The sequence below is a fragment of the Natator depressus genome, chromosome 12, assembly GCF_965152275.1.
Source record: "Natator depressus isolate rNatDep1 chromosome 12, rNatDep2.hap1, whole genome shotgun sequence".
In the NCBI taxonomy this organism is placed as follows: Eukaryota; Metazoa; Chordata; order Testudines; family Cheloniidae; genus Natator; species Natator depressus.
In genome coordinates, this window is record NC_134245.1 from 11,493,383 (window position 1) to 11,609,448 (window position 116,066).

Below are 116,066 nucleotides of genomic sequence, written 5' to 3' on the forward strand. Positions count from 1 at the left end.
CAATATTATCTGACTACCATATTCATGTAGCATGGCCACATTAAGTTAAGCAGACACAATTTCTTACGATTGGTGTTAAATTTCTTCTTGAAATCCAAGCTGTGGTCTGGATTGCCATCTTATGCAAGAATGCAGTAGTGCACAGTAGCTGTACTGCTAAGACACATTAGTACAGGAATTGGCATTTGCACAAAAGACATCTGCCATCTTCAGTTTATACAAGGAATACGCAGAAGATAGATCCATTTTTTAGCCAAGAGAGAATGCAGAAAATATAAATGACAAATGTTATAGATGAGCCACAGTCTAGATTTTTTTAAATTTATTATTATTATTATTATTTTTTTTTTTACAAAAAAGATATGGTTCCAATCCAATACCTTGAATAGAACAGTCTCTAGAAAAAAAGCATTTTGTTCCCCAGAATAAGAACCTGTTTTAAGATCAAAAGCAAACCTCAGAACTGGTACATATGCAGGTGCCACTATCACAGATGTATCTAGCATGAATTCAGCGATGTGAATGGTGCAAAAAGTTACACAGCAGGGGAAAGTGGGTTAGGAGGAATGCAGCAGGAAGAGCAACTAAGGCTTATCTATGCTGCCCTGCAGTTTGGACTACAAGGACACGAACAGCAGTGCACACCAAAGTGCTGCACTCTCTAACTCTCCTGTGTGGCCATTTCAGGTGTGAACTTTCAGGTGTGAACTTCCCTGTTCACATTAACGTAGTCCTCTTCAAACAGATTAATGCAAAAAAAGAACCTTTTAGTTTGTGTCCACAGTGCCCACATAGGGGAGTTACTGCACAGCACTTTGGTGTACACTGTTGTTCACGCCCTCAAAGTCTGAACCATGGGGCAATGTAATCATAGCCTCAGTTAAAGGATTCTCCCTAAAACACACTTACAGAGTCCCATTAGTTGCTTTTCTTGACCCACATCAAGGACATCAAATGGGACTGTAAATCATACTTTGTATGCACCCATTTTCTGACCATTCATTTACATCACTGCCAAATTTAGTCTGAAATATTCATTCTAGCAAAGCAGCATCTCACTTTCTTGTTTGCAGATGCTACACCGTTTATCTTACCACAATTATATATTATTCAACTAACTGTAGTTACTTATACAAACTTTACACTAGATAAATAAAATAATGATTTGTTATCACGTAGTTATTTAAGCACTTACCTTGCAAGCGTTAGGTCTTCTAGACAATTTAACTTATTTCAACGACACTTCAGTTTGATTCAGTCAAATCATTATATATGTTTTGTCGTTGCACACTAAAACCATTGATCGTATTTTCTTTGGACATTGACATTAAATTGAGGCAGCACCTTCTCTGATCTTCTGTTACTTCCCTATGTTTAATTTTTGTATTCTCTCTTCCCCATAAGAGGCCATATACCAAATAGCCTCTTTCTCACCACCTCCCGAACTGGTGCACATAGATATTATAAAAACAGGGTTAGCCTGCATCTGCGTGCTGATTAGCTGTGGTTCCCTTCTGTTTCTGCCAGGAGCAGAGAAATTTACACTGTAGGAGAGGTGTAGCTTGTGGGGGTGTCACGTAAGGCCAATTGCCAGGACAAGAAAATGGTGTAAAAGCATTGCAACACAGGCCAGGGCTCTTAGGCTTCCATCCTGGAATGCCCCATGCTTTTGTTGCAGACCTTCTGCTGAGTGACTTCTCTGGGTGCTTCAAAGGGAGTCAGAACATTCCATTATGCTCTTCCTTTGGTACTCGTGTTTGAAGACACAGTTTGGCCCAAATAGTCCATAAACCTTTAGTGGTGAAGGCAGCACTGATACTAAGGCTCATGTGAGTATTATGCAGGCACTCAGGGCCATAAGTTCCCTGGCTTTCCAGGAAAAAAGTGTTTTTAAAACACTATTATTTTTGACATGCAAACAAGATCTTTACATTTTACTTATGGAGGAGGACAAGCCTGTTTATGCAAAACCTTTGAATAAACTAAGATTCACAGGGAGAGAGAAACTAGGAAGCTGAATCAAAGACTTTTCAAAGGCTGCTCCCTTTGATAGGATGCCCTCTGGCTTTTCAACCCCACAGCCTCCTGAAGGGAATGCCACAGCAAATGGGACGGAAAAGGCCACACTAAAGTGTGGCTGTTAAAAGTCACCTGGTCTCTACTGTCAGCCAGCATCCTCATCCAGGGATACATCACCACTCTCCAGGACACACAGCTTTATTTAAACTAAGAGAATCAAGAAATTAGAGTTTTGGTCAGACTTGGGGTTAATAAACTTCCTCCCAGAGGTGCAGGATTTGCAGTTTGCAACTTCCATTGAGGCAGTTTCCTCCGCGGTAGCATAGATGGTGATTCCGCAATATGCCTGGCCAGTTTCTGCCAAGAAACTCTGGATGGTGATCCAGAAGAGCTCCAGTGGATCTCCCAGGTTCCCTAGTTAGGCCTTCTCTCAGAACTGGGGATGCACTGCTCAATTCTGACCTGTCCAGCAGAGCTGGATTGCAGACAACTTGCGCTGCTTATCATCACTGGGCCTTGCAACCTGCATTCTGCCAGGAAAACTCAGGGAATGAATCAGATTCTGGTATAGTATTTGCATGACCATTCCTCATGATGGTATAAAAACAGCCTTGACAAAAGCTCCTGCCCAGACATGAATCTCAGTGGGGAAAGGATTATTCCTGAAGTTTATAGCTTGTTAACTAGACTACAATTTCTGTCACTGCTCTGAAGTAAGTGTTCTGTGACTAAAACCATTGTGTGAAACTGGAACATTTAGTTCTGAAAGCAGCTTTTAAAACTTTTTTTTTTTTATTGCAGTCTACAAAGTAGGAAACGAATTACAATTATTTTTCAGTTAAATGCAAACTATGCAGATTTATTAAAAATTCAGAAATTTGAGTAGCAGTCACTTCAATATGCATGTACATCTTTTAAAAACTCTACACATAATCCCAGTTAGATATTGCTGTTCCGTTTGAAAACAATGGTTTAGCGAAGACACTTCCATTTAAAATAAAGGTGTATATTATTTTTAAATAGGGAAGCCGCTTTGATATAGTTCATCAACAATGAATTATGTTCTGAATATTTTCTTCATACAAACTACTTTAGGGATCATGACACAACCTGCTATAACTTTGTTTCAGACAAGAGCTGACAACTTCTAACATACTTATCCTTGTTAATGGAAACTACACCAAAACTCCAACAGTTGGAAACAATCTGTTAAGAACCTCTCTCATGTGTGTTTAAAACTCTTCTTTCTACTTATAAAATATATTAAACAAAAAACTCAAAACCTCAAAAGCTAAACTGAAAATAGTTTGCTATTGAAACAGAATTTAATGTTGGGATCATCTTCTCATTCTTATTTAAAACCCAGGCTGCTAATGTATCCTGTTTGAAAGGCACCAAAGCAAAACACAAAAAACATTTACCCAGTCCAGTAGGTTTTCATAATCGGGCAGAGTTTACCTGTCTCCGACTGACAGACTTTAGATGAAATACAACAGCAGGATATAAAAAAGTGAGTGAATTGGTAGCTACACAGTTGTGGAATCAGATTTCAGTGTAGCAGCCGTGTTAGTCTCTAAGGTGCCACAAGTACTCCTTTTCTTTTTCCAAATACAGACTAACAAATTTATTTGAGCATAAGCTTTTCATGCTATCGTGGCACCTCAGAAGAGCTGGAGTCAGAAGCTCCCTCAGTAAAATGAGCTCTTTTATGCGAAGCCTCAACAAGTAGGTCATCTTCATGTTCTTTGTTGTTCAAGAACTCCTGGTTCTCTCTCTTGCGTTTGTTAATCAGGTGGTTTTCTCCCTCATTAAGCTTCCCCTCTGGGAGACCCAGCGTCCTAAGACAGACTATAGCTGCAGCCTGTTCTGCTAGCTTCTTTGACTTGTCCCTGAAGAGTAAGACAGAGCACAGGTAAAGGAGAAGCAAAGCCTGCATGTTGCCAAGTACAATATTACATGCCTGAAAGAATTCATTTCCGGTCTCTGCTGCAACACAGTGAAATAAACAGTATGCAATACTCATGACAGCCTAACAGGTGGAAAGAGCTCAGGCACACTCACATCTCTTTAGATGCCTGTGTTTCTCTAAGGTGTAACTTCAAGTAGGAAAACGCTGTCTAAGAATACTGAGCCAAATCCTGCAGTCCCAACTGTCTTTGCTCAGAAGGTAGGACGTCAGTGGGAGTTTGGCCAATTGCTGCAATCCTTACTCCCACTAACATCAAAAGCCCTGAATAAAGCACACAGAGTTTAAAAGAATTTATGGAAAGATCCTCAAGTCCAAATGTATCCCTAAATGTGAGTGCAACTCCACTGAAGTCAGCTAAAATGGGCACAGTTCCACCAGGACTGAAACCCAACAAACTAGCTTTGAGGACAGGGTTATATGTTCTTGAAACTTAACACATGAAAGGATTCTCTGTTTCTCTTCATTCAGCTAAGCTTGGAATGAGAATTATGGTCTAGCTGGAAGTTTGCTGAAGTCTGAGTGGTTCATAGGAATACTGATTGACAATTATAGCATTGGAAGCACAATGCTAAAATAAACTGCTGTCTGTTGCATATACGTATTAAAAAGGGATCTGTCTAACACTGATCTTCAATTTGCAATTTACTAGATGCAACCCTATGTATATCTTCCTGAGACAAACTCAAGGAATTTCATTATTAATAGATGTTTCTATAAAATATTATTGTGGAACCTTAGTGCATCAATTGAGGCAACTACTGATTCACTTTGTGACTTTCGGCAAGTTATCTAACCCCTCTCTGCCTCAATTTTTATATGTAAAATGGGAATACTACTTATCTTTGATGGGATATATGGATGAAGAATGCTTTTCAAGTGTGGAGTATTTTTTATCATGGGCATTTCAGATTCAGTGTTTCAATACATTAATTAGTTCAAACTATAGACAGATTTCTTCCCAGCTTTAGGTTGGTTGTTTTTTTAACATGATCTTGGGACAGGGAACATTTTAAAAAGTTGCTATCTGGATGCCTTTATGTACCACTTCACTTTATTTTATTTATTGAGTTACTGAAGATATTCACAGTACAATAAGTCAGAACATTTATAAAAATATGGATTTGTAAATATTCCTAAATTGGACTAGGAGTCCAATCTAGCTCCAACTCTAATCAATGGAAAAACTCCTCCTATCTTCAAAGTGAGAAGGAATGAGCAGGAAAGGGGATCTTCAGTAAGCAGATGGAAAAGTTTGTGTAGATGAGAGGACAAAATGCCGAGGGGCAGTGTGGTGAAATAAAGCTGACTTGTTACACAAAATACAAAGATATTTTACAGTCAATATATTTGATTACAATATGTCTGTTTCATTGTGTTTCCTATATTGCAATATACACCCATTTTTGTTAAATCTATTCCATACAAGTGGTTCCCAAACTTGTTCCACCGCTTGTGCAGGGAAAGCTCCTGGCGGGCCGGGCCGGTTTGTTTACCTGCCGCGTCCGCAGGTTCGGCCGATCGTGGCTCCCAGTGGCCGCGGTTCAGTGCTCCAGACCAATGGAAGCTGCGGGAAGTGGCATGGGCCGAGGGACGTACTGGCCGCCGCTTCCAGCGGCTCCCATTGGCCTGGAGCAGCGAACCACGGCCACTGGGAGCTGCGATCAGCTGAACCTGCAGACACGGCAGGTAAACAAATCGGCCCGGCCTGCCAGGGGCTTTCCCTGCACAAGCGGTGGAACAAGTTTGGGAACCACTGCCATAAAACAATTAAATTAATGTAATCTGATTTTCACTATAAGCTCAAGTATCCCAGGCCTGAACCATTATGAGACTTCGTTCAAAGAAATAGATACATAATATTCCTAAACACTGGGATGAGTATCATCAGAATGCTGCTGATATGCAACTATCTCTTTTGCTTTATGAATCCAGAAAGTTCTGTCACTGCTCTGGAGCAAAAGTTGATAATATTGCCATCTACCTTCAAAGATGTCAAATGTTAACTGACACAAAGGAAATATTTTTGTTTTTTCATTTCAGCAAGAAAAACAGCAAAAAAATACACAGTTTTGGTTAGAAACAAACCAAATTCTTCTGATCAATTGTTCACTCAGCTCTAGTTGCCAACTGGATTGTATCTTGTTCTCCATCCTGAAAAAAAGAGACGTCTTGCTGCTGGGTAAAGGTTATCGTCATGAAGATGGCCAAGTCTTCCCTCAAAAATCCCTTGCTTACTGAGGGAATGTTATGAAAATAGTGGGTAAGAGTAAGAAGTATAGCATCACTTTGACAAAGGTTTCCATGCAAAGCTTGTAGCTCAAATATTGGTGGGGAAGTGTTTTTTCCAGTAGCATAGTTTAAAACTCTTAACGTTAGAGGCCTTTGCCTTATTTGAGGCCACCTTGAGGACTGTCCTAGTGGAAACATGGGCGCACACACTATTTACCTTTTAAGGATCCTACTACTGGAGACAGTCTTTCGGCTATGAAGGGCCCTCAGCTATGGAACTCACTCCTCCTTGGCATGTCTCATTTAATCATGTCCCACTTTACAGAGACATTTTCAAGTTTTTTCCTTTCCAATTATATCTTTATAAAGTAAAGTTTACTTAGTATTTTTTCCTCTCCATGTTTACATGTTGCCTTTCCAACAGTACATCACAAACAAATATTTTACTAAGGCCCAGTTACAAAACACATCAGAGAAGACTTACCATAAGGTTGATCTATATTTTTGTTCAGCTACTGTGACAACTGAACAGAATAATTTATCTAATGGTCTTTGAACCTATAGAAAAGGAGAGAATTACAGGTGTAACTTACTGCATTTCATAAAACGAGCAACAACAGAGTCCTTCCTAGTCTTCTTTTTACTCTGGGAGCATGTAACACCATTAACATTCCAAGCCTTCACACTGCAAAATTCCCCTCACTTGTTCAAAATACTCAAGGAATCTATTGTCCAAACTAGAGTTGCTTCAAGAACTGCTTGATAGGCACATTGCACTTACCCATATCTCTAACAACAGCTATCACTAGATGCAACATAGGCAAGTACAAGAAACCCTGTAACAAATACATCATAACCTGTGCATACTGGAAATTTCTTCCCAACCCTAGTCAGTAAAAGATGGAGGGTTTGTCTCTTTTATATGTTTATGCCATCTAATAAAACTGTTGATATTATCCTTGTTCACATCTAACCCTTTTGAATCCTGCTAAGCTCTTGGATTTAAATCATATCCTGTGGCAATGAATTCCACAGTAAGTTGTGTTGTATTAAAAAACTATTTCCTTTTATCAGTTTTAAATCAGATGCCTTTCAATTTCATTACCTGTCTAGTTTTTCTTGTATTAAAGAGACTCTAAATCCAAACTTTGTAAAACTTATACCGATAAAAGTTACAGGACCAAATTGCACCACGACAGGGTTCCTTACCTTTGCTTAATCATTTAGAAACCTGATCATGCAAACGTGAACTACCTGGCATAGCACTTATGACATGGAGTAGACTGTTAGAATTTTGAAATTAAGATGTCCTTTTGTAACAATTGTTCACTCTCTCATTTTATAAACATGTTTTTCTTGTTTATCTACCACAGCAGTTGCAAAAATTGCTGCTGCCTAGATAGAAAAGAAAAAGCAGACTTGTGACATACCAGATGACATTAGCAAGAATGAACACAATTCTAGGAATTCAGTGGTGCTACATTCTAATATTCCATGTCTCATTTAGCTTTTTAATATTAGATATAGTATCATTTATCATGTGTTTCCAGAGACACAAGGAAAATTCAGACAGGCAGTGCACACATTTTTTTTCAGGAACACAGCAAAATGGCATTTTAAAAAATGCTATTAGTGAATTTAAAAATGTTTATAATCTGGACATAACGACTGGGTGGCCCAATGAAATAAGATACTACTACTTTCATCTACACAGGAATGAGTTCAAATGTAGGCTCAGTGAAATATAATAAATAAATTTGATGGTTTCATCCATATCTCCTACTCTGTGTATTACAAAATTACCTCACAATTGATCATTTCCATTTGAGGTGCCCATGGGCCGGGGGGGTTGCCAGTGGGAAGAACTGCAGGTCAGAATTGATACACATAGACAGAATTGTAAGGGGGAAGCTTGCCCAATACTTGAGTTCCTCACTATCAGTGCTAAAACAGATCACTAGTTTTATACAGAAAAAATAAGGACATTTTCATTGGATTTTAAGGGAGGTTAAATTTTACACCTAAAGAGAAATGTTTCTATGCTGTAGAAATGTGCTAATTTCGTGTTATAACACACCATAATTTACATGTGTGTCCATACCAAAGCATCTAGCAACTGTGTCAACAAAACTCCAGTTTAAAAATAAAAAAGCATTTTTAAACTTCGAGAGCGTCTTGTTTCAAACCAATCAATTCAGTTGTTTCCTGATAGTCCTCAGTAAACTATGGCATAAATGTATTAGCTAAGGATCTGCCTTGTACTTTTGTTGAGAAATGCAGAGACTCACAGTTTCATAAACAGGTTGAGGGTGCTTTGCCTTCCTACACCATTCCAAGAGATACATTTTGGGAGTAATCTGTGGTGGATATTCTCGCCTAGACAGAAAAATGAAATACAAAATAATCCCACAATTGTAGTGAAAAGGTTTGTACAGAAAATATTTCTATAGAACAGACCTATATTAAGTTAGACAGGTAATCTCTCTATCAATGTAGGATTGGTTACTATAGTATTTTTACTAGTTTTTGTTTCCAGTCTAATTTTAAAACTCCCAAGCGAAAGGTCTCCCACCCCTTTCCTCAGGGAACTGTCCAATAAATTCATCTTTAAATTGGTATCTAAAAACTATTATTAAATATTGTTTCTTTATTTACCACCTCCCACCTTCACTCGGTGCAGTCATACAAGCAGTGACAAGGTACTGATAGGAAAGCTGGGCCAAATTGCCTGCATTCTATTGCGTTTTGGACTGAATCTGACAAGCCGCACCACAGGGGTTTTTTGATAATTACCATAAATATTTTCCAAAAGCGGTTTAAAAACGGAATTAATTTATTAATGGGGAAAAAAAAGGGTAAGGAGAGAAGAGTGAGACTGGTTCTATAAGACATTGCTTCTACTATCGAAGTGGGAGTATGGTTCCTAGAGTGTGGCAGAGAACAGAAATACTGTAGAGACATCATGCTCAGTCTTTAGGGAGTCACTCCTGCTGAGTTTGAAAGTATAGTGACTGCCTTTGAAAGGCATCTTGGGCAATACTCAACCAGTACTCTAGGGACCGAATGGCTAGGCAGCAGTTCTGCAGAAAAGGACCCAGTGGACGAGAAGCTGGATATAAGTCAACAGTGTGCCCTTGTTGCCAAGAAGGCTAACGGCATTTTGGGCTGTATAAGTAGGGGCATTTCCAGCAGATCGAGGGACATGATCATTCCCCTCTATTCGACATTGGTGAGGCCTCATCTGGAGTACTGTGTCCAGTTTTGGGCCCCACACTACAAGAAGGATGTGGAAAAATTGGAAAGAGTCCAGTGGAGGGCAACAAAAATGATTAGGGGGCTGAAGCACATGACTTATGAGGAGAGGCTGAAGGAACTGGGATTGCTTAGTCTGCAGAAGAGAAGAATGAGGGGGGATTTGATAGCTGCTTTCAACTACCTGAAAGGGGGTTCCAAAGAGGATGGATCTAGACTGTTCTCAGTGGTACCAGATGACAGAACAAGGAGTAATGGTCTCAAGTTGCAGTGGGGGAGGTTTAGGTTGGATGTTAGGAAAAACTTTTTCACCAGGAGGGTGGTGAAGCACTGGAATGGGTTACCTAGGGAGGTGGTGGAATCTCCTTCCTTAAAGGTTTTCAAGGTCAGGCTTGACAAAGCCCTGGCTGGGATGATTTAGTTGGGGATTGGTCCTGCTTTGAGCAAGGGGTTGGACTAGATGACCTCCTGAGATTCCTTCCAACCCTGATTCTATGATTCATTGGGACAGGACTGACAGGTTTCTCAAGAGACTGGATAAATATCAAGTATAAAAAAATTATTCTGCAGGATCACTTCAAAATTAGGTGATCTTAGATCAATAACAGAATGTTTACAAACTGTGATTTCCACAGTTCCTCAATTTAATGTCTCAGGGAATGCCTAGAGATATCTTCTGAAGATTCCTGGTACATATTAAACAAAAATTATTAATGTGCTTTCAAGCTCCTGCACAGTACATAGGTTTAGGAGAGGTAGTTTCAGTAGAGTGATATACCTAACTAATCACTGACCATTATTTCTTAAAAAATATATTTTCTTAATAGAAAAAGCATTTTGAGGCTGCTTATTACTATGCACTTTGTAATTTCCTGCTAGAACTTCCTTGTTTCAGCAGAAAAAAAACACAGTATTTAGAAAAATATACTGTGGCTTAATTAAATTTCATTAAAAAGAATTAAACTCTATGAAGTTTTAACACACAAAACAGCTTTGTTTAGATCAACGTTCACATTCTTTTATGTGTGCCTGAAATTTATCATCATCAATTAACATACTGCACTCTTTAATTAAATGTCATATGGACTGTCTCCTCTTAAAAAGTTTATCCAAGAAGGTGCTGTAATATTTGAACTGCTGATTTTCACCTATAAAAGTTTTGTCAGGTACCAAAGATCAGACAAAAAAGTGTAACTGTAAGTTCAAAAAGATGGTGAAGAATTAACTTTGCATGCTTACTTGTCAAATCTAACAGCCATTTTTATCACATCTGTGTCTTCCATCTGCTCATCTTCATCTTGTGTCTTGGCCTTTAATGATGCCTTCTTAGCTTCCAGAATAGCTGTTGTTTCTTCATAGAAACCGCCCATTTCAAATACTTCACTATTAAAAAAATTACTTCTATTATTAGCATTAGAAGTCAATTTGTGTGTGTTCACACACCATTTTAATAACTAAAATAAATATTAAAAATTTATTTCAAAGAAGTTGCATGTGCTTAGAAAACTAAGTTGAGGTACAGTTATATGCTGCAAAGTAACGCTGTCTAGAGTCATGGGATTCTATATTCATCACCTGTCCTTGACTTCTTGCAAAGTTTGCTCAGTTTACAAGAAAGAAGTTCATTCATCTACCTGCTGACCTAAAGACTCAACCTGGGATCTGAAAGCCAAGCCAGAAGCCATCACAGACTCCGCAATTTCAATTAAATTACAACTTTACAGATGCATAAGCCAATAAAGATCCCAGCTCTCTCTCCCAGTCTTGTATCAGCTCTGAAAGGCTCGTAGGAACAAAAAGTAGTTAACATTGTCAAAAGAATCTGAATACACATAGAGGGCAGATCTGTTGAGCAACATGATATTTTTACAGTCCCTTTTCTGATTTTTACAGTCCCTTTTCTGATAATCTGATTATCTTATACATTAGAGATATCAGAGATGCAACTGCACTGGCAAAATTGGAATCCATAATTCCCCACAGGTGGTAGTAACTATGAAAGCTGCAGTGTACACAATATTCAGTATTTTTTTAACCACTGTATCATAACATGTCTCATAGTGGGGTAAGGCAACTCAATAGTAAAAATGCATGTGTGCTGTGTACACTATGGTCTCCATTGTTGGTGTTATCAGTAGGACAATAGAGGATGAATAATTATGTAAGTGAGGAGGTTCCTTAGAGTGGACAAGGCCGTCCATATATGCTGAGCCATGTAAACTCTTTTCTGACTTTAATACATTAGTGCACACTCTAGCACTCAATTAGAATGAAAACTCTGTAGTATGCTAAAACTTTTACTGGTGGCAATTTAGCGTTAACACCACTAGGCAGCAGTGTTAAATCACATTACTATCTACGGAGATGTTTTCTCATTTTAAAAAGAACTAAATGTTCTTCAGTTATGTAGTGATTAAATAGACGGTTCAAAACATTGTTTCAAAGGCTTATGGACCTGATAAGACAGGTCTGTGAAACTGCTTCCTGGTCAATCTCTTTCGAGGTATACAAAAATGCAAAAAAGCTATGGACCGTATTTTCAAAATGGCACAACATTGCTCTTATACAGTGAAGGTCTCGGTTTAATTATTTCATTTTATAAACTGTGCCTTTCATTTCTCTAGATGCATCCAAAATTTAACACAATCAGTTTTTGTAGGAGCCGCCCACCCACCTCCCCTCCCCCTTCGACTGGGTAAACTTTCCCCTTTCGCTACTAGTTACACAGGGAGCCCTTAAAGAGGCAACAGCCCCTTTTTCTTCTGGCCAGACAGACAAGGACACATTGCATACAGTTGCACTGAGCACTCTGGCTAACACTGCCACTCCTTGCTGTGGAAGTAGCATACCAGATAACCAAAGAAAGGGAGGTAAACGGTTATCCTAAAGATGTAAAACAGCATATTGCAAACACAGAATTATGCTATGACAGTGGCAGAAAAAATCCCCTATGAATTAGCTGAGTCAAGGGAAAGCTCATCCCTCTGGTACCAGCAGATGAAATGCTGGCACCTGCTGGAGACATGATACTGGACTAGATGAACCACAGGTCTGATCCACAAAAAGAAAAGGAGTACTTGTGGCACCTTAGAGACTAACAAATTTTATTTCTTTTCTTTCTGCGGATACAGACTAACACGGCTGCTACTCCGAGGTCTGATCCAGTATGGCAATTCCTATTACCTATATAAAATGCTTACCAGATTTCTTGAGTCGACTGTGCAGCATGCAGTTTCTTTCCCTCTGTGGTTTCTAACTGTTCTCTTAACATCTGACAAAGACAGTACTTTGTGTTGGTATAGTGATTATCATATCTCACTGCCTGAAGGAAAGAGATATGTAATATGTAAAAATACACTAAAGAAAGAACTATTCCTATTACCTAACCTTTCACATGTTTCTGGCTACATTTCAAAATAGTTTAAGGAATGTACAGCACAGTGTATACAGTTCTCAATAAAGTAAAGTCTACTCAGTACTCTCATTTATTAACATAGTCCAGAACTGGGTTGGTGTTTTTTTCTGGAAAAAAAATCTGAATTATTTTATTATTGGCTCTTTATACACTTGAGAAAAACAAGAAAGTAGTTGACAAGAATTTCACACATATACTACTTTACTACTCAAATTGATGGATGTACACCTTTGGGTGCAGTGAAAGTTTGACTAATTTGATTTTTGTCCTTTTCCATTCCTTGATTTTACCCTCATGATTTGAACAGATCAAAGCTGTATGTGGTTGCGGGAGGGGGAAAGGTTTTGTATAAAAATAAATACAGCTTGCACTTACTGCAAATGTGGCCTTGTTAGCCAAGTCTCCAATTCAGCAAGGTACCTAAGCAGTTCAACTGAAGTCAGTGGGACTATTCACATTCACAAATGTCTTGCTGATCTGGACATAAGTCACCTCTGATAGTTCAGAAGTATGAGCTGTATTGTAAATTCTGCTTTAGGAATAATCTTTGGTATTTAACTGCGTAACACAGGCAACTCAACGGACTGGGCCAAATTAATCTCTGATTTAACGCCAATGACAATGGAATTAATAGCACAAATGAATTGGCACACCTTTTGTAGGGCTGAAAATATATTTCTTTATTATGCATTTTCGCTGCTGTACAACATTGCAGGCAGTACGGTTGACTTGAAGAGGCTGGTGCATGTTACCTTGGTGATTTTTTTCTTGAAGGACATCCTTGATAGAATTGAATGTGCACCAACCTGCTTTCTTTCTTCACGAGAGTTCACCTTCCTGATCATGGCGCATATTAATTTCTTGGCCCAAACATACATATTGGTCAACTTCTTCTATTTGTTCTCCCTTGATTGTTATTTGGGCTTTTGGCAAGGTATCAGACAGCATACATTTTGTTTTGGAGCATTTAATTTTCAGTCCGACTTGGCTGCTTTTTGTGTTGAGTTCTCGCAGTATTTTCTGTAGTTTGACAGTATTTTCACACAATACCTTCAGCTCAGCTACTGCCAGCAACGTTGTACAGCAGCAAAACATGGGCACTGACGAAGACAGCAGAGCAGCAACTGTCTGTCACGGAGATGGTGATGGAAAGAAGAATTCTGGGAATTTCAATCCACAACCGAGTCCCCAGTGAAGTGATCAGACAGCAGAGTGGAAGGCAGGATGTCGTCACTGAGAGCAGGCATAGTAAAATGCGATAGGCCTGGAATACAGCGAGGCTCACTGATAATCAATGGACTGCAGCTCTTGCTGAGTGCTACCCACAGGAACCGAAACAACCACTCAGTCGACCTCCAAAGAGATGGGAAGATTTTATTGTGAAAAGACATGGCGGCACAAGGAGAAGGAAGGCCAGGATACGAGCAGAATGAAAGACGTGTTGTGATCAGCGCAATCTATACGAGGGCTGAAGGACTGATGGATCAAGGTGATGATGCATTTTAGGCCTTAAACTTATTTTAAATTCAACTTTTCTAGATTTTTAGCATGTAGTTTTTTTCATGATGGTTACAAAATTGAATAAGAAAAAAAGTAAGACACTGAAGTCCTATTCTTTTAATTTGTTTTCTTTAAAAATATGCATCTGTGATAGGGCCTTCGGTGGCCGGGCACCCTAGTGGCTAGATCATTGGTTAGGGGCTGGAAGAGGGGACCTGCCCTCCTTTCCCTCAGGTCCTGGCTCAGAGCCCTGGGCTACTCACACCCCTTGATAGGGGAGATGGATCTTGCGCCCAGCCATGAGGTGGGGGGGCTCAGGACCTGGTGTCTCCCTATGTAAGTCCTTTAGTTTGGGGAGTGGCCCTGCTAGTCCAGTTTCCCCACAGTTGGGGCTTTGCGGTAGATTCCTCTTGGCAGGGGAAGACTTACTTGCTTCCAGTGGCTCCATTGGCAGGCAGGTTGCGTCTCTGCCTTCAGGCAGACACACAGAGAGCTCCTGTCTCTTTGCCAGTCAGCCCCTGACTGAGCCAGGCTCCCCTCTTTTCTCCCCCTTCCAGGACTGGCATTGGCTGCAGGTATAAGGGGCGGGTCTAGCTGAACACACAGGTTTTCTTTAACCCCTGCTGTGCCTGGCAGCCGTATCTCTGCTCCTTCACAGCAACTCTGTCAATAAAATGGTAGATGGCCCACCAATTGCACTATAATGAAACAGCTGACTGAACAACCTTCTCTGTGCTTTTCTGCCATTTGAAAAAACCTTAACATTTTCTAGAAGAGGAAAATAATTCTCTATAGTAGTTTAAATGACTTTAGAAAAATGTGAAACTCTGCAGCTTTCCTAGACAGAACTCATCTTACTATTCCTACTCCATTCAATATCACATTCACTGTTGTAGCATTCACAACATTGGCACTAGTTCTGCATAAGTGCAGAGATATTTGAGGGCATCCCAAAAGCCTGAGAAATCTTTCTAAAACCTGGGCATCAAGAATGAGAATAGGCAAGCACAGTATGTAACAAAACAAAATATTTACTGTATACTAGACAAAAAAATTCAATGATGTAGTCACTGAAAAGTTGGTAAAAATTGTAATAGTTTTCATCTCATGCAATATGCAAAAATATTACAGGAGCTTTACTAATTGAAAAACAATGAGGAATTAAAGACACCCTACACAAACTTGGGTTAACATCTCTAAATTATGTTAATTACAGGTAAAATCTTCCCAAACGTACGTATTTGATGTATTCTTGCATGACTTCCTTCAAGGGACAAAGGCCTTCTCTTCTGAAGATGGATGGGTTCCACATGGCAGCACGAGCTATCATTACCGATGAAGCACCTGTTGCTTGTTGGAAGGCTTCAATGTCAGTATATTCTTTGATGAAGTCATGAGATCCTCCACTGAAAATGAACATCTTTGTTATGATTAACAATGATTAACATGACACCACCATGCAGAAAACAGTGTATTCTGCGCATTAATAGAGCTGGGCACGCATGACAATACAGAAGGCTTATGGACTGTCATGTTATTCATTGTTGGTATAATCTATTTAGGAAATCAGCACCACTCTGGGAGAATGGATGGCTTAGAGCAGTGGTGGGCAATCTGCGCCCCCATCACTGGCTTAAAGGATTATTAGTAATGGGATATGAAAGCCTTCCAAAGTCAGACTAGGCCAGTAGTGACCAAAAGTTATTAGCATCTGATGACTGATTGGTAGGCAGCCTCTGTAAAATGAGTTCGGTGGTACCAATCCAGTTTCTAGTGAACAGTTCTCCTTAACTCAAGACATCCCCCAATAAGCATAAATTGGCTTAGTTTCCCTAAAGGAGACAAGCGCTGATTTTGTATGTGCCACCTTCATTAGCTACACAATAGGTTTTAAAAGTCAGATGTTCTGGAAAGAGAATGCTGTTTGGTGGCCTGTGCAAAATGAATTTGAAGATCTTAGTTCAATTCCCAGTGGATCAGGTGCACCTCCAAACCTGGTACCCCTTGTTGGTAACTGTAGTAGAAAGGACTAACATTGAATGAGCATAGGCTCAAGTCTGAGGCAAATGGGCAGGGGAACAGTGAGTAAAAAGCGTGCTCTGCCTCTAGCTACGCTGTACCATGTTCTATGGCTAGAAAACATCATTTTCTAACATTATCAATCTAAAGCTAAAAATAATTTAAAATCCTGTTTTCCCCTCTCAACAATTTTCTAACGGTAACAGAACACTCTAACTCACTTTGAAGGTGGACTAAAACTAGTCATAAAAATTCTTCAGGGTCCCCTTAAATGAAGAGCTACTGTTAATTTTGACATATAGGAAAGTTACCCAACATTTTGATAAGAAACCAGAGCTCCCACAGCCAGGTGTACTTTGGGGAAATATATCTCGGCAACAGGGGGCTTTGGAAGGCTGTGGCACTGGTTTCAAGGCCTAGGCGATCAGAGAGCGGGGTCCTGTTGCCCAGGGAGAAGTCTGCACCAGGGAGAGTGCCTGAGAAACCCAGAGCTAGGAACAGTAATCAGTCACTACCCAGATGGCTTAGAAGCACATAGAATTCAGCCATTGGATTCAAAACAGAACACTGGTGTCTGCCCAGAGGAGGAGGAGGACTGGGCCATGTCATGACACAATACTAGTGGTGTTCACAGCATAATAATTAAGGAGCCCTTTTTGCACTAAAACAAAGACAGTGACATTTCAGATCGCAAACTTTGAATACCGAAGCCTCACTCTAACCTTGTGATTTGACAACAGATGTAATTATCTCATTTGCCCTATATAAGGAGACCCTTAGTTTCCTGCACTTAATCCCTTCTTGCTCAGTTAGATTTCCTTGGCATAATGTCTACTGCTAGACATGGATACCTTAAAATGACCATCTAACTTACTTTGCTATTACAGGAACAGAGACTGCCTCAGAGATGGCTTTGATCACTTCACAGTGGACAGGATGTTGAGGCCTCTCCTCCTTCTTCCTTTGCAACACAGAAAGAAAAAGACAAGATCAAAGATTTCTAGTGGAAATTGTGCATAAGTAAACTCTTAGCAGACAATTCCAGTCCTGCAGTGACAAACCTAGTCAGTCTCAGTTTACGTTCATATGCAAGGTGTAAAACTGCGTCACATGAAACACACCTTGAAAAACATTGCTATTTTGGTTCCCTGTGCAGGTGAAGCAGCTAATGTTTGGGGTGCACAGCTGTACACCTCACACACCTGAGAATTAAAATCTAGCATGCAACTATTTAATTCCTTTAATGTTAGATAATTTTTCCCTTCTATTTGGTTTTACCAAGGCTAAGATTTTAGAAAAACAGAAGCATAAAGGTAAGCTGCTAAATTTCTATTTATGCTCCTGAATAAGAAGCCTAATGTAGAAAGTACTAAGCACCCAGCTGCTGTCATTGAAATCAGAACCACTTCCTTGCAGCTGAACTAGACAAGGTGAAGTAAATTTGCTAGCCCTAGTTTATTTCTTTCTACCTGTCAACAAATAACAACAGTAATAATAATTCTTTCCACACAAACATATTTACCTTCCATGGACTGCAATGGCAGCAACACCAGTCTTTTCTATCCTCTTCACCAGGCTTATAGTGTCTTCAAGCTGAGGAGGGAAAAAACGGAACACATGTTATTTTAGTTTGATGGAGGAAGAGCTCTTCATCACATGATCATTATACAAACACATGCAGGAAATCTGTTCTCCCATCGAAGTGTACACAATTCCTATATTACAACAATCATACCCAAGATGAACATAACCCTTAATATAAGCTTTACTGAGAACTATTTATTATGGCTAAAACAGGATTCCAGTCATGCCATTTTTAATATGTCTCTTAGAAATTACAGCTTGAGAACCTGCTTGACCCAGGGAATACAACATTTGAGACTATTTCCCTTCACACGTCTCTGGGTTGTCTTTTAAAAGACATAAAAACACACTTGATTGGCAGGTACTATTTCACTGAATATGCTATAAGACATATATACTGCATCTTGGATGGAAGAGATATCACTCACATCTATTCATGCATGAAATATTCACAAACATTTCCTTAGGATAGATGTTGAAAAATGCCCCCCATGACTGAAGAATTTGATTAATATCCATACATTACCGGTTGTCTCATGAAATAAAGAAAAAAAACAACCCTTCTATTCCTTCAAAGAGAAAACATGAGCCTAATGAATGACAGATGGAATTCAGGACATCGCCAATTTATTTTGCTATGTGCAATTATGCAGCTTTTAGAAAAAGCAAAGGATTCACCTTCTTTTCAGATGTTGGGCTAGTAGACTGTGGTTCATCTGAAAGTACAGTAGAACCTCAGAGTTACAAACACCAGAGTTACGAATTGACCGGTCAATCACGCACCTCATTTGGAACCGGAAGTACACAATCAGGCAGCAGCAGACTTCCTCCCCCCCTCCAAAGTAAATACAGTACAGTATTGTGTTAAACATAAACTACTAAAAAAAAGGTGAGGGTGGGGGAAGAAGCAGCATTTTCAAAGCTATATTAAGTCAATGTTCAGTTGTAAACTTTTGAAAGAACAACCATAACGTTTTGTTCAGAGTTACAAACAACCTCCATTTCCAAGGTGTTCATGTCTCTGAGGTTCTACTGTAGCACATTCAGCCTTTGGGAGAAGCAGACGGCATGGACGTAGAGACAGATGCTCACTTCCTGTTCTGCTGGAAGATACATGCTAGGCAAACCAGCTTGAAACAAGAAGGAAGAGAATCTAGGACACTTCAAAGTGAAAAGGGAACATGCTAGTTCTTTGATCTCATGATTGTAGAGGGGGTTGTGGTGGACAATCAGCTGAACATGAGTTAGTTCCCAGTGCGATTCTGTGGCCAAAAAGGCAAATGTGATCCCTGAATGCATAAACAGGGGAGTCTCAAGTAGGTTCTCTCTGCATTTGGCACTGGTACGACCATGGCTGGAATACAATGTCCAGTTCCAGGGTTCACAATTCAAGAAGGATGTGGATAAATTGGAGATGGTTCAGAGAAGAATCACAAGAATGATTAAAGGATTAGAAAGCTTGGCTTACAATGATATACTAAAGGAGATCATTTTTTTACCTTAATAAAGAGAAGGTTAAGGGGTGACTTGATTACAGTCTGTAAATACCAACATGGGGAATAAATATTTAATCATAAACTCTTCAATCTAGCAGAAAAAGGTATAACACGATCCAAAGGCTGGAAGTTGAAGCTAGGCAAATTCATACTGGAAATAAGATGTACATTGTTACCAGTGAGAGTAATTAACCATTAAGCACATGTGATGTTGCGCCCCATAATGCTTTATGGGAATATGCTTATGAATGTGTATATGACATAACTGGAATATGTTTTTATGCTACATATGCCATGTAACATCTCTCTGTAAAGGTTATGATCTACTGAATATATTCATCCTATGTGTATGCATGTGTCATTTTTGTACTCGAAGTTATGAATATTGGCTGTATACTTGTTTAATTTTAAATAGCCTCAGTGAAGCAGTTGGTCAGCTTCCTGAGAAAAGACTATTTTCAGTAAGTGCCCGATCAAGAAGCCCTTAAGCCAACAATGAACTTGGAGATGCCAATCCACATCTAAGCTTTCCCAGGACTGTGGCTTGGCTGGTAAGGAACTCAGTCATGCATGGACATGTGACTTGCCCGTGTGACTCCAAAATTCCATTTTGTGGCTGGATTCTACACTGGGGGAGGGAGGAGTGTCCACCAACAAGAGGAAGTCTATTTAAACTCCTGGGAGACCCCTCCATTTTGTCTTCAGCTGGCTCAAGAGATAGCCTCTCCACCCCCAAAGGATACCAGAAGGAAACTGGGACAAAGGACAGTAACTACATGGGGTGCGAGTGATTGCTGGACCCAGACTAGAAGGAGGCTAGTCTGTAAAAGGAAGCTTACTGGAACATCTCTGAGGGTGAGGTTTTATCTGTTTTCAGTTTTCTTACTGTATTAGGCATAGAATTGCTGTGTTTTATTTTATTTTGTTTGGTAATTTACTTTGTTCTGTCTGTTCCTACTGGGAACCACTTAAATCCTACTTTCTGTATTTAATAGAATCACTTTTTACTTATTATTTAACTCAGAGTATGTATTAATACCGCGGGGGGGAGGGGCAAAAAGCTGTGCATCTCTATCAGTGTTATAGAAGGCAAACAATTTATGAGTTTACCCTGTATAAGCTTTATACAGGGTAAAATGGATTTATTTGGAGTTTGGACCCCATTGGGAGTTGGGCATCTGAGTGTTAGAGACAGGAACATTTCTTAAGCTGCTTTCCGTTAAGCCTGCAGTTTGAGAGATGTGGTTCAGACCTGGATCTGTGTCTGTAGCCGGCAAGCGTGTCTGGCACAACCAGGCAGGGTTTTGGAGTCCCAAACTGGCAGGGAAAGCAGGGGGAGAAGTGGTCTTGGCACATCAGTTGGCAGCCCCAAGGGGGTTTCTGTGATCTAACCCGTCACACAACATACCAAGGGTTCTGGTGGATTCTCCATCACTGATAATTTTAAAATCAAGATTGGGGGGTGTTCTCAACAATATGCTCTAGGAATTATTTTGGGGGAAGTTCTATGGCCTGTGCTACACAAGAGGTCAGATTAGATCATCAAAATGGTCCCTTCTGGCCTTGGAATCTATGAAGATTGTTGAAGATAAAAAGTATTAAAGTAAAATCAGTGTGTGCATGATTTTAAAGAATGTGTACAGGCCTAATCTGTGCATGCAATCACTGATTGCACATACATCAGATATTTTTACACAACTAGTTACACATTTTGTCCATATATACATACATTCAATTTGCATGTGCAGTCACAATAACTATGCACATAATTAGGCAGTAATTTGCAAAATAACCAGATGCAATTACCAAAGGGAAGACAAATTGACTATTGGAGCTTAAAAACTCTATTCTACACAAAAGAAATTAGTGACTAAAAAGTAAATTCTAACCAACTGCATCATCAAGGACAGTGTTCTGAGTGAGATTGTTAATGCTGTGGAGTTTGTGGAGAAAGTCAGTAGTATCTTGGAGGAAGCCGGCACTTTGTGTGGTGAGTGGTTTGAGGATGGTTTCTATGAGTCTCAATATTTCTTTAGTAAGAGTGTCAGGGCCAGATGAGATGGATCTCTCTGGGTTTCCTTGTTTGTGCATCTTGGGAAAAACAGAGGATCCCCTGAGTTGGGATCATGGGGATGAGGTTGTAGAGTTTCTCTCGGAATTGTTTGAGGAAGGATTTGATGACATCCTTAAATTCCTGGGTAAACTGTGGTGTGGGGTCTACTTTGAGTTCTTGATAGTAGGTGGAGAGTCAGACAGTTGCTGGTTGGCCTTGCTAAAGAACGCATCACAATGGAGGACTATGATGGTGAACCTTTTGTCTGCTGGTTTAATCACTATCTGGTGGTTGAGTTTCAGAGACTGTACAGCTGTCCTCTCAGCAGTGGAAAGATTGTGACGGATGTGATGTATGTTAAGGATATCCTTGTCAATTTTTTTCCGGAAGCAATCAATGTAATGAGTAAGAGTGTGGTGGTCCGCTGTGGGGTGTCCAGTCAGGTGATTTTTTTTTTCTTATGACTGTCGGTGGGGATGTGGTAATTGTGGCATCTTCATTATTGTGAAAAAATTCTTTAAGGCTGAGTCAGCAAAATTCTTCACCATGAATGGTCCCTTGAAATATGTGTTAACTACTTATGCTAAACAATCTGTTCCACCTTGTATTTACTGTGACATTGAGTACATTACCTAGACCTAAAGAGCAGCTCTGTGTAAGGTTGATAGCTTGTATCTCACCAACTGAAGTTGGTCCAATAAAAGATATTACTGCAACCATCTTGCCTCTCTAAGAAATTCACTGTCAGTTACGTTGGGCTTATCTACCAGTGGAATTGTCCTATTGTGTCAATGTGTGGACACTCTTATTTCAGAATAAAAGTACATGTTTCTGTATCTCTTAATCCCCTGGGGTAAAATCAGTTAAAATTTCATTGTAATGTCTATGGTATTCTAATCTGGCTCCAAGGGTTAACATTAACTGGAACAAAGCATTATAAAACAGATTCTTACCGAAGGCAAGATTCGGATTTTGCAGGTCACTGGTTTACAAATTCCTTTAACCAAGGTACTCAGAATCTAAACAAAGGAGGGGATAAATACTATTACAGAAGCAACATGAGTAAATCTTGCTCTGTTGAACATATAAAGACATTTGAACACTTCTCGAAAGAAAAATATATAAAGGTTCCCAAAATGGAATGTTGCTTTTTACAATACATTTATTTAGTTAAAGTTTATATGCCAGTTGTGCACCCATCTTATAGTAATTTCATCTAGACCACATTTCCCTAGTTTGCTTTTGAGAATGTCATGTGGGACTTTTTCAAAAGCCTTACTAAAAACAAAATATATCACATTTACTACTTGCACTTATTCACTAGACCAGTAACCCCGCCAAAGAAGGAAATTAGGTTGGTTTGGCATGATTTGCTCTTGAAAAATCCATGCTGGCTATTCCTAATAATTGTATTATCCTCTAGATGCTTACAAATTCATTGTTTAATAATTTGTCCTGGTATCGTTCCAGGTATCAAAGTTAGGCTGACTGGTCAGTAATTCCTCGGGTCCTCTTTGTCCCTCTTTTAAAAGATAGGTACTATGTTTGCCCTTCTTCAGTCTTCTGGAACTTCACTCATCCTCCATGAGTTCTCAAAAGTAAAAGCTAACAGTTCCGAGATTGCTTCAGCTAGTTCCTTAAGTACTCTAGGATGAATTTCATCAAGCCCTGCTAACTTGAATACATCTAACTTACCTAAATATTCTTTATCCTGTTCTTTCCTTATTTTGGCTTGAGTTCCTTGCCCCTTTTTAATATTAGTATCTGGTCACCATTAATCCTTCTAGTGAAGACTGAAGCAAAAGAGGCATTAAAAACTTCAGCCTTCGTGATATCATCAATTATTAGCTCTCCTTCCCAGTAAGTAGAAAACCTATTCTTTTGTTCGTCTCTCTTTTACTCCTAACGTATTTTTAAAAGTCTCATCTTATTGCCTTTTATGTCCCTTACGAGGTGTAACACACTTTGTGCCTTAGCCTTTGATTTTTTCCACAACATGCTTGTGCTATTCTTTTGTACTTTTTGTAGAATTCCTTTCTAATTTTCAGGTCATTAAAGCACTACTTATGGAGCCATATTGGCCTTTACTGTTCTTCCTATCTATTGCATTGGGATAGTTTGCAGCTGTGCCTCTAATATCGTCTCCTTGAGAAACTGCCAGCTCTCCTGAACTCCTTTTTCCCTTTAATTTTCTTCTCATGGGACTTTACCCACCAGCTCCCTGGGTTTGTTCAAGTCTGCTTTTTTTGAAGTCCATTGTCCTTAGGTCAAACCTCCATAACAACAGGGTGGGAGCTATCTAGGCCAGCCTTTGGATCAAGGTCAAATATTGAGGAACAGATTTAATTCAAATACCTGGTAAGAACTATCGATTGCATATACTGAGGATAACAGGTGCAAAGGTTATAATTTTAAATGGCAATGGCAAGCTGCTACTAAGTCATCCCTTCAGTCACCCGACATGAGAAAAATGTTTTTACACTACACATTAAAAGGTAACCTGTGTGTCTAAACTGAAGACACCCAATAGCAATAAAAGTAGAAGAACTTCTTGCAACACACTTTAGAAGCTATCAACCCATCTGCCCTTCAGTAAATAGACAACATTTTTATCAGCCTATGAAGCTTGCTTGCATAAATTTGCATCTTCTCTGTCAAGAAGAGTGCTCTGACTCAGACAGAGACAAAATTATTGGCCAGATAAGGACTGCAACACATTTTTGGTTGTGTGAGATTAAACACTTTGGACTGAGGTCTCACCTCCCTTACACACAAAAGTACTAATCACTAAATCCTGACAGTTTTCTCTCCACATTCTCTCTATTACTACTGTTAAAACCTTTGGTGGATTCTCTGTCACTTGATGTCTTTAAATCATAATTTGAGGACTTCAGTAATTCAGCCAGAGGTTATGGGTCTCTTACAGGAGTGCGTGGGGATGAGTTCTGTGGCCTGCAATGCGCAGGAGGTCAAACTAGATGATCATGATGGTCCCTTCTGGCCTTAAAGTCCATGAGTGTAAAACTTCATCTCATGCCTTACCTACTGCAACCTCTCCCACTCCGGTCTTTTCCACATTCCCCTAGTGGGTAGAGCACTGAACTGGAACTCAGATCTCTGTACTAGTCCCAGCTCTGCCATGACACGTCACCACTCTGTGCCTCAGTGTCCCAGTTTGCAAAATGGGGATAAGGATACTGATCTCCTTCTTAAGGTGCTTTCAGATCAGTCCCCTTGCTCTGCTTCCTCTGACTGCTGGAAGAGAAAGAGATAGCCCCGTGTACTTAATTCCCCTAACTCTTGCGTTGAATGGAGCCATACACTTGCTTGAGAAAGCTCCCTCCTACTCTACCGCCTGTTTCCTGTCTGTCACCCCACTCCTAACTAACTACTGGATGGAAGGGAACTACACTCTGACTTTCAGGAGGGATCCCAACAGCACCCTTTCTTCATACCAAACCATATGCTCAGTGTGAACTCCTGTGATTTACATTCTAAACGTTTTGCCTGAGGCAGAGGAAAAGAGGAGTCCACTGCCCAGACCCTTACCTGACAAAAGCCACATGGAGAGCCGAACAAGGCCATTCAATGTCACTGCTCAAAAGGTAATTTTGTAACTTTTTGTTGGCATGTGGAACTATAGTTTAAACACATCAGCTAAGGTCGATTGCTATCATATAGAAGCAATCTGACTGACATTTAAGGAATGTTATATTTTCACTTGAATATACTCAGTTTTCCCACTACTCCTCATTGAGCCAAATCTTAAGGCTATATAAAAGAGTTCTTGCAGAGCTCTCCCAACGTGTAAGCCATTGAAAACTAAACATTGTAAAGCTACTCAGGGGCAGGGACTGTGTCATGCTGTTGTTAAGTGTTTGCTGTGCTTTGTGCTAGAATTAAACTAAAAATAAAAGGTTGTCAATGACCAGAAAAACAGAAAATCCAACTACAGCACCAAAAGGTGCAAGTTTAAAAATTGAAAGTCAGCCAGCAGCAATATTGTTGTTCCTGTGGCTATAAAGGAAACTAAACCAGCAGTATAATCTAAGTAGATTTCATTTGAACCTGCAAAACTTTAGACATTATTCCATCCCTTACTCTCCCATATCTGCTTTTCACACAATTCTCTCTCACTCCAATAAATCCAGCAGCTCAAGAATTACTCAGTTATTGTACATAAGCACCATATTTTCCTAGGCACAATAAAACCAACAAACTGGATACTTACACATTCAATTTTGTCAGGATCAGACAGCAGCGCTGCTCCCATACCTCCCTGGGGAAACACATGGCAATAGAATAAATTACAGACTGGAAAACATTCAAAAAAATCAACACTTTCTTCATTTTGTAAGAAGCATCTTGCCCAACGGGAAACTACAGCAAAACTAAATCCTCCCATACAAGAAAAATGTTTTCATGTAAGCGCGAATTGCTTTGTTTCTTCCTATTAGGTGATAAATTTCATTCATATGTTCTCCCTAGCACCATTCAATTGATTGATGAGCCCTAAATGCCAATGGTCCCAATACAGTCTCCCATATGACGTACCTACACAAAAGGAAGTGGCAGCACAAAACAACTACTAATATTTTTAAAATATAACTTTCCACTCCTCTAATTTGGATGTTCTTCCTCGATCACCCTGTCTATATACACACAGACACCCAGTCAGCTAGCTGTAAGTGTTAACATTAGATCAGTTTGGAAATTTTTGGATGGAATACTTTTCTGTCGGAAAAAGCTGATTCATTGAAATCAAAACCAGGAACACACTGATTGTGGCAAAACTTCCTCCAGAAACCAGGCAGGTTTCCGGTTGTTTTCCTGCTGTCTTGCCTGTCCCCTGTGACAAGCTGTCGGGGAACATGCCAAAAAATTTCTTTTTGCATCTTCTGAAAATAATTTTTTTCAGTATTTCCCTCCTGCAAAATTTTTAATATTTTTGTCCTTTCATCCTGATTAGAAAGATATGCAAGTTTTTCAGGGAAACACTGTTTTCTACCCAGTTCTAGTTAAGATACAGAAGAAAATATTAAGTAAAAGAAAACAACATTGACAATATTATAATGCAGTTTTATAACTCAATGATGCACCATGGCCCAAAATACTGTGCTGAGAAAATACCACCTTATTTCAAAAACACAGCAGGAATGGGCGGAGGTGGGAGTGGGAGGATTGGGCAATAGTCAGAGACTGGTGATGAAAACAGAGACATAGAAAAGATTAGGACTGTTTAGTTTAGGGAGAAGATGAACAAAAGGAAGGCACACAAAATAATGTACGGTATAGAGAGGTTCTGATCTACCCTCTCACAATACAAGAGCAAGGGAACAGTCAATGAAATTAAAATGCAACAAGTTTAAAAATAATAAAAGCAAGTATTTGTTTGGAGAATACATAATTTATTGGTGGACCTCACTGTCACAATGTATTGTCGAAGCCAAGAGTTTAGCAGAATTCAAACAAAAGGATTAGACATTTATACAGATGAGACTATCCATAGTTATAGTAGATAAAACACACTTTTAGAAGGGCTATAAACTCTCATGCTTCAATGGATAAGCCAACAAGTGACCAAAAGGGGTTAAGAAGAAACTTTCCCTAGGAACTGGTTACTCTATAGTTTTAGAGTAGCTAGAGGCTCTAGCTAAATGAACACTGATCAGCAGGTTGAGTCCAGACTTAACACTCACTTATCCCAACATTATAATAATCATATGGTAAAATACTCCACATTCTAATATAAATTATACAGAATGACAATGTTTAATTATTACTTGTGAAGATGCCTTGTCTTTTCAGTCTCTGCAAGATGAAGCCTGAAAGCTACATCTCACAGGAGGTTTATTAACTATGCCAACAGCATTAAGGACAGCAGAATATAGTGTTTTAACACTGTAACCAGGCTCTCTCTCTCTGGAATGAAGTCATAAGTCATTTTGTGTGAGCTTCAGCTCTTTGCTATGACAATCGCTGCAACATTTCTGCATTTTCTTCTGCTTGTGCACCTGACATTAAAGTGGAGCAACATGGCCTGTTAAGAGCTCTATTTATACTTCAGCTGGTTTAGAAATGTCAAAAAGTTAAAAATTTAATTTAATGCAAATTAACCTTAGAAGATTTAGGCTTATTTTAATGTTGCATGTGTAGGGGTAGTGTTTTGATTTGTTCATTCCCAACATATTTATTAAAACTAACCAGTTACATAAACTCAGGCTTACAAAACTGTCATTAAAGTTCACCTGCCTCGATCTAAATCTGAGCCACTCATCTTTACTATGCCAAGGAGGAAAATATTATACTCATCCATCAAGGAATTTATTTGCCTCAGGAAAGTGGGAAACTATGTTTTGTAAGGTTGATTTAACTAAAATTCTATTTAAAATGTAGTAGTCAATATTGCAGGTCATAATTTACAGAATTCTTTTATATTCAGTGACATATATTCCTACATTTTAAAAAGTTAAGTTTCCTGGGCATGCCACCACTAAAAATCAAGGAAATCACCAGTTAAGCAACATTAAACATCCATGCTAGCCTCCCTTCAAGACCATGTCCTGTCAGTAAAATATAGGAGCAAACTTGCAAAATGCTTAAATTAAGAATATGCTTATGTATTTTGCTGGATCGGGGTCAAAATATCCAAAGCACACAAGATTTGTCTATGTTCATATAGTCTTTTGTGCTGGTTTCACTAAATTGGTTTAAAATCTCACCTTAAGTTGATGACACTGAAATTTTTTTATACCTACAAGAATTCAGACCCCACAACAACCTTCCCCTTCCAACATACCATCACCCGAAACCACATATCCATTACCTGAAAATAATGCAAAACCTAAATAAGTCCCCAGCAAAATTAAAATATCTTGCTGATACTCTTCAAACGACACCTGTATATTTAAAGAAGGATCTTACAATTACCATGGAATAGACCAATACAGATTATGTAATTAAAAGACTGCCACAACACACGAACAAGGGATCCAAATTAAGGTTGCACAAGCAACCTGAACTTTGCAATTTCCTAACTTTTGAGTGGGCTAAATGTTCTTGTACCACAGGAAATTACAAACTTTAAAAATTCAGTTTTTAAAAAAGGAAAATTGAAAAAAGCAAATTCCATCATGTGGAACCATATCAGTCATCTCACATAGATCATAAGCAGGGTTGGGACTTTTAGATTCACAGTACAGAGCTCTATTACTTGAGCTATTGGAGCAACTGGTACCTTAATAGTAGGTTGTTATATGTGGCTACCCACTAGAAGGGCAGGAGTTATGAACTTTTCCAGCGTGCTTCACAGCTATCTGCTAAACAAGAGAGTAATGTTGGCACTTTGGAATTCTGGGCTCAATTCTGAAAGAGAGTATTTTGGAACTTATAGTCTCTCCAGCCCTGTTCATCCCCATTTCCCCTTCTGCTCCAATTTCACCTGCATTTAAGTAAGGCTGATTCCTTCTCCATCCTGTTTGGGCAACAGCAGGAAAGCATTCAGAACACAGTAGAGAGCATCTATGCCTTCAGATCTTGGGGACTGGGATCACAGCAGCCAGGAAGAGCAATTGCAGGGAAAGTACTGCTCAGGCCCTGCAGACGCAATGTTCAGAAAATTTTGTTGCCAGCTACTAACAAATCCCTACTGAACATGTGCAAATGGTGATTTTTGGAGGTTTATAACTTTGCCAATTTTGGGTGAATGATCATGGGGATCCCAAGGTGACCGCTGCCAAATTTTAAGTCCCTGTTCCAAGCATGGAACTAATGCTTCTCAACAAATTGGGTTGGTTTGGGGTGGTTTTTTTTGGTAGGTTGTTTTTTTTTAATATTAGCAAAACACTTCCTCCTAACTTTGTTCTTGGAAATAGCTGAATCTTTTTCGATGGAACTTTCCAAAAATATTCTGGTTGAGGCAGATGACCAGCATAGAACATTTCAACCTGAAATTTCCAACGGAAAACAGTCTTACAATTAGAAAGCATTAGAAAACCATGACTATAGGCATTGTTACCAGCTGTCTGTGTAACCTATCAATCTTAAAACATTCTCTCTGATTACAACATATTCATTTAATTCAACAATTGAAGATGATGGTAAATTTCTTATTATAGTTTCAAAATGAAAACCACTATCGTGTACAAAAAATATTTTATCTATTCTTCTCTTTTAAAGAGACGTACCAATTTTGTTCTGAAATATGCTAACATGTATATCCTAAAAATTATGATTATCCACATTTACTTGCAATTTTATAGCAGAAAGAATACTGTTCACAATTCAGCTACAAACTGCTCAAAGGTATCAAAATCTGATTTCCAGAGCCAAAATATATAATCTATATTTAACTTTTTTGTTACTTCTGTCCTTGATATAATTCCACAGGAGAAATATTACCCTGTTATAAATAACCATAAATAGATTAGCATGTGAAAATGTCATATGGACAATAGGAACTGATCAAGAATTATATTTTAATGAAATGATCATTCTATTCAAATGTTGTGCTTTTACAGTCTTTAAAATATCATTGATTTCCAGTTAACTGGTTATTTAGCAATCATTTTATTGTTAAAGATTATTTGTGTGATTTAACTAATCAGCATCATTTGGTACTAATGAATATTTGGTATTTGTTTAATATTAATGAGCTGTAAATATAAACATGAAATTTTCCTCCTCAATAAAATAGATTTTTGGTTCTGAGAAAGAGAGCATTAATTCTATTTGCTATCTCTTTATTTAATAAAATAATTTTTATATGAAGCATTTTGAGGTGTTCCTTTTTCATGTTAAGAGTGGAATAAATATTAGTTTTTTCTTTTATAACTGACAGTGGTAACAGCAATTAAAATACCAGTCAATGTTAATGCTAATTCTGATATCTAGCTAAAGGATGCTGTAAGTCAGAGTCTTTTGCATCACCCTGCTACAATAGAAATGATCCAAAATCCCAATATATTTCACTTAAAGGAAGTTGAAATACCAAACTAAATTTCTTTAGCCAACAACGATAACCAGAAGGCTAAGATTTTGGGTTTTGTAACCCTCCAATAGAGAACTGATATGCACTGAAATCAGGGGTCACTTAACACCTCTGTCCCCTATCCCCAGAAGCATTATATCTACTTGGAGCAAAGCTTCCCTGCTTCTCTGTTCATGCAACAAGCTAATTATTCCTGTCAATAGGTTGGCCTGATGAACAGCCACCGTGTGCAGCTTTCTGAAGCCGTGGCATTCCTAAAGATGAAATATTGTTTAAGCTGAAAAGAACCTTCCAATTATGATGCCATGCTGGAGAGCATTCTGGCAGCCTTTCATTCAGCCTAAGCGAGGGAGCAACGAAATTCCCTTTTGTTTAGTGATAATAGGAACAGGGGGATTGATTGAATTGCAGTGGAGGAGGGTAGGGGCACAACAGCAGGTAAGCCAGCAGACAGCGAGAGAAGCACTTTTAACATGGCCCTAGGAGAAAGCCGAGAGAGAGATTCTTTTTGAGCAGAATACTGGTTGGAAAGAGACTTGAAATTCTGTTCAAGGAAACTGCCTCCTCTTTGTTCCTACTGTGTTCAGGGAAAGATGACTGCATGCACATTTTTTGTAAAAAAGCAGGATTGCACCTAAGAAATACCTGAACTTCATTCTCCTGCTAATTTAAAATAGCCTGCAAGGCCCCAAATTTTGACTAACAAATCAGGGAAAAGGGAGCAACAATAAAATGGCTGGCCTGATGCTTCTAATGGTCTGGACAAATACAGTTGCCCTTATTTTTGAATGTTAAGAGATCACAGTTGCAGCCAAGAATAGAATGACTCATTGCAACTATAAATAATTGAACATTCAAAACAGAGAAAATCAAATAACTTGCCAGAACCAGAAAAGCAGAACATGTGTTGCATCCTGTGCCTGTAAGCAGGAAAAGAGAATATTTAAAGGGATTAAAATCAACCTGCCTTAGTAGAATATTCTTTTGGACAGCCCATGTTGATATCAATCCCAGCTACATCATTCTCTCTGAAAAGAAAAGAACAAAAAATCCCCACAAATATTTCAGACTAGAAAAGGAAAAAAGCATCTTGCCAGAGAGCCTGCTTGAGTGAGTTTTCCATCCCCAAGAGGTTTAAATGAGAATTTGAAGTTTGGAGATTTTTTTCAAACCTCTGAATCTTTTCTTTTATCTCCTCACTAGTTTAAATTTTGTGTATATTTATACAGTGGTCTCCAAAACCATTTCAATACGTATATAAGAATTTCATTTGCCTTTATGGAAGAATTCAAAGACTCTTACTGAGTCTTAGGGAACAAACATAGTTAGGATGTTCTCCCTACAAACACATACCCTGCAAAATATTGTTTTATATCATTTTTCAAAAATAAATAAGAAAAATTTCTCGATTTCTCAGGTGATCTTATGTGGGTTTAAAAGTTATATTCCTCACCACTGAAGCAAAACTTCTATTGTTTTTCTTCTATTTAACATACATCTGGTTGAGAGCTTTAAAATCACAAATAACACAAGAAATTGGTCAATAGGGCTTTATCAGCAGGTGTGCAGCATCCACGAAAAAAAACACGCTGAGGACAGAGACCTGGCATGCCTATTACAAAGTTGCACAGCAGTCACTAGCATGAAAAGTAATTGCTTGAGCAGCTACTGCCTTGAAAAAAAATCATTACTGCTAATGGGTGCAGGAGTACAGCCTGTTCATGCTGTTCCCCCACTGATCTTTCTGGATGGTGAAATCTGCTGCAACTTGCTGAGCAGTTGCTTCAACGCTCTCTGGAACTTTTGTTTACCCTAGTAGCTCTGCTAATCACACAGGACTCTCATACCTTACTTCTGACCTCTAAAAATATTAATTTCCCCTTGAAAGACTTAACTAACTACCTACCACTACTAATAATAATAATACAAATAAAAAAAATACATCAAACTGCATCAATGCCTGGTTTCAAATGCTAGCTGCATTTGGATAAAACTGAAAACTAGTCTTTACAAATTAAATTACACCCCAGCAAGCCACGGGGAAAGAAATTATTTTCAGGTAAGATTCTATGAGAACTTACACAAGCTTGGCTACAGCCAAGGCTCTCTCAGCATCTGCTGATCCCTGTGGGGCAAAAAGGATATAATTAATATTTGTTCACTTGATTCTGTTTTATAATAAATGCTTTTGTGTAGATCGGGGTGGGCCAACTTGAGCCTGACATGGAGCCAGAATTTACCAATGTACATTGCCAAAGAGCCACTGTAATACGTCAGCAGCCCCCCATCAGCTCCCCAACCCCGCTCCCAGTGCCTCCCACCCACCCGCCGATCAGCACCTCTCCCTCCCTCCCCGCAACTCCTAATCAGCTGTTTCGTGGTGTGCATGAGGCTCTGGGGAGGAGGGGGAGGAGCGAGGGCACTCAAGGCTCAGGGGAGGGGGCAGGAAGGGGTGGAATGGGGGTAGGGCCTGTGGCAGAGCCAGGGGTTGAGCACTGAGCACCCCCTGGCACATTGGAAAGTTGGCATCTGTAGCTCCAGCCCCGGAGTCGGTGCCTATACAAGAAGCCACATATTAACTTCTGAAGAGTTGCATGTGGCTCTGGGGCCACAGCTGGCCACCCCTCGTGTAGATATACACATTTTATACACTTTTTAGAGTGGGTATATGTATAATATGACAGAGATCCACTACTCGGTAGCAAAATTAGTCAGTTAAAGACAAATCTGAAGCCAGCATAATGTGTGAAGTTAAGAATGTACTTAAATCTTTGCAGGATCAGGGCCCACTATATAACACACGTTGTCCTGCATTTTAAAAGTCAAAACTGAATTTGTTTTAATCTAATAAAAACATTATATTCACAATAAATATTGTCCCTTTTTCTTCTAAATGTGCAAATCTTAGCTGAACCACCATGACACAGATATGCCTAAACTGAGACCTGTGTGACTGTAGCTCTGTAATCCTTGCCCACCAAACCTTGCTTGCGTTGTCTAAAACTTGTATTATCTGGGGCGGGAACAATGTCCTTCTTTCTTCTGTGACTTGTATGGCATTGTGAAATGTTAAACATCACTGTTATTTACAGGATTGACACATGCAAATGAACCAGTTAACTGAATGAATGAACAAGAAAAACAAAAAATGCTGATAAAAAAGTGTTAAATGTTATTAAAACTACTAAACACAAATGAGGTCTAGCTATGAGTTCTATTTAATGAAATTACAAATGATGGTAAGATCACATTTCACTGTAATTTAGTTTTGGTACTAGTATGTTTGAACACATAGCTAAGATGACATGGTGTAGAAATAAGCTACTTCTGTGGCCCACAATATACACATTGGTCACCTATTCTGTGTATGCTTGTATACAATTAGTTTAGAAATCTTGCAATGCACTCAGTGTGAAATTAGAGTCCAGAAAGATTAACACCGGTTGAGAAATCTGGGAGCTGCTTAACATCTGACACAGAGCTACATTTAGACATATCTAAACAGTACAGTGCCAGTAAAATTAATCATGTTTGATATCAGAAATGTAACTGTTCTTGGTGTCTTACCATTTGAAAGACAACACAATCTCTCTCTCTCACACAGGTTCTGAAAACAACTCTTTCGTTCGGAGCTACAAAGTCCACTGTTTCAAGCACCTCTACGTGAAATAGGATAGAGAGACAAAAAATGGGAGAAAATAATATAGCTAAATATAATCACAAAATAAGCCAGGTGAAGCAATTAAAAATATACAATGTGCATATAAAATGAAATTCTACCAAATAAAGCTGTACACCTCACTGTCAGAATCAAAGTTTATCAAGAAACAATGCAGAGTTGAGTCATATATGCAAAATCAACTAGACTGAAAAGTTCATTAGGTTGTCATACAAACTAACAGAACGGACAATTAAGCGTTACAACCAATGCTTCATCCCTCACACAGATATTTGTGAAAAAACAGTGGTTTTAGAATCAGGGCGTGAAATGCAAGACTTACTGCTGAATGTCCTAGTTCACGAGTCTAAACTATTAACTTGATGTTACTGAAATTTTAACAAAACTTGTTTATGAAAGCAAACATAGAAATAAATGAGTTATTTCCCTGAATGGCTAGAGCAGTTCTTCTGCTCTGTCTGTTAGTGATGCACTTTGGCTAGCTTTTCTAAAGACGATGTTATGTTGAAATATGTATTTTTTAAAATTCCTTGGTCAATGCTACTAACATAACTATAAGCTTCTGCAATGCACCTTAAGCCAACCAGGGGGCTGATGCAGAACCAGAGGCAGCCTATTTGGTAGCTGTGCTTACCAACAGGAACTGACATGGACTCTTATCTTCTGCACTGGCTAGTTTCCTAGTCCAGCTTAAGGTACTGATTTGGTTTTTAAAAGCCCTAAATGTCTTACAATCTGACTACCTGAGGGACTGTCCATGTCTCTCTCTCATGCCATACTGATCCACCCACAATCAGCGCAAGAACGTGAACTGGATCTCTCTTGATTTAGAGGAGAAGCTGCTGGTAGAGCCTTCATTATGAGGCGGCCTCAGCTTTAAAATCTAGCCTATGTTCTGGAAAAAATAAAACAAAAAATAGGTCTGTTGATTTTCAGGCCATGCCAAGGAGAGGGAGAGGCTTAAGGATTAAAGCCTGTGTAACGATGTGTAGTTCCTGGGGTAAACAACAGTCACTAGTTTTATTATTTGCCTTTGTAAGCTATGTCAAAGACACTTGGAACATTAACATTTAGGTTAATAGGTTTAATTTCTTTCAATTTCTAATAAGAGCAAGAAGTATTTTAAAATGTGAACCTTTAATATTCATTAATTTCTCTCACCTTGCACAATGCACGTGAACTAGTCACTTTCACGCTCCAGTTCTCAATCACCAGGCATAACGCTGCAGTGTTGCTTATGGATACCCCAGGAGAATGCTGGACTCCAGACATCTCCTACCGTTACCCTATACTAGAATTAAAACGACTTGAATCCAATTGAAAAAAATTGAATTTTTTTCAATCTTGTTTTTAGAAAACATTCTGAGCCCAAGCTAACCTGATGGCATCTCCAATTTGTGTAATTTACTGAAAGCATACACAGCATTCTTCCTCTCCCCAAAACACTGCCAGGTCCTCTGGGAAGGACTGCAGCTGTGATTACTACTGCAAAATCCATGTGCTAAATCCAAAAGGATTACGGCAGTATTCTAAAACATTTGTGAAGAGAGGTATGGTACAGCAAAACAGTGACTTGTATTAGTCTACAGAAATTACCAGATTCTAAAATTTTCTTGATAAAAGGTCTTAACGAGAATTGCACATGTGTTATGAAGCCTTGAATTTAATACAGTGAATTCATTTGAGTATAAAACAATTGAATTTAACTCCATGATCAACACGAAAACAGACAAGCCACTGAGATGCTGTAAGTAACATTGACTTCAATGATTTATTTTTCTACTCGTTCAGACTGAATATTTTTATAGATTATTATATATCAAAATACAGTAACTAATTTTACCTTTTCAAAACTGCTGATATTCCTATATTAAAGTGGGGTGGATCAAATACCTCAAACGTCCCCTTCTCTACTCCCATCATGGGGCCAAATTAAACCATGGTTTAAGTAGGAGCAGTTCCATTTTGGTTTCAATGGGAATAGCACCCACTTATGCCAAGGCTCAATTTGGCCTATGTTCATTAATCTAGGTGAAAGGTTCTAAAAACGTGGCCACAAGCAAATGGCTCTCCTCATCCAGTTTTCCTTAACCACTTGAAAGCAGTCCTCAGGTGCCAAATGCACCCATAACACACTATACTGGTTCTCATGGAAAATGGCACAAAGGATTCTGAGGTGCAACTGAGGACTGGCTGCAAGTAGTAAATATGGGATCACAGAACAGAAAAAGTGATTCAGTGTGGGTTAGCAGAAGGATAAAAGGCTGAAAAACCATAACTCCAAGTGTTCAAAGTGAAAGCTGTGACTGCATAAATGGTGGAATCTCAAGTAGGAGTAGAGGTTATTTTACCTCAGTGTTAGGCACTAGTGTGACCGCTGCTGGAATACTGTGTCCAGTTCTGGTGTTCACAATTCAACAAGGATGTGAATAAATGGAAGAGGGTTTAGAGAGGAGCCACGAGAATGATTAAAGGATTACAAAACATGCTTTATAGTGAGACTAAAGGAGCTCAACCTAGAGTTTAACAGAGAGAATATTAAGGGGTCACTTGGTTGAAGTTTATACAAGAGGAACAAACATTTAATAATGTGCTCTTCAATCTAGCAGAGAAAGGTATAACACGACCCAATGGTCGTGTTATTTTGGGGAAGTTCTACGGCCTGTGTTATATAGGAGATTAAACTAGAGGATCACAACTGCCTTTTCTGGCTTTAATTCCATTAATCTGTAAGTTTGATGGGGGAAAAAAATACAATTTTCTAGCCAATAACTCTCTAATATAAAAATTAGCAAACTGACTCCAAGGTTGAGTTGGAACATTAAAGAATTTTATTATGCAGCAGCAGTTTTCATGTGATTAGCTGACAGATGCCACCTAGAACGTCCTAATGAAAAATCATTATAAATACAGATGAAATAGATTGACATCTGGTGTCAGCAACTAAGGAAAACAAATGTGGTCTTTTAGCAAAAATAAGAATAATATTAGACAAAGTATACTAATACACCACACCATATACAAATTCCTTAGAAGTCATAATTGCCAATTTCACCTGACACCTTTAGGATGAAGGTGCCAGTCCCCCTTTATCTCTTAAGATCCACTTTGAAGGGCAGAAGAGGTGTATAGAGCGTTGTGGGGATCCTTCACACTGGGATGAATCTCATTTCTTGAAAGCATATACTTGTAGACTCAAATTTTATCTGCTTTCAGAAGGGTCAGTTAAGCCCTTCTCATTCAAACTGTTAACATTAACTGGGTCATCTTGTAATGATTTACACAGCAAAATTCATTAGAGCCAACAGGACTATATTAACTATAAATCTATACAGAATGTGTTCCATCCGGTCCATTAATATGTATGCTCTGCCTTGTTTCTAGTCCAGTTCTTCACTCTTTTCATGCAGTCACTACTTATTATTTGAAATGTATGTAGCAGTAGCACCTTAAGGGCAACCAAGTCAGGACCCTATTGCATTAGGCACTGTACAAAAGCGGAAGCCACTATTTTAGTTGCCTATTCTGAAACGTAAAAATTGACATACACCTTTGTCACCCCACTTTCATCTTCAAACAATTCAGGTGCATCTTATCTTTTCTTTTCAACTAACTTACTAAAACAAACATTTATAAAACAAAACAAATCAAGACCCAGTTTGCTACATGTTTACATGATAGTCAAAAATTTCAGCATGTGCTTTTCTGGGTTGTACAGCACCATTACTGTGATATTCACCATTATGTACCTTAAAACAGTATAGAAACTGTAGGTTTTCAGCTTATGAATGGGGAGAGGGGCAAGCCAAATAGCCAAGGCAAGAGCTCAAAAAACTGACCTACACTGAGAATAGCTCTATGTTAAAGACTATTATCCTTGAGTGTCCCTCTGAGCTATCACATTAAAGAAGAGACTGCTTGGTATAGTTATTTGTGAATGTTAGGGGGCTTGATTCTTTCTTTTATACCTCTATAACTAGCTAAATAATAAACATATACCTAAATTCTTAAAGTATAGGCCTTTACAGGCAGGCCTGCATATCTAACAGCGAACATGAATGTTTGTGTGTTCCAAGGTCTGTTCTAATAATTGTCTCTAGGTTTCTCATAAAAAACAACAACCCAAAGCCCATTGTATTTCAGCTTTAATACTTATATCCTTAATCAGAAGACTAACTATATAAGTGATATAGCTCACTGGAGTTCTCCCAATATAAAATTATTAAGGAGGAAGTTTATTCAGCACCAATGAGTTTGAATAAAGATAAAACACAGCATACATTTAATGGAAATAAGTGCATTGAGTGCACTTAAAACCACCTCAGTTTAAATGGTAAAAGTGCACAAAATTGTAAATGCGTTAATTTGAATCTATAATTCAACATAAATGCTCCCAATGTTTCCTCAATAAAGCTGGTCAAAAGTAGAAGTACACTTAAAAGGACTTCAATATTTTCTACAAGAGTTTGTAAGTCATTTTAATTTTGCAGGTTTTGAAATGGAACAATATTTTCTTTGAAAATTTTCAGTTTCAAACATTGTTCTCTTAGTTTAATTTTTCCTTTAACCCCCATTTCACAACCCCACTGTAATTTTCTTCCTTTTTCCTCTCCCCCCACTCTTTTCCTTTTTTTTCCCCCCACCCTTTTTTCCATTTTGCCACTAAAAGGGGAAGGGGAAAAAGGAGAGAATAGGGGTAACTTTAAAAAATACATTAAAAAAGACTAATTATTTTTCCAGTTCAGTTGAAAATCAGAAAACTTGGGAAAAAAATCCCACATTTTTGGTGCTAATTTTCCATTACAAAAAGGAGATTTTTTTATTAAAACATTTTGCATTCAAAAAATCGACCAGCCCTCGTCTTCAAATTCTATCTGTAAACATTACTAAAAATGCTTTCAGTGCTGTTAGCTGCATACATCCATTGCAAAGCAAGTTGGATTCTATTCTATATAACGAGACACCAAACAAATTATCAACTAAATTTCAGTTATGGAAACTTTATTACTGTTATAACAGAAAGAACTAAAACCTGACCAAAAAAAAAAAAAAATCCTCTGTAAGCTGAGCAAACTGACCCAGTTGCTGGAGAACATATAAACTCATTTCATTCTTTAAGCAAGAAGTCATTTTAAAAGATTTCACCAACTATGTGCAAGTTGCTAAAAACAAATTATATCTTAACCTTTTAGTTTTAATAATGTAAGTAATTATGAATAACAGTAATGAAATTATTTTTTTTTCCATTTTATTTTTAACCCAAATGTGTCCCTCTAACACTTTATTCAATGGAATGGGAATATTAACACCTCTTGTAGCTACTGCTTAAGTGTCTCTGGCTACCAAATCAACAAAGTAAATGAGCATTTCTCATCATTTACTGAAGAAAAATGGTACTTGAAAGTTTTTATCAAAATATATTGTACTTGCCATTTACAACTCTTTTGCACTGCACCATCTTTATGTCAATCAGCTCCTAAGAATAAAGATCAGAAATATATGTAAGTGAATTAAAAAAACAAAATAAAAATACACTAGCAAGTTTATCAAAGTAAAATTGGTTAATTTGCCTCTTATGAGAGATATTCTAGTTCAGCTCTAGAGAAACAGCACAAGAGGACATGAATGAAAATTAAAGAAACACTGTAAAATACAACAGTTTATGACCACAATTAGATTTCATAACCATATGTACAGAAATGTTATAACAGTAGACTAGATCAGTGACCCATCTAATCAACTATCCTATGGTAATTCTAGAGCTTGGGGCAAAAAGTGACCAGACACCTATAGCCAGGAGACTAATCCTATCATGCAGAGGCTGATACAAAAGGGGGCAACCTCTCATCAGCAAAGTCCAGGAGCATTACCTTGATGAGAAGCCCAGGACCCACCTCTCTAGATCGGAGAAACTCTGCAGTTTCCTGGAGATATTCTCAAATGCTGAAAGAATCAGATTTTACTGACAACTTTTCTCCATTTCTTCACTATCCAACAGCCATTAAACGAGGCAACAATAAATTTGATTTTTTGTCTTTGCTCAAACTGCACCTGTACCCCAATATAACGCGGTCCGCGGGAGCCAAAAAAATCTTACCGCGTTATATGTGAAACCGCGTTATATCAAACTTGCTTTGGCCCCCCTGCTCCTTCTCCCCTGACCGCCTCCTCCAGAGACCCCCCCCGTCCCTAATCACCCCCAGGACCCCATCCCGTACCCTACCCCTCTGCTCCCTGTTCCGACTGCCCCGACCCCTATCCACACCCCCGCCCCCTGACAGGCACTCAGACGCCGTGGCTGGGAGCTGGCGGAGTGGAGCGGGCTGGGGCCAGGCTGCTCCTCCTCCATCGCTGCTGGTGAGTGTGTGTGTGGGGGGATCCCTTCCCCCAAGCTCCCTCCCCCAAGCAACACAGCTGGGGCCGGGGCGAGGGAAGCGGAGCGGGCTGCTCCCAGCCCCCTGCTAATCCCCCAGGCCACTCTGGGCCTGCGGGGCCCCCAAAAATGCCCCCACCACAACTCCTGCCTCCCAGACCCTGGAGGGGTGGGGTGGGGGGCCCTGCTTTACCGCGTTGTATGCAAACCCGTGTTATATCAGGTCGCGTTATATTGGGGTAGAGGTGTATCTAGTCAAGGTCAGACTCTATATCGTACAGAAAAGGAACCTATTTTAGAAGACAAAAGGAAGCCAAATGGTTAAGGAACACGGAAGACAAAATTGTATGAAGATTATAATGAACTGAGAGCATATGTTATCTACAGATTAAAGTTCCCACTCTATTGTAATCGGTCCTTTCTTTTCTAGAAAGACATTTTCATATCCTGTGATAATTTTGAAGGCTATTACAATGGCCATTCCACAATCAACACAAAGGGTCTGCCAATATTTCTACTACAAAATCAGTTTTTCAGGGCTTCTAATTTGGATGGTAAAGCTGCAGGCTGTAACTATAAAAAGTGTCTCAGCCTGGGAATTAAAATATATAGGTTCTTTTCTGCAGGCTTCTGTGCTGGAAACCAAAGCTTCAAGACCCCAGACCGCAGGAAGCCTAAAAGCGTGTTTTGGCAGCACAGACAATCCACAACACTGTTTTGCCAAGGAACCCAAAGCCAGCAGGTACAATCCAGAAAATGGGCATGGGCTGCCAGTAAAAGGGTATGCTTGGGCAGAGCATCTAGAGTATGAACTGATTCAGCAGCTTCCCCTGGACTGGGACACAAACCTGCATTCAGCTTTTAACTCTGCCAGACTTTCAGCATGGCCTTGGGCAAGTCATCTGTGTCTCAGTTCCCCATCTATGAACTGGGGATGATTTGTCTTCTCTGGTCTTCTCTACACAGGGACATTCAGGAGAATGAACTACATTCACTTCTAAAGTGAATTACAACCAGGGGGGCAGGGATAGCTCAGTGGTTTGAGCATTGGCCTGCTAAACCCAGGCTTGTGAGCTCAATCCTTGAGGGGGCCATTTAGGGATCTGGGGCAAAAATTGGGGATTGGTCCTGCTTTGAGCAGGGGGTTGGACTAGATAATCTCCTGAGGTCCCTTCCAACCCTGATATTCTATGATACACTAAATCAAATTAAGTCCACTTTAATTCTGCATAAGAGCATCTGCACATGGGTTTAATGTGGTTTAACTAGTCCAATTTAAATTCACACCTTTAATTAATTTGGATTAACTTTCCCAAGTGTCCCTGTGTAGACAAGACCTCTGAACGGTATCATAAGGGGTGAGTGACACAACCCTCAAGAGACTATTCTCTGTTGGTGCAACTGTATCGAGCCAAAGATACCTATTCCAAAATGCTACAATGGCGCATAACCTTCCAAGAATATGACATGAAAATTGTGCATATTAAGGGAAGAAAAAAATACTGTGGCAGACACTTGTCCAGGCAAGAGGGTTATGACCCAAAGCCTACAGAATAGCCGGTGGCTGACTACGCTACTTCATCGTAAGGGGGAGGGGGGTGTGTGATCGTCAGAACTTCTTAATGCCAATTGGCAAAGGGCTCACTGTTCTGTAAAAGCAACTTCTATCAGGCCAGACAGGCTCACTACACCTAACATACTGCTTTCGCAGTATTTATCCATCAATATACTCGGAGGGGGGGATTCTGTGGGACTGCGCAACCATGGATGCAGTTTTTTTGGGCGGTTGCCCCCCTCCAAACAGAGGCGAGGCACGGGCTAACATGCCACTGCGCCCCCTCATTCCACAAGCGCAGAGCTGCCCAGCTGAAGGAAGCTGTGTCTCAGCTCACACTGACTGCAGCTGAACACTGCCTCCTGGGTCCTAGTGCCAGTCATGCACCATTTCGGTGTGCTGGGAGCCTTCCTGTTTTCTATTCTGTGCAACAGTGAGTGCCCGCGGTGGGGCTGGGTTGGGGGTGTGGGGGAAATGAGGGAAGGGAGGGTAAAGAGATGGGGGCAGAGGCAGTGGGAAAGGAAGGGGGGTTGGAATGTGGGAGGGGGATGGAGAAGAAAAGGGGATAGGGGAATCGCTGGGGAAAGCTGGAGCCCGGCAGGTGGCATCCCCTCGGCAGAAGCTGGGGCTCCTCTGTTAAGCAGGCCCATCAAACCCTCACCCTGACAAGCCCTACCCTCCTACACCTGGACCCCTCCAAGGAGCCCCTCACAACCAGACCCCCACCACACTGATCCCCACTCCACCAAGCCCCACTCCCCCAGCACCCAGACCCCCGTAACTGAGCCCCCTCACACCCAGTCCCCCCCTGCCAAGCCCCATCTCCCCACACCCAGCCCCACGCTCCTGAGCCCCAACCACCTTCACCTGGATCCCCTGCAGAATCCCATTGACCCTGTACCTGGAACACCCCAACAAGCCTCTGTACATCCTGATCTCCCACTGAGCCACCCACACCCAGATTGCCCCACACAGAACCCTCTCACCCCACACCTGGATCCCCCCCACACTTGGATCCTGCTGGGCTGAGCCTGCCCAACCACACCTGGCACAGAGGGACAGGGCCCCAGGATATTTCTGGGGCAGGCCCAGCCCTTGCATTGTTTCAGGGTCAGGTGAAGCCTCACTGCTGAGTCTCTGTACTGATGGAGGTAGGAACTTCAGGGTGATCTCCCACCTCAGTGCAGCCAGTGGCCTGTGCTCCCCACTGCCATGCTGGAGCCACATTTATTTATTGACAAATAAAATTTGCAGCATTTTGCAGAATTTTAAAATATTCTGTGCATAATTTTTTTTGGCACAGAGTTCCCTGAGGAGTAATCAACAGCATCTTGCAAGGTATCAAATGTAAGCTATCAAATGATATACCCTTCTTTAATTAATCATTGTGAAATGAATGTATAGACACTATATAAGGAGTTACACTTACACACTGAAGATACGTTTTAAAATCTGTAACATGGCAGAGTTCATAAACAAGTTCTTTGCCTGAAAAAGCATGTTTAGTCACCTCTCTCTGTTTCAGATGTAAACTAAGCATTATTCAATACAATGAAAGCCCCATGTGTATATGCAACCCACAAGGGGATGTGAAATTATCAAGAAGAGTAGATTAAAACCAGAGAGCATTTCAAAAGGTTTACTGAACTATAACTGAGCAATAAGTGCAAAATTTTTGTTATCAATTCACAGAGGAAATTCCTTGAAGGGTGGGGGTGGGTGCTCATGAAAGTTCAGATCCTTGTTTTGACTGAAAACCAGAAACTCTGTCAAAGACTGAATCCTTGGGAGAAAATCGACTTCATTAGACAGGAACTGAAACTACTACTAAGTGTAGACCTAAGATTTCATTTTACGTTTTGTTTTATATATGTAGCCATTTCTATTTCTACTTATCAGCCTTATTCACTATCTTTTAAAGTTTTACTATAAATATATTTCAGTGTTGCAATGTTAAGGACCAGATCCTGAGTTGTACCAGTCAAGCTGTGTGTACACTCTCTCTTTGGGGCCAGCTTACCTGGTAATTTCTGAGAGCGTTCAGAGACAGGGGTTGGAAACTGCTACTCAAGACAAGATAGCGCAAGTCTCTCTACTCTGCCTGGAAGGCTCACTCCCAGAAGTACTATAGACAAACCCCATAATGCTAGCCCACTTCAATCCTTTGCCTCTCCTCCAAGAATGCTAACAAGTGTGAAAATTTGAGGTAGTTCTGGTGATGGCTTTTGTTCATAGACAATTTTCCATTTGCAACTAAAATTAAACCACCATGTTCCTTTCATTGAGGCTCCCAAACAGCGATCAAATAAACTTTCATGACCAACCTGTGCTGGATTCAAATGGCAACATAATGAAAGGCTCTATATCTACCAATATCTTGAGTCATCTATTTCCTCTTAATGTTATTTTTTTAATTAAGGGAGTGCATGTGTAGCCAATCGGTCCATTTTATCATTCATTTATTGAGTGTTGTGTGATTTTATAATTAACTCATATGCTATATCATAGGTAATCATTGCATGCTACATAGATTTCAATTGTAGGATTATAGAAGTATAAGAATGATCAGTAATTAGAAGTGATAGGTATTTATTAGATATCTGAGGTCTGGTCTACACTATGAGTTTAGGTCGAATTTAGCAGCATTATCTCAATTTAACCCTGCACCCATCCACACGACGAAGCCCATTTTTTCAACTTAAAGGGCTCTTAAAATCGATTTTTTTACTCCACCCCCGACGAGGGGATTAGCGCTTAAATCGGCCTTGCCGGGTCGAATTTGGGGTACTGTGGACAAAATTCGACGGTATTAGCCTCCGGGAGCTATCCCAGGGTACTCAGTTGTGACCGCTCTGGACAGCACTCTCAACTCAGATGCACTGGCCAGGTAGACAGGAAAAGGCCTGCGAACTTCTGAATCTCATTTCCTGTTTGGCCAGTGTGGCGAGCTCACCTGCACAGGTCACCATGCAGAGCTCATCATCACAGGAGACCATGCAGTCTCAGAATTGCCAAAGAGCTCCAGCATGGACCAAACGGGAGGTATGGGATCTGATCGATGTACGGGGAGACAAATCTGTGCTGGCAGAACTCCGCTCAAAAAGACGAAATGCAAAATATTTGAAAAAAATCTCCAATGGCATGAAGGACAGAGGCTATAACAGGGACCTGCAGCAGTGCCGCATGAAAATTAAGGAGCTCAGGCAAGCCCACCAAAAAACCAGAGAGGCAAACGGCCGTTCCGGTTCAGAGCCCCAGACATGCCGTGATTCTATGATGAGCTGCATGCCATTCACCACTACCCCAACCCTGTGCTTTGACTCCGTCCCAGGAGTGGGAGGCAACATGGAAGCAGGTTTCGGGGGCGAGAAAGATGATAATGAGGAGGAGGTTGTAGATAGCTCACAGCAAGGAAGCGGAGAAACTGGTTTCCCCAACAGCCAGGATCTGTTTATCACCCTGGACCTGGACCTAGTACCCCCCCCCCCCCCGAACCCACCCAAGGCGGGCTCCCGGACCCTGAAGGCAGAGAAGGGACCTCTGGTGAGTGTACCTTTGTAAATATGATACATGCTTTAAAAGCAAGTGTGTTTAATGATTAATTTGCCCTGGCATTCGCGGCCAGTACAGCTACTGGGGATGGAGGATGGAGCAGAAATCCTCCAGGGACATCTCCATAAAGCTCTCCTGGATGTACTCCCAAAGCCTTTGCAAAAGGTTTCTGGGGAGGGCAGCCTTATTCCATCCTCCATGGTAGGACACTTTATCATGCCAGGCCAGTAGCACCTAGTCGGGAATCATTGCAGAACAAAGCATTGCAGCGTATGGTCCCGGTGTTTGCTGGCATTCAAACAACATCCCTTCTTTATCTCTCTGTGTTACCCTCAGGAGAGTGATATCATTCATGGTCACCTGGTTGAAATAGGGTGGTTTTAGTAAGCAGACATTCAGAGGTGCCCGTTCCTGCTGGGCTGTTTGCCTGTGGCTGAACAGAAATCTTCCCTGCTGTTAGACACACGGTGGGGGGGAGGGGTGAAGCCATCATCCCAGAGAATTGGGTGTGTGGGGGGTGGGGGAGGGGGTTAGTTGGGTTTCTGCTGCACGTGAACCTGGAAACCGCAGCCCCTCCTTTTAAATTGCCAAAACATTTTTAGTGGGCAACCCAATGGCTACTTCATATGGGAAACGAAGGCGCTGCTGTTTGAAGCCATTCCCACATGTTATGAAAGTTAAAGAAGCCAAAAGACTGTGGCTTACCATGGCTGCCTGCAAGCCGAATTCTGCTGCCTGGCCCTGCGTGAGTGATCTCTCACAACAAACCTGGCATACCCTCAATACGAGGCAAAAATGCGACCTTGTAATGAAAGCACATGTGCTATGTAATGTTAACAGCAAGGTTTACCATGAAAGAGTGTACCCACTGTTCCATAAAATGTGTCTTTTTAACTACCACTCTCCCTTTTTTTTTTCCCCCTCCACCAGCTGCATATGTTTCTCCTTCCCAGAGGCTAGTGAAGATTAGAAGGCGAAAAAAACGCACTCACGATGAAATGTTCTCTGACCTCATGCTGTCCTCCCACAATGCCCAAATGCACATTCTACCACCGTTCTGCACTTGCTCAGCCTATAGCTGAACAGCTTCTGACTACTGTCCAGGGTGCATGTGTATGGCTTTATAAGCCATGGCATTAAGGGGTAGGCTGGATCCCCAAGGATAACTACAGGCATTTCAACATCCCCAACGGTTATTTTCTGGTCTGAAAAGTAAGTCCCTTGCTGCAGCTGTTGAAACAGACCAGAGTTCCTGAAGTTGCGAGCGCCATGTACCTTTCCCAGCCATCCCACGTTGATGTTGGTGAAACGTCCCTTGTGGTCCACCAGTGCTTGCAGCACCATTGAAAAGTACCCCTTGCGGTTTATGTACTCGCTGCCTTGGTGCTCCGGTGCCAAGATAGGGATACGGGTTCCATCTATCGCCCCAACAGTTAGGGAATCCCATTGCAGCAAAGCCATCTACTATGACCTGCACATTTCCCAGAGTCACTACCCTTGATATCAGCAGTTCTGTGATAGCGTTGGCTACTTGCATCACAGCAGCCCCCACAGTAGATTTGCTCACTCCAAATTGATGCCCGACTGACCCGTAGCTGTCTGGCGTTGCAAGCTTCCAGAGGGCTATCGCCACTCGCTTCTCAACTGCGAGGGCTGCTCTCATCTTGGTATTCTTGTGCTTCAGGGCGAGGGAAAGCAAGTCACAAAAGTTCCATGAAAGTGCCCTCACGCACGCGAAAGTTTCGCAGCCACTGGGAATCGTCCCAGACCCGCAACACTATGAGGTCTCACCAGTCTGTGCTTGTTTCCCAGGCCCAGAATCAGCGTTCCACATCATGAACCTGCCCAACTGACACCATGATGTACACATTGCAGGGGCCCGTACTGTGTGAGAAGTCTATCTCCATGTCCTCATCACTCTCCTCACTGCGCTGCAGTCGCTTCCTCCTCGCCTGGTTTCACTTTTCTTGCAGGTTATGGTTCTGCATATCCTGCCGGATAATGCGCGCGGTGATTATAGTGCTCATAATTGCCACAGTGATCTGAGCGCGCTCCATGTTCCCAGTGCTATGGTATCTGCGATGGAAAAAGGCCCGAAACGATTGTCTGCCGTTGCTTTCACCGAGGGAGGGAGGGAAGGGGGGCGGCCTGACGATATGTACCCAGAACCACCCATGACAATGTTTTTGCCCCATCAGGCACTGGGATTTCTACCCAGAATTCAAATGGGCGGAGGAGACTGCGGGAACTGTGGGACAGTTACCCACAGTGCAATGCTCCGGAAGTCGACGGTTGCATTGATACTGTGGACGCACTCCGCCGACTAAATGCACTTAGAGCATTTGTATGGGGACACACACAATCGACTGTATAAAAATGCTTTCTACAAAACCGACTTCTATAAATTCGACCTAATTTCCTAGTGTAGACATACCCTAAGTAAGTAGGGTTGAAATGCAAGGCCTACAGGCTGAGGCCTGTAAAATGTTAGCCCAGATTAGAAAAATTGAGCTTCCTATGGAAAACTCTAGCAGGAACCATCCCTCTACTAGTGATCAATTGGCAAGGCAGCCACCAGACCATAAGAATATTGTTTAGGATGTGAGTATAACTATACTTGTAACTTGTGCAAAGGTCTTTACAGAATTTTTATTTATATATATATATGCGTAATCATAACTTTAATTGTAACTTTAATAAAATATATAAAACAGACTTATACTTGTAAATGTATGAGTGGTCACTATCCTTGGTCCTTATGTGTTCCTAGAGAAGCTAAATCTGAAGCAAATAGCAGAGGTGACTTTCACTACGTTAAGCTTGAAACTGTAGCCACCAGAGCCAAACCCACGGTGGTGTAATACCACATTACAAAATTCACTTTAAATAAAATAAAAGGCTACACATGAAAGTTTGAAGACCATTCAGTAACAATGCTAATCCCTTTAACATTCATGAGGATATGACTACTGAGAAACCAATATTGTTCATAAAACTGTCATATCATAAGAAAACAGAGCCTCCCCCATCTCCTTAGCCTTCATACCTCACAGTATACAATATCAGCACCAAAATCCAAAGCCAAAAGACGCATGGGTAATGTTCCAACCCGCACCATGGGAGCCAGAATTTTCTTGCTTCTGAAACAGAGTGCTGGAGTGTTCACAGTCATTCCTTTTGTTGTATGCTCTGAAACAGAAAGCAAAACAAATGAGGGAAACATTCTCTCTGCCAGTGTACATGTAGAATCAAGATTTCCTTACCCCACTGCCATCAAAATTCACGTTCTTGTTTTTTTAAACCTACTATTTATTTATTAGTAAAAAAAGTTGTCCGCTTGCTTTTTCATTTTGATAGAAAATGGATCTAGCTAAAGGGATTAACCTCACATTTTCTCAAATGAGTTTCTTCAGGAATCCCTGCATTTGACTGCTAAGGAGCAAAGTAGACTGTTTTATAAGCCAACCATCTAACAGAAATACAGGTGGGCCTTCACTCCCAGCCTTATAAGTACTACTGTGTACTTATAACTAGAGTCCTGTGCAGATACAAAATTATATCTGCCGACCAGGATATCTGTGCATATAAAGTGGATGTCCGTGGAGATGCAGGGCTCTACCAGGAACTGCAGCAGCATGTCGGGATGCCGCTCACAGGAGCCAGCACCCAGCCCGGTCAGCTCCTCCAGCATGGCTTTACTGCTTCCAGTGGGCACCAGGCTCACCAGCAGCTGTCCTTGGTCACGCTAGTGTGTGCAAGCAGCTTGCACACTCATAGAGAGGAGTCCCTTCCATGCAGTGGTGTACATCTTTTGTCTAGGAGCACACAGTTATTGTTGATGAGGCATGGTGGCAGAGAGGAGTCAGCTGGACACCAGGAGGAGGATGGGAAAAACAGAATGGACAAGGAGCTGCAGGAGGGAGGAACTGAGACTGGCTGGGTAAGAAGACAGGAGACAAGGTGGAGGAAGAGTTTGGAATGTCTGGGCAAACAGACTGGCTAGAGAAGCTGGAGAAGTGGAGCATGGAAGTGGCTGTGTGAGGAGAACAGGACAGGGACAGGGTGGAGGGAACAAGGCAAAAGGGATAAAGCTTGGATGGCATGAGCAGAAGGGTCCGTGCCCATTGCAGCACGTTCCCTTCCACAGCCTGCAATGGAACCAAAGATTTCTGCTTGAGTCTAACCATTCCTCTGCTGTCACCAAATACTTGTGAAACCCTCTGACAAAGCGTCTCATTTTTCTCTACTGCTAGTACACATACAGAATTACAATCAACTATCAGAGGTGTGTACGGTAGAATTAAAGGGTCTAACTCTACTGATGATCCATGTAGGGGTTGATAAGATGTCACAGGATGGAATTTGTGCTTTTGCAGTTTAGTTTTTTATAGCCTACGAAATTATACAGAAATCAAAAACACTAGATGAAAACATTATCGTTGCAAAGTCAAGCTCTCAAGATTTAGGAATTGCCAGAATTAAGGTTGCCTGAGAAACCTTACTTTGACTCCTTTGAGCGTATGCATTATGATACAAACTTTAATTACATACTATTTTTTCCAAAGCATTCCTCCCTCATTCAGTGTACAGGATAGACTTGCTCTGTGGATGAATCAGGGGTGTGTAATGAAGGAGACCGTTGTCTGTAGGACCCCTGCTTCATTTGTTGCAGAATCTGGAAGGTGTATACTAACTGAACAGGGGCTTGCAGGAAAAGAAAGGATGGTCTCATAGTTAAGGCAGTTGAATGCTGCCCTGGTGAACTGGATTCTCTCTGCCAGAGTCCCTATGTGATGCTAGGCAACTCATTTAAATCAAACCTTTCAAAGATGGTCACTAATTATGTGTTGCTTATTTTCTGGATACTTGACTTGAGACTTCGGCATGTGATTTGCAAAAGTGATGATTACTTACAATTACAACTGAAGTCAATTGGAGCTGTGAACACAGAGTCCTACATAACGTTACTGACTCTGTAAAACTCAGTCCTAGGCAATTTATGGATGCTTTTGATCTTAATCTCCGTCCCCACATCCATAAAATGGGGATATAATAACCTCTCATTTCACACATCTCCTGTGAAAATAAATTCATTAGCGTCTGAGTGCTTCACAAACATTATAGTGATCAGGTACCATCGAAAAACCCATGAAGGAATTATTAATTCTGTCTTCATAGAAGGATTGGTGTAATGTGCAATAAATTAGGCACGGGCAATAGTGAACAATGAAAAAACAAAATACTGAATAGCTGCCAAGTGAGTACCATCCATTATGTGCATTAAATGAGGTAGGAATTTTATGGAAAAAATACCATGTGAACATGTAATTAAAGACTATCACAATTAATATGCACAAGAGAGGGGTGAATTAAAGTTACACAGACAACCTTAATTCCAGCATTTCCTTACTTCTGAGTGCTTCACTTTGCAACCTTAATAATGTTATTTCAATTTAGTTTGTCTATTTGATATACACAGTAGAACTCAGTTTATCTGACTAAAAGAAGTGGTGTGGAATTTATGTGAATAAACAGTCCACGCCTTTGAGACTTCTAGACTGGAGAACTGCAACACTCTTCTGCTAGGGCTATACTTCAAGGTCACTTTCAGCTGATGTAGAAAGCATCCATTAGACATCAGCTATGGAGATCACATCACACCAATTCTTCAGCAGCTGCACTATGCTTCCTACGTGATGCTGGGTGCAACAGAAGCTGTGGAGTTCAAGCTCTGCAGCCTCATCTTGCTTGTGTCCCCTTTCACAACAAGCTGTTACAGTAGCTGGAGTCAGCTACATACTACTCCTGAGGGAATTATGTGCCAAAAAACTAAAAATTCTGTGCACACTACTTTAAAATTCTGCAAAAATTTGCAAATTTTATTTGTCAATAAATAAATGTGGAGGCTCCAGCACAGCAGTGAGAAACAGGCCACTGACTTCACAGAGGTGGGAGATCACCCCTCACCCCTGGTGGTGAGGCACATCCCAGGGCTCTGTCCCTCTGTGCCAGGAGCACCAGGTGTGGGCAGGCAGCTCAGCCCAGCAGGATCCAAGTGTGGAGGGGCTTAGTGTGTGTGTGTGTGTGGGGGGGAGTGGTGTGGTTCCAGGTGTGGGATAAGAGGGTTGTGTATGGGGAAATCTGAGTGCAAGTGGCTCAGTGGAGGGTCCGGGTGCAGGAAGGATTTGGATGCACAAGGGCTTGATGGTAGGGTTCTGGGTGCAGGGGCAATGGGACTATGCAGGGCATCCAGACGAATGTGGTTAGGGCTCAGCAGGGGGTCTGGGTATTGGAGGGCAATGGGGATCAGCAGGGGAGGTCTGGAGCGCTCAGTGGGGGAGTCTGGGTGCGGAGGGCTTGGGCGGACAGGAGAGCAGCTCCCCCGTGGCTAAGCAGTGATGGGCGCAGGAAACGGGAGATGAGGTGCAGCATTTCCTGCAGCCAGGGAAGGTTTATGGGGGTGGGTCTGACCCAGTCCCAGCAACTCCCTGCAGGGGAACTGTGCTCCTTTCCCACCCCCAGCTCAGCCGGGACTAGCAGCTGAGCCCAGTGCAGGGTATGAGCCACCGGCCAAGGCATCCCTAATGCTGGGTGGTGCTCGGTGGGATGGGTGTTTGGAAGGCTCGGAGGGGAGTTTTGGGTGAAGGGGGCTGAGGCTCTCTGGTACAACAGACTGATCTATCCTAGCATTCCCCCTGACATTTTCCTGCCGTTGCGTTTCATCTTTGGATCTCATTGTTGTGAGAGTCCCTCTTCATCAGGGTTTCCTCTGCCTTGTGGGTGTAAAGTCAATTTTTCACACAACTGATCAGTTAATTTTAAGTCAGTCAGAGGCAAAAGCTGACACATTAGCAGAACCTGAGTAAATAGCCTAAAGAATCAGAGCACCCAGAATCTACATTCTCAAGCAGTTCCTCACCACAAAAGAAGCAACAAATGCAAGATGACAATTCATGGTAAGAGGTCTGGGGGATAGTTTTTCCTCTTTGCCTACTGGGTCAGCGTATACTTAAGACTGATCTAAAGTAGGCAACTAGAGTTTGGACTAAACAGGAAAACAGCATATTTGAATAAGGCACTCCTTTCATATATAGTTTAAACTATCTAGGTGAACTGGCTAATTAGAAACAACCTGTAATGTGTAATATAACATCTGCACATGATCTAACTTTTAAAGTTGCAAGTATGCCAGGAGCCAGTGTCCTCGAATAAAAACTGGGAGAGGTTGTTGCAGCTGTCTTCATCACCTTTAATAATGATTTGCCTTCAGATATTTTGTAGCATACTTTGCTACTCTCTCAGGACCTGATTGAAAGCCCGCTAAGTCAATGAGTCTTTCCATTGACTTCCATGGGCGGTGCATGAGGCCCCTATTGACCAGATCACTTTCTTATTTCCAACCAATTTTAATTACAAACAAGGGATCTGCTTCTGCTACCAGATAAGTCAATAAGAGTTCTGTCAATACATGCAACACCCATTAGCATTATTAACGCTTACCATCTGCGCATGTATCTGAAGAACACAACCCTATGGTTTAAAAATTGGGCAGATATCTACTAGTTAGAGGTGACTACTAAGCCTCCTAGTTAGAAGCGGATACAGCAAGATCTGGGGGTGGAGAAAGAAGCCATTAGTGCAGTGGAAGAGACAAAAAATTTTCTCACTGCACGAGGCAGGGAGTGACTGGAAAGTGCCTGGCACATGCTAGGCACCACTGTAATCTCTCTCTCTACAAACTATCACCATGGTGCCCTGGGGGCAGCTCAGTCTTCTCAGTACTGGCTCCCACCCAATAACAAGGATTCCTGCCAAGGGATTGGTCCCAGGATGGTGCTCAAGGGCCTGCATCTTTTGTACTGACAATCTGAGCACCCCTGGACTAAGGAGACCAGGGATTGGGGAGTGAGAGAAGCAGACACTGGAGCAGTTATAAAAATGGGGAGAAACGGGAGCCACTGAAGCAGCCATGGAGATGGGGGTAACAGCCCGGCAGGCCGGAGGAAGGAGAGGTTGTAGCAACTGTAAGGATTTGTGAGGATGTTAAAAGCCCAGGGGGATATGACAGGGAGGTGGCCATGGCAATAAAGGGGGGGAAGGGGCACTGGGGCAGCCGCAGGGAGGGGTTGGACCTGGGAGGGAGGAGCCGGACCTGGAGGAGGGAGGGGAGCGGGAGCACTGTGAGGGCACAGAGCCTGCCATGGGTGAGCCTGGGGACAGGGGTGTGTGTGTGTAGGCACAAGGGGCTATGAGAATGGGGGCCTATGGGGAAGGACCTGGAGCAGGAGAGGGAAGGGGACCCCCGGGCCGGCCGCGAAGGGGGAGGGGGGCCGGCCGGGGAAGGAAGGGGACCCCCGGGCCGGCCGCGAAGGGGGAGGGGGGCCGGCCGGGGAAGGAAGGGGACCCCCGGGCCGGCCGCGAAGGGGGAGGGGGGCCGGCCGGGGAAGGAAGGGGACCCCCGGGCCGGCCGCGAAGGGGGAGGGGGGCCGGCCGGGGAAGGAAGGGGACCCCCGGGCCGGCCGCGAAGGGGGAGGGGGGCCGGCCGGGGAAGGAAGGGGACCCCCGGGCCGGCCGCGAAGGGGGAGGGGGGCCGGCCGGGGAAGGAAGGGGACCCCCGGGCCGGCCGCGAAGGGGGAGGGGGGCCGGCCGGGGAAGGAAGGGGACCCCCGGGCCGGCCGCGAAGGGGGAGGGGGGCCGGCCGGGGAAGGAAGGGGACCCCCGGGCCGGCCGCGAAGGGGGAGGGGGGCCGGCCGGGGAAGGAAGGGGACCCCCGGGCCGGCCGCGAAGGGGGAGGGGGGCCGGCCGGGGAAGGAAGGGGACCCCCGGGCCGGCCGCGAAGGGGGAGGGGGGCCGGCCGGGGAAGGAAGGGGACCCCCGGGCCGGCCGCGAAGGGGGAGGGGGGCCGGCCGGGGAAGGAAGGGGACCCCCGGGCCGGCCGCGAAGGGGGAGGGGGGCCGGCCGGGGAAGGAAGGGGACCCCCGGGCCGGCCGCGAAGGGGGAGGGGGGCCGGCCGGGGAAGGAAGGGGACCCCCGGGCCGGCCGCGAAGGGGGAGAGGGGCCGGCCGGGGAAGGAAGGGGACCCCCGGGCCGGCCGCGAAGGGGGAGAGGGGCCGGCCGGGGAAGGAAGGGGACCCCCGGGCCGGCCGCGAAGGGGGGGGGGGCGGCCGGGGAAGGAAGGGGACCCCCGGGCCGGCCGCGAAGGGGGGGGGGGCGGCCGGGGAAGGAAGGGGACCCCCGGGCCGGCCGCGAAGGGGGGGGGGGCGGCCGGGGAAGGAAGGGGACCCCCGGGCCGGCCGCGAAGGGGGGGGGGGGCGGCCGGGGAAGGAAGGGGACCCCCGGGCCGGCCGCGAAGGGGGGGGGCGGCCGGGGAAGGAAGGGGACCCCCGGGCCGGCCGCGAAGGGGGGGGGGCGGCCGGGGAAGGAAGGGGACCCCCGGGCCGGCCGCGAAGGGGGGGGGGCGGCCGGGGAAGGAAGGGGACCCCCGGGCCGGCCGCGAAGGGGGGGGGGCGGCCGGGGAAGGAAGGGGACCCCCGGGCCGGCCGCGAAGGGGGGGGGGCGGCCGGGGAAGGAAGGGGACCCCCGGGCCGGCCGCGGGGGGGGGGGCTGGGGAGCCTGGGGACGGTGGAGCAGGGCATGGGGCAGCTATGGGGGGGGGGAGCCCCAGGGCCGGCCCTGAGGGCCGGGGGAGGGAGCGGGCGCGCATCCCCATCGCGGAGAACCAGCCCGCCAGGGCAGGGCGCCCCACACACACTGGAGCCGCCCGGCTAACGCCGCCCCTAGCCAGGCCTCGCCAGCTCCGCTCACCTGCCGAACCGAGCCTGGCCGGCGGCACCTCGCTCGCCCTCGCGCTGCACGGCCGCAACCCCCCGCCGAGCCTGCACCGGCTCCCGCTGCGCATGCGCCTCCCCTCCCGGCCCTCGTATCGCACGTCATCAGGGGGCGCCCCTTCGCCTCCCCACGTGGGTGCTTCTCGCGCAAGGCCGCGGTAGCCGCCCGGGATGGCGCTGAGCAAGGCCGGGCGGCTGATGGCGGCCCCCGGGGAGCTGGCGCTGGCGCTGGGCGCGGGCAGGATTTCCGCCGCGCGGCTCCTCCTGGTGCGCTGGGCGCAGGGCGGCGGCCCGCGGCCCCCGGAGAACGTGGTGCGGATCCCCCGGGCCTTGCAGCTGCGGCTGGCTCGGGAGCCGCGCAGGCGGGGCCGGGAGGGGCCGGTGGTTCCGACCCGGGCGGGGAAGCTGCTGCTGCGGAGCCGGCGGCCGCAGCTGAGCCAGCCCCGCTGCCTGACGCTGGGGCGCTGGGAGCGGCCGCTCCTGGTCTCGGCGGGCTGGAAGCACCGGCGTGCCTGCGGGGACTACTTCCAGCTGGAGCGCTCCCAGGAGCAGGCGCCGGCCCTGGCCCCGCAGCCTCCCCGAGCCGCGGGAGGGGGCGCCTCCTTCCAGGCGCTGGGGCTGGGGCCGGCGCTGGTGTCCGCCCTGCGGTCCCTCTCCGTCACCCAGCCCACGGCCGTGCAGCGCCGCGCCATCCCCGCCCTGCTGCGCGGGGGGAACGCGCTGTGCGCCGCCGAGACGGGCAGCGGCAAGACCCTGGCCTATCTCCTCCCGCTGTTCCAGAAACTCCTGTCTCGGCCCGCGCTGGGCCCGGCCTGGCCGCCCTCCCCTCGCAGCCTGGTGCTGCTGCCCTCCCGGGAGCTGGCGGAGCAGGTGCGCAGCGTGGCCTCCTCCCTGGGCCGTTCCCTGGGACTGCGGGTGCGGGAGATTGGCGGGGGCCGGGGCATGGCCAGCGTGAAAAACCAGCTCCGCTCGGACCCCGATGCCGACTTGCTGGTGTCCACGCCTGGGGCCCTGTGCAAGGCGCTGCGGAAGCGGATGGTGAGGCTGGAGCGGCTGTGCTGTCTGGTGCTGGATGAGGCTGACACGCTGCTGGACTCCTCTTTCCTGGATCTGGTGGAGGAGGTGCTCATGCAAGCCCCTATCGCCCACAGCCCCAAGGAGGTGGCCGACCAGTGGGACATCAAAACCCAGCTAGTGATCGTCGGAGCCACCTTCCCTGAAGGGCTAGGTCAGTTGCTGAGCAAGGTCACCGATCTGGGCCGCTTTACCACTCTCACCAGCCAGAACTTGCACCACCTCCTGCCCCATGTCAAGCAGAAATTCATCCGCCTCAAAGGCAGCGACAAGTCATCTGAGCTACTGCAGCTCATCAAAGACCAGGGCCCCTCTAGCGGAGCCCTTCTTGTCTTCTGTAACAATGCCAGCACCGTCAACTGGCTCGGCTACATCCTAGATGATCACAAAATCAAGCACCTGAGGCTCCAGGGACAGATGCCTGCAGCTATGAGAGCCGGCATTTTCACCATCTTCCAGAAGGGACAAAGGGATGTCCTCATTTGCACAGACTTAGCTTCCCGTGGACTGGATACCAGCCGTGTGGAGCTTGTAGTCAACTATGACTTCCCATCCACGTTGCAAGACTATCTCCATCGGGTAGGGCGGGTTGGGCGTGTAGGCAGCACGGTGCCTGGGACTGTGGTTAGTTTTGTGACCCATCGTTGGGATGTTGATCTGGTGCGGAAGATAGAGACTGCAGCCCGGAGAAGGACCAGTCTCCCTGGGATGGAGACTGCCATTAAGGAGCCTTTGCCTAAAACAGACCTGACTCAGGCTGACGAACAATGAAATGCTAATGTTCAGATTGGATTTAGGGTGCTGATAATGATGTCTATTGAAGGCTAAATCAGCTAAACTTAGTTTTGTGAGTCAAAATGAGGATATGGGTGAAGAAACAACATAACAAAAGTGTTAAAGTTACCACTTCTGCCTGGTTAGTTACTGGCAGGTGCACTGATGCATATCAGTATGAACTGCTACTTCATGCTTTTTTAAATCTAAACAGATGTAACAAACCCCACAACTAATAAATAAATGCTAAATGTTTCCTCTGTTTAGTAAGGGCTGCATTGCATTTGATCAGTTCCTGAAATCTTGTAATTTTCATTTCAATTTAAATTAGGCATGACTTGAAGATATTACCTATTAGTTGATTTATTATAGTCTTGAACATAGTACAGGATAAGGTATTGGTGCATAATCACAATATTCCCTCAAGTAGGCAGTGATTATTAGATGCAACTTACTTAAAAGCAGAAATAACAATTGATTTCTTCAGAGAGGCAGTGGCAACACCAGGTGGCTCAGGCCAGCCCTGCAGGGGCTGCTGGCCCAAGAGGGCTTGTGTCGCTACTGGCCAGAGGGGCCGTTAAAACTTTTTTTTTCCCCAAGCTGGACATTTGTCCCATTTGCACTTGCCCAAACAGTCCTCTGCGCCCCCGTGGGGTAAGAGCAAATGGGACAAATGCCCAGATTTACCAAAAATGGCATGATGTCCGGGACAGAGCTTAAAAATGGGACTGTCCTGGCAAAAACGGGATGTATGGTCACTTTGGCACGGTGGACCAGGCCCTAATGCCCCCTGCTCGAGGCCTCATGACCCTGCCACACCTCACCCCAGAGAAGGGCTATGGAGAGAGTCCTCCAAGCTACTTAGAGCGGTTGTGTGGGAAACAGCCAATCAGAAAGGGGCTGCAGGGGCCGCCAATCAGGGCCCAGCAGTCTAGTATAAGATGAGCTGCAGGGCCAGTGTGAGATTAGTTCCTTGCTGGAGTTGGAGGAGCATAGATGTTGTGTCTGGCTGGTTAAAGGAGCTCTGGACTGGTGGCTGGGATCTGAGGTAAGGGTGAAGAACATCCTGGGCTGTGAGGAAATGGCCCGGGGAATCATAGCAGCAATGCATCTTAGTTAAAGGGGCATGGCAGACAGGTGCTATCTTTAGGATCTCTGGGCTGAGCTGGGATCGAGTAGAGAATGGGCTTCCCCCCCTCCCCGAAGCCACTAGGAAAGTGGCTTTGACTTTGATGCATCCCATATGGGGAAATGAACTCTTTTAGAGGCCCAGCAGGAGAGCTGGAGCCTGAAAGGCCCAGAGAAGGCGAGGACATTGCGTCCAGAGAGAGAGCCTTAAAGCAGTGGTTCTCAACTGGGGTACACAGAGATCTTCCAGGGGGTACATCAACTCATCTAGATATTTGCCTAGTTTTACAACAGGCTACATAAAATGCACTAGCAAAGTCAGTACAAACTAAAATTTCATACAATTACTTGTTTATACTGTTTGATATACTGAAATGTAAGTACAATATTTATTTTCCAATTTATTTTATAATTCTATGGTAAAAATGACAGTAAGCAGTTTTTCAGTAATAGTATTGTGACACTTTTTTGTATTTTTATGTCTGATTTTGTAAGCAAGTAGTTTAAGTGAAGTGAAACTTGGCGGGTACAGAATACAAATCAGACTCCTGAAAGGTTGAGAGCCCCCAGTTGGACTGTTTCCCCGGAAGGAGTTTTTATTTCACATACAAAGTGTGAGACTCGGCCAACGGGCTAAGTCACCAAAGACCCACCACAAACTTAAGAAAGTGAATGCAGGCACACGGAACGTTCGTGAGAGATGAATGCGACCCCATTACAGTCACGCTATGTAAAGAGAGCCTGTAATTCTGTGTTTCGCATTGCAGTCTGTAGTAATAATAATAATTAATGTGGTTCTCTAAGACAAATAGGGCACCCCAATCAATTTTAATGTTTTTTCAGATCAGGGAAATGCAATTGGAAATGCAGTTAATATAGTTGGACTTCAATAAAGCATTTGTTGTGGTATCACGTGGGAAATTAGTTACATTAGAGAAGATGGGGATTAATAAACAAATGATAAGGTGGGTAAGAAACTGGCTAATGGGCAGAAGGGAGTGGATTGTGCTGAAAGGTGAACTGTTGAACTGGAGGGAAGTCACCAGTGGAATTCCTCAAGGATTAGTCTTAAGGCCAGTCTTATTTAATGTTTTCATTAGTGATCTTGGTACAAAAAGTAGGAGTGTGTTGAGGCATTGTCAATACAGAAGAGAATCAGAATATTATAGAGGAGGAACTGAATGACCTTGAAGACTGGAGTAATAGAAATGGGATGAAGAAAAGGAGGACTTGTGGCACCTTGGAGACTAACAAATTTATTTGAGCATAAGCTTTCGTGAGCTACAGATGGACCTTAATAGGTAAATGTGATCCTAGGATGTATCATGCAAGGCATTTCTAGGAAAGTATTAATGCTGTTATATAAGTTACTGGTCATTTGAATACTGTGTACGATTCTGGTCACCCATGTTCAAGAAATATGAATTCAAACTGGAACAAGTGCAGAGAAGGGCTACTTGTCATGATCAGGGGGATGGAAGGCCTGTCTTATAAGAGGAGACTGGAAAGAGCTTGGCTTGTTTGGTCTAGCAAAAAGAAGGCTGGGGGGATATAATTGGTCTCTATAATACATTGCGGGGGAGGGGGCGATAAACCTCAGAGGCAGTGAAGAACTTTTTAAGCTAAATGACAGCAAAGGACAGATAGGTATAAACTGGCCAGGAACAAATTCAGCCTGGAAATTAGAAGGTTTCTAACCATCAGAGTGAGATTCTGGAATAGCCTGCTCAGAGGAGTTGGGGCAAACAACTTAACTAGTTTTGAGAGAGCTGGACAAATTTGAGTGGGATCGTATGATAAGGTGGCTTGTGATGGTGGGAGGCAGCCCTGAGGGTTTCTTCTGGTTTATGTCTGATCCTAAAATCTCAGGTGATTGGCTGAAGCCCTGTAGCATATGTGCTGGAGTTATCTCCATTCTCTGAAGCATCAGATGGCCACAGCTGGCAGTGGGACACTAGATGGGGTGTGCTGGTGTGCTGAGGTGGTAGTGAGCATTCACTCTCTCAGATGCTTAGCTGGCTGCTAATTGATCACCATCTGTGGAGTTGGGAAGTAATTTTTCCTTCAGGTGAGATTGGCAGTGACCTGTGGGGTGTTTTCCACCTTCTTCTACAGGGTGGTGTGTGGGTTGCTTGTCAGGATCATCTGGGTCTCTCTCACTTAATCCCTTGTTACTGCAATGCCTCCAGCATTGGCGCTCCTCAGTCCCACCTGTTCTCTGCCTGTGGTACATAATAGTTTAGTCGTCTTAGGGGTGTAATTAACCGTGATCTAATTTTTGTTGCTGGCGTGGTGTGCGAATGCTAGAAGGTGTTGGTAGTCTCTGATACACAGGAGATCAGATTAGATGATCTGGAGGTCCCTTCTGGCCTTTGATTCTATTATTTGGTTTCAAACTTCTTCTCCTTTTCAGATTCCTGTTTCCAGTGTTTTGTGCTCCATTAAAAGATTACAAGACTGTCTGATGCTAAAGAGGGAGGCTGTATATTTTTGTTTGGGCAACTACATGTCTCTGAAGGCAAAATGCTGACGCTTAATTAGAGCCTGAATCTCTATTCCAGGCCATTGTCAGAGGTTCACTGAGAAAGGGAGCCTGAAATGCATGTGGTGTTTAAATGTCTTTGATCTAATACAAGACAAGGGACAAAGCTATATTGTAGCAGCTTACTTCATTAGCTTCTATATTCAGTTGGCACCAGTCTAATGGAATGTGTTGTCGTCCTTAGGTTTAATGGCTATGTCTACCAGCTGAGCAGATGGAGCAGACTTTTTACTTTTAGTAAAGGCTTTTGTTTTGGATTTTTGAGACCAGAGTTTGAATCTTCTTCCCATTATTTAGCTATTGTACACGATGGACTAAACGTCTCTTTGTGGAATTAAGTTCTCAGGACAAAATTCATCATTCTTCACTGTTGCAAATCTTGGTTGTGTATAGTACATCTTGTAGTTAACCAGTTTAAGCTCCCACCAGCCAATATGGAGGTAGATAGCATCCCCATGTTACAGGGGAAATTGACTCTTTCAGTTACATGAGTTTTGACTCTTGACTTCCAGTCCCATGCTGGAACTACTCAATAATGCTCTTTCTTCCTCATTACACACATTTCCTTGATATCAAGAGTTCTTCAAGGGAAATGAGCGAAGAAATTTAATAAGGTATCCACTATGTGGATCAGACAAGATAATTCTGCCCTCAGGTTATGATGAGGGACAGTGAAGAGAGCCTTAGTTTTTTGGTGTGGTCTTAAGATCCCAGTAAATTTATGAACTATGTTTTGCTCACATATTAAGGTATAAACTATAAAGTGGTAAAGGGTTAAGTGATTGACAGGTATTATAACCATGCTGCAGACATTGGTATATGTTACAGATGATTATAGCAGTAGAAGCTTTTATACGTGGTTATAAGCAACCTGTTTGGTACATTGGTTAATCAATAAACCATTTATTAACCCTTTGAAAACCATACATAAAACCTTAATAAAGGTGGTTGTAATGTTTTGTGAAAAGGATTTTATTTTAAGTCCCTTGAGCAGCTTGCAAGTCCCCCCCCTTCTGTTGGGTCACTTCAACACTGCTCAATCTGAATTGCAAAACACAATGTTTAATGCAATGTTTTCAAATTACGTAACAGTGGAAAAAATAAAATATTCAGCCATACAATGTAAAAAATGAACTAGCATGGCACTTTGTATATTTACAAACACCAGCTTTATACAGCAATAATGCTCAGTTCAAAGGCCTCAGAATGATGGTTGCTGTGGTACAGTTGATGCTTTGGCAAGGTAGGCTCACAGTATGTGTACAAACAAAACCTTGTGTAAACAATACCTTTGAACAGAAAGACACTGACACTTAACAATATACTCTTAAGAGTTTTAGTTTTAAATCTCGCTGTCTCCCCCTCGCTGGTCCTAAACAGACCAGCATTAGAGACAATGATTGATGATGTTTTCCTGAATGTAACTGGTACTAACATTCAAACCAGGAAATATACAAGGTGATACAGAGTAGACAAATATAAATATTCAGACCTCTGAGACATAAATTGTGACTCTAGTCAGTTACATGAATGCACTAAGCTTCTTTTACTCTGTCAAAGAGGGCTAGGAAAACCTGTCATGAAGAAGGGAGACCCAGTCTCAGCAAATTAATTAAAAATAAATGCAGCTCACATACACTAGAAACACTGACATCCAGATGTGATTTAAGATACAACAGTAGCATTAGAGACTTTGCAACAAGACATTTTCCTAACTATTTCAAGCCATCTCTCCCAATACTTTATCATTAATAAACCACATCCCAGTTTGTATTCAGCTTGACTGCTCTTTGCAGGACACAGAACTGAATTATTTTCTTATCAGATATAAAACTCCACCTCCCATCTAAACTTATGCCTCAGCCTCTTTGTGTGAATCTGGAAGTATTTAGGAGGTTGTGTGGTGTGTTTGAGCACTTCTGCTATATAGAATCTAGTGGTTAGCAGCAGCTGTTCCTGTGTGAAGTATGCTAACAGCTGCATTAAGGAATGGCTCATGATTCCATTGACATGATGAATGAATCACTCTTGAGGCACTCTGCTCCAGAATCATATCTGTAAAAGTGGGGTCCTCCCCCTCCCCATCTTCTCTGTTTTTCCAGTACATTCTACTGAAATGCATTTATTTTTTATGCCCAGGTCACACATTAGTCGTTGAGTGGGTGGTAGAAAAGTTCTCCAGGCGTATTCTCACAAGCTTCTCAGCAGGAGTTGGCCGCAGGAGGAACTTGCAGGTGAAGACTTGCCGGCAGGCCTTGCGGAAGTTCTCCGAGAGGAAAGCATAGATGATGGGGTTAATGCAAGAGTTCCCATAGGCTAAGCAGTGAGAGATGATGCGAAAAGTGAAGGAGATGTTGTTCAGGGGGAACTGACCAAACTCTGCCCACATGGTGATAATGTGGTGTGGCAGCCAGGAAATCAAGAATACAGCAACCACAAGTAGCACTGTCTGCGCTGTCTGGAAAAGACAAAGCCACGTGTTAGATACAGCCAGTGCTAGAGATGATCTGTTTTGTGTATGAATTATAAGGTTTCTTTTCCCCCTTGCCTGCAGCCCAGGCCACTGCTGGACCAGTGATCAAATCCAGTAGGACAAATCCTATGCTTTCAAAATGCTAAAAACAATACCACATTTAGTTCTGTTTCATGCTTTTCTTTGAACTCTGCAGAGCATTAATGTTACCACTATGCAGATCTATAGTGCCTGCCTTTCAAAGCTCTCTGAAGTGCTTACTAATAGGTACTGTATGCAGTGGACCACTTCACCCATCACTGAAATGCAGCAGCTGTGTAATGAAACACAGGAACACTATTTTGGATAGGTGGAATGGAATTGAGGTGGACCAACAGACCCAGGTTAAATAATGAGATTTAATTACTTTAGGTCAGGACCTTGGATTTTTTTTATTCTCTGAAAGAAATTCAAGCCACCATAACCCTTAATACACTGCTGGAACTCTGGTTCAATATATTCTCAGAAGGAAGAATGCAACCTGATAGACCACCACCCTCGCATCTTTCTTCATGCTTTCAGGTTGCCTCCTAAATAAGTTGTCAGGATCTTCATTCCTACTTGTAAAGGCTCACTGACAGGAAAAGAGCTTTTGTTTTTTTAGCACCAGCTGATAATTACTGTGTGTTAGCTAGCCCTCTGTGGAAACAGAAGACAAGGCACTTGTATTTTACTGCCATGTAAACTAGATGAGGTCAAGCCCAGAAGGAGGTACGGTGCTGACCTTGTTTAGCTACCTCAAGGTAAACCCTTCCAGTGCGTTGTCTCCACTTAGCTCACTGTAAAATTCTATCACTTGTGTGTTTTTTTTTTTTCCCTGTAAATAAAAAAAAAAAAACTTGAATTGAAGACAAAGCCTTAAACAGGGAGGATGGTCGTCTAGCCCAAACACACTTGGACTTGGGTAACAGAGGTTCTGTTTTCAGTTCTGCCACAAACTTCCCATGCAGTCTTAGGCCAGTCACTTAACTATAACACGAGGAACCAGTCTATAAAAGTTGAAATAATACTCCAGAGACACAGGATAAACTTACTGAAGTGTTTTAAGATCTGTGTCAGTGAAGGTGCTGTAAAAGTGTTAAGTAATTACTGTGAAATCTGGCAGGATCATCACCCATGCTGTTCGGAGGCAATGAACATCCAATGAAATTAACAAGAAATTAAGACTTGAGAAGACATAATTTGCACAATGCATACTACTGCCACGTGAGAGGCCAAAGGCCTAGCAGGATTGAGAGGATGAGACTTTTATGTAAGTTGTAGCAGTTACATTATGTAGCATCAAAATTGAAGTGATACAAACCTGTATCATAAAATAAGCCAACCACATAAACTTAGGAAGAAACCTACTGCCCTAATGGGCAGGTTATTACATACAAATGCAAGAAAACATACAAGGTGCCTTCCTAGAAACACATCTACTTTAAGCCACTGTCAGAGACAGAATACTAGATTTCAAGGAGAATTGGTCTGTTCCAGTATAGCAGTTCATATGGTATGTCAGCCTGCAATGATCTGTACAGTAAGCCATTTCTCCCCAAAACTTTGAAATATCCTTGAGCTCACTGAAAACAAGATATGGATAATAAGTTGGTTATTCTGAATTACAAATAAGACAGGGCAGAAGGAGATATTTCCTCACTAGCTCACGGTATCATACATTAAGTGATACTAACCAAGAGAAAAAGAAACATGGTTACAAACAAAACAAAAGTAAAAATATGCTTTCTAGGGTCTAAAACTTAGCAGTTTACAATCCTGGTCTCAGGCAGTTTCTCATCTACAACCAATTCTCAGCATCTTCACTGCACCCTGGCTAAAGGATTCCAGGAGAGCTGGCCTCTTGCCCCTTAAGTGATGGATAACTGAGGGGTTCTCTTCCCTTCTAATAGTCCAGTAAACCTTTCAAATGTATTCTTTTAAAGTGTGTCACCAGATAAAATTCTCCCATGCTGATGTGCAGAGGCCATGCTATCTTCTTGAAAACCAGCTTGTCCTACTGATGTGATTACTTTGTTTACCTTAGATGCAAATGTGTTTTCGTTGTCTCTGGCTTACAAAGCTTGACCCGGTAGACTGGTGAATCCACTTTTTTTTGTCTAGCACAAACCTGTTTATACGCTCTACTTAGAGTGCTTAGTCTGACTATATTTAAGGAACATATTTTCAGGACACTTATGTAACTCTTTATGCACTAACCATACATACATCACGCAATATTGTTAATAATTAAGGCTACAGTTTAGTCATGGAGGTTGCAGAAGTCACGGAATCCATGACTTCCAGCGAACTCCATGTCTTCAGCCTGCGGTGGTCAGGAGCTGTCTCCTGCCACAGGGAGCTGCGGGGTACCCCTACCGCCTGTGCCTGTCCCCGTCCCCGGAGCTCCAAGCCTCCACGGGCAGCTGACCCCCACTTAAGCACAAGCAAGCCTGCCTGCTGCTGGAGAAGGGCGGTAACAAGGTGATTCAGAGTCCTGGCTACCCTGAGAACCGTCAAATATTCTACTAAGCTTTTGAATTTTACAATGCTGTATGCTCTAAAAAATTTACTGTAGTTATCTGCTGTACTGTAATTTTATAGCATTTAAGACCAGAAGGGACCATTACGTCCTTACCTCTTGGACTGAGGTAGAGTTTTTCTAGAAAACCTGAGTTTGATAAGTAGGTGATTAATGACACAAAGAGAGGTGTTTAGTGATTTAAGGCTACCTGTTTTGCCATTTTGCAGCAAAAATACATGAATAAGGGGGAGGAGTTAAAATTGTACTGCTCTTTAATTTCAATCGAATGTTCAGAACCAGGAGCCTAATTTAGTTGGTTAACTTTTGAATTTAACGTCACTATGGAACTGTTCTGGAAAGCAGAGGGGGAACACATCAATAGATGCCTAAGCTTACATTTTAAAAAGTTACTAGCCCTTTTTCCCTGCACAGAGACCCCTCTCAAGTCTCTATCCGTTCACTTGGGAAGTTTGTCAATGGAAACAATTTTCCACCAGAAGGTTTTGAAACTACTGGGGATTCTCTGTACCCACAGACTTCAAGGGGTCCACTGGAAGGAGAATGACACCCTGATCTCTTCACATCCAGTTCTTAGCCTGGAGTTCCACAGGCAGGGAGCCCTGCTCCTCAGACTTATGCAAAGGGAGCAGAGCATGGGGATGGTGACAGACTGGGGGGGCACATTTCCCTCTTATTGGCATCCTGAGGTAAGCACAAACGGAGAACGCTAGCAAGGAACAGAAGGCTTTTTGCTCCCTAGCCACGTTATGGCCAACTCCTGTATAGGGGTACAGAGAATTGGGAGATCTCTTTGTGTTTTCCCTACCATTAGCCCTTACGCAGAGCCAGTCAATCTGGCCTCAGGAGTCTTCAAAAAAAAATAGGAGGGGCAGTGGTGTTTGAGAAATTGATCACAATGATGTCCATCTTCAGTTATCTGTTCCAGTCATTGCTGCACTACTGCATCAACCAGTGGTGAGAACATAGCCACAAGTATTTCACACTTGCAGAAATATAGGAGTGTGGTTTTTGCCCTTGCGACCCAGGGAGCTCTGCAGTGCGAACTGCAGAGGACACATTAGGCCTGACTCATTCATTGCCCCCCACACACTGTTGTTATAATCTGTATCTAAAAGGTGTCCTATACTGATAACACCCTGATCATTAATGTTATTGAGTGATGTATGTATGGGTAGTATATAAAGAATTATAGATGTGTGCTGGAAATATGTTCTTAATAGGTATTTTGCAAGCAGCGTATAATCCCAGCCTGTCCTAGGCAAAGGAGTGCATTTCTCCTGTTTCCCTGTGTTTTCAGTGTAAATTGAACCAGGTAATACCTCAGAGAATGGTGAAAAGTACATCTATATAGAAGGTAAACAAAGCCATCAAGTTAAAGAACGGGGAGGAAGACCACTTAATGATCACAAGAGGGGATAGGGCCTACACCCCCAGGAAGCCTTCCTGTCTCATGAAACAGACAGACTGTGAAATATAAGCAGAAAGAAAAGGCTATTTTGGCATCCATCACCTAGGGAACAAAGGGATAGCAGTGCCCTTTGAGCTCATGAAAAGTGGATCCTCTTGGCCAGAAAACCAGAGAGTAACTGGAACTGACTATAAGCGAGCAACTGTTTAGACAAAGATTGTAACTTGCTGAAGTTAAGTTTTAGTCTCTAGAAAGCATGTTTTGTTTTGTTGTAACTGGGGAGGAAGAGGAGTTGATCAGCGGGGCTGGCACACCCCCTGGAGTACCCTCGCAGACCCCAATTTGAGAGATGCTGCTCTGGGCAATTTGTTCCAATGCTTAACCACCCTGACAGTTAAGTTTTTCCTAATGGCTAACCTAAACCTCCCTTGCTGTAATTTACGCCTATTGTTTTTTGTCCTATCCTGAGAGGTTAACAAGAACAATTTTTCACTCGGTCTTGTAACAACCTTTTATGTACTTGAAAATTTATCCGGTCGTTCCCCTTCTCTTTTTCAGCATAACAAACGCAATTTTCTCAATCTTTCCTCATAGTTCATGTTTTCTAGACCTTTAATAATTTTTGTTGCTTTTCTCTGGACTTTCTCCAATTTGTCCACATCTTTCCTGAAATGTGGAGCCCAGAACTGGACAGAACCTTATCAGTGTGGAGTAGAGTGGAAGAGTTACATCTGGTGTCTTGCTTACAAAACTCCTGCTAATACATCCCAGAATTATGTTTGCGGCTTTTTTTTTTTTTTAAACAGTGTTACACTGTTGACTTATATTTAGCCTATAGTGAGTCACTATAACCCTTGGATCCCTTCCTGCAGTACTCCTTCCTAAGCAGTCATTTCCCATTTTGTATGTATGCAATTGATTGTTCCTTCCTAAGTGAAGTACGTTGCATTTGTCCTTTATTGAGTTTCATCCTATGTACTTCAGACCATTTCTCCAGTTTCTCCAGGTCATTTTGAGTTTTAATCCTATCCTCCAAAGCATTTACAACTTCTCCCAGCTTGGTATCATCCACAAACTTTTTTTGTATGCCATTATCTAAATCATTGATAAAGATATTGAACAGAGCTGGACCCAGGACTGATCCCTATGGGACCCCATTTTCTGTCCCCTTCCAGCTTGACTGTGAACTACTGCTAACTAGTCTCTGCAGACCATTTTCCAACCAGTTATGCACCCACCTTGCAGTAGCTCCATCTAGGCCAGGTGTTCTCACAACAAAATTTTTGGTGGCCTCAGAGTGCAGCCACCAACTCTCACTGGTGGACGCTTTGACAATTTTTTCCTAAAATAGTTAATTAACTTTAGGGAAAACAAATGTCCAATTACAGTAATTTATATAGGGGTGTTTTTGCAATCTCAGTAATAACAAAGTTGTCTCCATTCTTTACTGGCCCTAAACAGAATAGAAACACAAATAAGGTGCTTTGCGTGTTCTTGTCTTTTTGTTGTTGTTTCTTTTGCTTTTTTGGTTGTGGGGTTTGTTTGTTTTTTGTAGACTTGCTAGCTAGTAAGTTTGCTTCTGTGAAAAGTGATATTTGTATGTTTGTTAATATCACTTTTCACAGCAGAGGCTAGCTAGCTAGCTGGGAGGCAGTGAAAAGTGATATTAACAACTACACAAATATCACTTTTCATAGCAGACTTACTTAGCCCTGGCAAGCTGGGGGACAAATTAAGTGTTGGATGGGAGGTGGGAAGGAAGACAGTGGGGGAAAGGGGATGGATGGGTGAGGGGCCAAGGGTGGCAGCGGGGGCCAGGGGCAATAAGGGTGGGTGTGTGTGAGCCTGAAGGCCAGTGGCCGGGGGATGGAGCACACTGCTGTGTAGCCAAAGCCCCATGGTCGGAGCTCCTGGCCAGAGCCTGCCACCGTGTGGCCAGAGCCTGCTGCTTGCCACACCAGGGCTGAGGCAGGAAGCCTGAGCCCCACCGCCTCCTACATTAGTGGCTCAAGGGGGGGGCAGAGCCAAATCCACCTTGCAGCCCCAATTTCTCCCCCATCACCAACCAGGAGGCTGTGGCCGCAAGAAAAGCCCCGGTGGCTGCATGCAGCCATGGTGGCTGCATTTGAGAAACACTGATCTAGCCTATATCTCCCTAGTCTGTTTATGGGAAGGTCATGCAAGATGGTTTAAAAAGCCTTACTAGAGTCAAGATATACCACACTGACCACTTCTCTTCTATCTACAAGGCTTGTTACCCTGTAAAAAACCCAAAACTATTAGGTTGGTTTGACATAATTTCTTTTTGACAAATCTATGCTGACTGTTACTTATCACCGTACTATCTTCTAGGTGTTTGCAAATCGCTTAATTATTTTCTCTATTATCTTTCTGGGTACTCAAGTCCTATGTTAACAGGCTGATGTGTGCTGTCACTTTGGAGGAAGCAAACTTAACTTCTTGGGCATGGACACTGCAGGGGAGACCGTTTTGGGGTGGCTTGGGACAGGAAGGGTTGTTGGTGTCACCCTGCAAGGAATAGCCAAGGTGGTGGAAGTCAGTGTGAGGATGCTGTGAGCAGGCTGCTGGTGTCAGGGCTCTGAGCCAAAGCTGCACAGCACCCAGGGTTACAGGGCAGGCGGTGACAGAACCCCAAGCCAGTCTGGGTGAACCCCCAAAGCATCACAGTCCTTCTACCACATGCTGTCTAAATTAAGTTAAAGTAACCAATTTTTTTAACCCATAAAGGGAAATGGAGGGCATCTTCCCCTCCAAACGCATAATTTTAGTATTCTATAATTATTTACACTTTTTAAACCACCTTAATACTTTATGCGACATTGTTTATATACAGACAGACATTGAGTTTTCATAAGAGCACAAAAAATGATGTAGCAGCAAAACAATGCTGGTTAAAAAGCCAGGTCAGGTAAACCCAAGCCTTCATTTTGGCTTGATAATATTTAATGCACTGGCCTGATGCAACTTCAATATCCAGTTTCACTGTTCTTTGTTAACACAGATCCTTATTATGTGTTCAAGTGGATTACACGTAATTATCCCCTTTCTAGGAAAATAATTTTCTAGTGAACTGATTAAATGACGCCACTTGTACTAGTATATCTAGCGGTTCCTCAGCGCACTGGAGCAGCATCACTATAATCTCTAGTATTTCACGTGAAATTGGCAGAGGCTTATTATGTTCCTGCCATTATTTGAAATCTTTAAATAGAAATATTTGAGGAGGCAAAAAGGAGCCAGACCTTTAAACTCCACTGAAATACTCTGTATTAGAGCGACCCCACCTCCATGGGTGCTGCCTCAAGGCATCCCTGATCCTTATGGCCCCACGCTGCACCCCTCTAATAGCCCTGGTCTCTGGATGTTCAAATTCAGCCTCCAGGCGCTGAGCGTCTGCAGTCCAGCCTTGAGTGAAGCTTTCACCCTTCCCTTCACAAATATTATGGAGCATACAGCACACGGCTATAAGCATAGGAATATTGTCATCGGCCAGGTCCAGTCTCCCATATAGGCAGAACCAGCAGGCCTTTAAATGGCCAAAAGCACACTCCACAGTCATTCTGCACTTTCTCAGCCTGTTGTTGAACTGCTCCTTGCTGCTGTCAAGGTGCCCTGTGTATGGCTTCATAAGCCAAGGCATTAAGGGGTAGGCAGGGTCTCCCAGGCTCACAGTGGGCATATCAGCTTCCCCTATGGTGATCTTCTGGTCCAGGAAGAAAGTCCCTGCTTGCAGCTTCCTGAACAGGCCAGTGTTCCAAAGATGCATGTCATGCACCTTTCTGGACCAGCCTGCGTTAATGTCTGTGAAACGGCCATGGTGATCCACAAGTGCCTGGAGAACCATAGAGAAATACCCCTTCCGATTAATGCAGTCGGTGGTCTGGTGCCAGCATTGGAATATGCATGCCATCTATCGCCCCTCCGCAGTTATGGAAGCCCATTTGTGCAAAGCCATCCACAATGTCACCCATGTTGCCCAGAGTCACGGTCTTTCGGAGCAGGATGCAATTAATGGCCCTGCACACTTCCATCAATATGAGTCCAACAGTCGCCTTTCCCAGTCTGAACTGGTCAGCGACCAATCGGTAGCAGTCTGGAGTAGCCAGCTTTCACAGTGCAATTGCCATGTAATTCTTCAATGACAGGGCTCTCATTCTCGTGTCCTTGCGCCGCAGGGCTGGGGCAAGCTCTTCACACAGTCCCATGAATGTGGCTTTCCTCATCCAAAAGTTCTGCAGCCACTGCTCATCATCCCAGACATGCATGACGATGTGATCCCACCACTCAGTGCTTGTTTCCCGAGCCCAAAAGCAGCGTTCCACTGTGGTCAGCATCTCCATGAATGCACAAGCAATCTCGTGTCGTAGCTACTACATGTGGCGAGATCAATGTCGAACTCCTCCTGCCTTTGTAGTTTAAGGAATAACTTCACTGCCACTCGTGACATCTTAGTGAGAGCAAGCAGCATATTGGTCAACAATACGGGATCCATTCCTGTAGACCGAAGAGGCAGAGCACGCAATACACAAACCGTTGAAAGATGACGCCAAATGCAGATGGAAGCACAGGGATTGCTGGGATGCGAAGCAATGCATCACAGGGCACTGGGACAAGACCCCCTCAACCTTCCCACAACTCTTAGCGGCCAAAGAGGAAGAGGTGCTCTGTGGGATAGCTGGCCAGAGGGCACCGCTCCGAATACCCACCCAAGTGCTGCAAATGTGAACACACTGTTGCGCAGGCAGCTCACTGTGAACACACGACAGCAGTTTCCCTTCAGCGCTCCCTGAGCGGCGCTGTAACTGCTGCGATGTAACTCTGCCAGTGTAGACATAGCCTTAGTAGCATTTAACCCACCCTGGTCTGCCTTTCTGGGAAAGCAAGCAAGACTTCCAATTTCATTCTTGTGATGAGACCACGGAATTCCCTAATGAGCTCCCAGCACTACGCTCCGACTGTTAACGTTGTGCTTTGTGATTACAACACTTGATAAGAGCGGGACTACAGCACTGTGTTGTCCAAAAAAGTTGTTGAGGGCCTGTCGCATGAACACCTCCTGCTGCTAACCAACACAACTGTTATATTTACAAGTATGCCGGGAGCAGTGGGACGCAGCACAGGTGTCAGTCTGTCCAGAGAAGAGGAACACACAAGGTGGTAGCGGGGAAAGTGACTGCTAACTGCTCTCACACTTAACTCTGACAAGCGTGTTCCTAACAGCAAATTTATAGTGGTGTTTTTAAAAAAAAAAAAAAAAAAAAAAGTAATTGACTACTTAAACCGAATTGAAAGGACATAAGGGTGGAATAGTTCCTCTCCTGCCAGAAGTTCAAATCAGTGCCAAGCTCCAATAGGTGGACTTGGCACAGGGAGATTTTGTGAGGGATCAAAAGGATTCTTCCCCAAGGTCTTGGCTGCTACAGCTGTTCTTACCACCCACACTAGAACAAGGGGCAATGGCAGAAGATCTAGGTAGTGGCAGGTCTACACCCAGATTTGGGCTCCGTGGCACGCAGGAGTAGACCTCCCCACACCCACATGCACTAGCTCTCCTGAAGATTTAAGTGGAAGGAATCATGTCATGAGACCGTGTCCACATATAGATGAGATCTGAGAGACTGTGGCATTCCAATGTCAACCTTGAGCCTATCACCATCCTGCAATATTCAATGTAATTTGGTAACATAATATTTTGAGATCCCCTTTTGTTGAGAGCTGCGATAGAAGTGCAAAGTCACAAAGTCATTAAATAAGCCTCACTAAGTCTGAGGCACTGTGTGTACTACAGTCCATGTTGTTCAAGCGTTACTTGCCTCCCACAGGAGTGAGTCTTTCGCAGGAGCTCAAGGTAATCTCAACTCTCAAGGAGTCTTCCTACAGGGCAGTCACTCAGGTGATGTGCACTGGACACCCATTTTACAAATGGTGACTTGATCATGGTTTCAGTCAAGACTGGTGGAACTAGTAAAACCCATAGGTCATCCAGCAGGCCAATGGTCATGTTTTAATTTTCTGAAACCCTCCCTGCTCCTACCTAGACTGTCTGACATCAGGATAGCAGGACTAGGAAGGATGTGGCTGTTGTACACCAGCTCACTGGTAGCCATTAGTACTGTAAGAAGTATTTATTAATGTAATGAATTGTCAGATTTGACCACATTCACCATGGTTGAATGCCCACATCAATCACTGAAACTCAAGTCCTGGCCTAGCAAGGTCTTGGGAAAAACGTGGAATGGATTCTTTGGCTGGGCAGGTATCAGGCTCCAGGAAAAAGACAAAGAACCAGATTTTGCTATTTACTGATGAAAATCTGGATTAGCTCTGGATATACATTTCAAGGAAAATAATATCATAATTATAGATCTCAAAGCACTTAAAGGAGGCCAGTATCATTATCCCCATTTCACAGATTGGGAAGCTGAGGCACAGAAGGAACCTGGACTCATAGAAATGCAGGGCTGGAAAGAACCTCCAGATGTCATCAAGTCCAGCCTCCTGTGCTGATGTAAATCTAGACCATCCCTGACAGGTGTTGTTCCAATCTGTTCTTAAAAACCTTCAGTGATGGGAATAACACAACCTGCCTTGGATGTGTGTTCCAGTGCTTGACTATCTTTATAGTTAGAATTTTTTCTCTAATATCAAACCAAAATCTCCCTTGCTGCAAATTAAGCCCATTACTTCTTGTCCTACCTTCAGTGGATATGGAGAACAATTGGTCATAGTCCTCTTTATAACGGATATTCACATATTTGAAGACTGTTACCTGGTCCCCCATCGATCTCCTCCCACTGACATAGCTACCGTTTCTCATGGAGGCAGGAGTTATTAAGCTGACGGGAGAGCTCTCCCGTCGGCTTAGAGCGTCTCCACCACAAATGCTGCAGCTGCACTGTTGCAAGTGCTGAAGTGTACATGTAGTCCTCGAAGGCAAAGCAAAAAAGGCCTAGGAATTTCAATAGTGTTTAAAGCACTTGTTTTCTAGACAGACTGTTTTTTCCACTTTCAGAATTTCATGCAGAAGGTACTGAAATTATTTCAGAATTGGAAGTTTTAAAAAATAGTTTGATTTTTTTCAAATAATTCCTGCCATGTGATTAGGCTGACACTCAGAATTAGCAAAGCAAAGAGCAGACAGACCCTGGGGGGACACAATTAACTGACTGAGTGCAAAAAAAACCTAACACTGACAAAAGAGCAAAGAATGTAAACCAAACAGATGTATCCCATTAAATAAAACTTGTATTAAATATGCAGAACAGATCACTCAAGTCCCCAGAAACCTACTATGCTCTGGTATGTTCAGAATGGGAGTACATGCATCCTTTTGTTAAATCCCAGACTACTGCTCATCATTTCATGGAGGTAGCTGGGGAGTTAGGAAAGGCAGAACATGAAAGGCTTGATCTAAGTGACAATATTAGGAGCTAAGCACTGTAGGATACGCAGGTTTATCAAGGTTGTTGTGATTCTGGATCATAGAATATCAGGGTTGGAAGGGACCTCAGAAGGTCATCTAGTCCAACCCCCTGCTCAAAGCAGGATCAATCCCCAGTTTTTGCCCCAGATCCCTAAACGGCCCCTTCAAGGATTGAGCTCACAACCCTGGGTTTAGCAGGCCAATGCTCAAACCACTGAGCTATCCCTCCCCCCTTGTTCCTGTTCTTTACCCTTAGTTTCAGACTGCATCAGTCAAAAATATCTCAAGCTTGCTCCATTTGCTAGAATGTCATCTGGTAATTCACAATAGCAATGAACATTTTGGTGCAGATTCTAGACATTTCACTCGAAGTCAGTTTAACCCTGTAGCTATGTGACCCATGCACATAAACCAACTGCATGGCTGAGACAGTTGTATATCTTCCATGGAGATTGATTCTAAGCTCTTTGAAACAGGGATGACAGTTGCTGGATTTGTGTGCCTACCACAATGAGCTACTAAAACACACACCTACTTGCTACACACTGAACTGAGCAATGATATTGCATTTGGTCTGGAAGCTCTATACATCTGTACTTTGCTAAATGAAAAATAGAGGTAAAATTGAAAGATTTATTGGTAATCTGCACAGCTCTATTTGTAGACCGGCTAAGAAAAATCCTCATCAGAACCTGTTCCTTCTTACAAAAAAGTAGAGAAATTAATGCAATATTTTTGGCAAGCTGCAACCATTAATACTTTGATAGAACACTAACTGGAATATATTTTGTTGTTCCTGAACAAGGATGTGGAGTCAGATACCCATAATACTGTCTGTAAGAAAGTTTTATGCCAAGTACAGTTCTGCTGCTCTCAATTCACACAACAAGGAGACTGGGGATCCAACACCAGCCAAAAGTGATCATTTGGTCAAGCAATGCCAGCATGCTGAGCACCTAGGCAGGGTGGGTGTGCCCATGCAAACAGGATCAGCTCCTGAAGTCCTCCTCCACAGCTCATCACTAGATATCAGCAGAGAGCTCATTCAGACTCTGCTTACAGAGCTATAGAAGAGAGACAACGGAATCCTTGAGCACGAGGTGTCTGACGCCAAGGAAGGCCAGTCATACTGGGAGAAGAAGCCTAATGGTAGAAACACTAACGGTGCATCTGTAGGAGTCCTGCTAGTTTTCTATACACGGCATTGGTGTATTCGTCACATGTGGTGGAAAACAGATACAACACTTAGTCAACAAACCATAATGAATGAGGTGAGGCTTCCTTTTCTCTTGGGCAGCAATAGCATTTGGAAAGCAGATCTGCAGTTTCAAGCAGACTAATATAGCAGCAGCAATAAGTCCTAAAAAATCACATACTTCAACAGGAAGTGTTGGAAAACGTAGTTATCAAGAGCAGTCCAACTTTCATGAGGCCGAGCTTTCCTTATTGTGACAAAGTGAGAATTTTCTGTAATATTTATTATGCCTGTGTGTGCCTCAGTTTCTCTCTGTACTTAGCATTGCTACCTAGTCAGTGCAAACGGGATAAATCTGCTCTTGGGGCTGAACAGGAGACAGAGTTGTTGTCATGTAACTGTCACAGGCAGGCTGAATGGGTCATTAAACAACTGGCTCAAAACTGACCCATGTCAATGGAGAATCCAAAAAGACAGCAGAAGCCACAATGGCCAGAGCACTCATATCTAGCAACCAAGTGGAAAGAGATCTCCACCTTACACCCCCACACCTTTCCGCAAGGAAACTGAACTGAGGTCCCAGCTTGAGAAGAAAGGGGAAGGTGTCTGATGGTGCGGTTAAATGCTTCCCTCTAGAGAGACACAGAGTTCTCGCCTTGGACTGACAAAGACAGAGACAGAGCCTGAAATGGAGTCCATGGCAGCTTGGTTGGCTGCTTGCAGTGGCTTGCCCAGAATGGATTATGTCTTAACCTTTATTTCTCTGTGCTAACCTAAGGCCTTCCGATGCAGTGCTCCCGTTGACTAAATCCTATTCTGTTTTGAAAATACTTGCTGAGGTTCATTGATCCCTGAAGAATGTAAAAGCCTCTGACCAGGAGTCTGTGTCAGTTGAACCCACTGGGCAGAGCTCAAGGTGTGAAGCCAGAGTACTACAGCCCCTAGGCTCAGTCTTGGAGGCCACAGGCATGGTCCCAGTAGAGCTGCGTGAACGTTGGGGTTTGGCACAATAATGGGGGGGGGGAGGAGTCACTCCCAAGGGCCTGGTTACAGGCTGGGGCATAGACCAGACCCTGTGGATCTGTGAAACTACTCTGCTCAAGATACTTGCAAATTAACATACTGAACTGAGATCCTCGACTTTTATTTTTTTGCTGGGACCAGGTTGTGCCACCCGAAGAAACAGGGGAATGACTTCTCAAAGACTCCCTACTGCTGCTTGAGGGCTGCCTTTGGAATAGGAGACTGAAAACACTTGAAAATCAAGACTGTAAAGTGACTAATATCCATCATGTGAGACCCTTCAAAGTTTCCCCCGTGCCCTAAGTTTGAAATGAAGTATCTGAATAGAAAGACCTTGAGATGTATCTCTTACATTATAACCATGGATGGACTTATGCTGTCAAGTATGCTGAGCTCAAGTATTCAGTATGAAACACATCTCTGGGCTAGTTTCAAAGTAAAGCTGGAACTGGATACAAGACCCTTACTCTAAGCACTCGGTGGGAGCACAACACACATGTACATGGAGATTGTGCAGAATCAAGCACACAATTTGCTAATCAGCCCACTTGGTGGTGCACAGACAGTGACTTGTCATGGTCTGTATAATATATGTATATGTTGTTACAGAGTTGTAAGATTTACTTGCGTTATGCAGGAGGGCAGCTGGAAAGGGACTTTCTGACAATCAGCAAGATCCACAGCTAAAGTCTCCAGAAGTAAAGGAAAGAATACATTTTACAATAAGCTGCTGTTATCAGACCTGACTTATATTTGAGTTTTGACCTCATTCAGTCAGGACGGTTACAACAATACATTACTATCACTTTCTGGAGAATGTTCTGTCCTTCAGGAACATGATCAGGTTTTCACAAATACCTTTCACTGGGTGGGGAAAAAAAGGCGCATGCCAATTTTGCTGCTTCATGATGTGTAAAAACTTTCTTGCTTGTCTTTTATGTTTAAAAAGTTGGGTCTTGCTGGCCCTGAAGAACGAGTGCAATTATGACTTTGCAAATCAAGACCAAAAACTAAGCCTTTGAGGAGAAGGGGATTTTTATTCTCTGTTTAAAACACTTCAGTTGTGGGGAATTAAACAGACGTTAAATTAATGAACCGTTAAGAGGTTTAGAATGTTTCAGTTTCAATTATGTGAGTGTTGGTGGAAGCAACACAGATCAGAAAAGCACAGCGACTGTATTTATACTGTGTGCACCTTCAGAAACTCAGATATGAATGAAATTCCAACATCATCATAATCTGACAACTGTCTTGAATTCTAGACCAGTCCTTCAAGTATAGGGTCAGGCACATAAAGTGAATTCCCAAAGAACTTGTTTTGGTGGATGGATAATTGGAGATAAATATTTGAACAATGTCAATCCCGACGGTTATGAAAGGAATCTAATTAAAACTAATGAAGAAAAATGTAGATTTAATAGCAGTAAGATGTGTAGAGCATTTACAGCTCTGGTGACCAGTTTAACCAAAATACTAAATCCAGTTAGATAAATGGAAATAATGAAGTGGAACTGCTCTACTTAAACAAAGAATTGTGTAAATGGGGGAGTTCCTATACATACCATACACAACAACATGGTATTATCCAAACTTGGTATTATCCTTTCAAAACAATAGCTATGCCCTCTGGTACGACTGTACTTACGAACATAAAATGGCTTTTCTTCCAAGTCCCTCTTTATTGCTTTCCCTTCCCCAGAGAGATACTCAAGCTCTCTCAAAGCTAGAAGTTGGTAGAATAGTGCTGCAAATACCTTGCAAAGTTCTAAAGTCTGGCGGTGCTGGGACTTTGCACAGTTTGCTGAAGTGGAAAAAGTTGCTTGTCTTTTGGGGAAAGAAAGTTCCCCATCAGTAAAATAGGGGTAGTAGCACTGCCCTACCTCACAGGGATGTTGTGAGTTTAAATGTGTTAAAGATTGTGAGGCTCTTGACTACTATGGTAATGGAGGCCATAGAAATACCATAAATAGGATAGCTGAGTGGCCCAGTTTTATGTCTCATCCAGGGCCAATAGAACCTACTACGAATAAGTTCCAGGGCCCTCTCCATTCCTAAATGTCCAAAATCATCATGCAGGGCCCTCATGACCAGGGTTCTGTACTCTTTTGGTAGCACTAATTGCGTTCGTTGCTTTTGTAAAGAGTCAGTGGTAATTCAGTACATCACTCTCTGAATCAGTTTTAGTTTGTTCCATTCTCTCCATAGGCGGGACAGGGTTATAAGGCCAGTAAGATGGTTAACTTATGATGCACCTGGGGTGACTAGTGAAAAACCAATACACTTAGCTCACAGGCTTGTGAAAGCCATAGTGGGTTTCCTGAGGCCCTTCGGGGGAACTAATGAATTTGGTATAATATGGAGTGTGATTTGTCGGGATGACAAATTCTTGGCTGGAGGGCAGCAGAACTGGACTTGGCATATCCCTATGGAGGGACTCGCCCTCAACTAAATGGCACTTGCTAGGCAGGGGACATGGGTTCCAAAGCCTAGTGAGTTGAGAGAGGGTGGGAATAGGTACTTGAACCTGGTGGTGTGGGCCCTGCTTAAGGGTCATAGGAACCACTTGACCCTTCCTCTCTCCACTGTGTAATAAAAGAGCTAATTTAGACTCAATTGAGAGTCTTGTTACAGGCTGCAGAGCTGAAATCACTGATACCGAGGACTAAGCATTAGACCTTCTGTGGGACAGTGTCTCTGATGCAAGAGGCTGCCCAGTGTGCACCGGCAGTGAGGTTCCCCCACTGAAAGCTGAAATCACTGAGAGCTTTGTAAAGTGGTGGGCCCTGAAAACATCTCAGTGAGCAGTGGAGAGGGCCTGAACAGAGCCCTACAGAGAGGCATGGCAATTGGCTGGCGGAGAGGGGCAGCGAGTGAGTGCCCGAGTAGCGGAGCATGTAAGGTACCTCCTTACCCGCTCCCCCTATACCCAGGGTGGGAGGTGAACTGTGCGGATGAACCTCTGAACTCTCAGTCTGCACTGACCAAGGACAGCAACTGTGAGTGGGGTGCAGAGAAGGGACTTTTGGGTTACTGGACTTAAGGACCTGAGGGGAAAAGGACACTGCCCAACTTACTTGGGGATGGGTCTTTTGCTCATGGTTTGTGTTTGAGCCCTAGTTCGGTGTTTTCCCAAATTAATGCTGAGTTACTTCCCTCCTTTTAATAAAAGTTTTTTGCTATACTCAGACTTTGTGCTTACAAGAGGGGAAGTATTGCTTCTTAGAGGTGCCCAGGGGGTGGTGTGTAATTGTCCCAGGTCACTGGGTGGGGGTTCGAGCCGGTTTTGTGTTGTATTGTTGAAAAGGAACCCCTAGATAATGAACCCGGCCCTTGTTGCTGCCAACTTTGACTGGCAGAATGGATACAGCTCTGAATGGGAAGCCCAGTGCTCCCTCTGGCACGCCAATCCAGGCATTGCCCGCTCTGAGAACATGAGGTCACCTAAGTAGGTTTTTTTTTTTTTTAAACAACTAAACCTGGTAATACCTTCTGCACCTCACCCTTTGTTTTTAACCTTGCCTTTCCTCTCTCTACTAGTAGATAACTGATAGGGACTCAGCACAGCCTCCACTTCTCTTTTGCTGCTTTGCATGCTTTCCATAGGCCTTCCCACCCAGCTCAGTCTCAGTATATTCGATTCACGGTGTTTGAGTAAACAGTTTGCCTTCAGCAGTACACCCTGAACATCAAAGTGAATTGAAAGAGTGCTCATAAATATTACATTTGAAAACTTCTCTCAATTACTTCATGATTTGATGAGTGGGAGCATGCACTAATCATTTTGGAAGCTAAATGGAATAGAGGATGATGAACAAGCTTTGTACAATAAGGATCCATTTTTTGTTCAGAGTACTTCATATTATGTATAGCTCTCTAGTACATTGACATAAAGGATTCTAGCTCTTTGAATGTTAGGAGTTGGCAAAAATGCTGTATGAACAGTATACGTCAGAGACCCTTCAATGAGGCAAATAAAGCATAAATTTGGAGACAGAGAGGGTTTGCATCAAAGCTGCCCTCAAGTATGCAGCAATTTTAGTTTTAGTTTTTCAAATGATCTCAATGAGTCTAAAAATAAACCCTAACTATATAACTAATGCACATTTGCCACTGTGCACAGCTTTGCCCAAATATCGGGTACTATTCCTCCGCTATGATGCAGATTGCACATAATAGGCAAGATGTCAAAGAAGGGAATCAATTCAAAGAGCAGCAGTGAAGAAGCAGACTGAAGAAGACCATGGAACTTCATATTGTGTGGGGAGAACACATAACAAAGTAATGGAGGAAGAACGCAGGAAAGGTGCCAAAACAGCAGATGGAGAATCTCTAGAACAGAAAGAGGCAGCATATGTTGGATGAGCAACAAACATTTAGCGATATTGACTGTGCCAGAAAGTTTCTAAAGGGAAAAGCAGAATTTTTCTAAAGGACATTGATATATACTGCTACAACCATCTGCATTGTTTAAGTGATAGTGGAGGGAGAAGGCTGGTCTGCACTGATATAAGTGTCCAGCACTATTATTGTACTTCACAACTGATATCAACTTAAATCCATTATTACATAAGATGTTTATCAAGCTGGTGTAAAAAAAATAAAGAAAGTCAAGTATTTATTTGCCTATTTGAAGAATATGAGCAGCATTTTATGAATAACCATTTTATCAATTGTTTAATGTCTCTATTAACAATTACCCTAGATCAAACACCTTCTCCCATTCTGATTTGTGTACATTTGCTCCATCTGGATTTAGATATTGATCTGAATTTCACTGGCGAGGCCCAGCTGAGATCTGAGGCCAAATCTCAACTCCTTTCTGATCTTTCAGGTCGTTTGGCTAGAGAGCCAAGTTTAACAGCTCAGGACCCAGTTTTTAGGTAGCTTTGAAGTGTTCCCCTCCTGCACACATTCATGCACATGAACTTATTAAGTCAAATCAGGGGGCAGATCCTTTGTTAGAGATGGAGGCAGCTATCCCGCCTAAGCCTCTTCTCCTTGATCTCCTTGCCTTCTTTTCAGTGATGATGGACACAAATTCCACTAAGGTCACTGACAGCTGCAGATATTTTCAGGGTGCTAGATAATGCCCCTGAAAAGCATGGAGGGGAGTCTCTGACCCAGCACTGAACTCCTGGCAGCAACGACTGGAGTTCCACTGGTAAGTGCTCTGAGTGGTGTCCATTGGCACCTGCTTCCCTCCTTACATCCCTTATGCTTATCTTCCTTAGTGTGCTTTTATGGTGTATTGGCTGTATCCTGCCCTCAGAGTGTTCCTAATCTGAAACAATATTACATATGGAATCCACAGTCCAAAACATTGATAAGATTAACAGTGTTAAACATCTCATTAAGTAAACTATTGGAACTTGACACTTAGCAATGAGTTTTGTTTTAAACAGTAATGCAGGCTACTATGCCCTGATCACCTCAGGTGAAGATTTGCTCTGGTAAGCATGGCAAGGTTTTAGGCCTGATCCTGAAGCCCTTAATCATGTCTGGACTCACTGAAGCTAGTGAGACTTGCATGAGTAAAGGTTCACAAAGCCAACCCTTTGTTTTCCCATAAAATCAAAAGGGATGGTTGGATTTTAAAAATTATTTTATTTTATTTTATTTTTGCTGGTTCTGCACAGGGGAGGAAAAAACATTGAACAAAACCACTCTAGCTAATAATGGCTGAAATTATGGTAGTCAGGCAGCAAGGCAGAAGGGAGTGATGGTTGAACCACTAACCATGGAGTTAAGATGACTGCACTTTGTTTTCCATTTCAATGTGCTAGCGGAAGATACAAATCAAGTCTAGACATAAAACTGTCACCTCATTCAAAGAGACCATGTTTTTATGCTAATTTTACATTTGATAAATCAAGGCAATTATGCTTTGATCACTGTGAAATTATAAGCATATTTTATAGAACTAGAGGTTCTGCAGCTTCCAAATTATACTTAGACTTTCAGACATGAAGCAAGCAGCTTTGTGCAGACAGCTTGAAACAAAATAGTAAAGTGAAAGCTGTTCATCTTTTAGAGTTGTTTTTTTTTTAAGACCAGGTTTGTAATAAATCCGCTTGTCGCTCTACCAGACCAATTAGTTATATAAGAGGGAAGCTAGTTTAATAAAAACTACAAGAAGTCAATTTCTATCAAGGCCTGTTGTGAAGTGTTCTTTGCAATACCTACTGTGCGAGTGGCTGACATTCTACATGTTTTAAATACATTTTGAAAGAACATGCAAGAATTGAGAACGCCTGAGAGAACTGGCTAGTAGAGACTGCTTATGAGGGGAAATGAAATGGCTGAATCAAACTGGGAAAGAAAATGACAATCCAATCCTGCTTGTGAAAAGAAGGGAGATGTGAGAGCACTTGCTGAGTGAAGAGTACCAAAATGAGAAAGTAAAAGGTGTCATGCCACAAGACAGGACTCACACTGAAGAGTAAGTTTGATTTCATGTTAAGTACTAATAGCATAAAAATGGGTGATCACTTTGTGACACTTTTTCTCAAGGTGCCCAGGACTGTATGTCACTGTTTCCGCCCTCCCCCCCCCCCACACACACACATAGTGAGAGAGAGACTTACTGATGCTAAACTGGGTGTCAGCTCCCTGACACTTTCAGTCTGTTAGCCACCTAAACCATCTCCTCAGGGATCTGCCAGCCCTTCCTTTGCCTTGCAGGTTAACACTTGTTGTGCCCCAGTCCTCAGGCACCTCTGAAGTGTCCCCTGTAATATTCAGCCCCTGTCACTGGACACTCACAAGACCTATCAGGTTTGCTGTTTCCAAGGGAATGGAACACACACCGTTTGATTGGTACAGTTTGGGATCAGGTCCTTTATCACATCAGAGCATTGACATACAGTTAGTGAGTTTATTATCAAAGGGTAAGAGATATTGAGTAGGGCTAATAGTGGCAACAGAAATAGTTACATCTGAAACAAAAGCAAAACACACTTTTTAGAGTCTCAATTTAGCTTTGCCAGGTTAAAATCCTTGTCTAAAGTAGTTTCTTACCTAAAGCGATCTTCCAGCATCACAAACCCGCATGGCTGGGATCCACCATTCACGGGTAAAAAAGCACTGTCCTTTTTGCTCCCTCAGTGATGGATAACCAAGAAGATGTACACTGCAATCACACCACAACTTTCTATAGCAGGAGCTACTGCTGCCACTCTATGGTATGGCACACATTTTTAGAGTGAGACGTTACCACACTTGTGTGCCTCTCTGAGCATTTTACTGCTATCTTTGCTATTTGCTACACCCTATCTTTGCTATTTGTTCCACTCTTCACACTACATGTAGTTTAATCAGTCACTGTTTGAAACTTCAGAATAACCAGCCTCATTAGGTCCTATGAGCCTTTTCAAATTGCCATGATAGCATGGCAAATGGAAGCCCTGTTGACAAAAGGTAAGAAAGCAGAGGAGAGAGGAGTAGGATAAAAAAGAGTATTGGCAAGGTGATTTGTGTATTTCCTCGGCACCTACTGAATAGCATCTGTTTACTCATGTTTCTGATTCAGCTTTCAAAGCTATGACTGACGAGTGGAGCAGTAAATTTAGGGTAAGGAGAAGAGACTCATGGTCGGAGTAAAAGAAAAAGTCTTTTAGCTTTTAAATGGTGGAACTATACCTCAAGTCAGAAACTTGTCCAGTCACTGTTACACTCGCCACCATAGTTCACTTTTGTAAGTAAGAAAGTTCCTGAATACCTAGACAGGACTGGCTATAAAAGCACTATTAGAACAAATACCTAATTCTAAGATAGAATGGATAATACAGTGCAGTTAGCAGTATATTTCTAATAGTGGGAAAATAGCTTGCATCTGAAATGAGCAATTTAATGCAGCTATTAAAAGCTAATTATGAGGGGGAAAAGATCCCAAAGAGAATTATTCTAATATAGTTTCTGATCTTCCTTAGCTTCACTTTTGGAAAATTAAGCTAGTTTCTCATTACCGAGCAGTAGGTAAACAGAATTCCCAGAAAACTGGTTGTGTATATTACAGTACTTCTAGAGGATATGTTTACAAGTCATTTTATACTCAGCATTACGTTTTCAAACCTGGATGCAGTTGGTACCCCTTCAAGTCTGCACAATTTCACACATAACAGGGGTAAAAGTCTACACAAGTAACTTACTAAAACTTGGATTGTCAACTGTTCGGGGCAGGGATCATGTACGTACAGCACCTCGCTACACTGGGGCCCCTGGGCAATACTGCAATGCAAATAAACACCACACATACGTAACACTGACCTGATATAAGCTTTTTCCAATTCTCAGTCTCTTTGGGCTGTGAACAGTCAGCACCTTTCCTCCTGCAGGGTGGAGGTCTATACTTTCATACCCAGTATTCCTCCTTTGACAATGGGCAGGAGATAAGCTTTGGGTCATAAGTTTTTGCTCAGATAATTCATGCAGCTTCATATCAAGAAAGAGCAAACCACAAACCTAAATCAGTGTAACTGGAGAAATCTCTCACCGCAGATGGGAGAGTGGCAATTGCTCAATTTGCAATAGGACAAATGATACAATTCTAATGCCAATCCATTATGTGAAAGGAAATCGTGTAACTCAATGGTCCAACGTAAGGAGGAATTTGGCCTCTGATGTCCAGTCACGGCAGGCCAGAAAGTTCAGACTTTGAGCATTTATGCGAATCTAGCTGACCACAGGTAAGATAATGGGGATGCTCTACTAAGTAGAAAGAGTTGTTTGCCTAATCATGGACCAGCATTGTCCAGGGCACATACAGTACCCAAACAGATTGAAGTTTCCCTGAAGTGAGTTTGCTACTGAATACAATATATGGAAAACCGTAGCTATATATAATGGAAATAATAAGTGCTACATATAGTTAAATGAAAATGGTTATGATGATTATGCATTAAAGCCCCAACTCAACAATTTATTCACATAAGACTGGCAGAATCTCTGCAATAGCTTTAAATTATGTACTGGTGAGTCAGCAGCTGGTTTTGCTGTCTGAATCAGTAGAAATGCTGAGTTACAGGTCTAAAACTCAACTAGAATGTTGTTTTAAGCCTTCGTAAACTTGGAGTTTCCACTATAACTATACCAGTGTCATCAAATGATGTATTGCTGTGTTAACCCATCATTTAAAACTGAATCTGCTTTTGAACAAGTAGATCCACTGTAAGAGATCTGTGTTGGCAAGCACTGAATACCATGGACAATACTTGATAAATTGTATGCAATATTAAGGTGCAGGGACTGCTCATGAGTGATGGCATTTCATAGCCAGGACACTAGCTTTTCAATACCCTGAATCTGTATCGACTATGGACCTGATCTTACACTCTTTACTGAGGCTCATTTTCCATGGAAATCAATGGAAGATTTACTTGAATAAGGATGGTAAAATAGGTCTCTAAATTCTGTTACCTTACCATCTGCTGGCTGTGCAGTGGTCTCTGAAGTAAATGATCCAGTTCCTTAGCAACAACGATCAACATTAACACCACCTGGAATACTTGTTGGCAGGACCCCATCATCCCAGAAGGTGGCACCTCCAAGTCAGTGTTGGGGCACCTCTGTGGGGTAGTGACACCTGCTCTGCCAGCACTTGTGGTGCCTATTGACAAAACATCAGGTGACCTGAAAAAGCACATCTGATAAAGGGCTAGGGATTGACTATAGGAACATAAGAACAGCCATACTGGGTCAGACCAAAGGTCCATCTAGACCAGTATCCTGTCTTCCAACAGTGGCCAATTCCAGGTGTCCCAGAGGGAATGAACAGAATAGGTAATCATCAAGTTATCTGTCACTCATTCCCAGCTTCTGGCAAACAGAGGGTAGGGACACCATCCCTGCCCATCCTGGCTAATAGCCATTGATGGACCTATCTGCCATGAACTTATTTAGTTCTTTTTTGAACCCTGTTATAGTCTTGGCCTTCACAAAATCCTCTGGCAGGGAGTTCCACAGGTTGACCATGCATTGTGTAGAAAAAATACTTTCTTTTGTTTGTTTTAAACCTACTGCCTGTTAATTTCATTTGGTGACCCGTAGATGGTGTGTTATGAGAAGGAGGAAATAACACTTCCTTTTTTACTTTCTCCACGCCAGTCATGATTTTATAGTCCTCTATCATATCCCCTCTTAATTGTCTCTTTTCCAAACTGAAAAGTCCCAGTTTTATTAATCTCTCCTCATACAGAAGCCATTCCATATTCTTAATCATTTTTGTTATCCTTTTCCAATTCCAATATATCTTTTTTGAGATGGGGAGACCACATCTGCATGCAGCATTCAAGATGTGGGCATACCATGGATTTATATAGAGTCAATATGATATTTTCTGTCTTATTCTCTATTCCTTTCTTAATGATTCCTGACACTGTGTTAGCTTTTTTGACTGCCGCTGCACATTGAGTGGATGATTTCAGAGAACTATCCACAACTCCAAGATCTCTTTCTTGAGTGGTAACAGTTATTTTAGACCCCATCATTTTATACGTACAGTTGGGATGTTGTTTTCCAAAGTGCATTACTTTGCATTTATCAACATTGAATTTCATCTGCCATTTTGTTGCCCAGTCACCCAGTTTTGTGAGATCCTTTTGTAGCTCTTCACAGTCTGTTTGGGACTTAACTGTCTTGAGTAGTTTTGTATCATCTGCAACTCTTCCCCAATAAATTATGTTCATTTATGCATCTGACGGTTTTGTTCTTTACTATAGTTTCAACCTGTTTACCCGGTACTGAAGTCAGGCTTACTGGTCTGTAACTGCCGGATCACCTCTGCAGCCCTTTTTAAAAATTGGTGTCACATTAGCTATCCTCCAGTCATTTGGTACAGAAGCTGAATTAAATGAGAGGTTACAAATTACAGTTAGTAGTTCCGCAATTTCACATTTGCGTTCCTTCAGAACACTTGGGTGAATACCATCTGGTTCTCGTGACTTATTACCGTTTAGTTTATCAATTTGTTCCAAAACCTCCTTTAATGACACCTCAATCTGGGACAGTTCCTCAGATTTATCACCTAAAAAAAATGGCTCAGGTTTGGGAAACTCCCTTACATCCTCAGCTGTGAAGACTGATGGAAAGAATTAATTTAGTTTCTCCACAATGGCCTTATTATCCTTGAATGCTCCTTTAGCATCTCAATTGTCCAGTGGCCCCACTGGTTGTTTAGCAGGCTTCCTGCTTCTGATGTACTTAAACATTTTTTTTCTATTACTTTTTGAGTCTTTTGGCTAGCTGTTCTTCAAATTCTTTTTTTGGCCTTCCTAATTATATTTTTACACTTCACTTTCCAGAGTTTATGCTCCTATTTTCCTCACTAGGATTTAACTTTCACTTTTAAAGGATGCCTTTTTTGTCTCTCACTGCTTCTTTTACTTTGTTGTTTAGCCACGGTGGCACTTTTTTGGTTTTATTACTATGTTTTTTAATTTGGGGTATACATTTAAGTTGAGGCTCTATTATGGTGTCTTCAAAAAGTTTCCATGCAGCTTACAAGGATTTCATTTTTGGCACTGAACCTTTTAGTTTTCTGTTTAACTAACTTCCTCATTTTTGCGTAGTCCCCCTTTCTGAAATTAAATGCGACAGTGTTGGGCTGCTGTGGTGTTTTTCCCCACCACAGGGATGTTAAATTTAATGATATTAAACAAATGTTTGGAGAACTGCTTTTGCTGGATTCTAATACTGCCACAGTTCTTATTGCTATAGCCGCAGCACTTTAGCTTAGGTCATCGTCTCTGTATTCTGATAACAGTAACTTATAGTGAGCTAATAAATTGGACAATAATGCCTGCATTACTGGCTAGAGAAAGACAATATTGTGGTGGAAAGTATTAGAAGTCCAAAGAGATGGAGGAACGTCTTGGTAAAGTACCTTAATTTGATTTTCTTATCATCTTATATAAGTTACAGTGAACTGCCTTTAGTTATTCAAAATAGGTAACAAAATCATTGAGTTCCAGTGAGCGCCTCATAAAATTATGGATCTGGTCCTGTCTCCTGTAGGTGGGCAATTCCACAAAGTAGCTGAGATACTCATGGGTAAATATTAAAGCATGGGTGAACAATTCAGCAGAGATTAATTTGAGGCAGGGTTAGGTAAGATCAATAAAGGATTCACTACTGGGAGCACACACAGATCCAAAAATGGTGTAGATAGTGGACTTTAGATTAGCTCCAGAATCACTGTACAGAATAATTTCGTATATTCTGCTCCACACAATGGAATATAATGTAGTAAGTGCAGACTGAACAATGGTTCAATCTTGCCTCTGAATTGCCTGATTTTTGTTGCCTGAGACACTTAAACATGATTGCTGTATTCCTAACATCAACTTTCCACCTGATGAATCCCAGAGTTTAACTTAGTGCACATAATACAGAGAAATCAGGTCACCTACACCACTGCACTGCAACCACCTCCTGGGTTAGACAGTTTAGGGCAGGAAGCTATTCAATTGACATGGCAGGGATATTTTTGTGATAAACAGTATGTAGCTATCCAAATGAGCTTTTGGCCAAGACATACAGGTTAATGCAGGGGTGGGCAAACTACGGCCCGGGGGCTGCATCCGGCCCTTCAGAGGTTTTAATCCAACCCTCAAGCTCCAGCCAGGGAGCCGGGTTGGGGGCTTGCCCCGCTCCGTGCATGCCAGGGCTTCGCATGGCTCCCGGAAGCAGCGGCATGTTCCTTCTCTGCCTCCTCCGCATAGGGGCAGCCAGGAGGATCTGCACACTGCCCCCACAGCTCCAATTGGCTGGCAACTTGCTGGCAAATGGGAGCGGCAGGGGCGGCGCCTGCAGCGGGGGCAGCACACAGAGCCTCCTGGCTATGCCTCTGCATAGGAGCTGGAGCAGGGACATGCCACTGCTTCTGAGAGCTGTTTGAGGTAAGCGCTGCATGGAGCCTGCACCTATGACCCCTCCTGAACCCCAACCCCCTGCCCCAGCCCTGAACCCCCCCGCCCTCCGTACCCCTCTGATTGCACATTCTTTTTCAGAAAATATTTCAGTGACATCTGTTTGTTTTTAAGGGTTGCCCAGCCATAAAGAAATCCTTCCACTTATTATAGGGATATTTGCCCCAATATCTAAAATCTTCCTTTTTCAACATGGCTTTGAAAGCTCTATTATTTTTTATTTATTATTTATTTTATTTATTATATTTATTTTTGTTTGGTCAAGTACCTCACATATGCCCAACCAGTCAGTGCACTTTTAAGTAGTGGGCGATATTTCATTGGTGCCAGAATTTTGGGATAAGAGTCCAGCACACAATTATATGCGATTGGGTTTTGCCATTTTCTGTTCTATCTGTATTTGTGATGTATTTTCTCTGAGAAATCCATTCCTGTACCAGTCTCATGTGTGTCACCCTATAATATCTCTTGAAGTCTGGTAGCACCAGGACATTCCCGCCATTCTGTTTTGATTCTTGATTTCCAGTTTGACCACAGGAATCTTCGAATAGGTTTTTAAAAAAAAATTCCTGACTAATTTTTGGGAGGTGTAAAGGGAACCATGGAAAAAAGAGACAAGCCCCTGGGCAAGATATTCATTTAAAATACACAATTCTACCTGTCAAAGTCAATGGTAATGCCTACCTTTCAAGTCTTTTTAAATAATTTTCATTAATGACTCAATATTTAGTCCCCACCCCCACACTTAAGGTGATTAAAATTACATAATTAGTCATTAAAGTATCATCCACTACTTTTCTGTGGGGATTTATCATTTATTGGGTATCTTCTGAAGCCCAGGAATAGTATCTGATCTGGAGTAGTTTAGTCTGTATCAATTCCTAACCAAAAGCTTTGATTTATTTCTTGTGATACTAGCCAACTTTTATTTATATCTTGTATAAAAAGCATAAGGATAATGAAATTTTGTTTTCTGTTCCCAGAACACTGATTGCCTGAATTTCTTCAATGCCCCTCAAATAATAAGAGTGATAAGGGACACCCTTGTCTTGTTTCTCTGTAGAATGGTATCAATGCAGCCTTTTTGATATTTCCCCACATACATGCTATAGGATTTTTTGTAGATTTCAATCCACTTCTGAAAGTGTTCCCCAAAATCATATTTCTAAACAAAAATGGGTGTTCTACCAAGTTAAAAGCCTTTTCTGCATCCATAGTTAGAATGCAGGCTTCTTTATTAGCACTCTTGGAACCCTATACCACATATAGGAATTTTCTATGTTATTTAAAGGGCTTCTTCCTTTTCTATAAAGGCAGTTTTGCTTTGGTGTACTAATTTAGGCATTATTGTCTCTAATCTGGATGCTAATATTTTAGTTAAAATAGTACTACCTATATTTAAAGAAATGGGCCTGTAAAATGCTTGATCTGATAAGCCCTTATTTTGTTTAGGTATCAAAACTGTTATCTGCTTGATAGAAGATATTTGGTAAGCACTCTGTTGCTCAGGAAGACTGAAATACATTTGCTAACAATGGAGTTACCCATGTTTTAAACATTTTATAGAATTCAACATGACTCTATCTGGTCCAGGATTTCCCCTCTGATTTTAGTAATGAGATTACCATCTTTATTTTTTCCTCTGTTGTTGTGCCATGTAGTACTACTCTGTCATTATGTGTCAGTCTGGGCATTTTAAAATCCTGCAATACATGCTCCCAGTTCTTCCATGTTTGCATATTTGCTAGTATTTCTCTCTCAGGAATATTCCACTAGCACTTTGTTAAGAACCCTTGTTTTTTGGAATATTCCATTTTTTTGTCCTTAAGGCTGTTTCTGTTGGAAATTGGTCTGACTAGTAATCTGCAGATTTGTTCCCTCATTCATAAAGCCCTGGGTTGGCAAATAAGAGAGCTGTCTGTTTTTCTTCCCTGTTATCAGTGCTTTTAAATCCTCTTTTTGCATCCTTCATCTCTTGGAGTAAATCTGCATTATTAGTCAAATAATATTGCTTCTGCAAACTATAAATTGGCTCCTAAAAGTCTACCTGTTTTTGCTTATGTCTTTCTTTTCTTATGAGATAATGTGTCCCTTTATTCTGATTTAAAGGCCTCCCACCTAGTTTCCAGGGATATATCCTATAGGGAATTATTCTTAATATAATTATCAGTATGGGTTCCTGTGCTCCTCCAAGCAGAATGGATCTCCCACTCACTCCATCCTCAGCTTTCTGACAGGAGAACGAAGCCTGTCTCCTGCTGCTGCAGCACCAATGAATTCAGAAGGAAAGAGAGGGACAGAGCCCTGTCAGGTCTGCAACTCTGCTGCTCCTTGCAGTCCTCTCCAGGAATCCGGGGGGAGGATGGACCACCCATTCATTTCTCCTTTCAGCTTCCCAGCAAATTAAGAGAGCTTGACTCCTGCTACTGCCTTTTCAGGGAATTCCAGGAAGGAGGGAGGCAGGTGAAGCCACAGCCTTGCACCGTGTATAGCCCAGCAGTGAGGCGGCTGAGCATCCCATTCACCTACATAAATGCTGACAGTGTCACTTCGGTGGGTGGAGCACTGAACTTCTCTGCTCCTGCCCCTTCCACTCTTTTCTCACCTGTGCTCCTGGACTGCCCCCAGTCTAATCACAGGTATAGCATATAGAGCCATTAGTCAGTTTAAAGATCTGTCATATGCAGTACATTATATTCAGGATATGATAGAAGTAAAGTTTATAATTAATTGCTTCCACAGACTTAAGGAATTGCTTTTATTTTACCTTTTTCTTTGATCTCTCCGACTTCTTGGAAATGTTCTTCACTTTTTTATGAAGATGATATAAAACCTAAAAAAGAAAATAATTTAGCAGTAGACACCACATGCACAAATGCTATTACAGGCTGTGTGTGTTTGTCTATGGACTTGCAGCTTGTAGAAACATTTAAGAATGAAAAGAACTGATTTGAGAAGATGTTAGAATTCAACAAAAGTCTATTTCAATGCTTTGTTTAATACATTTTGAAATTTTCAGCTCCAGATTTTAACCCTTAAGGTTTCTTCTAAAAGCTTGTTTCCTGGGGAAAATTATGAAAAAAGCTAAGATTGGACAAGGAGTTGCTCATTATACATAAACAGCGTCATCCAAAGCTTGTTGAAGTCCATGGCAGCTTTGATGGACTTTGGATCAGGTTAACTCAACTACATTTATAAGTCCCATAAAGATGTAACATGGTCAGTACCTCACTGTCAGTTCTGCATCCAGTCAGTATAGGGCACTTACTGCATAACTATTAACTGGGCACTCTGAAACTTGAATTTAAAATTACTTATCTAGGTCTGGTCTACACTAGAAAATTAGTTCAGTTTCACTACGTCGGTCAGAGGTGTGAAAAATCCATACCCCTGAGCTGCGTTGTTAAGCCGATTTAAGTCCCCATGCAGATAGTGCTAGGTCGAAGGAAGAATTCATCCATTGACCTAGCTATTGCCTCTTGGAGCGGTGGGTTACCTACCCTGCGGGGAGAACCCCTCTCGTTGGTGTAGGTAGAGTCTACACTGAACTGCTACGGCAGCTGTAGCATTTTAAGTGTAGACATACCTGTAGGCTCTGACTTCAAAGAGATGCAGGACTATAAAAAACAAAACAAACCAACAAACTATTAAGAAGATAATTTCCATTCAGTGTGCTAACAGAATTTAAATTAACCTTTAAAAACACAATTACAGCAGTGCTGTAACCAGGCAATTATTATACTCTGGCTATTGGAGCCAGGAGACTAATGTACCTAAATCAATTATTTATAAGAAAATCCATCTATTAAATGTCATTCGCATGCCATTTGCCAGTACACACACCATAAGCAATGAACTGGAAAGAAACCAGCATCAATTTAAGCTACCATAGGGGAAGCTAAGCACTTTATTGAAAGATTGTATATTAGGGCTTTTTTTCCCTCACACACACAGGGACAGAGATTAGAGATTTCAGTATAAACACAGTAGAAGAGTTAAGGCCTCTTTCTAATGTAAATCCTATTACTGAAATTTCAAGCATACACTTTAAAAGAAGATTTGTTATACTGGTAGAATATTCAGTTAATATTAAAGGGACAGCAACTTAAGTCACTTTTATTGGAAGCGTTACCTAATACTGTAGCTTAATGGTCTGAGAAAAAGTCTCTTAACAGTATTTCCCTTTTTTGTGGGTCTCGCCCAGCAACACAGGGAGGAACATTTTACAAAAGTAGGAAAACGATTGTAAAGCTACAAAAATCAGCATGGGAGCTGGGGTGGCTGGTAAGGGATAAGTCTCTGTCAATCCTGGAGAAGGCATACGTGGGGATTGTTTCAGTGCCCTCACCCATCAATCCTGGGGAGGGAATAGGCAAATAAATATTTGGAGATCTGTTATGTTACCCCAATTTTGCCCACTCCCCTCTTTTCACCCACTCCCACTCTGGTGTGGAATTGGTATCCTCAGCTTTAGGAAAGGAACAAGGAGAGGTGGGGGTTATTTCCATCCATCGGGAATATGGGGTGGATAGATTGATCATGAGTCTTGGCGTAGGAAGTAAGGGAAACTGGCAATTTTGGAACCCCTTATAAGACCGCCACCTACCTCCCCCTCCTCTCCCTTCACCCACCTTGGCATAGCAGCAGGTAATGAGCACCAGGGGCAGCAGGTACCCCACCACCAGGATGGTCACCTTGTAGATTTGCTTGGCAGCTGAATCATCAGCCCACTGCTCCCAGCAGAAGGAGCTGTTGGGTGCCTGCTGGTGGCCACTCATGAGGGCCTGGTGCTGGGCCACAGGGATGGCAATGAGCAGTGACAACAGCCAGATGATGCCCACGCCCAGGGAGACATTGCGTTTGCTGCGGATGCAGGGCGAGCGCTTGGCGTGCACCACGGCGATGTATCTGTCCACAGACATGGCCACCAGGGTGAAGATGCTGACGAGCATGGTGGCCATGGCCAGGTAGTGAACCCACTTGCAGAAGAAGGCGCCGAAGACCCACTCAGGCAGGGAGTAGATGGTGGCTTGGAAGGGGACACAGAAGAGCAGGAATGAGAAATCTGCAATGCTCAGGTTGAGGATGAAGATGTTGGTGGCGCTGCGTGAAGGGCGTCCCCCAGATCGGATTCGCCCCAGCACCACTAACACCAGTGTGTTCCCCACCATCCCCAGCATGAAGATCAGCCCGAAGAGCACAGGCACAATCACGACCTCGGGGCCACCCCCGGACACTTGCAGCCAACACACTGGGGTGCCTGTCCAGTTAGCCCTGACGCTGCACTCAGTGCTGTTAGCCCCAGGAGACAGTACAGCCTCCTCCTCCTCCATGGTGCCAGGGTAGGTACAGGGGAGAGACTGGATCCTTGGGGGTGCCTGCTAGGGGCCACTCCCAGTGCCCACAGTGGCGGTCTGTCTGAGATATTTGGTGCTCAGTGGCCCTGCTTCAAAGAGCTCCCTCCTTCTGGGGTGTCTCTGCCTGGACTCTTTCTCCAGGGGGTGAAGAGAATGTAGGTTCCTCCAGTTGCAGGGTTCGGGCTCCTGGGGGCTTCTTCTCTGGGGCTCTGTTCAGGCTCTCTGACCCAGCTCCTGGGTGCTGTTGACAGTGCAGGGGGCTCAGCAGCAGCTGGCGGTGGTGGTGATGTGCCAGAAGCAGAGGGACTAGAGAATGGAGCACACGCCAGAGGGGCTGCGGATGCACTGGGAGCTTTGAGTGCAATCCGCGCTGCTCCAGCTCCTCTGCTCCACTCCTCCCTTCTCCACCCACACTTATCCAGCTGCCGCCCCCCTCCCGTCCCCAGCTGCGCTCACAGCAATGGAGCTAAGTTAACAGGGGAGCTGTCCGGGCCCTGATTCCTTTAGAGGAGAAGCCCCGGTCTCCTCCACCCCGGCAGGCATGCACGTGAGGAAGGGGGAGGACAGCAAAGATGAGTTCTGATTTAAAGAGGCTGATCCAACAGCAGCTGCACAGGGAAAGTCTGTACGGCTCTCCCAAGTTGTAGAGCTGGGGAGCACCTGTTGCAAGGACAGGGAAAGAGGTAAGAGCAGGATTTTATAGCTGTAAAACCTGGATTCTGCCAGCTATTCCCCCCCCACACACCCCCAGCCCTTAAATTGTACTATCAAAAGGGAAGGGATTTACCTGATGCCAGTGCACAAACTAGCTAGACCTTGCTGCATCCTGGCAGGAGTGCAGCAGAAACCCAGAATGGGCAGCTGGCTTCTGACAGTTCTTGGATGCTCACAAAATTCTAACACCTAAATAGAGCATAGGTATAACTGCTACTAGTGCGAACAAATTCAGACCTCAGTGCAACAGGGTCACAAAAGTCTGGAAGCAAGGCGCGCCTTTTGTTTGGTGGACCAAATTCTGGTTCTCCATATAGGCAGTGGAAATTGTGGTTAAAATTTTTGTCCTGTCCATTAGGATCCAGCGTTGCCTGCACCCCATGGATAGTACATACAGGATCTCCTGCACAATGCAACACAGACGTGCCAGCATGGCAGGCTTGTGCTGGAGTTAATGGCAACTTGATTTCACTGGGAGAAGGATGTGGTCCCTTAGTTTCTAGGAGTGTTAACTGTCGCAGTTTAGAACTGACTTGCTTTGCTGGCTTGTCTCTAATAAATTACTGAGCTCATATAGGGAAACGTGGTGCCCCCACACTGAAATGCTGGCATCCCCTTCCCTTTCTAGATCAATCAGGAATTAAGTTCCCAGTGACATTTAATTGGTGTTATTCGGAACCAGGGAAACTTGTTCCTTATCCTTAATACCAATGGGAAGAGTCCATGATTAGTATGAGTTTCCCTCAAAGGAGTATCTATGCCAGAGAAGCAGATATGGAGTTCTGCAAAACGCCACTGCACCGAAGGATCAACTAACAGTAGCAGCCCATGGCATAGTCCTGCTATCTTTTGGGGCACACTGTTAGAATTGGAATAGCAATATAGCAGTGTAACAGGTTACAGGGAGTTGAGAAGCAGTTTATTCTCAGGTGTATACATGAGGAGAGGTAAATGCCTGAGCAGCTATGAGGCAGTTCAGCTATGTGAATGAAACTCCTCAAAAAGTGACTGTGTTTAATTTGAGTGGTGCAGTTTTTCCCATGCATTGATTTCCATAAGTGTGTAACAAATCTTGAGTTTCAACATGAAGGACCCCATCCGACAATGCTTTTCTGAGCAATCCGTAAAGGGATGTGTTCCTTAGCAGCACTACAATAGAGTAAACAATTCCTTAATTATAAAAGGTGGTTGATGCTAATATTAGCATTTATTGTACAAGAGAAATTTTAAATGGGCGCTAAAGCAATTGATTTGTTTTAGGATGAAGGGTCTTCAGTTCAGCAGATTTAAACCTTGCAATCATTTCCTAGGAGCTAGATACCTGATACAAGGGATGTTTTGAAGGTGAGTAAATCAGACATGGAAAAGACCTCAAGTTACTTGTCCTGTAGTCTATTCTATTGGATTGCTCCCTTTGTATTTTATGGCTTTGTCCATTCTAATTTTAAATCACCCAAGAGCGAGGCTTTCTGCTTCTCTTCAGAATAAAAGATGATTTTGTTAGGATATTTTTCTGATAATTCCTCAGGGTTTTTTTTGTTTGATTTCATCCCATCTGTCACAGTTACAGGGGTAACTGCACCCCATTCTGGGTTGAGTGCATCTCCTCAGGTGTTATGTAAAGGCATAAGGCCCATCTTAATGGAATTTTGCAATTTCCCACTTCTAGACTGGTCCGGGGGCATCCACAGTTCTTACCCTGCAGGTCCAAATGAGTTTGGAAATCTGTGATTCTCCCCTCTGGGAGCCGGACCAGTGGTACTCGGAGATCAGACAGCTGTCTTAAAACAAAAGACATGTTTGTTTTAGCAGTAGGAACAAAGCTTTTGGAGAAAGATGCTTTAAAAACAAGAAAAGGCATGCTGGAGGGGACTTGAGGGAGCCCCTGCTGCAGGGGTGCTGGAACACTTTGTACAGTGGGGTTGCTGAGAGCCATTGAACCAATCTGTAAATCTTGTATATGATAGAAACCACTTCAAGCCAAGGAGTGCAGCATCCCCAGCAATCCTACTTCAAGCACCTATATCCTGCCCCCCAGTCATAACAATGCATACAACATTAAGAAGGGGAAAAGCAGCATGCCTGTGTTTAAAAAGTAGTAAAAGTTGAGATAATATTGGTAGCTTTCATGCAGCCTGTGAATAAGAGTACAGACTCATTTTCCTAGTATGTGAATGTTAATAGGAGTAACATCTCCTAATTACATGGAATATGAGGTACCTAACAAACCACTTCTTACATTGATGGCTGTGGTTAAATTGATGGCTGTACATTAGCACTTTAAGCCTCCAGACTCTTGGAAAAACACTTGTAATATAATGACAAGCTATTGTCCTCTCTGTTATACTCTACTTGTTTTCTCTGGGAAAGATAAATCCCTATTAAAGAGCCTTGATAAATTCCCCCTAGTCCTGCTAAGGGGTTATTTAATTTAAAATCCAGTTTTAAGAAAGGGGTTTTAAATTAGGAAAAATTGCTGAGATTTCAACCCTTCAAGCTTTTTATTAATGACAATTGGCAGTAGAATTGATTTCCCCTCCCACCAATTATTGCAAGAGGTTATCATACAAGGGCAAGGTAAGACAGCAGAGCTGAGGCAGTATTGCCTCTGAGTGACAGTAGTTTTATTCTTTTATTGAAGTCATCTAACTTGGCCCATCTTTTCTCAAACTGTTAAGTTAATCAGACACTGGCATGAAGTTTCATTAACAATACAGCTGATTATGGAATTGAAATAAATGTATTTTGCATTGGCTGTTTGGATATGTTTACACAGCAGCTGGGAACAAGCCTCCGGCTCCCACACTGGATAGACAGACTTCTGATAGCTTGGCTTGAGCTAGCACACTTAAAAGAGCAATGTGGACATTGTGATTCTGCCACAGACTCAGGCTAGCCACCCAAACTCAGACCCAAGAGAATGGGTTGTCTTGAGAGCCAGAGCTGCTTCCTGAGCTGTAATGTCCACACGACTATTTTTAGCATGCTAGCTGGAGCCTGTCCATGGGGGCTAGAAGGCATGCTCCCAGCTGCAGTGTGTACCCTTTGAGTTGCTTACGCACTGTAGGAGATATTGGCAGATGGCAAGTCTTACTATATCCACACATGAAGGGCAAAATACTTGCCTATTTATTGTGTAGTGTTATGGTTTGGGTTAATTCTCACTGAAACTGATGGGTAGAACAGCCACCCTTCATTTGGGATAGATTAAGAAACAGTTAAACTCCTTCATGGAACCACCTAGCTGAAACAACAACATCCTCCACTCAGTACACAGGCAAATGTTACTGCCCAAAACAATGTCCTATGCAGTGCGCATGGAGGGTGAGGGGTTTCTCTGGGTATTGTTGTTGTGTGAAGGTTTGTGGTAGTGAAGGTGAGGCAGAAAGCCCAGAGAAGCGGAGAGAAGGAAGCACCAGCCAGCCACAGAAGCACTGGAAGTATGACCCTAAGGCCTGGTCTACGGGGGCGGAATCGATCTAAGTTACGCAACATTCTGGACAATGGGGGAGGCAGCAGAGTGTCACTCGCACTCCCACGGCCCATTGTGATTGGACGTCATTCATCCAGCTGGGCGTGGTACCAGCAGCAGGGTGCCAGCTGTAGTGTCTCCTGGCAGCCATCACAGGCAGCTGTGGCACCTGCTGAGCCTGCAGCCTCTGCCTCCACCGGTGCCTATTCTCTACCCCTTCCCTCCACCCCAATGCTGGTTCTCACTCAGCCACATGGAGGAACTGTGTGTGTCGGGGGGTGGGGTGGGGGGTGTCAGACTTAGTGCCCAACCCAGGAGGGTGGGGGTGCTGGGAGAGCTGGGGCTTTTGGGGAGCTGCCTGGGGTTGATAGGACAGAGCTAATCTGTTTCTCTCTCCTCTATCTAAGGGTTTATCCTGCTGCCCATCATCATAGTATCTGGGTTCTCCCATGTAAAATCAGCATCAGGAGCTAGCTCCCCAGTGCCTTCACTGAGTCTCCAGCACTTCTCTCCTTATGGAGTCAGAACTCTGCTTGAGGTAAGTTTTTAAGATTTGGGGGTTTTTTTGGAGAAGGGGGAATAAAAGGGCTGCTCATATCATGAGTGTCACTTACGGTGGAAAGGCTTTCTCAGACAGGATGGCTCTGCAAGGTTCCTAAAGATGATCAGGCTCTGCATCTTCTCTGCAAGTTGGATCTGTAGCCCATCTTCTCATCTCCTCTGCAAGTTGGATCTGTAGCCCATCCACTTGACTGAGAACACTTTGCCCCAGCTCGCATCCTTCATCCTGGGCAGTGGTGGTGCCAGACATAAGCAGACTAAGCAATGGCTTAGGGACCCAAGCTGCTCAGTGAGCCTCCGATGTAGTATTACCCCCCAAATACCATTCATCTTGTTTAATGTGGATATTTTAACAAGTGTGTTAGCATATTTTTTGGTTTGTGGAAATAATGCAATTAGTGTATTGGGGGCGGGGGTGAAGGTCAGAGGGGTCCCGATAATATTCTTGCATTGGGCCCCCACTGGGCTAGCACCACCTCTGATCTGGAGTGTTGTGATCTTCATTGCCCCAGAGAGCACAGCTGGCCTAAGAGGACTTGGGCTGATGGGGCTAATGCCGGCCTTTGGCAACCCTAGTATGCTTCCCCTGTCCAGTAACCATCCCCTCAGCCTCCCCTGGTTATCCCATCTGTAGGATGCAAGAGATAAGGTTCTGCCTCCCTTCACCTGCTCCTATTGCTCTGGGAAGCCCTGAAAGAGAAATAGAGCCTCAATATGACAATTTTCACCAGCATGAAATACACAGTTCTACCAAAATTGATATTTGTGGTCATTTGCAAATTTGTAAATGTTACTTTGTAAAGTTAATTGTAAAGGCTACTTTGTAAAGCTAAAATTGTAAAGGCTAATTATGGGTCTTGTAGACAAGAACCTTTCACAGCAACAACAATAAAACACAGACTTAACTCTGTGCACGGCTATACAAATATCAGATCAGTCTGAACTTGAGAAACAAGGAACTAGCTTAGAAGCAGCAAGTGTTAAAAGTAATTATCATAAGAACTCTAATTATGGAAGAGTAGCGTCTGGCATTTGTGTAAACATTGGTATGGAAAGGATGTAGTAATAATAACAATTAATAAAGGCTCGTTGTTGGGAGCTGTGGGCCTGGTGAGTTATAAGGGATTATGTAAAAATAATGAGGAGTCCAGGTGCCACAAGGACTCCTCGTTATTTTTGCTGATACAGACTAACACGGCTACCACTCTGAAAAGGGATTATGTGATAGTGGAGAACCAGATGGACTGTTTGCTTGAACACTTGGTAACATACAGGTTTTTTAAAAAACACTAGTGACTTCATAAAGTGTAAAACTGGTTTCAAAGTGTCAACTGGACTTCATTGAAAAATACTTTCTATCTTCTTAATGTTTGCTAAAAATGTAACATGTTGACTGAACAACAGTGGCCACAATTAGATACTGATTTTTAGTCAAATATTTTCATTCCACTTGTAAAATCATGTCCCTGCTCTTGCCTAATTCCAAGTGTCTGCAACTGTTGAGTGTTGATTGTTCGATGAAAGAACAGAGCCAGTGTTGTTTGGAACTGAGCGACAGCCTTTTATGCACTATTCAGCTTAATTGTAGAAAAGACAGTAATGTGTCACCATCCAGTCACTGAGCTAGCTTCAGTGCTAAGTAAGGTCACTGAGAATTAAACACCAGACTGTAGGGAAATGAGAGCTATCAGTGCCATCAAATTAGCAAGACAGCCATTGCCTGAATACATTAAATTATGCCTGGAATTTATCGATGCATTAACTGAAGCAAATAGTCTTCCCTCAATTACTGTATAAATCTCATTAGACTTCCAAACTTGGAAGTGACTAATTACAGCACTCTGTAACAAGCCCATCATTTCAGTGGAATGCATGTTTTAAGTGCCCAATCTTGTAGGCGCTTCCTGAGCACTCTCATTAGCTCATGCATGTACCATTGTAGTCAAGGGATTGCAGAATCAGAACCTAAAGTGGAAGCCAAATGTAAGTTTTTTGGCCCTAAACTCATAGATCCTGTAAACCTTATTTATTAGTATTATCATTCAGTTCAGGGGGAGCTCTCATGTGAGTAGGACTAATAACAGTGTGTAGTGGATGCAATGTCAGGTGTCAGGGCTTCAATAACAAGTCATGAGCCGGTAAGTTAAACCTGGATGAGGTAGGAGAAACTTAAGTTCTGAGTAACTATTTTATACAAGTTTTTATATGTGCCTAAGAACTAAAACTTTGTGAGGGGGAAAAAACTTAATCTTTTCAATGAGATCTGACCTGAACTCTAATTTCTCAGCTACATATTTGCACAATTATTACTCTTTGCTCTTCTGTCTTCCTGCATTGCTGAATCCTCTAATTACACATATAAAGAGGCCTTAGCATGTCAATCCCTTGTCCTCTCTGCACACTGAATGTTCATGGGTTAGGGGAGGTAACTGTCCTGTAACTGTCTTAGAGATCTGACAGGCTGTCCAGACTTTCAAGCCTTGTGACAAACCACCTTTTTAGGCTTGTACCTCCCTGTCTGTAGTTCTACAAGAAGAATCATTAATAGCTGTGTGAAGGTTCTGATCTACCCTGCTGATTGACCCTGGGGGCCTCCAGCTCTTAGTGCAGATGAACTTTACCTAAAACCATGATTTAACTATGCTTGTCATGTGTATACTGTTGTTTGCATAAACACCAATTGATCATGGAAATGAGTCAGTCCCTAAATTCTGCTAAAGTGGTTGACCGTGACCCTCTGCTATAATTAATTAATTCCACCAATTGACTGCTGGTTACTTAAAGTACCCAGTCAGCTACAAGCAGTTAATTTTAAAGACTAAATCTTCTGATTTAAAACTTCTGATTTAAAACATGTAAAATTGGTTTGTTTTCTCAGGGGAAAATCAGTAATTAGTCAAGGCAAAATGCAAATCTTGTTCGCATAAATTTCTCATTTTTCAAGGAGATTAATCATATTGTAAAATCTATTCCCTGCTTTGCCTATTTCACCACTAATTGGTTCAAAATTCTGGTCACATAGGACTGGAAGGGACCTTGAGAAGTCATCTAGTCCAGTCCCCTGCACTCATGGCAGGACTAAGTATTATCTAGACCATCCCTGCCAGGTGTTTGCCTAACCCAGGGGAGGGAAAACTACGGCCCATGGGCTGGATCCGAGCTATCAGGGCTTTCAATCTGGCCCACGGGATTGCCAGCCCAGTGGCGCAGTGGGGCTAAGGCCCTGGTCCCATGCCACTGTTGGGAGTGGCTGGCACCACATCCCTGCAGCCTCTGGGGGTGGGTGGGGAGCAGAGGGCTTCGTGTGCTGCCCAAGCCTGCAGGCACCATCCCCTGCAGCTCCCATTGGCTGGGAACGGGGAACCGCAGCCAATGGGTGCTTCGGGGACCTCAACACGGGTGTGCGGCCGGGATGGCGCGTGGGGGGGGACACGCAAAAACGGCGGTGGCCCCGGTCGTGTCTGCCTCCCAGGCACGCCAGAAACAGAGGGAAACCCTGGATCCCTGGTTGTAGCACCGTAGACATGCTTTTCAGTATCGGGCAAATACAAGAAAAATGTATTTAACAAAACATGAGTCTTTTCAGTGTTTTCATTGATCTGACAAAAGCATTTGATACAGTCGATAGAGAAGGATTATGAATGATTCTCAGAAAACTTGGTTGCCCACCAAAACTGGTAAAGATCATTCATTTATTTCATGAGGGGATGCAAGGCCAGGCACTTTTTAATGGAGATCTCACTGCCTCCTTTCCTATTTCAAATGGAGTCAAACAAGGAGAATTGGTGCAAGGACACCAGAATCAAGGCCACCCCAGAAAGTGCTCCAAGGACAGCATCAAGAACAGCATACACTTTGGTGTAGTAAAACCGGATGATCTTGAGAAGGCTGCGTTAAATAGATCAGCATGGCTATGCACAACACTCAGAGCTTTCCAAGCCTTTGAAGAGGACACAAATAATCGATTGTTAGCTGCCAGGGAAAAGCAGTCATACTACGGCTATAACTACCAAGATGCTCACCCATGACTTTGTCTGCCCAATTTGCTCATGAGCATGCGTGTCATGTTTTGGACGTCAGTCATTCCAGAATCTACAAAAAGAGAGAGCATGAAAACGGTATCGTTGAACTGACGGACTACACACACATACCTTGCATCTAAAATATTTGTTAATATATATACTAGCTAGTTGGGTATTATTATTATTTATTTATTAATTTGATTCAGCACAAGATGGAAGCAAATGTTTGCTTAGATTTTTCAGGAACTATGTTGTGTTGTGGAAGTTGGAGGCAAACTTAAGACTGGCGATGTGATGATCCTTTTGTTAGATGCCCAGGTACTGTGCTGGTGTGAGCAGCATAGATGCCCAGATAAATAGAAGTAGTGATGCTATTAAAGTTTCACTTAAAGTGCTGAGGCTCTCCCTTCACTTGTGATTCTGAGGTCTGCACCAGCTTCCTGGCGTGACCTGTCCTGAATGTTGCCCTTTGGTCCGTGCAGGTGCACTTGAAGTGGAGGCTCAGGCTTAGTCAGTATTGACTCTAGAGCAGGACTGTAGTGGGGCAGTCACCCCAGCCATGAAAAGGTTAAAAGCCAGCCCTGGCAGAGGGCTGGGGCTGAAAGCCAATAGGAAAAGGCTGGGAGGTAGCCACTCAGGGCCAGGCTGGGCCCTATAAAAGAGCTGCGGGGCCAGAAGGCAGGTCAGTCTCACTCCAGGCATGGAGTGAGAAGGACCTAGCTGCCTGGGAGCACAGGGTACCTGGGACAGAGCAAATACCCTGGTTTGTATGAAGGTATTCGAACTGGTGTAAAGTACTGGGGAAGGGCAAGAGGAGCTGGGGAGCTCCATTCTAGCAACTCCCCAGGCTAAGACCTTGTTTAAGGCCTAAGCAGGAACTGGGGCTGCAGAGGTGCAGCCTGGGGATAGGCAGAGGCAGCTGGTCCAACCCCCTTGCCAGTGATGAGTGGCCATCACAGACTGCAGTTTGCACCAGAGAAAGGGGGCTAGATGATGAGTGGCAGTAGCCACTGAGGTGAGGTGGGCTTAGAGGGTTGGGGGTTCCTCTGGGAGGGGAGACCCAGAGTGTGGGGGTACTGTGCTGGGCAGAACCCCAAGGGAAAGGGGCACTAAAGTCTGGGAGGGATACAGGGCCTGAGGCAGGAGAGACACCGGCCAGCAGGAGGCGCTCCGAGGCTGGAATTGAGCTAATTCCTGGACGACCAGCAGGAGGTGCCGCAGCAGTGAGTCGGCAATCTGACGCCCAGATAAATAGAAGTAGTAGAATACACGGACTTTTTCAGATAGCTTCAGCAGTGATGAAAACCACAGCGGGTCCATAACATCTGCTTTAGTTGAGACAGCCACGGCAAAAGGTTGCAAGTTTTTGTGGTAATTTGTCAGGTGTATTTTTTTTGCTATTCACATAGCTACAGTGTGAGCAAAAAAACTTTCCTGCTTGTGTTCTGGGTTTCCATTCCTGGATTAATTTGGAAATCATGAAACTAAGTGCATATATTGAGTTAGGCCATAGTACTAACATTAATATATGGTACCGAAGAGCGTCCGCTATCCTATTCCTCTGTTAAAACTTCCCTTTCTTGCAACAGGATATATCCTGGCAACTGTCTGTCTTTGAAACATCAAAAAATTCTGTACTAACTCCACTAAATAAGTGACGGGCTTTTACCATGTAACTAATCCTTTTATTCAGTTTTTCTAGATAATACTACAATACGCCACTTAAAGCTAAAAGATACAGATATAAGTGGTCACGCTGTGGTTTAATGGCTTCTGCACTGAAAAGTTACCATGGTGATTATCTCTGCTACATTTAAGAGGGAGCTTTGCTTACAATGGACCCACTGCAATTTTCTATCCATTTTCCTATTCATGTTACTGGCGAGTAAAGTAACCTGTTTCTATACATTACTTCTGAGGTACCTCATCATCTGTGCATTATCGAGTAATGTAGACACTGCATAGCGGTGAATTTCGTTGACCCAAAAAAGACCCCCCCCCCACCCCACAAACACACATAATCATAAATTAAAGTGTTTTAAAGTCTGAAATCTGTAACACAATCTTAACTGTGCTGTTGTGAAAAACTCCCACATAATGCACATTAACCCTTTTTATACATAATTCCCATGATAAGAGCACAGGTCTGTTTCATCTAATGTTTAGAACAGTAGCTATCAGAGCTTCCTGACTTTTCTCTGTGAGTTATCTGAATTTTACCCTGAATTGGATGAATAACTTTGAGTTTATGACAAATTTTTACCTTATGTGCTGCAGGCTATAAATCATGGTGTGACTTGTCACACCATTCCAGCTCCCTGATTCAGTCAATGAAACTTTTTAAATAGGAGAATAACAAATGGCTTCCCGCACAAATACCCTTGTTTGCGTGAAGGTATTGGAATCAGTGTAAAGACCAGCCATTTCCCAAACACCTGTGTGAAAACCTTGTGTGAATAGCTAATCAAATGGTACCAACATGAAACCAATGAATAATGTGGAAATTGAATGACCGTTCATGAACAGCTTTGAAATAGTGAAATAATCCAGTAAGAATATATTCCAAAATGGAGGATTTGCCTGATGTTTTTGCTATATCATGCCATTTTGTGGGTCACAACCAAATATAAATAATACTTCGTAGTTTTTGATAGTGATCTGGCCAAATAAGGGAAATCCCTTTTGTTTTATCCTTACTATGCTCTTTCCACTCCAAATCCTATGAAATACATTAGCTCAGTTTCTTAAACTGATACCACTGGGTTTTATGTTCCTTATAGTATTAACTTCTGCATATTCACTGCTCTGTGACAAATAGCAGTGCCTGCATTTTCTAGTTAATCGCACTTAGGTTTGATATTGTGCCCTGGTTCTTGAACCTACTCTGACCAATTAGGAATAGTTTCTCATTCTGAATTATCAAATAATTTGATAATTATTAATGATTCTTATGGAAAGATTTATCAGCTACGATAACTTTCTCCATGACAAAATTATCCAGGCTAGATCCTAAAGAGTCTGAACCCCCTTAACTTCTGTCACAGTCAATGGGAATTAAGTGCCCTCACCATCTCACAGAATTGGGCACTAGAGAAGTGAAACAACTCTCTGTTCAGCTGACTCTCTTTTGCCTTGATAGTGTAAACAACATTGCAGCTTCTGTAACTCAAATCCTGGGCTACATTTGATTCAGGTGAGGTTTTTAGTTTGCTAGTGTTCTCTGTTACATCTTGTAACCTGCTACAAATATGGGAATAAGCTCCTATGGGAGCTTCTACTCCTGGCTTAATGAGTCTGTGCCATGCTACATTAGATTATTAGTAAACATTTATATTACAATATACAGTAGTTCAAAGGCTTCAACTCGGTTTGGGAGCCCCTTTGTGCTTGGAGCCTTACAAATAAAGATGAAACAATCCCTGTCCCTGGAATCATAGAATCATAGAATATCAGCTTTGGAAGGGACCTCAGGAGGTCATCTAGTCCAACCCCCTGCTCAAAGCAGGACCAATCCCCAACTAAATCATCCCAGCCAGGGCTTTGTCAAGCCTGACCTTGAAAACCTCTAGCACTGAGAACAGTGTAGATCCATCCTCTTTGGAACCCCCTTTCAGGTAGTTGAAAGCAGCTATCAAATCGCCCCTCATTCTTCTCTTCTGCAGACTAAACAATCCCAGTTCCCTCAGCCTCTCCTCATAAGTCATGTGTTCCAGTCCCCTAATCATTTTTGTTGCCCTCCGCTGGACACTTTCCAATTTTTCCACATCCTTCTTGTAGTGTGGGGCCCAAAACTGGACACAGTACTCCAGATGAGGCGTCACCAATGCCGAATAGAGGGGAATGATCACGTCCCTCGATCTTCTGGCAATGCCCCTACTTATACAGCCCAAAATGCCGTTAGCCTTCTTGGCAACAAGGGCAGACTGTTGACTTATATCCAGCTTCTCGTCCACTGTAACCCCTAGGTCCTCTTCTGCAGAACTGCTGCCTAGCCATTCGGTCCCTAGTCTGTAGCAGTGCATGGGATTTTTCCATCCTAAGTGCAGAACTCTGCACTTGTCCTTGTTGAACCTCATCAGATTTCTTTTGGCCCAATCCTCCAATTTGTCTAGGTCCCTCTGTATCCTATCCCTATCCTCCAGCGTATCTACCTCTCCTCCAGTTTAGTGTCATCTGCAAACTTGCGGAGGGTGCAATCCACGCCATCCTCCAGATCATTAATAAGATATTGAACAAAACCGCCCCCAGGACTGACCCTTGGGGCACTCCGCTTGATACCGACTGCCAACTAGATATGGAGCTATTGATCACTACCCGTTGAGCCTGACGATCTAGCCAGCTTTCTATCCACCTTATAGTCCATTCATCCAGCCCATACCTCCTTAACTTGCTGGCAAGAATACTGCGGGAGATCGTATCAAAAGCTTTGCTAAAGTCAAGGAATAACACGTCCACTGCTTTCTCCTCATCCACAGAGCCAGTTATCTCGTCATAGAAAGCAATTAGATGAGTCTGGCATGACTTGCCCTTGGTGAATCCATGCTGACTGTTCCTGATCACTTTCCTCTCCTCCAAGTGCTTCAGAATTGGTTCCTGGAAGCTTAGTCTGATTCAGAACTGATTCTGGGAAGGGGAAGAGGATATAACATACAAATCCATTGGTACCAAATTTACATGTTTTGGGGTTTTGTTAATTTTTTTACATTGGAGTAAAGGTAGGGTGAGGAATGGCTGTAAGAATAGGAAGGAAGATGGAAACTCATGGCTCCTCATATGTCCACCATAGACTCACCGAGGCTAAAGCCATTACATTTCACCTAGTTTCCTCTATACTGAACCTGATAACTTGTGTTTGACTCAAGTATATCTTTCAGAAGGGTATTAAGAGATGGAGAATTCATCACTTCCCTTGGAAATTTGTTCCACTACTTAATAATTTGAGCCTTATTTCCAATTTGAATGTGTCTGGCTTCAGCTTCTAGCCATGGTTCTTGTTATGCCTTTCTCCATGAGATTAAAGAACCACTTAGTATTCAGCAAAAAAAAAAGGAGTACTTGTGGCACCTTAGCGACTAACCAATTTATTTAAGCATAAGCTTTCGTGAGCTACAGCTCACTCGTGTAGCCACAAGTACTCCTTTTCTTTTTGCAAATACAGACTAACACGGCTGTTACTCTGAAATTTAGTATTCAGTGTTTTCTTCCCATGAAGCTTCGTGTACACTGTAATCTGTCACCTCTCAATCTTTTTGATAAGCTAAACAGATTGAGCTCTTAAGGTATTTCACTGTATGGCATTTTTTCCAGTCCTCAAATAATTTTGTGGCTCTTTCCTGTTCCCTCTCCAGTTTTTCCAACATGCTTTTTAAAATGCAGACATCAGAATTAGACTCAGTATTCCAGTATTGGTTCTCATCAGTGCCATATACAGAGGTAAAATCACCTCCTGACAATTTTTCACTTCTCTCCTCATTCAAGAATTGCATGTCCTTTTTGGCACAACATTGCACTGAGAGCACCTGTTGAGTTGCTTTTCCATTGTGACCCCTAAATTATTTTCCGAATCACTGTGTTCGGGGATACAGTTCTGCATTCTGTAGGTATAGCTTGCATTCCTTGTTCCTAAATGCATAACTTTGCATTTGACTTTATTGGAACACATTTGCTTTGAATAAGTCCAGCTTACTAAGTGAACCAGATCGCTCTTTATGATTGCCCTGTCCTCATCATTTACGACTCCATCAATCTTTGTGTCTTCCACAGATTTAATTAGCAGTGATTTTATATTTACTTCCAGATCGTTGATGAAAATGTCAAAGTGTTAGACTTAGTACGAATGTGTGGAAACATCCCCTCCACCCCCGACTATTGTCAGATTGGTCAGTTAGCCAACTCTTCATCCGTTTAACTTGTGCTGTATTGGTATTTTATAGTGCAAATTTTTTAATCAGAATGACACGTGGTACTAAATCAAATGCCTCACAAAAGTTTATAAAATCCACTCAGTTACCATGATCAGTGCAAACAGATATTTCTTGCTCTTATTACTACAAGTGGTTTTCTGCCTATTAAATTCCCATATCCTTCACAAGAGGAAATTGTTTGTTTACATTTTTGGTAAAAGAACTTTCCTTATTTTATTAGTCATGACTGTATTTTACTGTAGTTCCCCCAGCTGGTCTGTGAGAACCTGGCTTTTATACACACTTATTCTAGCACGCAGGCAATGCTAACATGAACATGATTTTGGTGTGACTAGCTGTTGGCATATAGGATTGTAGTGCCTTTTCATGTCTGATTTGTTCAGGTCAGCATTTAGGATGGCCCTATGTGGTGACATTAGGCAGCACAAGTTGTGTTATCTGGAATCTGGAGAGTCAAAGAACTGTAGAGTCTGGCCTGTGTGCAGTAGCATGAATAAATTTACTTTTAAACTCCTTAGACCTCTCTTTCTTTCCTACGGGGAAGAATCCTACCAAAGGAACCCTCTTTGCTCACTGTTAACTGATTACATAGCAAGCATGTAGGATTTCTTTGCAAGTAACAGAAATACATTTAAAATCAGACGTTTGGAGAAGATTACTGGGAGGGCTGCAAAAAAACCCCAACAACAACAACAAAACCCTTACGCTTTGGAAATATTTTCTCTTTATCAAGGTCAAAATTAAAAACAAATTCCTGTCTTACCACTTGAGGATCCTTGCATCTGAGGCTGCACATTTGTAAAGACTTGAGGCCTGGCTGCCAGCTCATTCTTGATTTGGTGTAGGTACAAGCCTCAGATCCACTTCCGTCAGGGTGCTAGAGGAGGCATGGAATTGAGAGATTGCATAAGAATCCTCTTCTGGAGGGAAGCTAAAGGAAATGGCCCATTGCTTTCTGTCTGTCTCCGATTGTTGGAAGAGTGACTGACTTTTTTTGGCATTAAATGCAATCTGGAGAACCATAAGGAGATTATCCCTGTCTGTCTTTTGTCTACTGACTTTCAAAACTTCATCCTGTTTGTCTGGCTCTTTCTCTTAACTGAAAGCTGCAGGGACCATTGCGGGTAGTGTGAAAGGATGCATAACATCAGACAGTCATTTTGGGGGTCTGGAGGATGAGGGGAATGATAACACAGTATGCTGTCTGAGCAGTTGTATTTTCTTTCTCCACAAAAAAGCAACCCATGGCTGGGTGAAACAGGGCATTGCCAAGGTGGGATGGAGAAAAGGAGCTGCTCTAAGCGAAAGGCTCTCTCTCAAGAACTGTGGAAGAATGAGTGTAAGGGTATGTCTACTCTATGAAATTAGGTCGAATTTATAGAAGTCAGTTTTTTAGAAATTGGTTTTATATATTCGAGTGTGTGTCCCCACAGAAAATGCTCTAAGTGCATTAACTTGGCGGAGTGCTTCCACAGTACCGAGGCTAGAGTCGACTTCTGGAGCGTTGCACTGTGGGTAGCTATCCCACAGTTCCCGCAGTCTCCGCTGCCCATTGGAATTCTGGGTTGAGATCCCAATGCCTGATGGGGCTAAAACATTGTCGCGGGTGGTTCTGGGTACATATCGTCAGGCCCCTGTTCCCTCCCTCCCTCCATGAAACAAGGGCAGACAATCGTTTCGCGCCTTTTTTCCTGAGTTACCTGTGCAGACGCCATACCACGGCAAGCATGGAGCCCGCTCAGCTCACTGTCACCGTATGTCTCCTGGGTGCTGGCAGACGCGGTACTGCATTGCTACACAGCAGCAGCAACCCATTGCCTTGTGGCAGCAGACGGTACAGTAGGACTGGTAGCCGTCATCGTCATGTCCGAGGTGCTCCTGGTCGCCTGTGTGAGGTCGATCAGGAGCGCCTGGGCAGACATGGGCGCAGGGACTAAATTTGGAGTGACTTGATCAAGTCATTCTCTTTAGTCCTGCAGTCAGTCTTATTGAACCATCTTATGGTGAGCAGGCAGGTGATACGGATTGCTAGCAGTCCTATTGCATCATCTTCTGCCGGGCAGGCAAGAGATGAGGATGGCTAGCAGTCCTATTGTACCATCTTCTGCCGAGCAGCCATGAGATGTGGATGGCATGCAATCCTTCTGCACAGTCTGCTGCCAGCCAAAGATGTAAAAGATAGATGGAGTGTATCAAAACAAGAAATAGACCAGATTTGTTTTGTACTCATTTGCAAACCCCCCCCCTCCACCCCCCGTCTAGGGGACTCATTCCTCTAGGTCACACTGCAGTCACTCACAGAGAAGGTGCAGCGAGGTAAATCTAGCCATGTATCAATCAGAGGCCAGACTCTCCTCCTTGTTCCAATAAGAAATAACTTAGGTGCACCATTTCTTATTGGAACCCTCTGTGAAGTCCTGCCTGAAATACTCCTTAATGTAAAGCCACCCCCTTTGTTGATTTTAGCTCCCTGTAAGCCAACCCTGTAAGCCGTGTCGTCAGTCGCCCCTCCCTGCATCAGAGCAACGGCAAACAATCGTGCATCTGAGTTGAGAGTGCTGTCCAGAGCAGTCACAATGGAGCACTCTGGAATAGCTCCCGGAGACCAATACCGTCGAATTGTGTCCACAGTACCCCAAATTCGAGCCGGCAAGGCCGATTTAAGCGCTAATCCACTTGTCAGGGGTGGAGTAAGGAAATCGATTTTAAGAGCCCTTTAAGTCGAAATAAAGGGCTTCATCGTGTGGACAGGTGCAGGTTTACATCGATTTTAACGCTGCTAAATTCCACCTAAAGTCCTAGTGTAGACCAGGGCTAAGAAGCTGTGGAAGGTTAAAGATGCTTGAAGGGCATTAACTGCCCCACATACTCTGCTCTTCACCTCTCAGGGGTTTCAGAGCACTGTGGAAAGGGCAGTAGCAACATGCCTACTGGCCTGTCTGGGTTTCAGAGCAAAGTGGAGATGGTTCTTGGCAGCTGCATGGCCTGTGGCTTTTGGCAACTCAACATCCTTGAGGACCCAGACGAGGAAAAGGAACTTATGGCTCTGAAAGCTAACAGATTGTTTGTTTGTTGGCTTGTTATCACAATGTGTTGCCCAAGGGGCTCATGTGGGCCTTCATGTACCTCTTCACACCAGACCAGTTCAGTCTGACCTAGTGAAATAAAAGCAATGGCAAGCAGTAGGCACAAGATGCCTAATCCAACATAGCACATAGTCCTGTGATGTAGAATTTTGCAGCAGTAAGAACCGCAAGCCCACCAAGGGGAATAAAGGCTAGTCTATACTTAGAAGTTTTACGAATATACCTCTCTGTTAGAGATGTATATTAATAATTTATTTGTTAGTATGGTTATACCAGTAAAAGCCGCAGTGTGGATGTAGTTTATATTGTACCAGAATTGTTTTGGTTCCTGTACTGGAATGAACTATAGTGCTATAAGCACTCTTATATCAGTATAACTGTGGACATATCTACACTTGCCATTTAAAGCAGAAAAAAATCCCTTTTTTGCGCAAAAACCATGGGAGCGTCTATACTTGCCAATAACTTTTTGCAGTGAAACTCAGAAGTTTCACTTCAAAAAGAAAACCACCTCCACAAGAAGCATACAGATCTTACCGGTGATGCTTTTTGCAGTGATATGCAAGTGAAGACACGTTCTTCCTGTTTACAGAGTTTTTAGCTTCCGGAGGATCTCCCACAGTGCCTAGATGACAACTCTGGCCAGCAGCTCTGCTGCTCTGATGCCAAGTAAACAGACATACACCCTGCCCCCTGTAAAGCCCCAGGAACTTTGAAACTCCCCTTCCTGTTTTCTTGGCAAGTGCTCACTTATCATCTGGCCAGGTGACAATGTCTGCTCCACGGAGCAAACAATCCCCTGCTTGGAGCAGTGCTGAGCTACTGGAGCTGATCAGTGTTTGGGGAGAGGAGGCTGTGCAGGGACCCAGGATGCCTTGTGATCACACCCCCCCTTCCCACAAGACCCATCATCAAACTGGAGAGAGCTGCACCGTGGGATAGCTGCTCTAGAGCACTGCTCTCATCAGGGATGGAAGTGCTGCTAATGTAAACTCTCTCTGACGCCTGTGGAAGTAAGTGAGTACACAAACCAGCGCTTTTCTTTCACTGGCTCACTATCACCGTTGAAACCGAGAGCGCAAAAACTCAGGCTATGTCTAAACTAGCAATGCCCACGCAAGAAGGGTTTTGCTGCTTTAACTGTATCAGTATAGTTAAAGCATCAAAACTTTCTAGTGTAGTCAAGCCCTAAATTTTAGCATTTACAGTGCTTTACAGCTTCAAAACAAGGTACAAGTAGTAGATAATTGAGACACTCATTAACTATTACAAATCATTCAAGGGGTTGAGCTTCTGTGTATAGCTCTGAGTACAGTAAAACATGCTAAATGAAATCTTGAACTTTGCAAATATATTTGTAATGTTGTTCAGTTCCATCATTTCTGGGTCCTCAGCTAGACCTGTGCAAAACTAAACAGATTGTGTTCACTGGGACGTGTGTGAATTTTCAATTTTGATTCATTTGAGTTGCTGAGAGGCCTCTGGGTTGTTGCAAATAAAGTATTGATTGGCTTCCGTTCCTGGTCTTGAGGAGGTGAGTGTTTTCTGTCACCATACTTCATCTCATTATCCAGTTCTTGATTTTAGGGCTTATGGATAATGTTCCTTAGGTTTCACTTAACTAAATGCAGCAGGTTTCCTCAAGCCGTGTTTTGCAGACATAGCGAATGTGCTGAATGTCTCTGCCTAGGTGGAGAATGAATAAGGCAAATTATTCAGGTTTGTATTTTTTTCATTACTGTTTTTATTACTCTGCTTCCAATGTGAATCAGGCTTCAGAGTTAGTCGTATGTGCTGTGAAACAGCATATGGTAGTGAGTTTTGAAACACCATTGCAGCCATTATAAGTAAACACTCTAATCCTAGAAAGAACAGGAGGACTTGTGGCACCTTAGAGACGAACAAATGTAGTACAGCATAAGCTTTCGTGAGCTACAGCTCACTTCATCGGATGCATACAGTGGAAAATATAGTGGGGAGATTTTATATACACAGAGAACATGAAACAATGGGTGTTACCATACAGACTGGAACAAGAGTGACCAGGAAAGGTGATCTATTACCAGCAGGGGAGCCGGGGGTGGTGGTGGGTGGAACCTTTTGTAGTGATAATCAAGGTGGGCCATTTCCAGCACTCTACAGCCCGTGCACGTGAAGGAATATTTCCAACACACCTCTGAACAACATACTAACCCACAGAGACCTTCCTACCAACGCTATAAAAAGAAGGATCATGGGTGGACTCCTCCTGGAGGTCGAAACAACAGACTGGACTTCTACATAGAGTGCTTCTGCCGATGTGCACGGGCTGAAATTGTGGAAAAACAACATCACTTGTCCCATAACCTTAGCTGTGCAGAACACAATGCCATCCACAGCCTCAGAAACAATTCTGACATCATAATCAAAAAGGCTGACAAAGGAGGTGCTGTCGTCATCATGAATAGGTCGGAATATGAACAAGAGGCTGCTAGGCAGCTCTCCAACACCACTTTCTACAAGCCATTACCCTATGATCCCACTGAGAGTTACCAAAAGAAACTACACCATCTGCTCAAGAAACTCCCTGAAAAAGCACAAGATCAAATCCGCACAGACACACCCCTAGAACCCCGACCAGGGGTATTCTATCTGCTACCCAAGATCCATAAACCTGAAAATCCTGGACACCCCATCATCTCAGGCATTGGCACCCTGACAGCAGGATTGTCTGTCTGGCTATGTAGACTCCCTCCTCAGGCCCTACACTACCAGCACTCCCAGCTATCTTCAAGACACCACTGACTTCCTGAGGAAACTACAATCCACCGGTGATCTTCCTGAAAACACCATCCTGGCCACTATGGATGTAGAAGCCCTCTACACCAACATT

The 116,066-nt window shown here is 43.0% G+C and overlaps 3 protein-coding genes across 3 annotated transcripts; 1 reads left to right on the plus strand and 2 right to left on the minus strand.

The window, feature by feature from the left end:
* Positions 1–363: 363 nt before the first annotated feature.
* DUS2 (dihydrouridine synthase 2) lies at positions 364–55,629 on the minus strand. The gene is made up of 16 exons (XM_074968588.1): positions 55,489–55,629; positions 48,731–48,873; positions 39,635–39,680; positions 34,093–34,184; positions 32,607–32,650; positions 31,489–31,553; positions 25,768–25,811; positions 22,490–22,555; positions 17,926–17,996; positions 17,278–17,364; positions 15,622–15,790; positions 12,670–12,791; positions 10,709–10,852; positions 8,506–8,593; positions 6,702–6,775; positions 364–3,908 (listed from the first exon to the last, which is right to left on the minus strand). The coding sequence occupies exons 1-16, from the start codon at positions 55,580–55,582 to the stop codon at positions 3,668–3,670; spliced, it is 1,590 nt and encodes a 529-aa protein (XP_074824689.1). The 5' UTR covers positions 55,583–55,629; the 3' UTR covers positions 364–3,667.
* A 35-nt stretch (positions 55,630–55,664) lies between these two features.
* On the plus strand, positions 55,665–62,112 carry DDX28 (DEAD-box helicase 28). Its single transcript, XM_074968587.1, has one exon. The coding sequence runs from the start codon at positions 55,683–55,685 to the stop codon at positions 57,354–57,356; it is 1,674 nt and encodes a 557-aa protein (XP_074824688.1). The 5' UTR covers positions 55,665–55,682; the 3' UTR covers positions 57,357–62,112.
* A 928-nt stretch (positions 62,113–63,040) lies between these two features.
* Positions 63,041–95,391, minus strand: LOC141996820 (galanin receptor type 1-like). Its single transcript, XM_074969117.1, has 3 exons — positions 94,690–95,391; positions 92,826–92,891; positions 63,041–63,487 (listed from the first exon to the last, which is right to left on the minus strand). Exons 1-3 carry the CDS (start codon positions 95,389–95,391, stop codon positions 63,170–63,172), a joined length of 1,086 nt encoding a protein of 361 aa, XP_074825218.1. The 3' UTR covers positions 63,041–63,169.
* Positions 95,392–116,066: the final 20,675 nt, after the last annotated feature.

What these genes read in the sequence shown, in the direction of transcription:
- DUS2 (XM_074968588.1), bottom strand. Translation starts at nt 55,582, where the DNA reads ATGCGCAGCGGGAGCCGGTGCAGGCTCGGCGGGGGGTTGCGGCCGTGC. An exon ending in GCCATTGCAGTCCATGGAAG is followed by an intron (nt 17,365 to 17,925) that starts GTAAATATGTTT and finishes TGTGTTGCAAAG; the next exon opens with GAAGAAGGAGGAGAGGCCTC. An exon ending in AAATATAGATCAACCTTATG is followed by an intron (nt 3,909 to 6,701) that starts GTAAGTCTTCTC and finishes CTTACTCTTCAG; the next exon opens with GGACAAGTCAAAGAAGCTAG.
- DDX28 (XM_074968587.1), top strand. Translation starts at nt 55,683, where the DNA reads ATGGCGCTGAGCAAGGCCGGGCGGCTGATGGCGGCCCCCGGGGAGCTG.
- LOC141996820 (XM_074969117.1), bottom strand. Translation starts at nt 95,391, where the DNA reads ATGGAGGAGGAGGAGGCTGTACTGTCTCCTGGGGCTAACAGCACTGAG. An exon ending in TTACCTGCTGCTATGCCAAG is followed by an intron (nt 92,892 to 94,689) that starts GTGGGTGAAGGG and finishes TTTCTTTTTTAG; the next exon opens with GTTTTATATCATCTTCATAA. An exon ending in CGGAGAGATCAAAGAAAAAG is followed by an intron (nt 63,488 to 92,825) that starts GTAAAATAAAAG and finishes TGTCTTTTCCAG; the next exon opens with ACAGCGCAGACAGTGCTACT.